This window comes from Capra hircus, chromosome 2 (genome assembly GCF_001704415.2).
Source record: "Capra hircus breed San Clemente chromosome 2, ASM170441v1, whole genome shotgun sequence".
Classification (NCBI taxonomy): Eukaryota; Metazoa; Chordata; class Mammalia; order Artiodactyla; family Bovidae; genus Capra; species Capra hircus.
The window spans coordinates 78,063,240-78,207,418 of NC_030809.1; positions in this window are offsets into that span (position 1 = coordinate 78,063,240).

The window sequence follows — 144,179 nt, forward strand, 5'->3', positions numbered from 1 at the left end:
CTGGACTGAACTGAACTGAGGCTCCTCTGTCCATGAGATTTCCTAGGCAAGAATACTGGAGTGGGCTGCCATTTCCTCCTCCAGGGGATCTTCCTGACCCAAGGATAGAACCCAGGGCTTGTGTCCTGACAGGCAGATTTTTTTTTTTTTACATTTGAACCACCAGGGAAATACAGCATTTTTTAGCATCACAAAAGATTTTGCAGAGCTAAACAGCAAGCCAAGTTCACTGAACTTGTTTGCTATTTGGGAGAATATATAAACTTCTGAAATATGTATTCTGCTTGCCATGTGCAGTGAAATTGAGCTTAAGAAATTTACATACAGAAGCCATTTCTTTAACCAAGAAAATGGAGGGATCTGAAAGGATGAAAGATTAAAAAAATTGAGTAATCTTGGTTGTGATAAAGCAGCAAGATATACTCAGGACTTAGGTGCACTTAGGTGCAAATTTTGCATAAGTGAACTCCCAACATTTTGAATACAGATGTTAAACACATTTTCCCTAGATTTGGGGAACTGCCTTCACAGTTATCAAAATAAATTTGTTCCACAGAATCATCATGGAGATTATGTTCTCCCCAATTCTGAAATCAGACATATTCACACCTCAGATAATTAGGCAAGATGAAAATAAATTTTTTATGCCTTCAGCAATTTTGAATATCACTTTTTTTTTTTTTTGCAATCATGATGTAGTGATTAGACAGACTTTAATGAGAGGAATGCCTCTGACATTAGCTGAAAATCACCCCTAATGTTAGTCCCTGTTTAATTACTTGACAGCATGATGGCCTCTGCTGTGTAGCTATTTAATAAAGATGTTGGATTTTAATACACTAAAATACTTTTCATAGAATTCTTTGATTATATTGGCTGCTTATTTTAGTTATGTCAATTTCACTACCAAGGTAGGACTCAAATGCGGGTTTGATCTCTGCCTTGACCACTTAGGTAAACTTTGTTCTGTAGCCATAGGGCATGCCATTTAGCACAGGTAAGCAGCTCAGTAGCATAAAGATGGAGAACACAGGCAGCTCCAGGGTATCCATGTTCCTACCGCTGGAAAAAAAATCCTAGATGAATGTGTGGGTGTGGTGGGCTTCTAGAACCTTCAGACAGGAAAGATAATCTATGTTCATATTAAATGATTGTAAGGCACCGGTGTGTGCATGCAGTAGCTCTTAAGTCACTAATACAGGACACTCAGAAATGCTTCGCATTTGCACCAAACCATCAGTTTCCAAAAGTGGCTGCTGAGAGTCTTTATGCTGCGGAGATGATCCTGTATAAGAGGTGCTCGTATTTATGCTATTCCCTTGTGGCATAACTCATTGTGTGCTGCATTTTGTACATTCTGTTGTTTTACTCCCTATGGCTTGGGCAAATTTAGCATTCTCTGTGTTTATCCTCCACAAGGAGATCTACAATTTGAAAGTGTAATAATGCTGCCTAACATATATCCAGACTATCAAAGGAAAAAATATAAATGCCTTTTCATAAGCAGCTATGCATTTAAGAAAACAACCATGAATAAGCATAGGCATACAAACATGATTTGGTTGAATCCCCAGTCCTGTGCTAGGAGTTCAGAGGAGTTTAGGGAGCACAGTGTCTTCTGGTGTTTTCAGAGACTCCGGGAAGAGTTTATGAAGAAGGTGTCTCAAAAAGAAGGACGTTTGGTGCTGTCTGTAATAACAATATTGGCCTTTTGGTCTTGCCCTTTAGATTAAATAAGATGGTGCGCATGAAGGGTGGAGCTTGTGTTCTACCCTTAAGAGGCACCCTCCAAATATCAGTGTTTTGTCTTCCTTTCCCTTTTCTTCTCATTCTGTGGGACAGCTCTCTTTTCTCTCTAGTTTGCCTACCTGTGTTTCCTGCCTTCGCCATCCTGGTTTGGATGACTCTACTTCTTTCCCCAGAAATCACTGTCTTCTTCCTTGGTTCCCATCAAAGGTGACGGATTAGTCTAAGTGGAAGGAGGTCTAACCTCGCAGTGCTGCAGAACACTCCCACCTACCCTCTTCTTGGAATGACTTGAACTCTGAGTGTTTGTTACCCTTTGGGCCACTAAAAAATGGTATAGCTCTTTCACAATTTATCCAGTTAGAGGACATAAACCAAAAATGAATGGTTCTTTGCTCTTGGCTATGCTGGTAACTCTCCTCTTCTTCTCTTCCTGATTTTCTTGGAATAGCGAATAGATTCACTGATTCTCCTTTGACTTAGTACTTAGTGTAGTGGTTCTCAAACTGGTTTTAAGACCTCTTTCAACTCTTAAATATTATTGAGGACTACAAAGAGATTTTTTTAAAATGTGATTATACTTATGGACATTTACCATGTTAGAAGTTAAAGCTAAAGTAAATTCTAAAGCATTTCTTTATTACTCTATTTAAAAATAACAAGCCTATTATGTATTAGTTGGAGAAGGAAACGGCAATCCACTCTAGTATTCTTGCCTGAGAAATCCCATGTACAGAGCCTGAGAGACTACAGTCCATGGGGTCACAAAAGAGTCAGACATGACTTAGTGACTAAACAATGCTAAATTATGTATTAGTATAACATTTTTAGGAAAAATTAACCATATTGTTAAAAACAAAAAATAGTGAAAAAGTGACATGTTTTGCATATTTCAAATGTATTTAATGACTGGCTTAATAGAAGACAATTGGATTTGCATATCTGCTTCTACATTCAACCCTTTGACATCTGTTATTTGGATAAAGAACATGAAGAAAATTTGGTCTCATCCATCTGTATATTTGAAAAGGAGAAATATTTTATATTCTTTCAGATAATTATAGATATTCTTCTTTCATATGGCAGTGAAACTCCACAAGTGGTAATTTCTTGTAGGCTAGTTGAAATGTGGATTTAAAAATGCTAAAATTGGACTTTTCATTCTCTGTTATATCATGATTCACTGTTCTGTCTTGCACTACACATGGATCATGTATTTACCATGCTTTACTTCATAGTATTATTTCTTACAAACACTTACACATCTCATTACATGATGTCCAAAAACATATTTGTTAATACTATCTCTGATCTTATCAGAAAATTCTTCAAGTATTGGGAAGCTGTCAAGCTCACAGTGTGGATATACATTTTCCAAAATTCTAATATTCACTTGAAAATTTTTTCATCAGAAATTGTTTTTCCTGATGTGAAAGTCTTAACTTCATTCATTTTCATTGCCAAATGCCCAAATATGAATAACCATACTGGTTGTCAATTGTTCTTCAGAGGAGAAATAGTTTTATATGCAATAATCAACTGGAACAGCCCACAATTTAATCATTCTAGGGCTTTTATTTGAGATAAATGTTGTACTTTGGTAGGCAGCCTAAGTGTTTTATGTGAACTTCTCACTTCATTATACAAAATATCAAAAAATATTTATTCAAAAGTTCAAGTGTCAGAATTTAAGGAAATTAATTGTTACTTCTTGATGAAGAACATTCTTAAGTGAAGCTAATATATATATTAGTATAAATATCATGTTTATATATGGTGCTGGTGGTTTAGTCGCTAAGTTGTGTCCAATTCTGTGACCCCATAGGCTATAGCCTACCAGGCTCCCTCTGTCCATGGGATTTCCAAGGCGAAAATACTGGAGTGGGTTGCCGTTTCTTTCTCCAGGGGGTCTTCCGGATCCAGGGACTGAAACTTTGTCTCCTGCATTGCAGGTGATCTCCTGCTTTGCAAATGAATTCTTTACCACTGAGCCAGCAGGGAGCCCATATTTACTTATAGCGGGAAGAAATACCATTACTACTAGTACAGCTTGGTACCACTTCGGACTTCATCCTTAGAAAGTCTGCAGCAATTTTACCCACTCTTGCTTTTTTACCATCAGTGCAAAGTCAACACAATGAAAAGGCAAATAACTTCTTAGTATTATTATTACAATAGTTTTCATCTCATGAATTCATCCCAGAAGGATCTTGGGAACTCCCAGGAGTCCATAGACCAGACTTTGACTCCTTGCTTTAGAGTATTTTGGCTTCCCAGATGCTTTCATTAATTGTTGCTTTCATTAACTGAAAAAAAAAGTGCTTGTATGAATTTGACCTTCACATAATTTCAGTATTTGACTTGTGTCAAGAGCTGTGGGCACCTTTATTAGTCTGACTCTTCCCACATCATGGTGTTTTCTGTTTATTATTCAAGATCACTGGAAAAAGTAATTCTAGCTGTGGCTTCAGGTAGCATCCTTCTGGGTAGGATTTACGCTCCTGGGTGCAGTGGATGTCATGGAAACATGGTTCAGAGGTGGGGAGGAAAGACTCTGAGCCTCCCATTTAATCTGCAAAAGGGGCTTCCCAGCAGGTTCTGGGCTTCCCAGGTGGCTCAGTGGTAAAGAATCCAGAAGCCAATGCAGGAGATGTGGGTTCGATCCTTGGGTTGGGAAGATCCCTTGGAGGAGGAAGTGGCAACCCACTCCAATATTATTACTGGGAAAATTCCATGGACAGAGGAGCCTGGAGGGCTTACAGTCCATGGGGTCACAAAGAGTCAGACACACAACTGAGCGATTGAGCACACATGCAGCAGGGTCTAGCCCTTTCTCATTTTCTCTAGCTTCCTGTCAGTATCATTCCCAGAATCAGTTTTACTATTCACTTTTTACTTAGGCTGAAGCCCTATTCATTTGGAAAGTCTCCTCTGTGTGTTTTGCATTTTTGCTGGCATGGTTTAACACATCCCCTTTTTATAGATTTGCCACCTAGTCTCTTACAGATAGTGACAGATGATGACAGGAGTTTGGCTCAGCGAGAAACTGCTCTGACAGGGACAGACAGTGCTCAGCATGTCACACTGCCCCTGCTGCCCTCCCTGCTCGCTGGGATCCTGGCTTATCTTCTATGTTCTGATCTATAGATTTGAAAACTTGTGCAGGGAGTATAGACCTACATTAACTGCTGTGTTGGTTACAGAAAGCTGAATCAGATACATACCTAAACATTTATTGACACCACCTCTAAGAAGGCATGAGTCAGAAATATTATCTGCAGCAACTTCCAGAAAGAAGGAACTCAGCTTTTTTTCTCTCTCTGAGTTCAGTGATCAGTGATTTGGGAAAACACCAGTTTGGAGCACTGTTAGTGAATGATCTGGGGACAAGTATTCTCCATAATTTCTGAAGTCTAAATGGATTTTGCAGTTCTTGTCCCCATAATCAATCTATCAATACAAATAAAAATGTATCAAATCTGATTTTCTATATCATCTAGTGTGTATGAAGTAATGAGCTGAGCCTAGCTCATGTCTGGTTTAAACCCTACATTTGAAGCTATGAACGATTTCCTATACAGTCCTCCCTTGATATCTGTGGGGTTTGGTTTGGTTCTAGGACCCCCTGTAGATATCAAAATCCCTGGATGCTCAAGTCCCTCATGTAAATTATGTATTTGCTTATAATCTACACACATCTTCCCATGTACTTTAAATCATCTCTAGTTTACCTATAATATCGAAGGTGACATAAATTCTATATGTATCAGTGTAAACATAATGTAATTCAAGTTTTGTTTTTTGGAACTTTTGAAAATTTTTTCATAAGTATTTTTGATTTGTGGTTGGTTAAATCCACAGATGTGGAACCCATTGATATGGAGGGCTGGCTTAATTTCTCTCCTGATCCAAGAAATCCTAATTGTAATTAATCAGTCACAACTTAAATATTAGAGTATTTTCTTGGAAAATAAGCTCTAAAAGATGATGTCTATGTAGTTCATTAATAGAGAACAGCTTAAAAACTGAATTTAGTATCTGCTCTAACCCTGAATATTCATTGAAAGGACTAAGACTGATGCGAAGAGCTGACTCATTGGAAGAGACCCTGATTCTGGGGAAGATTGAAGGCAAAAGAAGAAGGGTGCAGCAGAGAATGAGATGACATCACCGACTCAATGGACATGAGTTTGAGCAAACTCTGGGTGATAGTGAAGGACAAGGAAATGTAGCATGCTGCAGTACATAGGGTTGCAAAGAGTTGGATATGACTTAACAACTGAATAGCAACAATGAAGAGTGTCTGCTAGGAGGCAACAGAATCCATTCTGATAGACTTGTTTTATTCATACCTCACTTCAGCTAGATTCTGTGCTCAGATCTACATATCTGCAGCTGTAGACCGGCCTCTGCTCCAGACCCTGGAGACATGGGGCAAGCTTGCAGGGTGACATGAGCAGAAGATGTTGCTTGACTTCTGTGCTCTCCAGGCAGCCACATCTCCTTGATAGGAAGCTTTAACATTCCACGGGAGCCTAACCCTTATTCTTCCTCTTGTAGATATGAGAAACATGAAATCCAAGATATTTTTAAGGGGAAAATAGCCTTAGTTTTCAGATTTGCATTGTCTACAGCTGTTGTTGTGTTAGCAGCTCAGTCATGTGCAACTGTTTGCAACCCCATCGACTGTAGCCCGCTAGGTCCCTCTGTTCATGGAATTCTCCAGGCAAGAATACTGGAGTGGATTGACATCCTCTTCTCCAGGGAATCTTCCCAACCTAGGGACCAAACCCAGGTCTCTTGCATTTCAGGCAGATTCTTTACTGTCTGAGCCACCAGGAAAGCCTACAGAGCTTGTCTATAGAGCCAGAGTCATAACTCTTCAATTTCATTCTAAAAGCAAAGAAGGAAACAGTTTCAGCAGAATCAATGACACAACGCTTGACCAGGCAAGTGGCAACTTCCTTAATGAAGACCCTGACTTTATTTTCACTAGTTTCAGGGCTAAGTAGTTTTGTTATTTTGTAGTTATTTACAACAGATTGCATTTAAGTTGCTTGAGGGCATCTGGACATGATGTCTTTTTCTTGGAATCCCCCAATATCTCCTTGGTAATAAATACATGTAAGTTTGATATCCCTGGGTCATAATGTCAGTTATTATAGGTACTTGCTTTCCTCTGGTTAACATAGATAGTTTATTAAAAATTCAGATTTTTAGGAAGTATTACAGGGATTCTGACTGAGATGGTTTAGAAGTGGGGCCCAAGAGTTTGGGTTTTAATCCAGCAGCTGTGATGGCTCATGCATGTGTTCCATGGACCGCAACTAGAGAAGTGCTGCCCTAATAAATAAGACTGTGCTCTGCCTGGAAGGCTGGGAATAAAAAGCCATTCCTACCTGTTAAAAGACACTTACTCCTTGGAAGGAAAGTTATGACCAACTTAGATAGCATATTAAAAAGCAGAGACATTACTTTGCCAACAAAGGTCCATCTAGTCAAGGCTATGGTTTTTCCAGTGGTCATGTATGGATGTGAGAGTTGGACTGTGAAAAAAGCTGAGTGCCAAAGAGTTGATGCTTTTGAAGTGTGTTGTTGGAGAAGACTCTTGAGAGTCCCTTGGACTGCAAGGAGATCCAACCAGTCCATTCTAAAGGAGATCAGCCCTGAGATTTCTTTGGAAGGAATGATGCTAAAGCTGAAACTCCAGTACTTTGGCCACCTGATGTGAAGAGTTGACTCATTGGAAAAGACTCTGATGCTGGGAGGGATTGGGGGCAGGAGGAGAAGGGGACGACAGAGGATGAGATGGCTGGATGGCATCACGGACTCGATGGACGTGAGTCTGAGTGAACTCCAGGAGTTGGTGATGGACAGGGAGGTCTGGTGTGCTGTGATTCATGGGGTTGCAAACAGTCAGACATGACTGAGCGACTGAACTGAACTGAACTGAACTGAACTGAAATGAAAGACAAATGATACAAATGAACTTATTTACAAAACAGAAACAGACTCACAGACTTACAGAATAAGCTTATGGTTTCTGGGGGAAAGGCCAGGGGAAAGGAATAGTTAGGGAGCTTGGGTCAACTTGTATACACCACTATATTTAAAACGCATAACCAACAAGGGATAAGGAATTTTTAAAATCTGGTGTGCAGAAAGCCAACTGAATATTAAGAATGGTCACATGAACTTGATCGCCATCAAGGTACACACCATCTTAGATATTGTTCTTGACTGCAGATCTGTGATTCAGGTTTTCTGTTTCTTCTGTCTTAGAGTCTGATGTTTCTTTTACTATTCAGACGAGATTTATGACTTTGATGGCAAAACTCAAGCTCTTTCACTTGTTTCCTATAATCCTGGTGCACATGACAGAGCTCTTCTCACAGTAGCTATCACTAAATGAGTCAAGATAGCAAAATGAATGGCAGTGATCTCAATTTAGCAAATGATTCTTTTGATCAAAAATCTTGCCAAGATCCTGACTGTCAAAAACCACTTGACCTGCCAGGTAGTTAGAGGAGGAACATGTGGAAGTGTAATCATTCAGTTGGAATTTGAGGTGAAAACTCAAGAGAAGCTGCTTTAGTGAAAAATATGGCAATGGAGCTCCATCCAAATACATTAGAAGGCATCAAAAAGAAAATGTTTTCTCTTGTGATTTTTCCTTTAACTATTAACTGAACACTTGTAAAACTGATGATGATGAATCTTACCAGTCACCTAGAATTCTCTGTACCACTGGAGAAAGCAAAATTACTTTAATATTTTTGAAGGCTTCTTTACTTTGTAAGATGTATCTGGGGAACTTAAGTTCATTAGAAAACTGGAACCATTTTAAAATAGTTCTAAGGACCTTCTTCTCCTTTTCTCAAATTACTTTTCCAATTTTAGATGGGAGCATGAATAGCTAAAAGGAGAGCTTAGCTAAAATAAATAAAAGTTAATATGCATTTTTGAGGAGCATGTGAGGGGAAATGAATCTGTAAATTTTTCTATAGCTGGGCCTGTCCTTCCCTAGTGCCAATAATCAATCCTGACTTGGAGCAGGAGATTCTTTAGGAAAAAACTGTCACTTATATTGAGATGCAGTCTATTTCCCTATATTGTTAATGATCCTTATTATCAGTGTTATGTCAGTGATAATGGTACTTTATTATGCATGACGACAGTTGAGAACTTTTATTGTGTCATATACTGGGCAAGGAACACAGACATTTGCTCATCGAATTCTTACAACATCCTTATGGTGTTAGCACTAACGACATCCTACATTGTTATTGTCAAGAATATTAAGAAAGAATACCTTCCCAAGACATTCAGGTAGTCAGGGTGGAAGCATTCTGGAAGTCTAAAAAGGTAGTACTTTTTTCTCTGCCCTGCATCCGGACTTGGAGATTTTGAGAGAGGCAGCACTGATTCTCTGGGGTTCTAGTAAGTTCTAGAAATTTTCCCCTATTAAACTGGGGTAGAGATGGGATTGGGAGAGGTGAAAAAAAAAGGAAGTTTTTGTTTCCTTGTTTCCTATTGTTATATAAGGGAATATATAAGGCTATATTCAGTATCAAAGCTCAGTGCTTTGTGATGACCTGGAGGGATGGAACGGGAAGTGTGGTAGGGAGGTCCAAGAGGAAGCGGATATATGTATTCCTATAGCTGATTCATTTGTTGTTCAGCAGAAACTAACACAACTTTTAAAGCAATTATCTGCGCAGCCGCTTCAGTCATATCCAACTCTTTACGACCGGATGGACTATAGTTCTCCAGGCTCTTCTATCCATGAGATTCTCTAGGCAAGAATTCTGGAGTGGGTTGCCAGGGTATCTTTCCAACCCAAGGATCAAACCCACATCTTCCGCATCTTCTGCACTGCAGGTGGATTCTTTACCACTGAGCTACGTGGGAAGTCCCAGGAAAGCAATTATACTCCAATTGAAAAAAAAAAAAAAAGCAGAGGCTGTGTGAAGACTATGTCCTTACTGAGTCTATCATGACCACGAGACACTGTGTCCATTTCTTCAGCACCTGTCTGTCCTCGCTTGGCAGTCTAATGCCCGTTTTTTGACTTTTCCTGATTATTTCTTAAATACTAAGAAGTGAGAGATTTCCTGACTGAAAACCAAAATATCTTCTGGTGATAAAAAGAAACCACAGACTTGGTTATATGGCTGGACCTCTGAAATAAAACTCCTCTATTAGATTTCTGATGGGCTTCAAATTTGGTTCAATTCTAGAACTTGCATACTGAGGTGGAAAGGTAAGGAGCGTGTGCTCTGCTGGCAAGATGCTGCAATTGTTTTTGGCAGCAGAGGAGGATGTAGAAATCAATAGGGAGATGAGATAAGTGTCACTTGCTCTTCAGATGCACCTTATACTTGACCTGGAGGAGACGGTTCTTACAGTTGAAGTTTAAATGACTATGCAGGCATTTTGAAGGGCTTTCTTCCTTGAGGTTGCTTCCAGAGAATCAAAATCTTGTTAGAATTATTCTGGGCACTGATTCAAAGTGTGAAAGGCTAAAATATTGCCAACATGGTAATTTACACAATATAATAGCAGGAGAAAATAAATTATCCACAACTTACAGCAATGCCCTGTGAGCAGTAAGCCTCTTGGAGCACACAAAAATTATATCTACAATATATCAGCGACATAAAGCCCAGGATTATAAGAATCAGATTCAAGTTCTTGAAAAATTAGTAGAAATTCAATTTTGCCATCACTTTAGAAATTGAAAAGTAATAATAAATGGGCACAGCCAATACTGGGGTCTGATTGATTGAATTACATATTCTGTTCTGTTACTTAACACCTTATGTCCTCAGAAGGCTTTGCCCTCATGCTTTCAGTCAAGTATGAAAACTTGATAGCATTCCCATTTTGTATGCAAGGAAATTGGAGCACTGGATGGTGGGTTTCTTTCAAAATCACCTCACTGATCTGAGATGAAGCTGTAAGGGACTAGGGAGCTGTCAAATCCTTGTGTTCTGGGGCTGACCAGGGCTGTGGTTTAAGCCACGTTTTCAGAGCTGTGGAAGATCAAAGAATAAAAGCAGTTGTAGGTGCTGATGCGTCATACCTCTAAAGAACTTTTAACTGAAATCACTAGTACTCTTGCCTGGAAAATCCCATGAATGGAGGAGCCTGGTAGGCTGCGGTCCATGGGGTCACTAAGAATCGGACACGACTGAGCGACTTCACTTTCACTTTTCACTTTCATGCATTGGAGAAGGAAATGGCAACCCACTCCAGTGTTTTTGCCTGGAGAATCCCAGGGATGAAGGAGCCTGGTGAGCTGCCGTCTGTGGGGTCGCACAGAGTTGGACACGACTGAAGTGACTTAGCAGCAGCAGCAGCCTTCTTATGAATCTATTGTTTTCTGGGTTTTGAATAAGATTTTCCTTTGCTGTGCAGCTTCTTGGCCATCACTGTTGGGGACATGATGTTTCCTTGCTGTGATCAATATTATGTGACTGTTATTTCCTAGGAAGATTTTTACCTCAAAACATAGCTTAGCATTATTGAACAACATAATCCCCACCTGAATAGTATGTGAAAAGGGCAATTGCATGAGATTTTCATGTAGGATCCAGAAAATTACAAGGAGAGAGTTAACAGAAAATAAAGAAAGCAAAAAAGGAAGAGCAAATTGTGTATTTTTAGATACAGAGACAGTGGACAAGGGGAAATAGTTTGGTGCAGGGAAGATGTCACAACTACCAGTTAGAGATGGAATTCAAATAGGTTCATCTGTACTATTTTTCTAGATTCCACGTATGCATTAATATGCAACACTCATTTTACTCTTTCTGATTTACTTCACTTTGTATGACAGATGCTATATCTAGCCTGTAAATTATCCAATTTTGTTTCTTTTTATGGCTGAGTAATATTCTATTGTATATTTGTACCACATCTTCTTGCAGGGCAGGAATAGGAACGTAGACATAGAGAACGGTTTTGTGGACGTGGTAGGGGGAAGGCAGGAGTGGAGCAAATTGGGAGATTGGGATTAACATGTATACACAACCATATGTAAAATAGCTAGCTAGTGGGAGCCTTCTATATAGCATAGGCAGCTCAGCTTTTTGTTCTGTGATGACCTCAAGGGTGGGATGGAGGGGTGGTGGTGGGGAGGCTCAAGAGGGTGGGGATATATGTCTGATAAGTGTTAGTTGCTCAGTCGTGTCTGACTCTTTGGGATCCCATGGACTGTAGCCTGTCAGGAATTCTATAGCATTCTCTAGGCAAGAATACTGGAGTGGGTTGCTATTCCCTTCTCCAGTGGATCTTCCCAACTCAGTGACTGAACCCCAGATATTTGTATACATATAGCTGATACACATTGTCATACAGCAGAAACTAACACAATATAGTAAAGCAACTGTACCCCAATAAATTTCTTTTTAATGGAGAAAAGAGATGGAATTTATTTTAGTTTCTCCCATTCCATGTTGCCTATGTCTAGCCATGGAATCAAACATCCCCACCCATTCCTCTCTTTCTGTAACTTCTGCTAGATGAGAATAACACATAGCATCTGTGCTACAGGTATCAGCGAGGGCTTGACCAGAAAACTGAATAACTCTCTCTTTCCCTTTCCATCTAACTTTCTGCAGAACCCTCCTAAATTCCTCTCTATTGGTGGTCTCTCCCCATCCCACTTCTACCTGTATTCCACTACTGGATTAATTGTTTTAACTGACCATGTTACTGCCTAGCTGAAAACCTTTGATCACCCTTCTTGGCCTTTATTTTACCCTCAATCTAAAGTCAGCTGATTAAAGCTCAAAGTCCCACAATCCTTCACTATTTGCTACCAACTTATTTTTCCTAGCACTTCCCTGGTGGCTCAGACTGTAAAGTGTCTGCCCGCAATGTGGGAGACCTGGGTTCAATCCCTGAGTCGGGAAGATCCACTGGAGAAGGAAATGGCAATCTACTCCAGTACTCTTGCCTGGAAAATTCCATGGACAGAGGAGCCTTGTAAGCTATAGTCCACGTGGTCGCAAAGAGTCGGGCACGACTGAGTGACATCACTTCTTATCTTTCCTGTGTTAAACCTTCTATAGCCTATTTCACAGTCTCTGTTTAAAATTAGTTGTTCTCTGAGCAGATCTCCAAATTTTTATATTACTTCACTATTCATTCTCTTTCTCCCATGAAGAAGGTCATCCACTTCCTGATCCAGTTCTGCATCTGCCAACCTCCTACTTGGCCTTCAGGAATCACTTTAGTGCCACCTCTGGACAGTGTGTCTGTTTCTGTACTTATTAAAAATTGCTTGCATTATGGCTATTTGTCTGCCCCATCTTCCCTGCTGGACTGAAAGGTCATTAAGGCTAGGGACCGTGTCCTCATTAGCTTTATGTGTTTCTCTTCCTGTCATCTATGCCCAGTTCCTGGCATGATGCGGTATTTATAGGAATAGCTGAATAAATGGGTAATAAATTGAGTGAATGTAGAAAAAAATGAATGACATATGAATTCTAGAGAAATAAAGAAATTTAAAATCAGTTCTCTGTACTCCAAAAAGATAAAATTTATAAGAGATGTAAAACCCATATTTTAAAAATGGAAACAGTTATGTTTGTATAACATATGTTAAATGTTATGTGAATTTTCTAGCACAAATATACTACAAAGTGCAGCTGGAAAAGGAGATCAAACTGAGATCAGTGACTTTTTTGAGAAGCTGAAACTTGAGCTGAGTCAGATATATGCATGGAACTAAGGTAACTTTAGAGGAAATGGTCTTTATTCTATTTTTTGTAATTAATTATATATATGCATGTGTTTACAACTGGATTGTTGAATCTGATGAAAAGAATCTTTTTTCATTGCTACATGCATGCCCTAGTACCTACTGTGTACCTGGCATATAGTACATGCTCAGTAAAAGTTTGATAAATGAGAATATTGAGCTTTTTATGAAGTGAGCAAAGAAGCAGGGATTGGAGTTCACATGGAATGTTTAGAAAACTGAGGAGAGTGATTGGAAAGAAGGGAGCTGCATAATAAAAATGAGTTCTATTTTTCTCTAAGAGTTGATTCTTTAATGGTAACTGTAGAAGGGCTTTAAAATGAGAAGCAACCATCGAATGAATGTGTTGGAGAAGTACTCTGGTAGCTGTGTATGTGAGATGTGGACTGTGACATGCATTTGGTTGTGAAATACCTCCCTAAAACCACTGCCCTGCTATTTCGTTGCAGGATTATTTAACAACTCCTTGATTTCAAGGGAGTTAGACCCAAACTCAGGTTTAGGAATAGGCTTATAACGGAGATGTACCCGAGAAGATGCTAATTGGAAGCTGCAGAGGCGATTCCTGAGAAATGCTTCTCTCCTACCTCTTTGCTGCTACTCCATCTTGGGATCACGGCTGGGTGGCCAAGATCATTGAGGAGATGTTGACTCAGGCTCTCAACAACCTTAGGGCACTAAGATACTAAAAATTTCCTCTCACCATTATGGGGGAAAAAAGGTACAAATATAATTTTATGTATTGTTATTCGAGCTTTCTGTTTTTCATTATTAAAAAAAATTTCCTATTTCTCTTTCTTAAAGCCTCTCTCTCTTGCTTACATGAACACATATAAATTCACATAGATTTGGTGGTAGCAGGAGAGTATATATATTGGAGGAGGAGAAAACAAGAATCACTTGCCTGGAAAAATTCCTACTCCATTGCTTCTGAGAGTTTTAAATTTTGAACCAAAGAGTACAAGTTTCAAAATTTAAACTCAAAAAAAAAAAAAAAAAAAAAAAGGGCTTGAGTTTGAGAATGGAATAACTCATTTCTCTGTGTCTTTATTTTCTGATCTGTAAAATAGAATAGAATTATAGTAAGAGTTAGCTCATAGATTTATTATAAAATTATAAGTGAATGTATATAAAATGCAGAGGATAAGATGGTCAGATAGCATCACCAACTCAGTGGACATGAATTTGAACAAACTTCAGTAGATAGCGGAGGACAGGGGAGCCTGGCATGCTGCAGTCCATGGGGTTGAAAAGGGCTGCACACAACTTAGCGACTGAACAACAACAATGTACAATGCATATCATAGTGCCTGGCACAGACTAAGTACTCAGTGAAGGTTAACTCTCACTAAGTTCCGTTCTTACTTTGGACTTTGGAACATTGACCCCCAAATCACCACAGGTCACATCTACTCAGTCCTATTCTAGTTTCCAGAAGCCTTACGGGTGAAGTATGTCAGTAACTGAAAGGAAAACATGGCATCACTTTCCAAATATAGAACTTTTTGACTTTGTTATTGGAAATGTGGGGAGATAAGAGTCTACAAAGCTCAGATGATAGATAAGAGCAGTAAGAAGAATAAAATAAAAATGAATAAATACCATTCTATTTGAGTATTTTTTCAAAACCAATTAGATAAAAATCATAATTTAGGTGCAACGTGATGAGAGCTTAGATGAAAATTGTCAGCAAGTGAGATGGAAAGAGTTTCAAGAGGTATGGTGATGAAAACAGACTGGACCTGTCAACAGACTTAGGTACATCAAGTCGTCAGACACAAACTTTCAAGTTGCAAATTTTCCAAGATGTGAATGTGTGTTTGTGTCAAACCATATAAATTTGTTCACGTGCATGCATCCTCTGTAAGTTTCCTACTGCTGATGATTCTTCAGCTCTACCATCTCCCACCTCTCTCTCATCCAGTCAGTAACTCTTCTTGCCTGTTCACTCAATACCAGCCCTTGTATGCCAACTGTCGTACTGTACTACTATACTTTCAAGGTACCATACCATATGATTAAAATGTTTATTTTTTGTGTGTGTTTATTTTTTATGTATTATTTGTTTAAAAAATATTATAGGCCTATTATAGTACAATACTATATAGCTGACTGTGTTGGTTGGGTACCTAGGGTGACTTTTGAACAAATTGGAATTATGAACAAACTGGACTTAACAAACATGCTCTTGGAATGGAACTTGTTTGTGTGTAGGGAACTTACTGTATTGTGTGGATGGTAGCTGCTGCTACTGCTAAGTTGCTTCAGTCATGTTCAACTCTACTCATAGATGGCAGCCCACCAGGCTCCGCCATCCCTGGGGCTCTCCAGGCAAGAACATTGGAGTGGGTTTGCCATTTCCTTCTCCAATGCATGAAAGTGAAAAGTGAAAAGTGAAAGTGAAGTAGCTCAGTTGTGTCCGACTCTTAGTGACCCCATGGACTGCAGCCTACCAGGCTCCTCCGTCCATGGGATTTCCCAGGCAAGACTACTGGAGTGGGGTGCTCATTGCCTTCTCCAGTGGATGGTAGTAGGGGCAAGAAAATAAAAACAGGTTGTTATGTGTGCTTGCGTGCTCAGTCATGTCCGACTCTGCAACCCCCTGGGCTAGAGCCTACCAGGCTCCTCTGTCCATGAGATTTTCCAGGCAAGAATACTGGAGTGGGTTGCCATTTCCTTCTCCAGGGGATCTTCCCTACCCAGGGATGGAGCCGAGTCTTTTGTGTCTCCTGCATTGGCAGGTGAATTCTTTTCCCACTGAGCCAACTGGGGAGCATAAGCAAGCACACACGGGAGATACTATCTATCTGCTATGTACCTAGGGGGCATGATTCCAATGATGGTTGTAACTGAATACAGGGTGAGTGTTACTGTTCTTTTGACATGAGAAGAAGGCTGGACATTTCACAGCATTTAAAACCAAAATGAATTAGCCTCATTATGGGGGACCATTTCTGGAAAACTCTTGGTAGTCAGTTAAGTTTTCCCAGTGATCTTTATGATGGAGGTTAAACAAATTTAGTGGAGTGTTAACATTTCCATCAGGATGTTAAATGTGAGGGCAATAAACTAGCTTCTGCGGGGCCTGGGGAGGACATGCATGTCTGTCCTCTGTTTGTTTCAGCAGCTCTGGATTCCTCTTTCATCCACAATTTACAGCATTGATGTTTTTCAAACCTAAAGCAATTTGAATGGAGAACTCAGTTGAATTTACTGTATGATTTACGTTCAAAGCCACTGCTGAGGGGATCCTCACCAGAAATTATTATGATGAGGATTTCTTTTTGTGATGCTGAAAATGATCCATTCAAAACCCACTGAGATCCCAAACTTATGCACACAGGTCCTTCTTCTTAATTGCCAGGCCTCTTCTTTAGAGCTAAAAGATAACCTGGAAGATCTTAGCAAGTAATAAAATAGGATATAGAATCTGATTATCAGCCTAAATTTCAAGCAACTCCGCTATTAGTTTGGTAGAACATGGCATTAGTTTGACACGGCATTAGTTTGCTGCCTTGACAAAATACTACAGGCTGGGTGGTTTCAACCACAGAAATTTTTTTTCTCACAGTTTTGGAGGCTAGAAGTCCAAGATCAAGGTGTCAGCAGGTTTCATTTCTTCTGAGACCTCTCTCCATGACTTTCAGATGGCCGCCTTCTCTCTGTGTTTTCATATGGCCTATTTTCTATGTGGGAACTCCTGATGGCCCTCTGAGTATGTTGCTGGATGCATCATATTCTGAAGTACTGAGGAGCAGGGCTTCAGCATATGAGTTTTGGGTGAGTATAAATTAGCCCATAACATTCCATCCTCTGGACCTTCAAAGTTCATTGTTCTCACATGCAAAATACATTCATCCTCATCCCAGCAGCCCCCCAAAATCTTAATCCATTCCACCAGCAACTCTAGGTCTACAATGTCGTCTGTATATCATCCAAATCAGATACAGGTGAGATTCAAGGTAGCATCCTGAGGCAAAATTCCTCTCTTCCTTTGAACCTTTGAAGTCAGACAAGTTATTTGCTTCCAAAATAGAATTTCAGGGACAGGTATAAGATAGACATTTCAACTTTAAATGAGGGAAATTGGAAAGATGAAAGGGGTCATAGGGTTAAAACAGGCCCAAAAGAGAATAGGGCAAATCTCATTATATTTATCCCTGATGGCTCAGTTGGTAAAGAATCCGCCTACAAAATAGGAGACCCCGGTTCAATTCCTGGGTCAGGAATATCTGCTGGAGAAGGAATAGGCTACCTATTTCAGTATTCTTGGGTTTCCCTTGTGGCTCAGCTGGTAAAGAATCCGCCTGCAATGTGGGAGACCTGGGTTCGATCCCTGGGTTGAGAAGATCCCATGGAGAAGGGAAAGGCTTCTCACTCCAGTATTCTGGCCTGGAGAATTCCATGGCCTGTATAGTCCATGGGGTTGCAAAGAGTCTGACATGATGAGTGACTTTCATTTTTCGCTTCAAAGGCTTGAAAATATTCATCTTTGGCTCAATGCTGTTTTTTGGGTCCACTGGGGGTAGCAGTGTTACTCCTGCAGCCCAGGATGGTGGCCTTTCTCCTGAGGCCCTGAATGGTGGCAACCTAACCTGCTGAAACTGAGGTGGTACCTCCTCTGTCCCTACCCCTAACCCTCAAACTGAGAAAAAGATGATTTTGCCCCAAGTACCTGTTCCCTCTGGGCTCATAGTGGCAATGACAACCCTGCTGATCTCTGAATCACCTTTGGGTCAGTGTTCCCTTTTCTTGTTGACAGCCAATAGCTCTATGTTCTGTCCTATAGAATCGCAGAAATATGACAGCCTTCCTTCATTTTGTCCTTTCTCTGTCCCTGTCAAAACAAGCTGGCAGAGTTTCTGCTGAGATAATTGATTGGATTCATCTATGAGTCACACTCTTACTAATCTTTTTATCTAACGGATGTTCAGCCACACCCTTGGTGTTGTCTCCAGAGAGTACTTCCTCATTTGTTTTTTCAATATGAATAGGTTGATAATATTCCACAGCTTTGAGTTTTATTTTCTTTTTGCATAAAAATGTTTTCTTCCATTTTTCCCCTCCCATAGTCTGTTATAAGCAGCAAAGAGAGACCCAGCTACACCTTCCATAGTTTGCTTAGAAATCGCCTCTGCTTCCTAGGTGGCGCTAGTGGTAAAGAACCTGCATGCCAATGCTGGAGACAAGAGGCACAGGTTCGATCCCTGGTTGGAAAGATCCCCTGGAGGATGGCATAGCAACCCACTCCAGTGTTCTTGCCTGGAGAATCCCATGGACAGAAGAGCCTGGTAGGCTACGGTCCCTAGGGTCACAAAGAGACTGGCACGACTTAGCATGCCCACAAATATCCAAGATGATCACTCATGAGTTCTACCGTCCAGAAAGCACGACAACATAATTCAGCCAGATTCTTTGCCAATTTAAGGATCACCTTTCCTCCATTTTCCAGTACCCTGCTTCCCATTTATATCTGAAGTCTCACCAGTAGTACCCTTAATGTATTTAAACATCTTGCATATTTGCATTTAAACGTATTAACATTTACCTATCAACAGTTTCTTGAAGGGAATTTAGTTAATTTTGTTTCTTTGTTTTTATATTTACTTCAAACCTCTTCCAGCTTCCAATCATTATCTGGTTCCAGAGCCACATCCACATTTTGAGATGTTTGCTACAGGGGCATCCGCTTCATCAGACCAAAATCTATATTAGTTTACTAGGGTTGTCATAACAAAGTACCACAAACTGGGTAAGTGACCTAAACAACAGAAATGTATTTTCTCACAGCTCTGGTGGCTCTAAGTCTGACTTAAAGATGTCAGTAAGGTTGGTTACTTCTGGAGGCTCTGAAGGAGAATCTTTCCTCGTTTCTCCCCAGCTTTTGTTGGTAATTATCAGCTCTTGGCTGTTCTTGACTGGCTGCTGTATGACTCCGGTCTCTGCCTCTGTCAACACGTTGTAGACCTTTTGTGTGTCCCCGTGTCTCTGTGTCTTCTGTCTGGCTTTCTCACAGTTGTCATTGGGTTTGGAGCCCACTCTAATCCAGTATGGTCTCATCTTAACTTTATTACATCTTTAATGTCTTATTTCCAATAAGGTCACTGTCACAGGCACTGGGGACTAGAACTTCAACATGTCTTTTCACACTCCCAACAAAAAGCAGTGTATTTCTGTCCTTTCTCTTCTGTGATTGAAGCTTACCAAAGTTGGACTCAAAATTTTACTCTTCTGTCAAGCTTTTCCACTCTTTCTGCAAGAGACCCTATCTTGAATTGACAGGACATGGTGACTAATTTGAAAAAGGTGGAGATAAAAATATAAAGAGTCAGATGACTTCACTCTAAAAGCTTGATCAGTCCCTGAGATAAGCTTGAAGAAGTCATTATATGCAGAGTACGTAGGTGAGATGCTCTCTTTAGCAACCCTTCTATTCAAGCAAGGCATTATCTCAGGACTACCTGGTCTTTGCTTCCAAGTGTAAAATTCTAATTACTATGGCCTACAGCTCCCTAAATGAGTTACCCATATGCACTTCTCCATGCTCTATTCCTGCCTCTTCTACTGTTACAAACTTTCTTGTCATTGTTCAGTTGCTCAGTCATGTCCAACTCTTTGTGACCCCATGGACTGAAGCATCCCTGTCCTTCACCATCTCCCAGAGTTTGCTCAAACTCATGTCCATTAAGTCAGTAATGTCATCCAACCATTTGATCCTTTGTCGTCCCCTTCTCCTCCTGAACTTGTCATAAAACTGTATATTTCCTTTTTTCTTTTTGAGTTAAGGAAAAGATACAAGTTTTTGAGCTTCATGCTGGGATCTGACTCTTCTTCTGGTCAATGAATGAATATGAATGAAAGTATTATGTTGGCTTCCAGGGAGCATCCTTAGAAGAAGAGGTTTCTTTTTCATCCTTTTCATCTGCCCATAGCTGGAATTCAGTTATGAGGGCTGGAGCTCACGTAACCATTTTAGATCATGAGGCAGATGATGAAGCCATAGTATAAAAAGAACCTGGGCCTCTGATGGTTTTTTGAAGCTGCCTTTTTAATTCTAGATTAATGATTTCTACTTCAGCTACACTTACTTTAGAATATTTGTTATTTGCTGACTCGAATCCTAACTGATACATCTTCATACTGATTATGCCTCAGTCATACTGTGTTGTTTTGTTTTTGAAAGCACCAAGTACAATTTGAATTCAGAAAATTGCATCTGCAATTACCTCTGCCTGAAGTATCTTTTTCTGATTTTTGTGGTTGTCTGGCTGCCTTCTGGTCCTTTTTCCAGCCATGGCTTATATATCACCTCTTGATAGAGTCCTTGGCTTAGGTTACCAACTCCATCTTCATTTTGATTCCAGTTTCTCTCCATCTTCTTACCTCTTCTTTGCTTGGAGCAACTCTGTTACTTTCTGAAGATATCACTGCAAATGGTGACTGCAGCCATGAAATTAAAAGATGCTTGCTCCTTGGAAGAAAAGCTATGACCAACCTTGATAGCATATTGAAAAGCAGAGACATTACTTTGCCAACAAATGTCCATCTAGTCAAGGCTACGGTTTTTCCAGTGGTCATATATGGATGTGAGAGTTGGACTGTGAAGAAATCTGAGTGCCAAAGAATTGATGCTTTTGAACTGTGGTATTGGAGAAGACTCTTGAGAGTCCCTTGGACTGCAAGGAGATCCAACCAGTTCATTCTGAAGGAGATCAGCCCTGGGATTTCTTTGGAAGGAATAATGCTAAAGCCGAAACTCCGGTACTTTGGCCACCTCATGTGAAGAGTTTACTCATTGGAAAAGACTCTGATGCTGGGAGGGATTGGGGGCAGGAGGAGAAAGGGACGACAGAGGATGAGATGACTGGATGGCATCACGGACTCGATGGATGTGAGTCTGAGTGAACTCCAGGAGTTGGTGATGGACAGGGAGGCCTGGGATTCATGGGGTCGCAAAGAGCTGGACACGACTGAGCGACTGAACTGAACTGATTTTCATTCCCTCCATAGAGCATAATCTCCAGCATCTTGTGTATCTTTTCATCATTGTATCTATACTGCCTAGAAAATATTGTGACAGTAAGCACTCAATAAATATGTATAGAATAAATGAAGTCTTCTTGTGCATTCTCTCTTAGCCTTAGAAGGGTGCAAGACTGTATTACCTTTTGTTAAAAAAAAAGTCAATAGACAGAAACCTCAATTAAATAGTCTGGAGACCAGAAAAGGGTGCTCTCATGCCCTGTGATGTTAGCAGAGCACAACAATAGGAAGAAGAAAGACTCATTTCCCGACAAAAACTCAGCCAATGAAGAGTCACGAACTTTGTTTACAGTAGCCTTTCCAAATTCCTTTTCTTCTCTATATAAACTTTGTTCTTCCCTTGCTGTCTGGGGACTTGCCCTTGGCCGTACTCGCCATAATTGCAGACCCTAAATTGCAATTCTCTGCTGATCCTGAATAAATTCACCTTTGCTGGAAAAATAGCTAGGACTCAATTTGCTTTAGGTCAGCATTTTTCTTCTGTCTTTGTTTCTTTCATTTCTGTGACCAATAACTAAAAAAAGAATCTTGGAATTGTTACTGAGATTTGGGCTTTGTGTTCTTCCTTCTTGAACTCGCTTTGTATGAGCCAATGACTCACAAAATTGTTTTTACCGTCTAAACAGGAACAATACATAAATAAGCCTAGTAAATGACACATTTATTCAGGAGAATGATCTGGCTTTAAAGCAGAATTAGTTCTGTATATTTTAAAATAATTGTCTGTTAGATTTCATTTAAAATATTTGTAGATGTTTGCTGCTGCTGCTGCTGCTGCTAAGTTGCTTCAGTCGTGTCTGACTCTGTGTGACCCCATAGACGGCAGCCCACCAGGCTCCCCCGTCCCTGGGATTCTCCAAGCAAGAACACTGGAGTGGGTTGCCATTTCCCTCTCCAATGGATGAAAGTGAAAAGTGAAAGTGAAAAGTGAAAGTGAAGTCACTCAGTTGTGTCTGACTCTTAGCTACCCCATGGACTGCAGCCTAACAGGCTGCCCTGTCCATGGGATTTTCCAGGCAAGAGTACTGGAGTGGGATGCCATTGCCATGTGTTTAGTTAGACTCCCAGTTAGAAAATCGAAATTTTCTATTCATAAAACTACTCTGAGTGTGGATATAATCAGTGTGATGGAGTAGAAAGAGCATATACTTTGAGTCAGACATTTGAATTCTGTTACTGAACTGGACTTCCCAGGTGGTGCTAGTGGGAAGAGGAGCCTGGCAGGCTACAGTCCATAGGGTCTCAGAGTCGGACATGACTGAAGCAACTTAGCACACATGCACTGGGTCTATGGACACTGGTTTTGTGGCCTCGGGCAAATTCCTGGATGTCTCTGAACTGCTTTCTCTATCTCTCCAACAGGAAAGGTGATAACTCCCTTACTGGGTTCTTATTAATAAAATTGGAAGAGATTATGCATATAAAAGACTCAGTAAGAACCTAGTAATTGTCAATCTCTTTCCCTCTGTTTAGGTAAAATTGCATAAAAACAAACAAACAAAGAAACAAAAAAGCCAAGCAGAAGATATTTCTTTTTAAGTCCTTCTGTTGTGAAACAGAAAACATATATAGGTAAGTGAATACAATATGACCATATAGCTTAATGGATTATATACTGACCATCAAGTTAATATATTGAATACTGAGTCCAGAAATTAAACATCACTGATGCTTCCAAACCTTGACATGAGCAGACCTCTTCCCTCCTCTTCCTCAAAATGATAATCACTATTTTGACTTCCATAGTTATCTTACCCTTTCTCTTCTGAGGATTTAAAACCTAAGAACACAAGCCTCAGCACTATACAGTTCACTGTTAAACACCAAGGGATTTTAGCGGCATTGACCTCTGAGCAGTCAAAAATCAAAGGATAACATAACTGGCCCTCCATACGCAAGGTTCTTCCGTATCTGTGGTTCTGTATCTGGACATAAGCCAACTAAGCAACCACGAATCATGTAGTAAACAGTGTTTACTATTGAAGAAAATCCACATGTAAGTAGACTCCTGCAGTTCAAAACTGTGTAGTTAAAGGGTCAACTATTTTTTACTTTTGCACATTTTTGAACACTGTGTAAATGAAATCAGATGGTATATATTATTTATTTATTGGAGTATAATTGCTTTAAAATGTTGTGTTAGTCATTCAGTTGTGTCTGACTTTTGCAACCCCATGGACTGTAGCCCACCAGGCTCCTTTGTCAATGGAATTCTCCAGGCAAGAATCCTGGAGTAGGTAGTCATTTCCTTCTTCAGGGGATATGTATACATATATCCCCTCCTTCTTAAAACTCCCTCCCACCCCCATCATCTCATCCATCAGATGGTATATATTCTTTACTGTTCAGCTTCTCTCATTCAAAATTGGCTTTATCTGCAATGTGCATATGTCTGCAGTATTCCTTTTAGGTTGAATCTAGCATTCCAAATTATGAAAATAAATCATAATTTATCTATTCTATTCTTTATGGACATTCACACCCCTCCCCCACTATGGGGATATTATAAATAAAACTACTATCTTTATTCTTATTTTTGTCTCTTAGAATACGTGTACCAGTACTTCTTTAGGGTTTAAGAAATTGGAGTGAATATGCATATCATAACTTTGCTAGATGATCAGAAGTGTTTCAAAAATGGGTTTAACACTTGGTTCTCCCAGCAGCAGTATAGGAGACTTTCTCCTGTTCCTTGTTCTCGCTGCGATTTTCTTTTCCACAGTAAAATTTGTGAACAGCTAATTGACTTTCTTCATAGTGAAAGCAAAACAAAAAAGGAGAGACTAGGAAAATAATAGTCACTTAAGGAAAACCCAAACAGTGACATTTCATTGAAGTGAGTTTAAGAAATGAGACATAATATCTGTTAGTATTATAGAAAGATAATCACGCTTGCCCCTTTCCTCTCCCTGAGGAGACCCTGTGGATCTGATTACCTTCAATACCCCAGGGCAGTAATTATGTCCTGCACCAACAATGAGACAGCCAGAGTGTTGTTGTCAAATTCCTCTTAGCACTGTAGCTAAACACATTAAATGAGGACTTTGTCAACTCTGAGGTCTGTGGGGATTAATCTGCCCTTTCTCAGTCTGTAACTGACAGTTGAAATGTTTTTGGAATCTGTTTTGCATTTTTTTTTCCCTCAAGGGTTCAGGAGGAATTTCTTATTTCAGAAAGACCAAAAATAGAGAATAGAGGATTTCATTAGCTGAAAAATGAAACAGAAATCCATAAACATGTCTCCAAAAGGATGGATAGAGAAGGTTAAAGAAAAAAGGATATTAAGAATTCCTATTATGTTTATACTCCTAGAATTTAAATGCTTCCTCAGATAAATGCAAAGACCTTTCTTAATGATTTTTTTCTTAACAAGGCTGGTTGAGGAATGACTTGAAGGCAGAGAGCTTAATATATATTCAAATATTTCTGTTTATGTCTCTCTTACAATTACAATATGGGGTCTTATATTTACTTTGTGCTTTCCAATTAACAAGCTACTTCTTTTTTTGCCTTATAATTTTCTTCCTCTGAGAAAATTTTCATTTATGCAGATTATATTTTTTCTTTAGTTTATTGTATATGTAAATTTACTTGTGAAACTATTAATAACCGTCATCATTTATTGAGTCTTACATAGTCACTGATATTTAGCAAAATGTTTGGCATAGATTACCTTAAAGCATAGACTATCTTAATTTTTCACATCAGTCCTAGGAGACGGATTATATTATATTCATGGTATAAATCAAGAGACAAAGTTCAGAGAAGTTCAAGGAGCCTGGTCTAGGTCATAGCTGGATGCATAGTTTAGCTTGTCTGAATTCTAACACAATGCCTATTCCACAGCAGTCCCTGGTGTTTCTCATAAGAGTTGAGAATTGGCCTTTGGGGTGTCTGATCCTTGCTTCTTTGACAATGTATTGCAAAGTGTTTAGTACTAGCACTCCTACCATGCCTCTGATCCTTGCAGGGGGTGGCAATGGTGGTGGACATGTTATCCACCATGGTTCATTCTAGACCAGCAGGCCTGTGCTCGGTTATTGTGTCATGTCCAACTCTTTGTGATCCCATGGGCTGTAGCCCGCCAGGTTCCTCTGTCCACGGAATCTTCCAGGCAAGAATACAAGAGTGGGTGCCATTTCTTTCTCCAGAGGATCTTTCCGACCCAGGGATCAAACCCACATCTCTTGTGTTGGCAGGTAGATTCTTTTTCCCTGCACTACCAAGTCTAGTAGGACCAAGGACCTATTGTCTGTGGACCTGTTATTTCCGCAGGCCTGTGAGATGTTCAGAGAAAGTGACCACGTATTATGCATTTCGTCCCTTTTAAGAAAGTCTCATAGACAAAAAAGACATGTCATCAACATTTCTTTAATGGTTACTGAATATTAATATTAAAAAAATGACAATGTCAAGACAAGAGACTTCCTTAAATTTATACAAGCGCTGAGCTCAGGCTCTACTCAATGACCTTTAGAGAAAGAAAACACTGTGGAGATAACTGTTTGAGAAGACTGACCTACATGAGGTGTTATTTTGGTACAAAAAGAATGAGGTTTGCGTTGATGTGATTCTGGCCAGTGTTAGGATCTTAATCCTGTCTTTCTCTCTGGTTTTGGTTTTATTTTTAACTCTTATTCATTGAACACTTTCAATATGCCAGCTGTTGTTGGAACTGTGAACTGTGTTATATATATTATTTAGCAATTTGGTGAGGTTATTATCCACTGAATTCTGTTTTTAATAGTTAAGGCCATTAACACTTAACAGATGAATAAACTTGCCTGTAGCTCAGCTGGTTAAGAATCCACCTGCAATGCAGGAGAACCCTGTTTGATTCCTGGGTCAGGAAGTTCCCCTGGAGAAGTGATAGGCTACCCACTTCAGTATTCTTGGACTTCCCTGGTGGCTCAGCCAGTAAGGAATCCGCCTGCAATGTGGGAGACCTGGGTTCGATTCCTGGTTTGGGAAGATCCCCTGGAGGAGGGCATGGCAACCTACTCCAATATTCTTGCCAGGAAAATTCCATGGACAGAGGCACCTGGCTGGCTATAGTCCATGGGGTTGTAAAGAGTTGGACATTACTGAGTGACTACACAAGCACAGCACATAGTCATACAACTATGGTAAGTGTCAGAGCCAGGATTTGAATCCAAGTCTGCCTGACATTACAACTCATATTTTTTAGAAACTGAATTGTAGTTTCAGGATCGTTTGGGTCTTAGAAAAACTGAAGCATCCTGAGTAACTGGGATATATTTTATCACTGCTTTTGCTTCAGATGGGTGACCTCCAGCTAATTGTTAAATTCTGTTTAGTTTCTCCTAAAACAGGTGCTGGTGGAATTTCCTTCCAAATCACTAGCTCTCTGCCATGTTCAGAGGACCCAGCTCAAATTCAGGGAACTGTCCACATGGAGTAGGTTGGTTGCAAACCAGTCAGGATTTCAAGGCACAAACAGCTTGATAGCCTGTCTGATTGAGGAACAGTGATGATGTCAAAGGCAGGTTCTCCCTAAAGCCAGCAAAAGTAGAGCCCCCATAACTCTTTGGTGCAGATGACATACTCCATTCTTACCAAGATTTTAGGCAGCCTGTAAGTGCTGTCACCACCTGTGCGCCTCTTGGCATGGGGACTCAGTGGTCTATAGCTTCTGAATCTGTTCTTCTGTAAAGTCTGCTCAGATCTGATCCCCTTATTGCTGGACCCACCAATTCATATCTTACTTCCCTATAATCCATTCAACTGTGCAGTGCAGTACAGTGCATGCATGCTCAGTCATGTCCAAATCTTTGTGACCCCATGGACTGGAGCCCACCAGGTTCCTCTGTCCACGGAATTCTCTAGGCAAGGGTAGTGGAGTGGGTTGCCATTTCCTACTCCAGGGAATCTTCCCAACCCAGGGGCTGAACCTGCGTCTTTTCCATCTCCTGCATTGCCAGGCAGGTTCTTTACCACAGTCGCCACCTGGGAAGCCTCAGACTTGGGAACTATGTGATCTATTTGTTGTTGCATGATGATGATGGTTCTAGTTGCTCAGTCATGTCCAGCTCTTTGCCACCCAGTGGACTGTAGTCCACCAGGCTCCTCTGTCCATGGAATTCTCCAGGCAAGAATACTGAAGTGAGCAGCCTTTTCACTTCTCATGGGGATCTTCCCAGCCCAGGGATCAAACTCTGATCTCCTGTATTTTAGGCAGATTCTTTATCAACTGAGCCACCAGCCACCCGCTATTGTGCATACCACTGATATTTTGTGGTTGTTACTCAGCATAACATTATAAATAGATAATAGATACACCCACTTCATAATTTCTGAACACTCCATTTGTGATTGCTTTTAGTTGAGTCATGCGGACAGAGGGGCATTCAGAAAAATGGCCAGGTGAACCCTTGCTCAGATTGTGAATAATTGTGGTGCTCAGATGGCAGGTATAATGAGTTCAGAGATGGCTTCTAAGTGATAATTATATTGGATCAGAAGTCAAATAGATGCCCAAAGAAGGCTAGGAATATGGTCAGACTGTTGCCAACCAAAGAGAAATCCTAGTCAAAGGCAGCAGGATAAATAAAACAGAAACATTATTCCTATATAAATATGAGCAACTGCTGGTAATAACAGGTTGCAACTATAATGAGCTAGAGCAAAAAAACTCATTTTTGTCAGATAAATTCAGGACAGGGTTGCCAGGTAAAATAAAGAATACCATTTTTTTTTTCATGGAAAGGTATTTTATTTTAAATATAAAAAGGTGTATATGTTAATCTCAAATTCCCAATCTATCCCTCCCCTACACCAACCTATCCCTTCCCCACTGGTGACTATAAGTTCATTCTCTAAGTCTGTGAATCTGTTTAATAAATAAGTTCTTTTGTATTTGTTTTTAGATTCCACATATAAGTGATATCCTATGGTATTTGTCTTTGTCTGACTTACTTCACTCAGTATGATAATCTCCAGGATGGGATGGAGGTTCAAGAGGGAGGGGATATATGTATACTCATAGCTAATTCACATCGCTGTACAGAGGAAACCAACACAAACCACAAACCAACACAACACTGTAAAGCAATTACACTCCAATAATAAAATTTAAAAAAAACTGAGTTAATAAAATGTTTTAAAAAGCTGATAATTCCAAATTGGTAACTAGAGCAAGTAAACAGGTCTTATGGAAGATTTATCAAAGGTAGGACCCTTCAAAGGTAGGAAGGACCAAGACTCCAGGTAAGGGATGCTAAATTTAGCTTGACTTTCAGATAAACAGCAATAAACAACAGACATCCCGAACATTGCATAAGATATACTTATACTAAATATTTTCTTGTTTACCTGAAATTCAAATTTAACTAGCAACTTATTTTTCCTTTGCTAAATCTAGCCACCATTACCTGAGGTACTCCTGAATGATGCTCACCTTGAAGCTTACTAGATTTCAGATGACCACATGTCATAATTTTATTTCTTCTAAAACACTAGCGGAGGCAGAATACTTCTCTGCCATCAGTCAGTGGATAATCTAATACATTCAACAAGAGGGCATCAACTCCCACATCTAGGTGTGTGCCAAAATAGTATCATTGTAGTGGTGATCTGTGTGTTTGTTTCTAGATTCTTCCCTTCTATTCCTACATCCCTTTTCTCCACTCAGTACCTTGGGCATTCTTGTATCAACGAGGTGATGACAGCAGAAATGATGAAGGAAAACACACAAAGGGATGTAAATGACTTAGTGTACAAAAACAAAAGATTGAAGGGGAGTGATTAGGAAGAGAAAAGTTTTCTGCTGCCAAGGAAGCAAAGAAAAATATCCCTTGTGTTTGAGATAAGGGGACACCTGCATCTTACCAGCCCCAGACCTTTCTGAATGCCCCTCTGTCCACATGACTCAACTAAAAGCAATCACAAATGGAGTGTTCAGAAATTATGACGTGGGTGTATCTATTCATCTATTTACACTGTTACATTGAGTCACAACCACAAAATACAGGTGGCAAGTAACAATAAGGGGCTTCCCTGGTGGCTCAGAGGGTAAAGAATCTACCTGCAATACAGAAGATCAGAATTTGATCCTTGAATCAGGAAGATCCCCTGGGGAAGTGAATGACTGCTCACTCCAGTATTTTTGCCTGGAAAATCCCATGGACAGAGGGGCCTGGTGGACAGTCCATGAGGTCACAAAGAGTTGGACATTACTGAGCAACTAACATCATCATCATGCAACAATAAATAAATCATTTAGTTTGTTCAGTTCAGTTCAGTTCAGTTGCTCAGTCATGTCCAACTCTGTGACCCTGTGGATCGCAGCACGCCAGGCCTCCCTGTCGATTAGTTTGTGAGTCTCTGCAATTCATCTGCTCTGGTCTGCTCTCTGGGAGCTGATCTGTGCTTGCTTGTACATCTGTGACTGCTTTGCCTTCACAAGGCAGAGATGTTAAGATTGGCTAGACTTGTTCACATGTCAACTGGCTGTGGGCTGAACAAAGATGGTTTCTTCTGTGAAAACTGAAATGGATCTTTCCTCTTGCAGGCTGGCCTGGCATGTTCTCATGGAACCAGCAGAGGGCTAAATGGAGCAGAAATGCAGGAGAACTTTTTTTAAGCCTGGACTTGAGTCACATCTATTAATAAATATCCCTTTGGCCAAAAGAAGTCTCTGATGTCAATCCAGATTCAAGGAGTAGGGAAACATATTGCTGCTTTAGTATAAGGGTCTGCAAAGTAACATCACACAGGGTGTAGATGGAGGATGAGGTGAAGAATTATATTATCAATGCAATCAGATTACTGCTGTTGCTTAGTTGCCTGTGACCTGATAGATGGTAGTTCACCAGGCTCCTCTGTCCATGGGATTTTCCCAGACAAGAATACTGGAGTGGGTTGCCATTTCCTCCTCCACAGGATTTTCCTGACCTAGGGATCAAACCTGCATCTCCTGCACTGGCAGGTGGATTCTTCACCACAGAGCTACTAGGGAAGCCCAATCAGATTACTAAACACACATAATTTCCTAAACTCTTGTAATTTAGAAATTAAAAAAAAAAAAGATATCACCAAAGACAAGTTGCATAGAGAGTGGCCCAAAGGCAGGTGACAAGAACAATGTATGGGGTTAGGAGGAGACCAGGGTGGTCAAAGTGAGATTAAGGGTGAGGAGCAGGTATACATGGCCAGAGATGAGGCTAGACAGGTAAGAAGGGGCCAGACAGCCAGGTCTTGCTGGCCTTTTTTTTTTTTTTTTAAATCATTTAATGAATTGTTCTCATTTTATAGTCATTTTACTAAACTTATGATTTTGTCACTAATTATTTTCTCCACTCTATAATGAGAGATTATATTAAATCAAAAGTTAATTTTGGGGATAATCTAGCTAGCAAACATGGATTTTGGGGGACAAGAATAGCATTAATTAAATTTTGTGATGCTTTATGAGAATTCTGTTCTTCAGGTTTCCATAGAATATTCTATCCTTTATAATTTGCTGTTTCACACATTTATATTTTCTACCTTGCTCCTAGGGTGTTTGAGTTTGGAAGTTCTGAGTTGGGCAGTTTTTCAGTTCTCTTTCAGTTTTATATTTCTCATTATCAGAGAGGCCTGGGTATAAATTTGAGATGGCACTAATTAAAGAGATAAAGCAAAGTTAAGTGAAAAATAGTTTTATATGATCCTTTTTAAAATATCAGTGGATCTAGAACTATCTCAGGCTGGCGATGGAACAACTAAAATAAGTTGGTTAATTAAGTGAACCAACATTGTTGGGTTGAAGATAACAAAGGATTCTTGTCTATTTATTTGCCCCAGCAGAACATGATAAATGAAACCATAAGCTAATAAGTTATATAGAAATTACAAGCATTATAGACTGAGGATCAGAGAATGTTCTTTATCTGTATCTTTCTTTTAATTTAAATTGAACTCCAGATTTCTTAAAAGTTCTGTATTGTAACACCTTTGAAATAAATGCCATCATGCCATTGAAAAAGGAATGATATGCAGAGAGGAAGTGAAGGATCCTTGCCATCTCAAATTATACTCTCCATAAGTGAGAACATATGTTTTGCGTATAACAGATTTCAGAGAATTATCTTAGGCATGGTATGCTACAGGCCCATTGGACTGAAATTCACAAAGGATGCAGACCTGTATGTCCACATGCTGTCTGCTAGACAAGGAAATGTCTCACCAAACTTTGGCTTCACAGCACAATCTCCTGCCATATTCTCCATACACATCTGTCATATGGAACCCACAGAAAAATCAGGAACATGTTTCAATCTGGAGGATTTTAGCTTACAGTGCAGTTAAAATCATATTATCTAAGGCAAAAGCTAGAAAACATGTTTATATTTGCTTGTTTTTAAAGGTGTTAGGTCCACTGAATTTGTCTTGGCAACACAGGAAGCCAGCCACTGAGACAGATTTGGAACGAGGGAGACCATGGTGGGACTCTCATTTTGAGAATCAGGCAGAAGTACTGGAAAGCTGATCCTTTCTTCACACATAAAGGTTAATTGTAGACACTGACAAATAAACAGGGAAGGGAGGATGGGATGGAGGTTCTAGAGGGAGGGGATATATGTATACTCATAGCTAATTCACATTGCTATGCAGAAGAAACCAACACAACACTGGAAAGCAATTACACTCCAATAATAAAATTTAAAAAAAACTGAGTTAATAAAATATTTAAAAAGCTGATAATTCCAAATTGGTAACTAAAGCAAGTAAACAGTTCTAATGAAAGATTTATCAAAGGTAGGACCATTCAAAGGTAGGAAGGACTAAGACTCCAGGCAGAGGCACATGGGACAAATTCATCAAACAGCTTGCTAAGATGCAGTTATGATTCATGGATGGAATAGCTCAAATCCAAGAAAGCTACTCTTTTTTTTTTCTTTGAAAAATTCACTTTTATTCACTTATTTTAACATTGACAAAGAAATTATCTTAAAATCTGTGTGATTGGTAGATAATAGACAAACAATATCTATTTTTAAATAAATGAGTAAAAAAATATTAATTGTAGAAAATACAGAGAAGTCAGAAGAGAAAAGCAAAACATAAAGCTTCACTGTTAGCATTCTGGTTTAAAAATGGATCATATTATATGCAATGTCAGCAAATTTTTCATACCATGAATCTGTTACCATGCCACTAAGTGTGCTTGCAAAAACTAATTTTTATCCAATGAATAGCAATTTCATAGTTTCTAGAAAAATATTTATAGATTGCTTATACAAGACTCTATTCACCTATTTTATACTTTTTATATTTTAACTTAGTATTTTCAAAATTCTTTTAGTGTATTGTAATTATGCAAACAGTATATGTTCACTGAAAAAGACTTAGATATACATAATAAAAATGTAACATTTTCTCTATTATTAGATAATATCTGTTGATAGTTACACTAATATTTAGTAACATTTTTCAAGAAAAAAATTTCATTATATATGCCTGTCCATTGTATAATACAATCTAATTTGAGATTGAGTGGAAAAATATGTCTCAGAATCAAAGATATACAATGTCAGTAGTAATCACAGTGAGTATCTATGGAGATGGTGGATGACCAACTTGGGCAAGTCATCACCACAGGCTTCTGAGGAAGGTGTGGTGCTGTTATCATGTCATATTTTAAAGAGAAGAAAATCCATACTTTGAGGTTACTAAATAACTTATTCAAGATTATGTGGAAGGTAGTATAGGGAAAGTCTAAACCAAGAGCAATCTGAAGCAATGAATAGCTGTATTATGATAAAAATTATGATAAAATGTATGTACTATATATAATATATATAATGTGGTTATTATATATATAATATATTACTTATATATCACATATTTGCTTGATACATATAGTATTATAATATATGATAAAGTATTTAAAATAAAGTATATAAAGTATAATTGTATAGCAAATATATGTAATATAATACATAGTATATATAATATATGTAAGCAGTAAGCACTGTAAGCTGTTTTAAATTTATAATTGATGGTATTAATTATATTCACAATGCTGTGCAAGCACCACACTATATATTTTTGAAACTTTTCCATCACCCCAAACAGAAACTGTAACCATTAAGAAATAACTCCCCGTTTTTCTCCCCTCACACACACACACACACACACACACACACAACAGTGGAATACTATTCAGCCATAAAAAGAGATGAGGTCCTGTTACATACTACAATGTGGATGAGTCTTTAAAACATTATGCTAAGTGAAAGAAGACAAGCGCAAGAGAACAAATATTGGATGTTTATACTTATATGTGGACTTCCCTGGTGGTTCAGATGGTAAGGAATCTGCCCACAATGTATGAGACATGGGTTTGATCCCTGTCAGGAAGATCCCCTGAAGAAGGAAATGGCAACCCACTCCAGTATTCTTGCCTGGAGAATCCCAAGGACAGAGGAGCCTGGTGGGCTACAGTCCATGAGGTTGCAAAGAGTTATGACCAAGTAACTAAGCACACACACACATTCATTTTCTGAATGAAAAGAAAGCAACTAGGAAGATATCTGTCAAATTATCAACAATTATCCCCTCTGAGTGATAAGCTTAGTTTTTGAATTTTATTTTCTTGAAAAGTAATAGTAATAAATTAATAAAAAACACAAAAGCCTTGAAATTGAAAAGCAAGAAATAAATTATCTTTATTCACAGATGATAAAATTCTACATTAGAAAATCCCAAAGAATACAAGATAGATATTAAAGTTAATGAATGAACTCAGCAAGTTTTAGGGTACAAGATCAACTCATAAAATCTATTTCTGTGTACCAGCAATGAACAATTAAAAAAAATTAGGTAATCCATAAGCACTATCTTCTAAAGTAATAAAATACCTAAGAACTTTGAAATAAATGCCATTTTGCCTTTGAAAAAAGAACAGTAAGAGCATTTTCAAGAGACTATAAAAGGATCTATAGGCCAGGTGATATTTTTGAACTTGAAGATACTCCGGGGAGCTTTTTAAGTGCACATCTCAGATTCTGAGAGCAATTTGCAGGGTCTGTTTACTTGGTACACTCAGGAATATCCAAATGGCACAAAATTACCAAAGCAGGTTTAGCAAATGCCCCTGACACTCAGTGCTAATGACATATCTCATAAAAATAATTTTATATCACTTCAGGACAAATGGCTAAGGAGAAGAATATAACTAATGTATGATAAAATTAGAATATTAAAATAACATCTTCTTAGACATAAGAAACTCACATGCTTAAGTATATGAACTTTGACCAGGTTAAACATAAGAAATCCTTTTCTATAAAATAGAAAAACTAGAGATTGATTTGTTCTAGAAGATTAATTTAAGCATTAGCTAAAGATTTTTTTTAATCTCTTTTTAAAAAGTTAACATCAATGTCGGTATTCAAATATGAGATATTTTCAGAAAGTTTCTCTGTCCATAGATTTCCTAGAAAAGATCTGTGAGAGGTTATGTTTTTCAAAAATAAGAGTGGTGTTATTTCTCATCCCTCTCACCCCCTCTTACAATAGGATATTAATACTCTTCTCATAATGAAGTTGGTATCTATGATTTTTCCCCCTTTAACTAAGGCAGACTTGTAACAATGGCAGTAATGATACTAAGTGACATATAAGACTAGATATAAAAGGCAATACAGTTCCCACCTGGTTCCCATGACTTGCTCAACTCTACAGACTCAACTGCTATGCTGCAAGGAAGTCAATCAGCCATATGGAGAGGAGACATGTATGTGTTCTAGCCAACAACTTCAGCTGTATCCACCAGTACCAATTACCAGGTAGGCTGTGGGAGAGCCTCCCAGTCCTTGAGCTGCCCAAGGTGATACCATAGGAAGCACGGGCAAGCTGTGTCCCTGAACTCTGCCTCCAGTATTTCAGACTGCGTATCAAAATCAAAGATTAATGTTGGTCATGTTGCTAAATTTCAGAGGAATTTGCAATAGTAAAGGGTATAAGATGTTCAGTTCAGTTCAGTTCAGTTCAGTTCATTCGCTCAGTCGTGTCTGACTCTTTGCAACCCATGAATCACAGCATGCCGGGCCTCCCTGTCCATCACCAACTCCCAGAGTTCACTCAGATTCATGTCCATCGAGTCAGTGATGCCATCCAGCCATCTCATCCTCTGTCGTCCCCTTCTCCTCCTGCCCCCAATCCCTCCCAGCATCAGAGTCTTTTCCAATGAGTCAACTCTTCACATGAGGTGGCCAAAGTACTGGAGTTTCAGCTTTAGCATCATTCCTTCCAAAGAAATCCCAGGGCTGATCTTCAGAATGGACTGGTTGGATCTCCTTGCAGTCCAAGGAACTCTCAAGAGTCTTCTCCAATACCACAGTTCAAAAGCATCAATTCTTCGGTGCTCAGCTTTCTTCACAGTCCAACTCTCACATTCATACATGACTACTGGAAAAACCATAGCCTTGACTAGATGGACCTTAGTTGGCAAAGTAATGTCTCTGCTTTTGAATATGCTATCTAGGTTGGTCATAACTTTTCTTCCAAGAAGTAAGTATCTTTTAATTTCATGGCTGCAGTCACCATCTAAGTGATTTTGGAGCCCCCAAAAATAAAGTCTGACACTGTTTCCACTGTTTCCCCATCTATTTCCCATGAAGTGATGGGACCGGATGCCATGATCTTTGTTTTCTGAATGTTGAGCTTTAAGCCAACTTTTTCACTCTCCTCTTTCACTTTCATCAAGAGGCTTTTTAGCTCCTCTTCACTTTCTGCCATAAGGGTGGTGTCATCTGCATATCTGAGGTTCTTGATATTTCTCCCGGCAATCTTGATTCCAGCTTGTGTTTCTTCCAGTCCAGTGTTTCTCATCATGTACTCTGCATATAGATGTTACATAATGAGTGTTATAACCTTAATATGTCATTATGGGTATTTCCAATTTGCATGTCAAATCTATAAAAATTTTTTAAAACATCTAAAAGTATGGTCAATCCTTATTAAATGCTGAGAGACTATTGTATTAACTAGCTTGTATGAACCAAAGTGTATTTGGAGAAACTTGAAAATAAGCCTTAGATATTAAGAGGAAATAAAACATAATAAAAACACTTCTTCCAAGAGGGTACTAAAGAACGAAGTGATAAGGTCTCTGTTTCTGCCAATGTTGTGCTACATTGACTTGTTCAGAATAACTAGAAAATCCAGAGAATGTAGAAAAACATATAATTGAAAGCATCAGTAAGCAATCAAGAAAATTAATACTTGAGGAGTCATGGTCTTTGAGGAATAGGAAGTCTGAAGAGGTGATGCAATATTTGGCACTTCTTTTTCCTTCTAGGAATTAATAGATTTAAAAGCTGGAGATGAAAGCCTAAAAAGTTGAATGAAAAAAAGATACATAGGAAGCTGAGATTTTGAGCAAAAGTTTCAAAATCCTATGAAGGTAGAGACACCCTTGTGTTCAGAGTTTGCAATAGAAGAAGAGTCCTGGGGAATATACAAGCTTTTAGTTAGGACTCCTGCGGTGCTATAGTTAAAAATATGAATCAACATATGATCAAGTCAGAAACATGCCAGACTTCACAAAGACTAAAGCCTAAGTTTGTTTCCTTTTTTGATTACTAAAATAAGTTCAGTGAACATCCATCATCTCATATAGAGACAAAATTAAAGAATAGAAAAAAATGTATTTTTCCTTGTGATGAGAACATTTAGAATTTACTTTCAACAACTTTCATACATAACATGCAGCAGGTGTTAATATATTGATCATGTTGTAAATTACACCCTTAGTACTTATTTTATAACTGGATAATTGTGTCCTTTGACTTCCTTCTTCCAGTTCTCCCTCCCCTTACTCCCTGCCTCTGATAATCACAAATCTGACTTTTTTTCCTATGAGTTTGTCTGTTTTTGAAGTATCATTGACCTTTAACACTATCTTAGTTCCTTTTACACAACATAGTGATTCAGTATTTCTGTACATTTCAAAATGATCACAGGAAGTTTAGATACCAACTGTCACCATACAAAGATAGTGCATAGTTATTGACTATATTCTCCACACTGTATATGTCATATTCATGACTCATCAACTTGAAGCTTGTACCTGTTAATGTTCCCTATCAACTTCTCTTCTTCCCCTCCCCCTCCCCGTGGCAGCAGCCTGTTTGTCCTATATATCTATTATTCTCTTTAAATGTTTGTTTTTTTTTTAATTTCTTATAGTCCACCTATAATGAAATCATAGAGTATTTGTCTCTCTCTGATTTATTTCACTTATAGCATAATGCTCTGTAGGTCCATCTATATTGTTGAAGATGGCAAGATTTCATAATTTTTTTTATGGCTGAGTGATATTCCATTTGGAGAAGGCAATGGTACCCCATTCCAGTACTCTTGCCTGGAAAATCCCATGGACAGAGGAGCCTGGTAGGCTGCAGGTCGCTAAGAGTCGGACACGGCTGAGCGACTTCACTTTCACTTTTCCCTTTCATGCATTGGAGAAGGAAATGGCAACCCACTCCAGTGTTCTTGCCTGGAGAATCCCAGGGATGTGGGGGCCTGGTGGGCTGCCGTCTATGGGTCACAAGACGACTTAGCAGCAGCAGCAGCAGATATTTATCTGCATCTTCTTTATCCATCCAATCTCAAAGAAAGGCAATGCCAAAGAATGCTCAAACTACTGCACAAATTCACTCATCTCACATGCTAGTAAAGTAATGCTCAAAATTCTCCAAGCCAGGTTTCAATAATATGTGAACCGTGAACTTCCTGATCTTCAAGTTGGTTTTAGAAAAGGCAGAGGAACCAGAGATCAAATTGCCAACATCTGCTGGATCATGGAAAAAGCAAGAGAGTTCCAGAAAAACATCTATTTCTGCTTTATTGACTATGCCAAAGTCTTTGACTGTGTGGATCACAATAAACGGTGGAAAATTCTGAAAGAGATGGGCATACCAGACCACCTGACCTGCCTCTTCAGAAATCTGTATGCAGGTCAGGAAGCAACAGTTAGAACTGGACATGGAACAACAGACTGGTTCCAAATAAGAAAAGGAGTACGTCAAGGCTGTATATTGTCACCCTGCTTATTTAACTTATATGTAGAGTACATCATGAGAAAAGCTGGGCTGGAATAAACACAAGCTGGAATCCAGATTGACTGAAGAAATATCAATAACCTCAGATATGCAGATGACACCACCCTTATGGCAGAAAGTGAAGAGGAACTAAAAAGCCTCTTGATGAAAGTGGAGAGTGAAAAAGTTGGCTTTAAGCTCAACGTTCAGAAAACGAAGATCATGGCATCTGGTCCCATCACTTCATGGGAAATAGATGGGGAAACAGTGTCAGACTTTATTTTTTTGGGCTCCAAAATCACTTAGATGGTGACTGCAGCCATGAAATTAAAAGATACTTACTTCTTGGAAGAAAAGTTATGACCAACCTAGATAGTATATTCAAAATCAGAGACATTACTTTGCCAACTAAGGTCCGTCTAGTCAAGGCTATGGTTTTTCCTGTGGTCATGTATGGATTTGAGAGTTGGACTGTGAAGAAGGCTGAGTGCTGAAGAACTGATGCTTTTGAACTGTGGTGTTGGAGAAGACTCTTGAGAGTCCCTTGGACTGCAAGAAGATCCAACCAATCCATTCTGAAGGAGATCAGCCCTGGGATTTCTTTGGAAGGAATGATGCTAAAGCTGAAGCTCCAGTACTTTGGCCACCTCATGTGAAGAGTTGACTCACTGGAAAAGACTTTGATGCTGGGAGAGATTGGGTGCAGGAGGAGAAGGGGATGACAGAGGATGAGATGGCTGGATGGCATCACTGACTCAATGGACGTGAATTTGAGTGAACTCTGGGAGTTGGTGATGGACAGGGAGGCCTGGCGTGCTGCAGTCCATGAAGTCACAAGGGGTCAGACACAATTGAGCGACTGAACTGAACTGATTCATGGGTACTTAAGTTGTTTCCATATCTTGATTATTATAAATAGTAATTACTACTGTAAATAATTTAGTGAACATGGGGGTGCATATATCTTTTCTAATTTGTGTTTTTGTTTTCTTTCTTTAAATACCCAGGCATGAAACTGCTGGATAAAGCTCAATTTGAATCAGCTCATTTCTTGATTGATTTAGGTGATCTATCCTTTTCCAAATTGCCTCAGAAACAAAAGCAAATGCTTATTGGATGGGGAGGGAGGTGGGAGGGGGGTTCAGGATTGGGAACAAGTGTACAGCCATGGTGGATTCATGTTGATATATGGCAAAACCAATACAATATTGTAAAGCAAGAAAATAATAATAATAAAATAAAATATGAAAAAAAGAGAAAATAACATCACTCAATGCCTTAAATTACCTGTATATTTTCTCATACTTTATGCATTTAGTGGGAGATATACAGGTTTATAAAAAGGCAAAAGTTGACAAACAAAAGAATAAAAGAATGTGTTCTAGAAATTATAGATCATATGCTTTAAAAGTATGTGAATAGTGTGTTCAATTGTGTTTAAGCAGAATGATTTAAGCAGAACACTGGAATTATTGCAAATTAACATCAGAATGATGGGACAGAAAAATATGTTCAATAAAATTAATAATTTGTTCAACAGCTAACAGAACAAGGAATAGAAGAGAATTAGTGAATTGGAGAAGAGGTCAGAAGAAAACAGGTATACTGACATGCAATAAATGGTGTGATAGAAAACCACAGAAAAGAGAATGAGCCATGTAGAATAAATGAAAGTTTAAAAAGCTTATGCTACAAATAATGTGTCCCAGGAAAGATAGGCATGGAGGATGGAATAGATGTAATATCTGAAGAAATAATGGATGAAAAGTAAAAGTGATTAAAGAGATCAAGCTGCAGATGGAAAAGCCAGTATAGATCCAAATAAAATACATATAAAGGAAAATCACATCTTATCACATCAGTGTATAACTGTTGAAAACCAAAAGGAAAGAGAACATATTAAAAGAAGTTAGAAATAAAAGACTTATTTTAAAACTAACAATGATGAGACAGCTGGCTTTTCACAGAATCAGTTGAAGGTGGAAGACTATGGAATAATGGTTTTAAAATGCTGAAAGAATATAACTGCAAATACCGAATTATTTGCCAAGAAGATTTTGCAAAAAAGGAAAAATAAAGACACATTTAAACAAATAAACAAAAGACAGAGATTCATTACTGGCTGATCTTGGAAGGGTATTGAAGGGAATTCTTAAAGTAGGAAAAAATATCATTCCAGATAGAAGCTTGATGATGAATTACTGAATGATGAAAAGCTAAATATGTAGGAAATACAAAAACATTTGACTGTACAAAAAAAAACCCCAACTTTTTATGAAGTTTAAAGAATTAAGTGCACAAAAATTACCACTAAAGTTAAAGTTATCTGAGGTCTTTGTATTTACTGCAAGAGATTAAGCATAACAGTCCTTGTTAACATTTGATAAGGGTGAGAAATTGACTATAAATGTATCAGGCACCTCAATTGTAAGACAGTAGTTATCAGTTGAAATAATAGAAAACAGTACTCATAAAGATAAGCATAAAAATAAAAAGACAAAAATTAAAGCATGAAACAAGTTGCAAAAAATGTAGCTTTTTAAAAATATACAAATAGATTCTTGCCTAAAAAATCCCATGAACAGAGAAGCCTGGCAGGTTACAGTGCATGGGGTTATAAAAAGTCAGATACTCCTAAATGACTAAGCATGCAGATTTTAGGGCAAATCAACATTAATAGAGATAAGAAAGATATTTTATCATTACAAAAGATGAATTCATCTAAAAGATATAAGTACTGTACCTTTGTATGCATTTTATATAGCTTCTAGATATGCAGAGCCAAGCTTGACAGAATTACAGAATACAATATACAAATCCACAGTCATTGTGGGAGGTTTTAGGACATCTGTCTCAGAGGTATCTGTCAGTACAAGCAGAAAAAAGAGAAAATAGTAAATATAAATGTGAATAAAACAATGAATAAACCGGACTAAGTTAACATCTATAGAATACTGTGCCTGAGGGCTGGAGAATATGGATTTTTTTCATGGGCACATGGGCATTAACCGCATTTGACTGAGTACTGGATCACTGACTGTAATTTTAAATCTTCCTACAAAGAAGCTTTAGTCCCACATGGTTTTCTTGGTGAGTTTTTTCAGCTACTTAAGGTAGAAAGAATACCAAATTTATACAAACTCTTTCAGAGAATAAATAAGAGAAAATTTCCAGCTTGTTTCATAATGCTAGGATAACCTTGGCATCAAAACTGGGCAAGGACTTTACAAGAAAGGAAAAGAGTTATTTCAGTCTCTCCAATAATCAGATACAAGAATTCTACATAAAAATATTAATCAATGGAATTCATGATGGATAATATATCCCAAAGTTGTTTTTCTGCTAAAAAATTGAGACTAATTTAACCTTTGAAGGAGCCAGGGAAGCCTGTTAGGCCTCCCTGGTAGCTTAGACGGTAAAGCGACTGCCTGCAATGTGGGAGACCCAGGTTCAATCCCTGGGTTGGGAACATCCCCTGGAGAAGGAAATGGCAACCCACTCCAGTACTCTTGCCTGGAAAGTTCCATGGACGGAGGAGCCTGGTAGGCTACAGCCATGGGATCACAAAGAGTCAGACACGACTTAGCAACTTCACTTTGTACTTCACTTTAACCTTTGAAAGTTAGTTTATATAATTAACTATGTTAATATAAAAATGCAAAAATCATATATAAATCTCAATAGATTAAAAACAAACCTTTCAATAAAATTCATAAGCTAATCATGGAGAAAAAAATATAAACCAGAAAAAAAAGGAACTCCTTAAATTTATGTTCAACATTACAATAGGTTCTGAGTGTAATGGCTCTTGGTGGATATAATGTTTTGAAATGCTTCCCACTAAATATTTTGTGTTGGAATTCTAAACTCCAGTACCTCAGAATATGCCCTTGTTTGAAAATAAGATTGTTATGGATGCAATTAGTTAAGACAAAGTCATATTGGTATAGGATGTTCTTACAAAAAGAATGCTATGTGGAGAGAAAGACACACATTCCTGGAGAAGACCATATGAAGATTGGAGTTAGACTGCCACTCCAATCTGGTTGGTGAAGAGACCTGAGTAAATCCTTCTAGAGAAGCTGCAGGTAGAACACGGTGTTCCTGACACCTGACAGGGAGTCAATACATTTATGCTGCTTAAGCCACTCAGTTTGTGATACTTTGTTATAGCAGCCATAGCCACACTAATACAGTGGACTTGTGGGTCACACTCTGTTAGTTTTACATTGACTATGTGACTCATAGATGTGGCTTGTATGAAAGAATAATACTTCTGAGCCCTATCCCCGATAGGGCATGCATTTTGATTTGATTTTTGAGATATAGGAATGGGTATGTACTCATGTCTATGCATTTATTCATTTGATAAATATTTGTGTCTTTACTGAGTGTAGTTCCATAAGATAAAAAGTTAATCTAAACAAATATGGCACTTGGCTTCAAGAAGCTTTCTATCTAGTGGAGGATATGGACATTAAAGACATTATCAAAAACATACAGATACACATATGTATGTGAGTTTATTATTCCTATTATTACTTCACTGGGATAAATATTACAAAGTGACAGAATGCTTTCACAGAGGTAATAGAAAGATCTAAGTTGGGCTCAGATAACACAGTCTCAAACATCTGAGTAGGTGATATTTGACCTGAGATCAGAATGGTATTAATAAATTTATATTGAGGCTGAAGATCATTCCAGGTAAAAGAAACAGAATGTGTAAAGGCACTAGAAATTAAGACTAAGAATAAGCATGAGGAAGAGTTGGGAGCTGATGAAGGGGTATACAGGGCATTTGGGTAATTCTAGTGATGTCACTCCAGTACACTTGCCTGGAAAATTCCATGGACAGAGGAGCCTAGTGGGCTGCAGTCCATAGGGTCACAAAGAGTCGGGCATGACTAACTAACACTTCACTTCACTTCAGGTGATGTCAACCACATTGGCTGTTATCCTTAATATCAGGAAGCCATTAAAGTTTTTAAATCAGGGCAAAGTCATTTTATATTATGTTTTAACTCATTTTATTTTTGATATTTGTACATATTTTAATATATAAACAATATTTTAAATGACTTAATACTTCTAAAATCTTTAAATAAGTATGTGCGTGCTTGCATGCTCAGTTGCTTCAGTCATGTCCAGCTCTTTGCCATTCTATAGACTGTAACTTACCAGGCTCATCTGTCCATGGGATTCCCTAGGCAAGAATACTGGAGTGGGTTGCCTTGCCCTCCTGCAAGGGATCTTCCCAAACTAGGAACTGAACCTCCATCTCCTGTGTCTCCTGCATTGCTGGTGGGTTCTTTACCCACTCAGCCACCGGGGAAGCCCTCTTAAATAAGTGTAGTTCCCTAGAAAGATTCATCATATTTATCACTGGGCTTCATGCACTGTCTGTTTAATATCAGGTCTCACTTGTCCATAATTGAGAAATGAAGATCTGCCCTTCCCATCCAGGCTGATTTCCCCTTTTTTCTGTTGCTTGGACCACCATCCGGATGAAATGGGGAGTTACATGTGAAGTTGTCTGAATACTGCAGAGCTCTGTATTCTAAGTGAAAACATAAACATAAAAATTAATTTCAGAAACTTATTTTAGCTTCCTACAGAGCCATCAATCATCCCTTCTATAATATTACTAATCTGTTACCTATATTAACCTATTAGCCTTTTGATTAAGGTTTGTTCTGTGGAAGTTCCCAGGACAATATTAAAATGCTGATATTCTGCATGGTAAGGGCCATTTATTATCATGGGTCATATTATTGATTATTTATAGAACAAATATAGGATTAATGGATTTTCAAAAATATCAAGGTAGAGGATTTACCTGTCTGGACTAGATCACTTTTTCCCAGAATAACTCTTAATTCTCATTGTGTTCTAACAATAGTCTTCAGGAATAAGGAAGATAAAAAGAGATGAGTTGAAGATACAGAGAACCAACAGATGGTTGCCAGAAGGAAGAGGAGGGGTGCGAGGAAAGAAAGATGAGGAAGGTTAAGAGCTGCAGACTTCCATTTGTCAAATAAATGAGGCATGGTTATAAAATGTGCAGTGTGGAGAATATAGCCAACAACTATGTAATATCTTTGTATGGTGACAATTGTTATCTAGACTTACCATGGTGATTATTTTTGAAATGTATAGAAATATCAAATCACTATGTTGTGTAGCAGCAGCTAAATTTTGTAAGTCAATTGTATTTCAAAAAAATGAGTATCAAACAGAATCATGGAAAAGGAGATAAAATTTGTGGTTAGCAGTGGTGAGGGGAGAGTTGGATGAAAGTGGTCAAAAGGCACAAACTTCCAGTTACAAGTTAGATAAATACTAGGGCAGTAACGTACAACCTGCTTAATTTAAATAACACTGCTGTGTGTTATATATGAAATTTAAAGAATAAATCCTGAGTTCTCATCACAAGGAAAATATATACTTTTCTATTTCTTCAATTTTATACAAATGTGATAGTTTTGCTAAACTTCTGATAATCATTTCATGATGTATGTAAGTCAAATCATTATGCTGAACACCTTAAACTTATGCGTATTGTAATGTCAATTATATCTTAATAAAACTGGAAGAGAAAAAATAGATTAGCTGAAAGATTTAAATCAAATGCATATATACTAAAGAACACATTTTATGCTTGCCTTGACAGTTCATAATGGTTGAGTATTGTTGGAGATGACAATTAGGTCTCATCCACCCCAGAGAGACTTTAGAAGTCCTGGAAATGACAGTGCATCTCTTGTAGAATCTGGGAATTTATGAGGTGGAGAATGAAGCACTAGAAAGAAGTGTAGATAAGACTGAGCCAGTGTTTTCCATATCTAATTCTGAGCATGGCCCTGCTCTCATGCCCTTGCTAACAGTGAGCCAATTCGTGCTTTGGGAAGATGAATTACTTTGTTATATTTGGGGAAGAATAACTGGGAAGAAAACATTGTAAAAAACAAACAAGAAATCATCAAACAGAAATCTGCCTGTGTCTGTGTATATTGTTAATACATGCCGGAGCCAAGAAGAAATGCTTAGGGGATTATCCCCCACGATGCTGTTTCTCTCCAATAAAGCAGGTAATTGAGAGCTAACTATATTGGCTTTGGATGCAGTTCTAGACAGCATCACTAATTAATGTACTTGATTTGATATTTCATACTTGGAATTAGGGGCTTATCAGCACATTATGCAGATATATGGAAAATTGGACACAAATGAATACTTGGAACGAATAGCCCTGATGATTTTTAACACATGAGTGTAATATTTTAGCAGTGTTTTGGATTGATAATTTTTATCCTCACAGATCAGAGCATGTCTAGGTGCCCTTGTCCACCCTATTTCATTCCTTTTAATTTGTGGGAATTGGATCAATTTTGTCCTATTTCTGCCAGACTTCTCTCTAGAATTAAACATCCCTCTTTAGCCCAATTGTCTTTATTTTTATGACTCGAGATTGTTGAGGTTTTGAGAAGGGAAGATACCCATTTATGAAAGAAAGAGTGGTGTTTGTTCATGATCAGGAAGAAAAAAAATTAAACTCTTCTTTCCATTGGGATATTGCAAGGATGCACTTGACATCTGATTTTAAAAAGAGATAAATGATACATATTTCAAGTTTGGTAATATTAACAAAGTCTCCCTGACAATTGTAAATGGTAGTAAGGTTAACAAATGAGCATCCCTGAAATATTATAAATTGAAGGTGTGGAGCCAAAAGGAAAGAATCTGAATTGACCATGGAGGAGCTGAATTCTATTTGTAGGTCAAACATGTGTTCTTGCTTAGAGGGACAGGAGTAATTGTAAGGACAGTTGAGGGTGAAGGAGGCTTGAGACACTGGCTGTCTTTGACATAAAATTATATTGCCTCTCTTTAACCTGTCTGTCACATGTATCCATCTTTCCTTTTCTGTTTCCCCCTGGGCATCCTGGGAGCTCCAGTTGGCCTGATAACCCTTCTGGCTCTTATCAGTCTGATAACCTCGATTTCCAAGTGAATGATGGGTCTTCTGTTAGAGACAAATGGACATTCAGATTGGCGTTCACTGGGGGCACCTTGCTCAGGGTTTTGAAATTCATTCTTGCCTTGATTATTCTTTTCACTCAGCCAAGAGAGCAAGAATTGGAAAGAGGCTACAGAATGGGAAATTTTTCTTTTGCTGTTTTCTCCACCTCATTTGTCAATCAGTGACACTGCACTTTTGGCTTTCAATTCTGCTTTCATTTATTTCCATTATCCATCTTTTCTGTGGATAATTTTTCTTCCTCTAGTTGTAATCTCCTCTCACTTTTTACTTGATCTGGATCTCATTATACCCAAGGGTATACAAAGTAGAAGCAATTGCAAAGAGGGGTAAAAAAGAGATTGTTCTAGCAGAAGTTTGCAAGTTTTCCTGATGGATTTCATTTTCCTACCAGAACTCAGTGAGAAGCATACTTATAGGAGGTGAACCAACTATGGTAACTGCAAGCTTGGGTCAAGGAACTCAGAGACTACCAAACCACAGACTTCAGGGAAGGAGACTGGGGTAAGTACCTTGACCTCCTTTTCCTTACCTTCTGATCTCTTCCAGGACCTTCCATTGGCTGAATTCAGCCATAAGCTGCAAGATTGAGAGTCTGGGTAGTGTCCACTGGGGTCTGTCTTTTCTGCTATAGAGCACACTAAAGAAGGGTTCAGTTCAGCTCCGTTCATTCAGTCAATCAGTCATGTCCGACTCTTTGTGACTCCATGAACTGCAGCACTCTGGGCCTCCCTGTCCATCATCAACTCCCGGAGTTTACCCAAACTCATGTCCATTGAGTCAGTGATGCCTTCCAACCATCTCATCCTCTTTCGTCCCTTTCTCCTCCCACCCTCAATCTTTTCCAGCATCAGGGTCTTTTCAAATGAGTCAGCAGTTTGCATCAGGTGGCCAAAGTATTGGAGTTTCAGCTTCAACATCAGTCCTTCCAATGAACATCCAGGACTGATCTTCTTTAGGATGGACTGGGTGGATCTCCTTGCAGTCCAAGGGACTCTCAAGAGTCTTCTCCAACACCACAGTTCAAAAGCATCAATTCCTCTGTGCTCAGCTTTCTTTATAGTCCAACTCACACATCCATACATGACTACATGAAAAACCACAGCCTTGACGAGATGCACCTTTGTTGGGAAAGTAATGTCTCTGTTTTCTAATATGCTGTCTAGGTTGGTCATAACTTTCTTTTCAAGGAGTAAGCGTCCTTTAATTTCATGGCTGCAGTCACCCTCTGCAGTGATTTTGGAGCCCCCCAAAATAAAGTCTGACACTGTTTCCACTGTTTCCCCATCTATTTCCCATGAAGTGATGGGAACAGATGCTATGATCTTAGTTTTCTGAATGTTGAGCTTTAAGCCAAGTTGTTCACTCTCCTCTTTCACTTTCATAAAGAGGCTCTTTAGTTCTTCACTTTCTGCTATAAGGGTGATGTCATCTGTGTATCTGAGGTTATTGATATTTCTGCAGGCAATCTTGATTCCAGCTTGTGAATCTTCCAGCCGAGCATTTTTCATTATGAATTCTACATATAAGTTAAATAAGCAGGGTGACAATATACAGCCTTGACATACTCCTTTTCCTATTTGGAACCAGTCTGTTGTTCCATGTCCAGTTCTAACTGTTTGCTTCCTGACCTGCATACAGATTTCTCAAGAGGCAGGTCAGGTGGTCTGGTATTCCCATCTCTTTCAGAGTTTTCCACAGTTTCTTGTGATCCACACAGTCAAAGGCTTTGGCATAGTCAATAAAGCAGAAATAGATGTTTTTATTGGAACTCTCTTGCTTTTTTGATGATCCAGTGGATGTTGGCAATTTGATCCCTGGTTCCTCTGCCTTTTCTAAAACCAGCTTGAACATCTGGAAGTTCACGGTTCACATATTGCTGAAGTCTGGCTTGGAGAATTTTGAGCATTACTTTACTAACGTGTGAGATGAGTGCAATTTTGCGGTAGTTTGAGCATTCTTTGGCATTGCCTTTCATTGGGATTGGAATGAAAACTGACCTTTTCCAGTGCTGTGGCCCCTGCTGAGTTTTCAAATTTGCTGGCATATTTAGTGCAGCACTTTCACAGCATCATCTTTCAGGATTTCAAGTAGCTCAACCAGAATTCCATCACCTCCACTAGCTTTGTTTGTAGTGATACTTTTTTCTAAGGCCCACTTGACTTCACATTCCAGGATGTCTGGCTCTAGGTGAGTGATCACACCTTCGTGATTATCCGAGTTGTGAAGATCTTTTTTGTACAGTTGTTCTGTGTATTCTTGCCACCTCTTCTTAATATCTTCTGCTTCTGTTAGGTCCCTACCATTTCTGACCTTTATCGAGCCCATCTTTGCATGAAATGTTCCCTTGGTATCTCTGATGTTCTTAAAGAGATCTCTAGTCTTTCCCATCCTGTTGTTTTCCTCTATTTGTATTGATCACTGAAGAAGGCTTTCTTATCTCTTCTTGCTATTCTTTGGAACTCTGCATTCAGATGCATATATCTTTCTTTTTCTCCTTTGCTTTTTGCTTCTTTTCTTTTCACAGCTATTTTTAAGCTCCTTAGACAGCCATTTTTCTTTTTTTTGCATTTCTTTTTCTTGGAGATGGTCTTGCTCCCTGTCTCCTGTACCATGTCATGAACCTCTGTTCATAGTTCACCAGGCGCTCTATCTATCAGATCTAGTCCCTTAAATCTATTCTCACTTTCACAGTATAATCATAAGGGATTTGATTTAGGTCATATCTATATGTTCTAGTGGTTTTCGCCACTATCTTCAATTTAATTCTGAACTTGAAAGTAGGAAGAAGAGTAGGGAATTAATATAGAAGAGAAAGCAGGAAATACACAGCTGAGAGGATAAGAAGAGAAAAAGATGATTTGCGGCATTTGACATTTTACCTGGAGCCCAAATAGTCTTTACAAATAGATTTCACTGTTCCGTTTCTTTGGGATTCCTCAAGGATGAGGGTTTACTAGCTTTATGGTATGAATGCATTTTTCAGTTAAGCATAGGTTTGTGCACATTACTCTCTGTAATTTTTGTACACATTCTCCTCTCTCTGTTTCCCTTTTACACATTCTTCAGACTCAGTTCATGCCCAATTTCTTCCACCATCCAGCTACATTTTGGCTTATTTCCTGTAGCATTCATTTCCTCTACTGTTCTTTTGATACATCACTATATTTTTCTTGTACTTAATTCTAATGTGTTTATTTATTTTGTCCAACTGTAGACCATATCTTTGTGTTCCTGGTGCCTTTAAAACTTAAAGATTTTAATCAATGCAGATTAGTGTTTCTCTCTATTTCTATGGGAAATAGAAACCAGGAAAAATCCACTGCAACCACAGACTCAAGATTTAGAAAATTTCTTAGAAATTAAAACAATATTGCTAGCCTTAGATAGTCTTGCTTTCAGGTTCTTTAGCATCATTGAATCCTACTTGATGTTACAGGCAGACTCTTGGTTCTGCTCTGTTGTAGCTGCCATGACCTGAACAACTGTCTGTCTTCAATAAAAAGGAGCCATTCTTGTTAGCCCAAGAACAAGGAGAACCAAAAGAAGAAACTCATGATTCTGAGTTTCTTCAAATTAAAATTATAAACAATGATATCAACCTCATAAACCTTTCATAAAGAGAACTGACTCATTGGAAAAGACCCTGATGCTGGGAAAGATTGAATGTGGGAAGAGAAGGGGACAAGAGAGGATGAGATGGTTGGATGGCATCACCAACTTGATCGACATGAATAAGCTCCAGGAGTTGGTGATGGGCAGGGATGCCTGGTGTGCTTCTGTTTATGGGGTTGAAAGCGTCAGACATGACTGAGCGACTGAACTGAACATAAAACTTTTTACTGCAAAAATTGAATGTGATACACTAAGTAAAGCATGTTCATCCAGATTGTTTTCTCACAGACTCAAAAATACTTTGGAATAGTATAAATGAAAACAGGATGTTATGTTCTTTGTAAGAATCATAGTCAAACTGAAATTCAAATAATGTTCTAGAAACCATAAAGAATAATTTACTTCTTCGCTATATTTTTTTAATTGACTCATCTAAAGTTATGCTTTTCTGCATTAATTTTTACAATGCTTAAAATCTCACAGAGTTTTTTTTTTTTTTTTTTTTTTTGGCCATACAGTGGAGATCAATCTCATACTCCCTACAGTAGAACCTTGGACTCTTAACCAGTGGACCACCAGGGAAGTCCCTGAAAGTCTCACAGATTTTTTCCAGTAAAGACGATTCTGAAAATCTATCTCTCCCTGTCCCTTTGATCCACATGTTCTTCGATTCTCTCAGTAACAAGCAACAGGCTAGCCTCTCTGGTCACTGCCTCCCTCCCATTTCCCCTCTCCTTTCTTGGGTTGCATCACTCTTTCTCTTGTCTTGAAGTTAGGTTGTTCCACATGAATTTCACTTTTGTGAAAGGGATCAAAGGTATAATTCAGTTGAGGGGAATTATAGTAAAACCATTATTTTCAGTATTAGTGATAGCATCTGAGTCCATAGAACTCCCTTGCTATCTCTTCAGCCTGGAAATCTCAGGACTGCATTTTTTTAAAGTACTTTTAGTGCAAGAGGAGTATCACAAAATAGGATCTTTAAAAACAAAATAACTGGCTTCTAAACTCAGGCTTATTTGGGAATTTTCTGTCTTAGAGATTCACCATATCTATTAGCACAGTAAAGACTCCAAGAAGTATACAGTAAAATAAAGAAAAAAGAAAAGAAAAAATTATCTTAAACATTTTTATTATTGCCTGAACTGAATTAATCATAAGTAAGTTTGCTCTTTATCAATAACCTCAGATATGCAGATGACACCACCCTTATGACAGAAAATGAAGAAGAACTAAAAAGCCTCTTGATGAAAGTGAAAGTGGAGAGTGAAAAAGTTGGCTTAAAGCTCAACATTCAGAAAACTAAGATCATGGCATCTCGTTCCATCACTTCATGGGAAATAGATGGGAAAACAGTGGAAACAGTGTCAGACTTTATTTTTTGGGGGCTCCAAAGTCACTGCAGATGGTGATTGCAGCCATGAATTTAAAAGATGCTTGCTCCTTGGAAGGAAACTTATGACCAACCTAGGTAGCATATTCAAAAGCAGAGACATTACTTTGCCAACAAAGGTCCATCTAGCCAAGGCTATGGTTTTCCCTGTGGTCATGTATGGATGTGAGAGCTGGACTGTCAAGAAAGCTGAGCACGGAAGAAATGATGCTTTTGAACTGAGGTGTTGGAGAAGACTCTTGAGAGTCCCTTGGACTGCATGAAGATCCAATCAGTCCATTCTAAAAGGATATCAGTCCTGGGTGTTCATTGGAAGGACTGATGCTAAAGCTGAAACTCCAATATTTTGGCCACCTTCATTGAAGAGTTGACTCATTGGAAAAGACTCTGATGCTTGGAGGGATTGGGGTCAGGAGGAGAAGGGGATGACAGAAGATGAGATGGTTGAATGGCATCACCGACTCAATGGACATGAGTTTGGGTGAACTCCAGGAGGTGGTGATGGACAGGGAGGCCTGGCATGCTGCAATTCATAGGGTCACAAAGAGTCAGACACGACCGAATAACTGAACTGAACTGAACTGAACTGAAGTTTGCTCTTTTGTTGTATCTTACAAGATGTATTTTTGGGAATTCTGATCTAGGTCATATTGTGTAAACTATAGGAGAAAATATTTTCTTGGCCGTTGATATAACCAGTCTTTTTTCTTAGGAAATAGCTTTTTAGTTAAAATTTTTGCATAATAAAGGATGAATAGAGAAGGGCAGTGGGGTAGGAAGATCTGATGATTGAATGAAAGAAGGGTCAATTTAAAACAATGAAAATTAAGGTTTTCAATGAAATTAGGAGACAGAAATATCTAATGATTATTTTGCTATGTGACGTGCAATGTAATATTCTTTTTGTCTTCCCCCTCCCCAGATTTTTCATTTGAATTTATAGCACCCAATAATGCTTTGTAAAATGTATTTAATTTGGGGAAATGGGAACCATATGCTGAGTTCTGTTCCATGGCTAATACACAGTGAAACCAAAGGCTGCTAAAGGAATTACAGATTCTGTGGAACAAAATAATAATATGCAAAATAAGAGCATTCCGTTTTGTTAACAGAGAAAGAAAAATAAATATACAGATACATTGAGTGTGCAGCATTGACAGGGAGGCATTTTGAAGGCAGCACTCATTATAAGACTAAACTTGCTATGTGGGATTGAACTGTCAGGTTGTATCTTGATTATGACCTTAGTCTGATGGACTATTGGTTATCATATATCCATAGCACAACTCATCCACAGACTGAAGGGTAGAAAGCCATCACTTAAAATCAAAACAAGGACTTCTCTGATGATCCAGTGGTTAAGAATCCACCTTGCAATGCAAGGGAGATGAGTTTGATCCCTGGTCAGGGAACTACGATCCCATATACCACAAAGCAACCGAGCCTGCGCTCCACGACTACTGAGCCCCCACACCACAACTAAAGAGTCCATGAGCTGTAAGGAAAGATCTTGCATGACACAACAAAGATCCCAATGCAGCTGAAGAAATAAATGATGTTTTGTAAAATGTTTTTAAAAAAATCAAAAGAAACAAACAAATCCCTCCAGTTATTATGTAAGCAAATTGACAATCAGCAAGAGTGACAATCACACAGCTCATTCTGGAATGAATGGTTCCTTGTTATTTGAAGGGAATATATGGCTTATGTAGCTTATGAACTGGGCTCAGAAGTTCTTAGAATTGGGTATTAGGACCAGGGAGAGGCTTTGGATTAAGCAGTTTCTTAAAGTGAGGGTTGTCAAGGTAAGATTCTCAGCAAAAATGAAATGGTATCCATTTCTTTTTCTAAAATTGTATCCAACATGCTTCTTATTTGCATTTACTTGATAGAGTAATAGTTCTTGTGCCAGTAGCACTAAAACATCGATCTCAAGGATTTTTGTTCCTCTAGCACTTAAGTTCAGATTTCCTTCCCACCCCAAAAGAGTGTCTGTCTATGTAAAAGCAGCCTGTATTCAGTGGTGAGATGGTAAAAGTTCAACAGTGGACTCTCTGAGGAAACAGACAAAATGCTCTGATTGTTTACAATTTGCCATTTTAGTGGTATAAGTATGCCCTTCTACTGTGGTCAGTTTCAAACTACCAACATTGGGAAGACTTGCATGGTTGCACATCAGTATATAACATTGATTCCGCACAGACACAATAGATGTAAATAGCTTTAAGAGTAAAAATAATAGCAGAAAAGATGATAAAATAGTAGAAAAAATAAAAATAGTAGAAATAAAATGTAATAAAATAAATAATAAATAAATAAAATAGAAAATAATAAAAATAATTCAGTAAGTCTGAATTTTGAGTATTTATTGTATTTTTTTTTTTTTTTAGTTATACAATTGCCAGTTTATGTCATTTGCTCTTATTTACTTTTAATAATGGCTGTCAATAGGAACAGGCTAACAATATTCCTGAAAGTTTAAATGTTGCCTCCTGTATATTGGTATAAGCTGCCTGTAGCACACTACTACCTATATTCATAAAAGATGATTTGAGAATTACTAACATAAGAAAGTTTGAGGTTTTCCTACTTCAAATTATCTTCCAGGTTGTCTCCTGAACTATAACGTTTTTGGTTCTTGGCCTTAAAGTCTTGGATGTCTATGATAGAATATAAATGTGCTATCCTGATGAAGTAATGATAGTTACTGAATAAGCTTCCAGGTAAATGGAATGCACAGTTGATGGTATGGAGAAGTTGAGAGAGTGTGTGGCCCATGCATTGATGCAAGGCATACGTTGATAGAAAACCAAAATTAGGAAGATCTAGCATGCAGGCTGGAGAGAAGGCATACTCAAAATTCGGACTTCTCAAATGGTTTGCTGGAAACATTAGAGACCATTTTTATTCTGAACTCTGACTTGAACTAATCATGCTTCAGTCAGTTCAGTCGCTCAGCTGTGTCCGACTCTTTGCAACCCCATGAATCGCAGCACGCCAGGCCTTCCTGTCCATCACCAACTCCTGGAGTTCACTCAAATTTATGTCCATCGAGTCGGTGATGCCATCCAGCCATCTCATCTTCTGTCGTCCCCTTCTCCTTCTGACCCCAATCCCTCCCAGCATCAGGGTTTTTCCAATGAGTCAACTCTTCGCATGAGGTGGCCAAAGTACTGGAGTTTTAGCTTTAGCATCAGTCCTTCCAATGAACACCCAGGACTGATCTCTTTTAGAATGGACTGGTTGGATCTTCTTGCAGTCCAAGGGACTCTCAAGAGTCTTCTCCAACACCACACTTCAAAAGCATCAATTCTTCCGCACTCTGCCTTCTTCACAGTCCAACTCTCACATCCATACCTGACCACAGGAAAAACCATAGCCTTGACTAGACGGATCTTTGTTGACAAAGTAATGTCTCTGCTTTTGAATATGCTACCTAGGTTGTTCATAAGTTTCCTTCCGAGGAGCAAGCGTCTTTTAAATTCATGGCTGCAATCACCATCTGCAGTGACTTTGGAGCCCCCAAAAAATAAAGTCTGACACTGTTTCCACTGTTTTCCCATCTATTTCCCATGAAGTGATGGAACGAGATGCCATGGTCTTAGTTTTCTGAATGTTGAGCTTTAAGCCAACTTTTTCACTCTCCGCTTTCACTTTCATCAAGAGGCTTTTTAGTTCTTCTTCATTTTCTGCCATAAGGGTGGTGTCATCTGCCTATCTGAGGTTATTGATATTTCTCCCAGCAATCTTGATTCCAGCTTGTGCTTCTTCCAGCCCAGTGTTTCTCATGATGTACTCTGCGTATAAGTTAAATAAGCAGGGTGTCAATACACAGCCTTGACGTGCTCCTTGATTAACGTAAAACAAACAGACAAAACTCTTCTTCACATAATTCTATTGAAGCAAATCAACATTAATTCTTCACAGTCACTTTTGCTTCATGAATCATGTGACAGAACCAGATTATGGCTATAAGAATTAACACAGGGGGACTTCCCTGGCAGTCCAGTGGTTAAGACCTCACCTTCCAATGCAGGGAACATGAGTTTGATCCTTGTTCGGGAAACTAAGATCCCACATGCCTCAAAGCCAAAGAAACCAAAACCTCAAACAGAAGCCATTTGTAAAATATTCAATAAAGACTTTAAAAATGGTCCACATGAAAAAGAATTAACTCAGAAATAAGTTCTCCCTATAGAAACCAGTGGAATTTTCCAGGCAAGAATACTGGAGGGGGTTGCCATTTCCTCCTTCAGGGAGCTTCCTGACCCATAAATTGAACCTGCATCTCTTGCTTCATCAGGCATATTCTTTGCCACTGAGCCACCTGGGAAGCCCTGGTGCTTTTGGAGAGGCAAAACAGGAGAGGTCTATACTAATTTCCAGACTCTAAGTTCTCAGATATATTTTTCCTTAGCTCTGTTTTCTTTGGAGATTTCTGAGGTCAGAAACCAAAGTTTATGCAGAACAAAAAATTACAGAGTTTCCTTGAATACATCACAGTATATTTAAAAGGGAGCTTATAATTTCTGATTTTTACCACAGGATCATTAAATGTAAAATACAGATGTAACAATATTACTTCATTCTTTCTAGTGAAAGTATGACAGATGAAAGCATGGTTGGTATCAACATCACTTAGTTATCAATCTCTCTCTTCAGAGATCTTAAGCTCTGTGGAAGCAGAAACTCTTTATCTTGTTTAAAATGGCATTTCTCCAGTGCTCCATGTGGTGACACAAAATGTTCTGTGTAGAACATGGAAGCTGTTCGAGAGTATTTGCTGGGTGAATGCATATGTGTATCTTTTCTTTGACACAATGGGATTGGGCTAACTTTACCTGGGTTAGATTTTTAGCTCCTGTGTGACTATTGACAAGATGCATAACATCTCTGTGTCTGTATTACCATGCCTATAAAATGAGAAAAACAATAGTATTACCTCATAGGGTTGTGTTGAGGTATAAATGAGGCAAGTTCTCAGTATAGTCTGACTTATGACAAAATTGCAATTGATGTTAGCTATTATTGTTCTTTTTTTTTTTTGGCTGCACTGTGCAGCCTGTGGGATCTTAGTTCTGGGACCAGGAATTGAACTTGTGTCCCCTACAGTGGAAGCATGGAGTCTTAACCACTGGACCATCACGGAACTCCTATTCTTCCTTTTGGTGAAGAAAAATTGATTATATTCCTGGTATACTATGGATGATATCATGATAAGTACAATCATATTCAAGATATTTTATCATGTTAATACACATCTCTATTAGGCAATAAGTCCAAATTCTGATATTAACAAATATGCTAGGAAAAATCACCAAGTTTTCTAAAATTTTACCGGCATGAACTCAGAAATACTGAGATTTTGTTAAAATTGCTTTCATATCTTCTAAAAGCTTAGCAAATAGTGTAATAATATGGATGCTTGATAAATGTGAAGTGAAAACATTTTATATTAACCATCTATGAGAAATAAACTCACAGGTTAGTACCTATGAAATGTTAAGCTTGGCTTGTTAACTCAAATGTGGTGCTATTAAAATAAGTAAAATTGGATTTCTTCATGATAATTTTGTCAGTTCTTATTTAAATATGCTTTTAAAATTCAGATCATCAACACATTAGTGCTTGACATAATACATTTGGTTGACTTTTATCTACAGCAATAATGATGGCTGAAAATGTCACTACCATTATACAACAAATTGTGTGCTCTTGTGATAGGCCCTTCAACAGCTTGTATGCAAACTAGCACACCAGATTATTGGACCTAGATAGTCTTCTTTCAGTAGCTTGGTATTTGTATGTTTTTAATGGTCATAGCAATTATAGAGCCTTTTGCTGAGGCAGCCACTGTCATAAAGTGAACAAATAAAAAAGAAACTTATTCTTTCTATTTAAATTTCTAGAAGACATGTGTCCTCTTGGGAGACAAGATCTAGGCTGTGTCATCGAGATCCAAATTTAGAACTAAAATATTTTCAAACACTTTCATGCAGACTTTAGAGTCTTCCGTTGGTTGAAAAGAATTTTGTCTTTCAGAATTCTGGGGTTAATATTATTTGGTTGAAATTATAAATGGAATTGGATGGTCAAATGAGGAAAGGATTTTGATGGAAGTGGAGAAGCCATGATTAATCTAATATTGTGGAGAGAACCATGTGTGTGGGTTGTCATAGAGCAGACTCGCGTCATTTTGTGTATGTCAGTCACATTCTCCAAAGCTTCCTGTATACTCTCTCTGATCTCTCACAGCTCATGTCTTTTAACAGGTTTTGAGAATGGCAGGGATGTGAATTTGGTACCTGATAGCATGAGTGACTATGACTGTATATACATGTTTAGATCCTTTGCCGTTTTTTTCAGCTTTAAATGATAGGATACCTCATCGCTTAATTTTTATTGAACTTGGGGCACAGTATGCTTTGCTTTTCTCAAGTCTACTGTAATGTGATGCCTCTTTGCCAAAGTTCCCTGAAGGTCAGGCCTCAAGGTACCATCTTAGCACTGTCTTCATGAAAAGGACATAAATATGAAACAGTCTAAGTAAAGTCTCACAAAATGATGATTAAAGCCCTAATTGATGGTACCTTTGATACAGTGTTCAATGTTTTGTGAAAAAATATTAGCCAGCAGTTTAACTGAATGACAGAAGGAATGTAGATGTTACTATTGAATGAGCCACAATTTGTCTCAGTGGCAAAATGTCTGGCACATTTAATTTAATCTAATGTGGCTCAGATGGTAAAGAACCCTGGTAACTTCAGATGGTAAAGAATCCACCTGCAATGCAGGAGACCTGGGTTCAATCCCTGGGTTGGGAAGATACCTTGGAGGAGGGAATGTCTACCCACTCCAGTATTCTTGCCTGGAGAAATCCATGGACAGAGGAAACTGGCAGGCTGCAGTCCATTGGGTCACAAAGAGTTGGACAACACTGAGTACCTTTCACTTAATCTAGCATGCATGAGCACAACAACCCACCAATGTTGTCAACTTCAGGTCCTGAGAAAGTCTGATCTTCCTTTCTATCAGTGAAAGGTCTCATTACCCAATACTAACTCTTTGGGAAAGAAGAGTTGGTCAGTCCCTGCTGCTGCTGCTGTGGCTAAGTTGCTTCAGTCATGTCTGACTCTGTGCAACCTCATAGACGGCAGCCCACGAGCCTCCACTGTCCTTGGGATTCTCCAGGCAAGAACACTGCAGTGGGTTGCCATTTCCTTCTCCAATGCATGAAAGTGAAAAGTGAAAGTGAAGTTGCTCAGTCCTGTCCAACTCTTAGCGACCCCATGGACTGCAGCCTACCAGGCTCCTCCGTCCATGGGATTTTCCAGGCAAGAGTACTGGAGTGGGGTGCCATTGCCTTCTCCAGTCAGTCCCTAGTTTTCCTTTTTATATCCAAGTTTAGTAAAAGAGGGCGTTCCTGGTGGCCCAGTTGGTAAATAATTTGCCTGCAGTGTAGGAGATCTGGGTTTGATCCCTGGATCGGGAAGGTCCCCTGGAGAGGGAAAAGGCAACCTACTCTAGTATTCTTGCCTGGAGAACCCCAAGATCAGAGGAGCCTGGTGGGCTTCAGTCCATGGAATCGCAAAGAATCAGACACAACTAGCAACTGAACAACAACAAGAACAAATGTGAACAGGAGTTGACTGAGAGGAATATGTTCATGATCAATTAACACCTACAGCATCCAACTGCGGTGCCTCTATTCTGTATGTGTGGGAAATATCAACTGAAAGCTTGAACCACACACTCATCCATTTCCAGCTGTCATTACTTAGCTCAGATTCCTTTTCCACTATAAGCTCTAGATAAACAGCATTGCTTTTCTTTTCTCTGATGTAGAGAAAACAAATTAGTTGTTTGTAAGAAATAACCAGTGTACTCAAGCCAAACTGTTGATTAGTTAAGAAAAAGTATGGGCAGAGGTTTTTCTCTTAACTGATACATTTTGTATGGCTTTGGAAAAAATATTCAACCTTCTGAGTTTCAGTTTCCTTATATATTAAATAAAATCGCTGAATAAGATAGTCTCTAAGAAACCTTCCAGCTTTGAAAATATGATTCCATAAACAGAAAAAGAATGCATCTGAGTTAGACCATATGAAAGTAGCAATGTGCCCCTAAATATCAATATAATAGAGGTTTTATTAAAGTGTTTATATGAGTCAAATAGGAGCCATTCAACAAATTAATATGGAAACTGAGGATTAGAGTTTAGTGACTTGCCAAAGGCAGAAATATTTTCTAGAGAAAATGATTTTACCAGAATACACAGACCTAGGATGATGAGTGAAATAGATATATGTTATGTTTCTTTATGTTACAGATAAGAGGCAAAAATTCAACACTGATGAAATTAAAGAAATTCATCTATTCAGCTAACTGGAAGGTTTATAAGTTTGTTTGAAGGCAAAACTTTGACAAAAATTAGTTTAAGGTAAAACTTGATCTTACAGCTTTAAAGATTTCAGAAATTATCTGGTTTCTCCTGTCTTTTTTCTTGGTCTTGAGTGGCCCTGGCAGCTCTAGACATTCTGTTTGATGCTAATACAATAAATTTTGAATTGTAAATTTCACATTTCACACCAAGAGAGCCAGGCAGGAGTGTACCATAATAGAAGTGAATAATCCCAGAATTTCTTGATAAATATCTCTTCACATTTTATTCTCTTTGTTTCTTTATTTGTTGCTCTGTGAATCAGTCCCTGCTGTCAGGGAAACAAGATCCTTGATCCTTGAAGTCTGGGGTCAAGGATGTTGGCTCAGAGTCTGGGAGAGATGATTTCTTAAAGGAAAGTAGGAAAACTTTTCCATAAAAGGGGAGAAATAGGTACACAAGAGCCAAAACACAGATAAACACTAAGAAAGTCAGTTTTTCATTAATTTTTATCATTAAAATATTTAAGGAGTCTGTACTATGTAATGGGTTTCCCAGATGGTGCTAGTGGAAAAGAACTCGCCTGCCAATGCAGGAGACATAAGAGACTTGGGTTTGATCCCTGAATAGGGAAGATCCCCTGGAGGAGGGCATGGCAACCCACTCCTGGATAATTCCATGGACAGAGGAGCCTGACAGGCTGCAGTCCATAGTCTGGCAAAGAGTCATACAGGTCTGAAGGGACTGAGCACACAGTAATAAGTGCTGTTAGCAATGAGGAGCTCAGGCTGCACGCAAGGCAGGCAATACAACCTTTAATAAGAAGCAATGTATTAAGTGTGCAATGTGCTCACAGGCCTCTTATCTCCTGAGAACTGACCAGAAGCTGAGCTATCTTGTACTTGAATGTTAAACAGGTTGAATTACCTTCAAGGTCACAATATTAACATGAGTGCAGTCATGCAATCATACTCCACAGCCATTGCTGGTTGCCTGTCTTAAGCAAAGGTAAATTTACCGCATGGGGACTAGGTAGCTCATATATTTAAGAAAGAGATGAACAACCGGGATTCTACCAGGATAGCAACTAAACTGTTTTTGAAGATCTCAGTAGCAGAGATTCATGGGAAGAGTTTTTGTAAATTCTATCAGAATGACTATAGCCAGCACTAAAGACTAGAAAATGATGGAGAGCTCTGAGGAGGGTGAGTATCAGAAAATATTTCTGTGAACTTTGAACTGAGTCTTGAAGGAGATACATCGATGGAGAAGGGGTAAAAGCAGTCCATGAGAAGGAAGACATGTGGGAGAGCAACCTATGTTTATGAGCCTTCAATTAGTTTCCTGTAGTTAAATTTTTGGGTGTGTGTGGGAGCTAATGGATATTTACTCAGCAAAGTGAGAAGGTGCTTGATTCTCAAGGTCCTTTATGTCATTGCAAGGTGTTTGGACTTCATTCTTCCAATAAAGTGAGCCATTGAAATATTTGGTATAGGTGCATGTTTCAAATTATGTGATTGTATTAAGAAGATAAATAACTGGAGAAGAGACAGAAACAAAAGATAGTGGAAAATAAATCAGTATCAATGGATAAGTAAGTGAATGTGAAGAAAATGGAGAATTCTTAATGATGCTCATATTTCTTTCTTGAGAGAGTGTGTGCTAATGCTGTCCCACTCTTATCCATAAAAAATAAAAGGAATATGGAAGAAAAGGAAGATCCAGTTTGAATAAGAAAGGAAGCTTTGGGTATATCCTTCAAATGTCTTCAAGTGATGATATCTAGTCAAAAGTTGAGGTATGAATTAGAGAAAACTTTATGGAGTTAACAGCCTATAAAAATATAAGTGTAACCCAGGAAGTTATATAAAGAGGCAAGAGCAGAAGGCTAAGGATGAAAAGGAATATCAACATTTAAGATTCAGTACAAGGAAGAAAATACAGCAAGACAAATGGGAGGAAAATCAGAATAGTGTTATTTTGAACAAGACTATCAAGAAAAAATGGTCTCAAATGCCGCCAAGATTTTTTTTGTGTGTATTTGCCACGCACATATTTTTATTTAAACCTTTATAAAGCCACACGATGGAGATGTGACTATCTCCATTACACTTTTGAAGATATTTTACACTCAGAGATATATAAACAATTGTCTGTTTATAAATGATTTGCAAGATAAAGGATATGTGACTACGTACTTTATACTCTTAATCGTTATGTGTTATCATATGTTTTGGAAATTTTTAATAGGTTCTGTCCAACACAAAGTTTATTTGCCTTTTATTATTTATTTATTGGAGTATAGTTGCTTTGCCATCAAGATTTTTTTAAATGTCGAAAAATAATCATTAAATTTGATCAGTTCATAGATTATTAGCTAAATTACAGGAGAAATTTTGTAGCTTGGTGATAGCTGAAGTCAGAGGTGAAGAGAGAAGGTGAGGAAAATGAAGACTTGGAGTGCTGACTGCTCTTTCAAAAGTCTGTCAAGAAAAGAGAATAGAAAGAGGGTGGTAAAACAAAGGAGGGGGAGATAAAATTTTTCAATGGCAAGTATTTAAAAATAATCAGGTACTATGTTTTTCAAAAATGAAATGGCGAGCCTGTTGATAAGAAGAAGAAGGTAATTGGTGAAGAGAAATCCAGGAGATGGAGAACAGGACTGGAGCCAGTGACAGGATTGCCCCAGACAGAAGGAAGGGTCATATTTCAGCCCACAGGCCAGTGACATTGGACTCTGTCATGATCCTAGACTTGAATTTCCAAGGAAGACATTTTTGAGCATTTGAACAGAATTGTGAAAACTCATAATGGAGGTTTTTATGGATTATAATACCCATCGTTGGAAGATGTTAATGTCACATTAGCCAGAGAGAAACATTTTATAACTTCATTTAACTCTTGTTTCTGAAGTAGCGTATTGGCATACAGGGAATTTTCACTCTTAATGTTTCTAATATACCAAGGAACAGCCTGGCCTGGTCCTCTCCAGATGCTGTTTTCTTGTTTATCTAATCATATCCAGATGCGTGGTGCAGCTTTAAAAAAAAAAAACACAGGTATGCTAATTATAATATTTAGGTGTCGATTATAATGAAAATTATTTACATCTAGGATTCACCGAAAGAAATACAATTTAAGGATTTCTTTTGTTCTTCCGCTGCACCTGTGTTTTTAAAACTGTGAAGTTGCATAAGAAAAAGATCATTTTTGTAATTTTATTGAGTTAGAAATATGTGTTTTAAGAAAATAGTTCATCTGAAGTGTGGTTGGACAACCCTGGCTTTGTTTCAGAGAGCGCCTGAGACCTCTGTTGTGTCCCCTCCTGAAGCTGATATTTAGCAATAAGTTTGAATGTCTTGTTTTGTTGTTGGAATGAAAGGAGGTGTGATAGAGAATTAAATGAAACTATGAGAGTTCTTGTCTCAGACTTAAGTCAGAGCAGTTTAACTTCTTCGTGGCTGCTTTCTAATGACAATGATTTTAAATATTATTCTCTTTCTTACTAAAATGTCCTTTGGTTATTTCTCTGTGAAAATGTAGATGCTCTTGTTTTTCTTAGTATTGTCATTGTCTATATTTGCAAAGGCTTGCAAACAGGTTATTTTTATTTTTTAAATATTTTTGTCATGTTGTGTGGCTTGTGGGATCTCTGCCCCAACCAGGGACTGAAGCAGGCCCCTTGGCAGTGAAAGCTTGGAGTCCTAACCACTGGACCACCAAGGAATTGCCAAAGTGATTCTTTTTAGACTACACCTCTTGGCTGCTTTTGTGCCTAATTTTACAGCTTTCTTGCAGGACTTTCTCTCCCGAAACTTTAACTTAAGCTTTTCCATTCAAATGCTCTAGCTAGTAATCCACATTCTTCCAGGTCTTCTCAGCATCACAATAAGTTATGTTTGCACAGCACTTGATAGTTTATAAATATTTTCAATATACATTATCTTCTTTTGTACCTCAGACAAGACTTTGGTATAGTAAAGTGATGGCCATAATTTTGTGGAAATTATGGGAAATGGTACTGGAATGAACTATCCTCTTGGGTTAAATCCTACATTTCTATCTGGGTTCTAATCTTAAATTCTGTGCTATCATAAGGGTACCTACTACCAATTTTCTCCAAATTCCACCAATACTCGTTGTCCAAAATAGAGCTGATAATCTTGCATACTCTCCATAACAACCCTTGAACAATGCAGGTTTGAACTGCAGGCATCCCCTTATATGACGATTTTTAAAATAAATACTGCAGTACTACATGGTCCATGGTTGCTTGAATCTGAGGTTGTGGAATCATGGATGCTGACTGTAAGATTATCCCCCTCCTTCTCAACTCTGGAGGAGTGGACCTCCTAACTCCCATTCCCACCCCCATTGTTTAAGGACCAACTATACTTGCCTCCTCCTCTGACTTCCTTATTCCTTTAAAAGGCGCTTCATCTGCTCAGCCACCTGAGCTGGAAACCACAGCTTTATCTCTGGTTCTGCCCTCTCCCTTTCCCTGCATATCCAGTCAGTAAGTTCAGAATGTTCTGTCTTAAACAACATCTCCTGAAATGTTCTCTCCATTCCCATTCATGCTCCTGTGTTATTGCTGCATTCTCCCACCTGATCTCCTTGTTTCTAACCATTTTTGCTGCTCCTTAATTTTAGCTTTCTAAAGTATTGGTTTTATGTCTTATATTACTTGTTTCTGGAGAAGGAAACGGCAATCTGTGGCAGTATTCTTGCCTGGAGAATTCCATGGACGGAAGAGCCTGGTGAGCTACAGTACGTGGGGTCACAAAGAGTTGGACACGACTGAGTGACTAACACTTCAGTGGAATGAAAGACAAGAGCCCTGGGTTATATTCCAAGGTGTGATGTTAACTTTGAGTCTTTTTTCTTGTGACAGTAAAATGAAGTATTGTGTTGAAATCAATCATTATTTAAATCTTTAAAGTTGTATAGCCATGGTTTAATAATAAAAGTTACATGTAGTCACTAGACATTAGTCATTGGAATTATCTGACAGTCTCTAGAAGGGAAGGATGATTGTAGAATGTATCTTGCTCGCTTCCCTATCACTCTCTGTGAGCCCCTGGAACCCTCTGCATACGTCTGCTTCCTCCTCTGGGTTCCTTTTTCCTCTAATTTATTTAATCAAACTAATAAAGTCTGAGAAGCAGAAATAGCAAAGATGTGACTTTTGGGCCAGATCCAGCCTATAGGTGTGTTTTGACATGTACGATATTTTTTAAGGTGTTGAATTTGTTGCTAAAATTTACAAATAAGAGGATTTCACACAAAAGCTGGATGTTTAGCCACGTTAGCAATATCATCAATTTCAATTTGTTTTCATTTATATTTTTTTACATAGAATTAATAAAAGCAACTAGTTAAAGAAAAAAAAGAAAAGAAATAACAGAAAATTTTACATGCTAGATAGACTATGGTGAACATCAGCTGGAGCTGAGTAGAAAATGTTCTTTTTAGATGCCACATGGAGTCCCCAGTTGGCTTGATCCTGGTTTCTTGGTCACTGTAGTCTTTTTACTTTTAAGTCCATGGCTTAGTGTTAGGCAATTCACAGGAGGACAACTTTGCCAAGATTAGAACCCAGAGTTTCTGTTTTCCAGGAATTTTCTTTCATGACTTAGTGTCCATAATTTGACACCAGAAGTTATGCTCATTTGATACTGTCACATGAAAAGTCTATGAAGCTGGAAATTCTGTTCATTGCTCAATTCATTAATTTTTTATAATATTAATTTGGATAAAAAGATAAAAATAACTTCCTGCATCCCTCCACACTGGAGCTTTTCAGCAGGACCTCCAGGACACCAAAACTCCTGCTAGTGTCGTTTTAGTTTATAATTTTCTCATGTCAATAGACTAATGAATATAGAGGTCCCTGAGTCTCTTGGGTCTCAAAGAACGCTTTGTCACGTTTGGATGCACAATTCAGAACAATGGTGGATTTTCTGATCAGCAACATACTTTTAAATAAGGCCAACGTCATACCCTTTAACAAGAAGTCACTTAAGGATGTAGTTTTAGGGTGTTGTGCACACGATTCTCGGAGAAGGCAATGGCACCCCACTCCAGTACTCTTGCCTGGAAAATCCCATGGACGGAGGAGCCTGGTAGGCTGCAGTCCATGGGGTCGCTAGGAGTCGGATGCGACTGAGCGACTTTACTTTCACTTATCACTTTCATGCATTGGAGAAGGAAATGGCAACCCACTCCAGTGTTCTTGCCTGGAGAATCCCAGGGTCAGGGGAGCCTGGTGGGCTGCCATCTATGGGGTCGCACAGAGTCGGACACAACTGAAGCGACTTAGCAGCAGCAGCAGCAGTACACAATTCTGTAACTTCCTGGGGACCCTCCCTTGTGGAGATAGGACAGTGACTTTCAACATGCTTCAATAGACAGCTTTATTTTGCTTTCTCATGCTTGTGGAAAGTATACTTTCTGGAGTATTTTAAATATGTTTTCCTTACTCTTGAGGAAAGAAAGCCTTGTTTTTTTCTTTTGCTGGAGGGGGCAGACTGCTAGTGATTCAGACTTTCGGTTTTATAAATCCATCAGGATCTATTGTGAAAGGAAAAGAAGGAAAAATGGTTTTATAAAGAAATTTTATGTGATGGGATAATAGCCAGTGAAAGGATAGGAAAGCAAGGAAGATTTTGGTGTGTCTGCATGTGTGTAAAATGTGTATGCTTATATGTTATTGTGTAGAAGCAAGCCTTATGGTGACTGACCATTCCACTTTGGCTGAAACTGTGTTTCTTAGTATATAGGACATTCTATGCTAAAACCAGAAAAACCCACGACAAACTGGCACAAGTTGATTCCCCTGACTCGCTTATAACCATGATTCTTCCTTTAAAGCAAGCAGCAAGATTCACCCCTTAGAAAATTCCTTTTTACATTGCCATGGTCTGGTGAAATTGAATAAAAGCTCCTAATAATTCCCCAATAGAAAATTAAATGTTCCGTTTATGTAATTAAGAAGGAAAACAAAGACTCTTGGTAATTGGAGTTCCCTTTCTTCTTTCTGGTGAATGTGTACCCAGGAGACTTGCAATTCCTGATTCTGGGAAATTCTCAAACTCCCTTGGACTCTTCTGATCTTGGAATTTACCTCTTTTGATAGAGCATAGAAGGTTGCTGTATTTGGTGCCCAAATCATAATTTATTTTGGAGCATTTATTGAAGAGAGGAGAAGGGATGCTGTCCAGAATGGTCTAGAAGAGTAGATCTGGTGTTGGAGTTATTTTATTTTACATTTTACATTTTTTTTGGTTTGTTTTAATTGGAGGATAGTTTCCTTACAATGTTATGTTAGTTTCTGCTATAAAACCCTGTGACTCAGCTATAAGTATACGTGTGTCCCCTCCCTCCTGAGGCCCCTCCCACTCCTCCCATGCCTCCTCTAGGACATCACAGAGCACTGAGCTGAGTGGAGCTATTTAAAATGCCCAACAGGCGGCTGTGTGGCTAAGTGCTCACCCCTGACTTATCAGAGTTCACAAGAAAAATAGTAGTTCATCATTTCCACCAAAGCACTCGTGCCAATCAATTCTACTAATTTTACTAATTGCTAATCAATTCTCCAGCACTGAGGTGATGAAAGATCATTGTCCGGTCCATGCCTACTCTTCACCATTAGTGGCCAGGAAGGTATGCCTGTCCATTTCTGTCTTTAGACTTTCCTCTGATTAGTTTGAGTAGACTCCTCACTCAATGTACCAACATACCACCCCCAGCCCCCTGCATCACACAAATGTAGAGCCTACTTAGTGGGGTGGTAAAAAGGTTTCACCTGCTCTTTTATTTGGAGGAAGAATACCTGAATCTACAGCTTCAGATCTGGGATGTAATTGTTAAAGATCCTTTAATATTGTTCTTTGTAATACCAGTATTTACATGCTCTCAATCCTGTCCTAAATTATTCATTCTAGACTTTTTAATACTCATGATATTATCTTAGAATTCAAAGTGTTTTAAGCTTTATAAACTTGAAAAGCAAGGGGACTAGTTTTTATTATGCAGTAAATAGAATTGGTGCCTTTTTGATGGAAATGTAGGTAGTACATACTTTAAAAGTCATTAAAAAATTTCCGAGTGCCCTTACTTCTTGGGAGTCATGACATCCTTTCTGGCTCACCCTTAGAAACAGTCCACAGTCAATACCTGTTGTTACTGCTTTGGACTTGGTTTTCTTCTTTTTTAGCCTTGTTTTTCTTATTATAAAGTATTAATAATCATTCCGAAGAATGACTCTTCTCAAATACAGTGGCTTAAAGCATTGCATCATTGTAGACATGGTGAGGCAATGCAGGATAGTGCTTGGAGCTTTGATTTTAGAGCTAGATACCTGCATTTACATGCCACATTACCACCAGGCAGACGGGCAAACGATGTAAGCCTCAGTGCTTTAATTGTAAATGGTGATAACAACATAGCTACATCGCAATGCTATATAGGTTAAAGGAGGTAATGTATATAGATCACTTGAAATAATGCCTAGTGATATATATACACATACATACATATATATATATATATATATATAAATCACTTGAAATTGTGCATTCAGGTGTAAACTGAATTAAACTCAGAATCCTCTACTTTCATTCTCAACTAAACATACCTGGCAGCAGTTCTGGTGTCTTGGGGGGGTCTATCCAGAAACCTCCAGGGTGGAGGGCTGTGAGAAATAATTTTATAGTATCTTTTATATTTTATCTTACCCAGTAAGTTCTATATACATTGTTTATTCTTACTGTATATGAAAACTAGTGATTTTGGCTTATCCTTTTGGACTCATTTCCACAGAACTTGGATTTTTCTTATGCTTTACTTTTACTGTAACTTTTTTGTGTGAATCTGTGTGTGTGTGTGTGTGTGTGTGTGTGTGAGAGAGAGAGAGAGAGAGAGAGAGAGAGAGAGAGAGAGAGAGAGAGAAGAAATTAAAGAGAGTCGTCTCTATTTTTTTTAAATGTCTTTTTTGAAAAGTTCCCTGTCTTATTTTCTTTTTAAAAAGATTAATCTAAGTTAAGTCATTCTGTATTCAGTAGTAGGGACACAGTTCCCTTCCACGAAAAAACCCCTATTTGCAAAGAGATAACATAAACTAATATGTAAGTATCAAGACTAAAGAATCTTGAGATGTGATATCAGCAAAAATAGATTTACATCTGCCTACTCCAACCAAAGTAAATGGTACTTTCTTGTTTAGAAAGTAACCATTACATAGATTGAAAAAACTTCTGCAAAGAATAAAGCCTGTCCTTTTAACTGGAAAGAATTTATAACACGGGACAGAAAAAGAAAGTATGCTTTTCTTTATAGATAAGGTCCAGAACTACTGAGATAAGTTTGAAGAGAAAGAAAACAATTTCTTTTGGAATTTTCGCCATTATAATCATGTAGAGAACTTTCACTTTTCACTTTCATGCATTGGTGAAGGAAACGGCAACCCACTCCAGTATTCTTGCCTGGAGAATCCCAGGGATGGCAGAGCCTGGTGGGCTGCCGTCTATAGGGTTGCACAGAGTCGGACACGACTGAAGCGACTTAGCAGCAGCAGCAGAGAACTTTAAAAAATGCTTAATCATGTGTAATACTGTGCTGCATGTGTTAAAAATAAAGCCTTAAACAACTTTTTAAGTACTTGTCATTTGGTATCTTTTAATTGGGCTTTGAGATACTATAGATGAAGGCATTTAAAAGCCCATAATTAAATGTAACAATCACTGTAAGTGTTCCTAACTTAACTACTAATTCATTCATTATATTCTTATTGAGTGTGTTCTCTGCAATAGGCACTGTATAATGCACTTAGAGTTCAGCATTGTGAACTAAACTATTGGTTATCTACCCAAATGGAGTTTTTCCTATTTTTTTCATTAACAAAAAAAACCTGTATGTGTTTAGGGTAATGTGCTTTAGATCAAAACAAAACAAAACTTGATCTCTTAGAATTTCTAGCAACTTGGGTTGGTTGTGTGATATAGTATTGGCCAATAACATAGAAGTGTTTATAGGAAGGATTGCTTACACTGGCTGCTCCATGACTTTGACACTTGTCCTTTCCCCATTCTCCTGCCTAGAAATTATCTCATCCCTTGGACTGCAAGGAAATCGAACCAGTCTATCCTAAAAGAAATCAGTCCTGAATATTCATTGGAAGGACTGACGCTGAAGCTGAAACTCAAATAAATTTGCCTACCTGATACAAAGAAATGACTCACTGGAAAAGACCCTGATGCTGAGAAGGATTGAAGGCAGGAGAGGGGCTGACAGAGGATGAGATGGTTGGACGGCATTACCAACTCAATGCACATGAGTTTGAGTAAACTCTGGGAGTTGGTGATGGACAGGGAGGCTGGTGTGCTGCAGTCCATGGGGTCGCAGAGTCAGACACGACTGAGCCACTGAACTGAACTGATGATATGTGATAAATAGATAACTCTACTGGAGCAGAGATCCCAGAAATCAGGATTACTAGATTCATAGAGCAAGATAAAGAACATATATTTGGGTGGGGCACAGATATACCTGAGGATTTCCAGTGTTCACACGAAAGGGTTTGAAGTCTCTAAATAGACTATAAAGAGATAATTTCTCTTCCTTTCTTGTTACATTTCGAAAGAAATAATAGATTCTTTGGAATTTGCTTGTTTATGTCCTTCTGATTTGGTCAAAGTGAGGCACAGAGTTAGTGAAGAATCAAATGATACATATTTTAAATTGGCAATTTAATTGGAAGTTGAAGCATTTACTGCAAAATTCTGCATACATATTTATCTCTCCAACAATCCCCAAATACAAAAATAAACATGACAAACCATTTTTTTTTTTTCTCTTTCCCTCCATCTCTTTCTTTCTGTTTTACTCTCAGGGCTTCCTTTTTTATTTTTAAGCAGAAGGTTTCTTGTACATCAAATGGCTCTTTGAAAACAACATGCACTGAAGTGAAAGCAGGTCAGCCCTAAAGGAAAAGGCACACTTATTAGAGAACATACAACTGTGAATAAAGAGAGGGAAGCCTTTCCTCCTATGAAGAAAAAGTTTCCTAAAAGGGCAAAGGATGCTTTTGAACCTAGTGATAAGACTATCTTTTAAATCCCCCAAAGGTCATATAATAATTGAGATTCAGTGGCTTTTTTTTCCTTCCCTTTTTTTTTTTTTTAAATAGTAACTTCTACTAAGTGAACCAGTAAAAGTTAAGCACTTAAATTAACCAAGCAGAGCACAGACCTAAACATCCCTAAGGCAAAAAATGACTTTTGCTTTGACTCTCCAAACTTTCATATCCCTGGTGACTGTGAGCACATGCCCCAAAGTCATTGCAGCTTAAATACAAAACACATGAGAAATTACAAGCAATTTCAAACTTTGGTTTCCTCATTTCTAGAGCTGATACTTTGGAGCAAAGTTAGAGTTTTACTTTACCAAATTCCTCAAAACCTAAACATTCTAATCCCACTACCCATGCTGACTTTAACTCTTCTCTGGGATCCATTTCTTGCAATCAGCATCTGCTTTTCTTGGCTTTGACAACTTTAGCTATACTTTTTCCTTTACCTTGTTGAGGTTTCTACCTGTTAAAATACTAACTTCTTTCAATATCTAGTTCGAATGTAATGACCCTTATCGAAGCTTCATGATATTATCTAATTCTCTGTTCCTTGATGAGAAGATCTTATGTCTTGTTTAGTTTTGTGTTTGTTAGAGCTTCAGTAACAAAATTGTGAACACAGCAGTTTTCTTACTAAAATTCAGTAAATGAATGCACCATGTATCATCACCATACTCACAGTTTATCAAATTCTACCTCCACCCTTGGCAAACATATTTAATGAGCACCTATTATTTTAAGTGAACAATAAATGTGTGTATGTATATGCAAATATGCACATAAATGTTATTATTTCATCCTTTTTTTTTTTTTTGGTTTGTTTCTACACATTTCATGGTAGCAAGATAAGGATACTGCATGCTAAGTCGCTTCAGTCATGTCTGACTCTTTGTGACTCTATGAACTGTAATCCACCAGGCTTTTCTGTCTGTGGGATTTTCCAGGCAAGAATACTGGAGAGGGTTGTCATTTCCTCCTCAGGGAATCTTTCTGACCCAAGGATTGAACCTGGATCTCCTGAGTTTCCTGCATCGAAAGGGAGATTCTTTTACCTCTAGTGCCACCTGGAAAGCCCACAAGATAAGGATAATAAAAGGAAATGTGTTGGGCTTTCAGAAGATATTTAGAAACCTGTAAATTGCTACATAATACAAAAAAAGTGTTCTGTTTATAGCATCATATTTTGAATCTTAAGGGTTTAAAGGAAAATGAATTATAAAGAATAGATCAACTAAAACAGAGATAAGTAACATTTGATCTACACTATGACTCATTAGTAGAAATCTGTCCACTTATAATGGTTTGGGCTCCTCTTTGAATCACCAAAGGATAACACACACACACACACACACACACACATATATATATATATATACACACACATATATATATATACTGCATATTTATGTACATATAAGACTGTATATGAACTCACATATTTCTAGTTTTATATGGCATATAGATAAGAGGTGGTTTGCAAGTATATGCAGTTCAACAGAGAAACAGAAAGTTCCATCTTTCATAAACAATGCCTTTTTGAAAATGAGTTTGAAACTAAATGTGACCAAATTATTCTAAAATATACTTCTGTTCAGTTCAGTCGCTCAGTCTTGCCTGACTCTTTGTGACCCCATGAACTGCAGCTCACCAGGCCTCCCTGTCCATCACCAACTCCCAAAGTTTACCCAAACTCATGTCCATTGAATTTGGTGATGCCATCCAACCATCTCATCCTCTGTTGTCCCCTTCTCCTCCTGCCTTCAATCTTTCCCAACATCAGAGTCTTTTCAAATGAGTCAGCTCTTCACATCAGGTGGTCAAAGTATTTGGAGTCTCAGCTTTAAAATCAGTCCTCTCAATGAACACCCAGGACTGATTTCCTTTAGGATGAACTGGTTGGATCTCCTTGAAGTCCAAGGGACTCTCAAGCATCTTTTCCAACACCACAGTTCAAAACCATCAATTCCTCAGTGCTCAGCTTTCTTTAGAGTCCAACTCTCACATCCATACATGACTACTGGAAAAACCATAGCCTTGACTAGATGGAACTTTGTTGACAAAGTAATATCTCTGCTTTTTAATATGCTGCCTAGGTTGGTCATAACTTTCCTTCCAAGGAGTAAGCATCTTTTAATTTCATGGCTGCAAGCATCATCTGCAGTGATTTTGGAATCCAAAAATAAATAAATAAATAAATAAAGTCAGCCACTGTTTCCACTGTTTCCCCATCTATTTGTTGTGAAGACATGGGACCAGATGCCAAAATATACTTACACATTATAAAAGAGAGTTCTAAAAATACTACAACATCTCTAATTATGAATCTTATTTTGGGTTATTGACTATGAAGCCATAGTAGATCAGGTTAAATTTGTTTAGCATCCCACTGAAGAAAAGTCACTTCTTTCAGCATGTCTAATGTTTTCTCATAGCCTCTGGGTAATTCCAAGGCTCATCTGTCTTTCTTCGTTGGTTATATCTCTCTGTTCTGCATCCAGACTTTCAGGATTATAATGAGACTTTCTGCCCATAAAGAGGGTGGATTGAGGTCTGGCTCAGTAATTAAGGCATAGTTTTTTAGAGGTTGAGTTTTCAAAGTGGATTAAAGACTAGCACAATTAGTTGGATTCAGTTCAGTTCAGTTGTTCAGTTGTGTCCTACTCTTTGTGACCCCATGGACTGCAGCACGCCAGGCCTCCTCATCCATCACCAACTCCTGGAGTTTACTCAGACTCATGTCCATTGAGTCGGTGATGCCATCCAACCATCTCATCCTCTGTCAGCCCCTTCTCCACCTGCCTTCAATCTTTCTCAGCATCAGGGTCTTTTCCAATGAGTCAGTTCTTCGCATCAGGTAGCCAAAATATTGAAGTTTCAAGTTCAGCATCAGTCCTTTTAACGAATATTCAGGACTGATTTCCTTTAGGATTGACTGGTTTGATCTCCTTGCAGTCCAAGGAACTCTCAAGAGTCTTCTCCAACACCACAGTTCAAAAGCATCAATTCTTCGGTGCTCAGCTTTCTTTATAGTCCAACTCTCAAATCCATACATGACTGCTGGAAAAACCTTAGCTTTGCGTAGACTGACCTTTGTTGGCAAAGTAATGCCTCTGCTTTTAAATATGCCTAGTTGGATTGAATTAGATTTTTTTCTTATGTCACCATGTTTTTCTGTCTCAGGAGAATCATTTCTGATCTTAGAAAGACCCATGTTCCTATTTACCTTATTGATACTCTTGGATCTGGACTCTAATTTGCAAGTGACAGGAACTCAGTTCAAGCTAGTTTAAATCAAAAAGGAAAGAGAGGTCAGCTGGATCCATGATCTCAATCAAATTCTCTCTCTGAATTTTGGCTCTGTTTTACTATTTATCGTTGTTGTTTAGTTGCTGTCACATGAGGGTATGTTCCTCTGTTCTTTGTCTTGTAACAACAAAGATTTGGAGTGAAGGACATTAAAGCCCCCTCTGCGGGTCACAGCTCTCAGGTCTTGGATAGACCGTGTTATAGCTCTCAGGTCTCGAATGGACCATGTTACAGCTCTTAGACAAATCAGTGTTACAGCTCTATTTTATTTAGAAGATCGCAGGAAAATCCATCTTCGAGGCGTGAGGGCACATCAATCCAAACACACGAGGAGAAGAGTGCCCCAGCGCACTGGAGGGAGAGAGAGCTGGCCTTGGCTCCTCTATTTATATGTTTATCTCTCTGGGCCTGTCCTATGTAAATTGGGCCAGCCAGGAGTGTTGTTTGTTTTACCTGAGGTCCTCACTCTGGTCCTCGGACCTTCTTTTGTTCTATTTTAGCGGGCTTTTCCCTTCCTTGTCTTTTAGCCACCGCCATTTTGGACTCCTTTTCCCTATTTTACCTACCTAACAGTTGCTAAGTCCTGTCTGACTCTTTTACCATCCTATGGCGTGTACCCTGCCAGGTTCCTCTGTCAATGGGATTTACCAGACAAAAATACTGGAGTGGGTTGTTATTTCTTTTTCCAGGGGATTTTCCAAACCAGGGATCAAACCTAAGTCTCCTGCTTTGAAGGTGCATTCTTTACCGCTTGCTGTGCTGTGTGCTCAGTCGCTCAGTTGTGGCTTTACCACTTAGGTTGGCTTTATTTAAAGGCAAGTTTTTCTCTAAGGTGGTAATGATTTTTTTTTTTTAACTTTTCATTTTATATTCAGGTATAGTTGATGAAGGCTTCCTAGGTGGAGCTAGTGGTAAAGAATCTGTCTGCCAATGCAGGAGACATAAGAGATGCAAGTTTGATCCCTGGGTTGGGAAGATCCCCTGGAGGAGGGCATGGCAACCCACTCCAGTATTCTTGCCTGGAGAATCCCATGAACAAAGGAGCCTGGTAAGCTACAGTCCTAGGGTCACAAAAAGTCACAAAGAGACATAACTGAGGCAACTTAGCATGCACACATAGCTGATTAACAATGTTGTGATAGTTTTATGTGGACAATAAAGGAACTCAGCCAAATATATACATGTGTCCACTCTCCATCAAATCCCCCTCCCATCCAGGCTAAAGGTGGAAATGATTAACAACAATATCAGGCTTAGAAAGACAGTGAACGGCTATTTTTAAAAATTTTTGAGAAAAGTTCTGAAAGAAGGAAAGGATGCTCTAGAATGGGGTCATTGGCTGTTTCTGTTACACTTCATAGTATGTGTTCCCACTTGGAGCCACATCTTTGTGCAGCGTTCTTTGCTGGCCTGTGCCACATACCCACTTCTGTGGCTGGTGTCAGGCTGACATCTTCTGGATCTGAAGGACTGAGAAGAGCTGAGAGGTAGGCATTTAAAGAAAATTAGGGCGGCACTCCTAAAAGAAGTGGGGATGAGTCCTCTAAAGGCAAAAATAGCATACGTCTACCTCAAAAGGCAAACATGGTTTAGAAGTTGCCTCTGGCTTCTTTCCTCTGGTGATGATGATATGTGGGTTTTGTTTTTTAATTGACATATTCTGAGACAGGACTTGCAACATGGCCATATGGATAGAAGTTAGAATTTGTGAAGAGTCTTCAGTGACCTCCAAGTTGGGTCAATCTAATCACAAATCTGTCACGTGTCCCTCTTTCAAAATTTCATAAAATCAGAGGGATGCAGACAAATCAGTGCAGCCATCTACACTCACAAAACATTATCTATATATATAGTGATTCCTTGGAGTTAGCTCTAATCCTGCAAAGATTTTCTCATAAATAAGCAACTCATAGATTTACCATTTGTAAGCAGAGGATACGAATAGAAGAAATATTTCATTAAGAATAAATACCTTCTTCTGGAGAAAGTAGACTCAAATCTGTTATTCAGTCACCGAGTTGTGTCTAACTTTTTGCAACTCTTTTCTGGGCTGCAGCACACCAGGCTCCTCTGTCCTCAACTTTCTCCTGGAGTTTGCTCAAATTCATATCCATTGAGTTGGTGATGCCATTTAAACAGGCTTCCTCTGCTACCCGCTTCTCCTTTTGTCTTCAATCTTTCCCAGCATCAGAGTCTTTTCCAGTGAATCAGCTCTTCACATCAGGTGGCTAAAGTATTGGAGCTTCAGCTTCAACATCAGTCCTTTCAACTCAGGGTTGATGTCTTTGAACTGACTGGGTTTATTAGATACATAAAGCAGGGTCGATCTAGGGTTTCTCAGTCCTAAAGTGATAAAATTTATGTTCTCTTTATTGATATTTCCATTTTTGTTCGTGTTATTATCTTGATTTTCTTTAGTTTTTGTCCATGTTTTCCTTAAACTCTTTGAGTATATTTAAGACAGTTATTTAAAGTTGTTTTAGGGTTTGTTTCTAGTAAGGCCAATGGGCTTCCTCAGGGCTAATTCCTGTCAAATTAATTTGTGCCTTTGAATTGAGCCATACTTTCCTGTTTCTTTGTATACCTTGTGATTATTTTTTTATATTGAAAACTAGACATTTTAATATTATGATGTGCCTGCTTTGGAAATAAAATTCATTCCTTCTCCAGGTTTTCCTGTTTTTTATTTTTATTTTTGAAGGCTACGATAGTCCTTTCATTAAATGATTTTTTCCAAACTATTTATTTTTTTTTTTAATCTGCAAAGACTGTATTCCTTGTGTGTGGTCAGTAAAGTCTCTGTTTCTTTAGCTCATGATTAACCAGTGTTTGACAGATATTGTAGAAAACCCTCTTGAGTGCCAGGAGCATTTTAAATTGCTTTTCTTTTGACTCACAGTTCACTTGGTTGATATCAACCTTTGATTATTTTCCAGAGTCTGACCAAGTTAGTTGTGAGAGTGTTATACTTGTTTTTAAAAGTTTCTAGGGGGACACGACTGAAGCGACTTGGCAGCAGCAGCAGCAGTAGCAGGGGGTAATAAGAGAATGGAGCTGTCTACTCCACCACGTTTTTGACCTTCTTCATTTTGGATGAGTTGTTTTGTTGAATATTAAATTGATTTTTGGTATTTTTTTCTTTCAGCATTTTGAATATATTGTCCCACTGCTTCTAGCCTCCATTATTTCTGATAACAAAGTAGCTTTTCATTTTATTATAAGATCCCTTGTATTAATACATGACAAATCACTTGCTTCTTTCAAGATTCTCTAGATTTGACTTTTGACAGTTAGCTATTGTGTGTCTGTTTCTGTTTATTTTACTTTGAATTTATTAACCTTCCTGGGTTTGAAGATTTACATCTTTCTTCAAGTTTGTGGAATTTGACCATTATTTCCTCAACTAGTCTTTCTGAACTTCTTTCTCTTTCCTCTCCTCTCTTCCTGGTCTCCAGTTATGTATATGTTGGTAAAATAGTGTCCTAGAGTTTTTCTTGAGCTTTGATCAGTTTTCATTATTAAATCTTCTTTTTGATCTTCCAATTGGAGATTGGAAGATTAAAATTGGATAATTTAAATTGACCTGTTTTTAGTTCATTGATTCTTTTTTCTGCCTACTCCAATCTATTATTGAACTCTTTTAGCAAACTTTTCATGTTGTTTTTAACTTTCTAGCTTCAGAATTTCTATTTGGTTTCTTTCTATACTTTCTTCTGATATTCTGTATCTGGTGAAACATTGTTCTCCTTTCCTTTGGTTCTTTGTGCATGATTTCTTTTACCTCTCTGAGCATATTTAAGAGAGTTGATTTAAAAGGACTTTTCTAGTGTATTCAATGTCTGGGCTCTTTTCAGGACAAGTTTTGGTTAAATAATTAATGTCGTGTGTGTGTGTGTGTGTGTGCACACATGAGACACACACAAGGACTATACCATCTTTGTTTCATTGCATGTCTCATGATTTCTTTTAAAAACTTACTGTTTTAATATGATAACTTAGAACTGTTTTCCTCTCTCCCTAGATCTTGTTGCTACTTGTTATGGGTTGTATTTTGTTTGCATAATGGCTTTTTAAATGCATTTTTGTAAAGACTATGTTCTTTATCATTAGTTCAGTTCAGTTCAGTTGCTCAGTTTTGTCCGACTCTTTGTGACTCCATGAACCACTGCACGCCATGCCTCCCTGTCCATCACCAACTGCCGGAGTTTACCCAAAGTCATGTCCATTGAGTCGGTGATGCCATCCAACCATCTCATCCTCTGTCATCCCCATCTCCTCCCACCCTCAATCTTTCCCAACATCTGGGTCTTTTCAAATGAGTCAGCTCTTTGTATCAGGTGGCCAAAGTATTGGAGTTTCAGCTTCAACATCATTCCTTTCAATGAACACCCAGGACTGATCTGCTTTAGGATGGACTGGTTGGATCTCCTTGCAGTCCAAGGGACTCTCAAAAGTCTTCTCCAACACCACAGGTCAAAAGCATCAATTCTTCTGTGCTCAGCTTTCTTTATAGACAACTCTCGCATCCATACATGACCACTGGAAAAATCATAGCCTTGACTAGATGGACTTAGTAGGTAGCTAATAATTCTACAGAGATTTCCTTAAATGCCTGTGGCCAAAACAGCAACAACTACAACAAAATAACCTCTGGTTTTTGCAGATTGGCTCTGTGTTGGGGCACTCCTTCAGTGCTTTTCTAGGTTCTTCACCACTTTGCCTTAGCTTTCACTTTCTGCTTACATGGAGCCTAAATGCCAGCCAGACGTAAAACCTTAGGGTCTTCTCAGGTCTTTTCTGAGCATGTGTCTATTCCTTGGCATATGTATGGCCTTCTAGATGCTCCAGTATATACAATATCTTTAAAATTTTTTTTACTCTCTCTATATTCCCTTTCCCAGACTCTTCCTTCCTATGGATTTTGGTCTGTTTACTGCTCATTATGACTTTTATCCCCTGCTCTAAGGAATGTGGCCAGTACAAGTGCCTTTCAGGGCTTTCAATAAACACCTCGCAGGAGTATCATTCCTCCTTGAGCAAGCTCTGAGGTGGGTAAGACAAAGGGGAGTTCCCAGAACTGACACTGCAAGTCAAAATATGCAACCAAAATCTTTGAGAACATATATTTCTTCCTCTGGCATCAATAAACTGTATCAGAAATGTAGATTGCCACTTTATTTCTACACTCAGCTGCAGTTGATAGGTGGTAGTAAGGTAACTTAAATACCGCAATATTTTCTTATATACTTTCTAGTTTCTTTCTTCATTAAGCACACTGTTTGTTATTTTTAAGCTTTTTTCTTTTTAATTAGGTTCCAATATTTTCCCAAATTTGATTCTGACAGTTTTTACCATCTTAATCATTGCTATGAAAGTGAAAGTGAAGTCGCTCAGTTGTGTCCGACTCTTTTCGACCCCATGGACTGCAGCCTACCACACTCCTCCGTCCATGGGGTTTTCCAGGTAAGAGTACTGGAGTGGGGTGCCATTGCCTTCTAAAGTAGAAACAGTTTTGGAGTTCCCTACTCTTATTTTCAGTGAAATCACCTCACAAAAGATAACGTTTATGTGATTAATACAAGAGAAGGAAAAAAGATAGAAGTATTAAGAAGAAAAGAGAATAAGGACATTTTGATGGATGTACCAATTAGCATGATTTTTGAAACTGTCAGTCTCTGGAGTGAGGAAATATGCCATCCCAGACAAGACGTCTATGTGGGTGGTATTGAGAACTACGTACTTAGATACTGAAGACTTCCCTAGTATGTTCAGAAATAAGATAGAGCATGTACAGATTAACACAAATTATTAAAGACACATTTCTACAATCAGCATGTAATTTAAGCTCTGAGTAATAAAGGGGATTTGTTCTTTCTATTATTTTTTTTATTATCTTGACAAGATCAAATTAATGAAAATCCAATTCTACCAAAATAGTTTCTTTTCCTTCTAATCTTCTTACAAGCAAAAATGAGCATATACCCATGCTTTCTTCTCTGTCTCCCTTTCTCAGATGTGAAGTTCTGTTTTCTAAAATAGATTAGAGCCTATATGAGCAAACAAACTGAATCTCTATTGAACTTTGGTTATTTTCGATTCTCCTTGTGAGGTTATCTAAACTTTTTATTTGTTCTAAACAGTCATTGTGTCCAACTGAGCTCATCTGCAATAGTTAGCAAACAGGGCGTGGATGGAATCTTTTTTTCACTTATTGCAGAAAAAATGAATTTAATTTAAAGCACTTATTAGGTAATAAGGATTTATTATTACTTGCCAAATAATTCTATGGACCATAGCCTGCCAGGCTTCTCTGTCCATGGGATTCCCCAGCAAGAATATTGGAGTAGGTTGCCATTTCCTTCTTCAGGGGATCTTCTTGACCCAGGGATTGAACTTGCGTTTCTGTGTCTCCTGCATTGTAGGCAGATTCTTTACCTCTTGATCCATTAGGGCTTCCTAAAGGATGACCATGTTTAAAATTTTGTGACTGAATTGCTTTCCTCGTTATTAAGTTACACCTTTCCCATGTAACACTGTTACATAGCTATTCCAACTCAAAGCTGTTGAGTAAAGAAGTGTCACTGGGTAGTTTTTGCTTTAGAAGTTCTTTTGATTCAGGGTTAGCAATAGCATAGATTACTCACAGCCTCTTCTTTGGATGTAGAAAGGTAGGACAGTTCAAACATTTTTGAAGTTTTTTTTTTTTTTTTTTTTTAAATCTACACCCTGAAAAGGAAATGTTACTGGGGTAAAGAGAGACATTTCATGAACACTATGTCAGCACAGGAGCATGTTATTTTAGAGAGCATAACATTTAAGAGGATTTTTGTTGTTGTTGTTGTAAGATGAAGCTGCAATGAGTGTTTCTTTCTTTTTTTTTCTTACTACCATAAAAAAGCAGATGAAGAGAAGATGTTTCTCTTAATTCCAATATTTTTCCTCTTCCTATGGTGCTTCCCAGGAGTCAGGTTTAGAGCTTTGCCTCCTGCTACATTGCCTTGTTATTAATGATTCTACTTTCTCAGTGGCCCAGATAGAGCTATAATCATTTTCTTCCTGTTGGTCTTCACTTCAGTGAGATGAGTGAAAGAGATATATCTGTCCTCAAATGGGCAACAATGCCTCACCTTCATCTTGTGCCCCAATTTCTCTCTGTCAAAAGGAAGTATTTTTGTTTTCATTTCAGCTGCAAAGGAAAGAAAAGACATTTTCTCCCTGTTGAATATGTTAGTCCATAGTAAACCCAATCACCCTGCCTTATTAAAAGGCTAGGGATAGAGAGCAATATTTAAACACTCACCAAGTGATGAAATACTTCCTAAGAACAGGAGGCAAGAACATCCAGGGCATATATTAAATGATTTTCTTTTATGTTCAGAATTTGAGAGGATATGCTTTCCCAGAGTTCTGGACACACAATGGCTTCCAAGTCTCTCTGCTTTTGAAATGTCAATACTACGATAACTATTGAGATCCATGTTCTACAAAACTTATGATACGAAAGTAGGATGTGGACTATTATAAAACTACAACTAGTGGGTCTGATTGATATTTAATGTTCATGAAATCACCAAAGGCACCATGATTATCTTCATTTGATTTTGACCTTATCGAAAACATAAAATTGGGTTAAATCAAGGGATGACTTTGAAGGAATGCTTTGAGTTTTTTGACAGGAAAGATTTTACCTATCAGTAGAAGGTAAAAATGCCAAAATGTTTTCTTGTTTGTTTGTTTGCTTTTGGTCAGAGTACCAATTAGGACCATTATTGCAGTAATAATATCTGTAAGAATTGTAGTGTAAGATGGAATATTTTGATATCCTTGAATATGTACAGAAATGAAATAATAAAGTCAAGTTCTTTAAGCTCAAGTAACAGTCCTAAAAGCCAGAGTTTATATACAACTTCAGACTGTCATAAAGGCCACACTAGCACATGGATCCTCTGATCCAGCAGATTCAATGGTATTTGAAATGTTTATGGCAAGTGGAGATGCTGTATGGAATCTCTGCATGTGTGGATGCATCCTAGGTCACTTCAGTCGTGTCTGACTCTTTGTGACCCTATGGACTGTAGCCTCTGTCCATGAGATTCTCCAAGCATGAGTACTGGAGTGGGTTGCCATTCCCTCCTCCAGGGGGTCTTCCTGATTCAGGGATTGAACCTGTATCTCTTACATCTCCTGTATTGGCAAGCAGGTTCTTTACCACTGGTGCTACCTAGGAAACCCATATAGAAACTCTAAGATGCACTAAGAGAAGAATCATAGCTCAGAGTTCTAGGATTTTGGAGTAAATCTATGCTGTCTCTTAAAGCTATTTTGAGAAAGAGCCACTGAATACTATGGGCTTTGATTACAGTTGAATTCTTAACCATGGGACATCCATCCATTTGGCCTGAGCTTTCCAGCATAAGCTGGGTGTTGTCTGACACATTTGGCCATAAATTTGGGCATGCTCATCAGTAACACATCATAAAATGAAAATCACCTATAGGAGTTTGAACTCAGACAGATCTTGAAAGCATGAGTGAATTGCATATGCTGGTACCACTCAAAAGTGGGCAACTAGAGTGCAGCCCTACCTTGGAGATGTAAGTTCAGTTCCATATCACCACCAGAAAGCGAACATTACAATAAAGATAGTCACACAAATTTTTGTTTCTCAGTGTATATAAAAGTTACGTTTATACTACATTGTAATATATTACATCTGTAATAACATTATTTCTAAAAAGGTACATAACATAATTTAAAAATACTTTATTGCTAAGAAATGCTCGCTATCATCTGAACCTTCAGCAAGTCATAATATTTTTGCAAGAGTAACATCAACAATTACTGATCACAGGTCCCCATAACAAATATAATAATAATACAAGTTTGGCATGTTGCAAGAATCACGAAGATGTGACACAGAAACTGGAAGTGAGCACCTGTTGCTGGGGAAAAGGCGCTGATTGACGTGCTCAAGGCAGTGTTGCTACACCTTCAATTTGTAGGAAAAAAAAAAGCAGTAAAGTGAAGTGCAATAAAATGATTTTTGCCTGTACTATACTCCCTCTCAAGGGTGTTATCTGAATGACAATAGTGAGCAATCCTTCCCAGTGGAGAAAACATCAAGCAACACATTTGGTTTTCCACTATAAGAAAGATATAAGCATCTGAATGCAGAGTTCCAGAGAATAGCAAGGAGAAATAAGAAAACCTTCCTCAGTGACAATGCAAAGAAATAGAGGGAAACAACAGAATGGGGAAGACTAGAGATCTCTTCAAGAATATTAGAGACACCAAGGGAACATTTCATGCAAAAATGGGCTCGATAAAGGACAGAAATGGTATGGACCTAACAGAAGCAGAAGATATTAAGAAGAGGTGGCAAGAATACATGGAAGAACTGTACAAAAAAAGATCTTCACGACCAAGATAATCACAATGGTGTGATCGCTCACCTAGAGCCAGACATCCTGGAATGTGAAGTCAAATGGGCCTTAGAAAGCATCACTATGAACAAAGCTAGTGGAGGTGATGGAATTCCAGTGGAGCTGTTTCAAATCCTGGAAGATGATGCTGTGAAAGTGCTGCACTCAATATGCCAGCAAATTTGGAAAACTCAGCAGTGGCCGCAGGACTGGAAAAGGTCAGTTTTCATTCCAATCCCAAAGAAAGGCAATGCCAAAGAATGCTCAAACTACTGCACAACTGCACTCATCTCACACGCTAGTAAAATAATGCTCAAAATTCTCCAAGCCAGGCTTCAGCAATATGTGAACCATGAAATTCCAGATGTTCAAGCTGGTTTTAGAAAAGACAGAGGAACCAGAGATCAAATTGCCAACATCCACTGGATCATCAAAAAAGCAAGAGAGTTCCAAAAAAACCCATTTATTTCTGCTTTATTGACTATGCCAAAGCCTTTGACTTTGTGGATCACAAGAAACTGTGGAAAACTCTGAAAGAGATGGGAATACCAGACCACCTGACCTGCCTCTAGAGAAACCTGTAAACAGGTCAGGAAGCAACAGTTAGAACTGGACATGGAACAATAGACCTGTTCCAAATAGGAAAAGAATTACTTCAAGGCTGTATATTGTCACCCTGCTTATTTAACTTCTATGCAGAATACATCATGAGAAACGCTGGGCTGGAGGAAGCACAAGCTGGAATCAAGACTTCAGGGAGAAATGTCAATAACCTCAGATATGCTGATGACACCATCTTTACAGCAGAAAGTGAAGAGGAACTAAAAAGCCTCTTGATGAAAGTGAAAGAGGAGAGTGAAAAAGTTGACTTAAAGCTCAACATTCAGAAAACTAAGATCATGGCATCTGGTCCCATTACTTCATGGGAAATAGATGGGGAAACAGTGGAAACAGTGTCAGACATTATTTTTTGGGCTCCAGAATCACTGCAGATGGTGACTGCAGCCATGAAATTAAAAGACGCTTACTCCTTGGAAGGAAACTTATGACCAACCTAGATAGCTTATTGAAAAACAGAGACATTACTTTGCCAACAAAGGTCTGTCTAGTCAAGGCTATGGTTTTTCCTGTGGTCATGTATGGATGTGAGAGTTGGACTGTGAAGAAAGCTGAGCGCCGAAGAATTGATGCTTTTGAACCGTGGTGTTGGAGAAGACTCTTGAGAGTCCCTTGGACTGCAAGGAGATCCAACCGGTCTATTCTAAAGATCAGCCTTGGGGGTTCTTTGGAAGGACTGATGTTGAAGCTGAAACTCCAGTACTTTGGCCACCTCATGTGAAGAGTTAACTCATTGGAAAAGACTCTGATGCTGGGAGGGATTGGGGGCAGGAGGAGAAGTGTACAACAGAGGATAAGATGGCTGGATGGCATCACCGACTCGATGTACGTGAGTTTGAGTGAACTCCGGGAGTTGGTGATGGACAGGGAGGTCTGGCGTGCTGTGATTCATGGGGTCATAAAGAGTTGGACACGACTGAGTGACTGAACTGAATTGAACTGAACTATACTGATGCTTAGAATGAAGGGTAGCTAGAGGTAAAGATTTTCATTAACTTATGCATAATTGCTAATGGTTTGTCTGGATGGTCATGGACTTGAAAGAAATAGAATTTGATAGTTGACAACAGGTAAGTCTGGGGAAGAGGTGGATGGACCTCTTAGGATGGGCACAGATTGTGAATATATTTGTGATCCATTTGAATGATGATTGACATTCATCTACCCCACAAGGCGTTCTTAATTATCAGGTAGACAGAATGATTTATTCTGTGGATAATCTTTTTCACCACTAATACCCATGTAATTAGTCTTTCCCCATAATATATCAGCCAGAAGTTACAGGGTTTTATGGAATGGCTTACTGAAGATTCTCCATTAACTTTCAGTGCCAGTTGGGAGGGAACACCATGAGAAGATGAGGTTCTTTTTTCTTTTTATTTTTGGTGAGGTTCTAATATACAGCATGAGTATACACTTGTAAGCAGAGACCATCATATGATGCTATCTCTGCCATAGTGACAAGACATAGAACTGGGAATCAAGAGACAGATATGAAAGTGGATTTTCTTCCATATAGTTATATAACTATTATTGTACCCAACAAACCTCTTGAAGAATATTGGCTTCCAGTCCCAACAACCTTGAAAAGCGCTGGTTTGGAAATCTTAGTCTCTAAACCAGGCTTGCTTCAGTAATGTGACATAAGATGGATCCATTGAATTGGAAGATGTGACTACTACTTGGCCCATTTGAGTTCTTTATGTCTGTGAAGCAATGGGTACAAAGAAGTGTTATTGTACTTGGAATGACTTATCCCAATTACCAAAAGGGAATTGGGCTGTTGCTCCTCAATGGTGATATATGGGACTAAATCTGAAACACAGAGGATCTTCTATGATGTTTCCTAGTACTTCCATACTCAATGATAAAGGCTAATGAGAAACTACAGTGGCAAAAAACAAAAATATGGAAGCTTAATTGAGGGCTCATCTTTCTAGAAAGATCTAGCTCACTCCAGCAGATAAAGAACCCTGGTCAGAAGAAGTTCTAGCCGAGGACAGGGGACACCAAATGGGTGGCTGAAGAATGAAGAAATATTTATCAATTATATCTTCATGATCAGTTACAAAGATGAGTATAGTAGCTTTGTATATAAATCTTTGCCTGTTATATATGTGTTTATGGTATATACTAACAATTTCCTGCTTTTCTCACCTCCTTATTTTTTATTTTTAGTAGAAGTTAGCTTTAAAATTCAGCCTTTAGTGAACAGAATATTCCCTGGAACCATGACAGTATTTGAGAAGTGTTTATTAAAGCCAGTAACTGAAGAAATGACTGTTGGTTCTCTGTTTCTCCTCATTTAGGGGAGCAGGTAGGAACTTCTTCACTTTTGAAAAGAATAACTTTCTCATAGGTGAAAATATAGAGCTGTTTTGTTATTGTAAAGAAGCAAAAGTATGGGTAGAAAAGTGGATGTGGAAGCTGAGGAGTCAAATTGTGAAATGTACCAGTTACCAATTATTATCTGCCAGTTCCCAAGTCACCCTTGTTACTCACTGTGTGAGAACAGAGATGAACCCTGTAGGTAATTTTCTTTTGCAGCTGCCATGAGAAGGCCAGTCTGTAGAGGACTAGAGGGACCCTGGGGCAGAAGGAAGCTCAGATGTGCTTCTCTTCACAGGCTCCTGAAATGTACATTGCTTTTCTATTGACAGGCTCCTGAACTGCGGATGGATTCCAGAGCATTAGGCTCCTACAGTGCAGGTAGCTTCTCCCCTGAGTTCTATTGTACACTATGATTGATGCCAATAGCAAGCAGTTTCTCCCATCATCCCTTTGGACAACTTTGCAGCAAGCTCCCAGGTGCAATCTTTCTCCTTGGAAGACTTCCTCTGTTAATTCAAGTTCTGAGCATGGGGCAGCTTAGTAAACATTACTAACTGCATCTCAAGCCCTGATGGTGTTGGTGGTGGGGTATGTGTGTCTCTTCCTTGCATATTCTCATTATGTATGCTATTCTTTGAGCCAGACAAGGCTGTGGTCCTTGTGATCAATTTGGTTAGTTTACTGTGATTGTGGTTTTCATTCTGTCTGCCCTCTGATGGATAAGGATAAGAGGCTTATGGAAGCATCCTGGTGGGAGAGACTGGCTGAGGGGGAAACTGAGTCTTGTTCTGATAGGTGCCATGTTCAGTAAATCTTTAACCCAATTTTCTGTTGATGGGTGGGGCTGTGTTCCCTCCTTGTTGCTTGACCTGAGGCCAAACTATGGTGGAGGTAATAAACAAAAGGGCGACCTCCTTCAAAATGCCCCATGTGCACACTGTTGCACTCAGTGCCCCTGACTCTGCAGCAGGCCACCTCCAACCCACACCTGTGCCGGAGACTCCTGGACACTCCTGGGCATGTCTGGGCATGTCTGTCAGTTTTTTTGTGGGCTCACTACTCCTTTCTCCTAGGTCCTGGTATGCACAAGGTTTTGTTTGTGCCCTCCAAGAGTCTGTTTCCTCAATCCGGTAGAAGTTCTGGTGGTTCTATAGTGGGGTCAATGGTGACCTCCTCCAAGAAGGCTTATGCCATACCCAGGTCTGCTGCACCCAGAGCCCCTGCCCCTGCGGCAAGCCACTGCTGACCCATACCTCCACAGGAGATACCCATACAGAGTTCTGGCTCAGTCTCTGTGGGCTGGGCATGTGTTTTGTGCCCTTCCTAGGTCTGAGTAGCTCAGGTGACCAGGTTCTTGGCAGGCACACTGTCCCAGGTGGGCTGTGCATCTTGATCACCCCCTGGGTGCTGGCCACTCAGTTTTCTGGGTGCACCACAAGAACTGTATGTCTCCTCTGAAGAGCTGATCACAGGCTGTGATCCTCCTGGTGGATGTCAACCATCTAGGATCTCAAAAAGACTTGGTTAGCACCTGGGAGCCTGCTCAGTTTGGTGGAAGATGGCATCTCTTGGGCTGAGATTGCAGATTACCAGACCACCTGACCTGTCTTCTGAGAAATCTGTATGCAGGTCAAGAAGCAACAGTTAGAACTGGACATGGAACAACAGACTGGTTCCAAATTGGGAAAGGAATATGTCAAGGCTGTATATATGTCACCTTTCTTATTTAACTTATATGCTGAGAACATTATGTGAAATGCATGGCTGGATGAAGCACAAGCTGGAATCAGGTTTGCCAGGAGAAATATCAATAACCTCAGATATGCAGATGACACCACCCTTATGGCAGAAAGTGAAGAACTAAAGAACTTCTTGGTGAAAGTGAAAGAGGAGAGTGAAAAAGTTGGCTTAAAGCTCATCATTCAGAAAAATAAGATCATGGCATCCAGTCCCATCACTTCATGGCAAATAGATGGGAAAACAATGAAAACAGTGAGAGACTTTATTTTGGGGCACTCCAAAATCACTGCAGATTGTGACTGTAGCCATGAAATTAAAAGACACTTGCTCTTTGGAAGAAAAGCTATGATCAACCTCAACAGTATATTAAAAAGCAGAGACATTACTTTACCAACAAAGGTCCATCTAGTCAAAGCTATTTTTCCAGTAGTCATGTATGGATGTGAGAGTTGGACTCTAAAGAAAGCTGAGTGCAGAAGAATTGATGCTTTTGAACTGTGGTGTTGGAGAAGACTTTTGAGAGTCCCTTGGACTGCAAGGAGATCCAACCAGTCCATCCTAAAGGAAATCAGTCCTGAATATTCATTGGAAGGACTGATGCTGAAGCTGAAACTCCAATACTTTGGCCACTTGATGCAAAGAACTGACTCATTTGAAAAGACCCTGATGATGGGAAAGATTTAAGGAAGGAGGAGAATGGAACGACAGAGGATGAGATGGTTGGATGGCATCACTGGTGCAATGGACATGCATGAGTTTGAGTAAGCTCTGGGAGTTGGTGATGGAGAGGGAAGCCTGGCATGCTGCAGTCCATGGGGTTGCAAAGAGTTGGATTCAACTGAGCAATTGAACAGAATTGATGCTATCCTTGCTTCCTGGTGGCTTAGTGGTAAAGAACCTGCAATGCAGGGGCCTGAGTTTGATCCCAGTGTGGAGATGATCCCCTAGAGAAGGAAATGGCAACCAACTCTAATATTCTTGCCTGGGAAGTCCCATGGACAGAGGAGCCTGATGCAAATGCTAGTGTTACATTTTAGGGTTTTCCTCATTTATAATTGAAAGAATCCTTTGGTATGTCACTCTCTATTGTTAGTGGTGGTGTTCAGTCACTCACTCATTCTGACTCCTCGGACTCCCATGGACTGCATTATTAATGTTTATGTTCAACTTTCCCTGATTAAATTACCATGTGGTTTCTGTCTCCTAATTAGTTCCTGACTGATGCAGCTGACTAAGTGGCCTCCTGGTTTGGTTTAAAATATAGCATTGCAGAAAGACCCTTGCCTGTGAAATATTTCCCATTACCTGCTGTAAATGTCTGGCATTTTATATCTGTAGATCCATTTAATTTCATAGATTTTTATGATTATCTAGATGCTGGATTTGTACTATGTGCTGGGAGGTAAAATAGAATAATTGTGTTCTTTCATCCTGGCCTGCAGGGCAGAAATTTACAAGCAAAGTCTTCTAAATTATGTATTTCCAGAGAGTTAATAGATTGATCCAACATATAAGCAATCATATAAACTAGCTCATATGTTCTTTTTTTTTTTTTTTCCTTTACTGAGCTGTTAACTAAGATTAGTGAAGTCAGGGTGTAGGAGTTTTGTTTGTTTTAGGCTAGGCACAAAAGAAGAGAAAGTAGAAATAGAATAATTGCCTTTCAGAAAATTTTCTAATTCCAAATTAATTAGTAGGAAACTTGGAAAATGTAAAAAATTATAAAAATCTTAATATTTATTCAGCTTTTTCCATGCTGGGAATTAAACTAGTTTCTTTTAGATATTTTAGTTCACAAATGCTCTAAAAATGACAGATTACATATATATGCACCTTTTAAACTGAAGATGAAATTCATATTCAGAAATATTTAGCAACTTATGCAAAGTACCAGAACTGGGATTCAAAGCCCATAGATCTGTTTCCCAGGTTCATGCTTTCTCACTCTCTAGTATTGCCTTTCTGTATCAGTCTGTCAGTCTTAGTTCTACTCTGGAATAAACACTGTAAATATCTTGACTAACTTCTTTCTAATCTTTCATTATATGTAGAACAGATATCTGTATTTGACATAGGTATTTGAGTTATACTATGCCTTGAGTGGGGCTTCCCTGGTAACCCAAAAGATAAAGAATCTGCCTGTAATGTGGGGGATCCAAGTTCAGTCCCTGGGTTGGGGTAGATCCTCTGGAGAAGGTCACAGCAACACACTCCAGTATTCTTGCCTTGAGAATCCCATGGACAGAGGAGTGTGGCAGGCTCCAGTAGATGGGGTCAGAAAGAGTCTGACACGACTGAGCAACTAACACACACACACACACACACACACACGCACACAGATGCACTGAGTATGGCAGCCTTTTTATTTTCTGAATGTTATGCATACTTCCTCATATCCTAGTAATGGCTTTATAATATTATTTTCCCATTCCACCAGTGGTTGAAATTTATGCTCTATTGACTGTTTTTACTGTTATAAATAATACCTCATGAGAGGTTTTATGTGAATCTTATTGACCTTAAGATTAATTATTTTAGGATAAATTCCTAAAGGTGAAATGATATAATCACATATATCAGCTCTTTGCAATGATCTTGACTCAGATTTTGCCCAGTTTTTATCAGAAGGATTACAGCAAAATACTGGCAATGAATGAGGGCACACTGAATGTTTTCATTTTAATATTGGTATATTGGCTAATTTAATTGTGAAAATATGATATGTAATTTTTTTAATATTTTAAAGTATTGAGAATTTGGGGAGGAGTGAATTATATTGTCTTTTGTCCCAGAATCTTTAAATGGTTCTTCATGTTTTATAAGATATATACAGTACTATTTAAAATGTTAGTATATTATACCTGTGTTTGTCATCTTTATTAAAAAAAAACTTAGGTGTAATGTTTACTTTGAATTTTGTTTTTGGCATTAATGTAAATAGTTTTCACTTTCCATATAGTTAAGACTATCTGTTTTCTTTTAATAATCTGACTTAGTTAACTTTAAAAAGCATTTATAATCTGGAGGTCATATTGATATTGTCTATACTTTTCTCTGTTTTTACTAAGATATTTACATTTAACCTTTGATCTCCCTGTAATATATTTTCTTGTATAATTTGAAGTGTGTGTAGGATCTAGATCTTTATATTTCTCTATAAAACAGGATTTAATAATAACTCTAATAATAGGAGGGTATTTTATTTGCTTATTTATGATTAATTTTCTTTACTTGTATAGCAAGGACTGTGCAAATTCAAGGCAGCTCCCTTAGTGAATTTTACTCTGATGAAAGGACATTTGAACTTCTCCATCAGTTTGACTACTTATCTCTGCTATGGACCTGCTCACGTGTCATTTTGTTTTACTTTCATTGTCCAAAAAGAACTGTGAGGCACAGACATCCTGGGAAGGTGAATTGGTTATGGCTGAGAAAGCTGGGCAGAACTTCGTGAAAGAAGTGAGACTTAAGCTGAACAGACTTATCCCAATTAGGCCTAGGTTAATGGGAGAAGAGGAACAGATGATGGGGTGCTTTATAAGATGGGCATGCATTTTTGTTATATTCCATGGGAAAAATGGTCTAATCTGAGGAAAAAATATGTGCGCAAGAGGAAAGCAATAGTGAAATATGGATCAGTCTGATGACCAGGATGCAAAGTTGGGTTTAAAAATGATTTGATCAACACTATATAAGATAAAAATTGAGTTGAGATGAATGTATTCTTTCCCAATATTCTTTCTTTAATTTGCAATATAATTGCTTCATGATGTGTTAATTTTTGCTGTACAGCAAAGTGAATCAGCTACTATTGTTGCTGTCATTCAGTCATCGAGTCATAACCGACTCTTCATGATCCCATGGACTTCAGCATACCAGGCGCCCCTGTCCCTCACCATCTCCTGAAATTTGCCCAAGTTCTTGTCCATTGCATCGATGATGCCCTCGAACCATCTCATCTTGTTGGCCTCTTCTCTTTCTGAACAATCAGTTCTAGAACAAAACTCAGTTTCTAGAACAATCAGTTCAGCTCAGTTCAATCATACAGTCATGTCCAACTCTTTGCAACCCCATGGATCACAGCATACAGGCCTCCCTGTCCATCACTAACTCCCAGAGCTTACTCAAACTCATGCCCATCGAGTCGGTGATGCCATGCAACCATCTCAGACTCTGTTGTCCCCTTCTCCTCCTGCCTTCAATCTTGCCCAGCATCAGGGTCTTTTCCAATGAGTCAACTGTTTGTATCAGATGGCCCAAGTATTGGAACTTCAACTTCAGCATCAGTCCTTCCAATGAGTATATATATATACATATATCCCCTCCCTCTTGGACTTCCTACCCCCCATCCACCCCTCTCAGTTCAGTTCAGTTCAGTCTCTCAGTCGTGTCCGACTCTTGGCGACCCCATGAATCGCAGCATGCCAGGCCTCGTTGTCCATCACCAAATCCAGGAGTTCACTCAGACTCATGTCCATCGAGTCTGTGATGCCATTCAGCCATCTCATCCTGTGTTGTCCCCTTCTCCTCCTGCCCACAATCCCTCCCAGCATCAGAGTCTTTTCAAATGAGTCAACTCTTCGCATGAGGTGGCCAAAGTACTGGAGCTTCAGCTTTAGCATCATTCCTTCCAAAGAAATCCCAGGGCTGATCTCCTTCAGAATGGACTGGGTAGATCTCCTTGCAGTCCAAGGGACTCTCAAGAGTCTTCTCCAAAACCACAGTTCAAAGGCATCAATTCTTTGGCATTCAGCCTTCTTCACAGTCCAACTCTCACATCCATACATGACCACAGGAAAAACCATAGCCTTGACTAGACGGACCTTAATCCGTCTCTGCAAAGTAATGTCTCTGCTTTTGAATATACTATCTAGGTTGGTCATAACTTTTTTTCCAAGGAGTAAGTGTCTTTTAATTTCATGGTGGCAATCACCATCTGCAGTGATTCTGGAGCCCCAAAAAATAAAGTCTGAGGCTGTTTCTACTGTTTCCCCATCTATTTCCCATGAAGTGATGGCACCAGATGCCATGATCTTAGTTTTCTGAATGTTGAGCTTTAAGTCAACTTTTACACTCTCCTCTTTCACTTTCATCAAGAGGCTTTTTAGCTCCTCTTCACTTTCTGCCATAAGGGTGGTGTCATCTGCATATCTGAGGTTCTTGATATTTCTCCCAGCAATCTGGATTCCAGCTTGTGTTTCTTCCAGTCCAGCGTTTCTCATGATGTACTCTGCATATAAGTTAAACAAGCAGGGTGACAATATACAGCCTTGATGTACTCCTTTTCCTGTTTGGAACCAGTCTATTGTTCCATGTCCAGTTCTAACTGTTTGCTTCCTAACCTGCATATAGGTTTCTCAAGAGGCAGGTCAGGTGGTCTGGTATTTCCATCTCTTTCAGAATTTTCCACAGTTTCTTGTGATCCACACAGTCAAAGGCTTTGGCATAGTCAATAAAGCAGAAATAGATGTGTTTCTGGAACTCTCTTGCTTTTTCCATGATCCAGCAGATGTTGGCAATTTGATCTCTGGTTCCTCTGCCTTTTCTAAAACCAGCTTGAACATCAGGGAGTTCACGGTTCACGTATTGCTGAAGTCTGGCTTGGAGAATTTTGAACATTACTAGCATGTGAGATGAGTGCAATTGTGTGGTAGTTTGAGCATTCTTTGGCATTGCCTTTCTTAGGGATTGAAATGAAAACTGACCTTTTCCAGTCCTGTGGCCACTGCTGAGTTTTCCAAATTTGCTGGCATGTTGAGTGCAGCACTTTCACAGCCTCATCTTTCAGGATTTGAAACAGCTCAACTGGAATTCCATCACCTCCACCTCCTTTGTTCGTAGTGATGCTTTCTAAGGCCCACTTGACTTCACATTCCAAGATGTCTGGCTGTAGATGAGTGATCACGTCATCATGATTATCTGGGTCGTGAGGTCACCACAAAGCACTGAGCTGAGCTCCCTGAACTGTACAGCAGCTTTCCATTAACTATCTATTTTATACATGGCAGTGCATATACTTTAATCCAAGCTCCCCATATATCCCACCCACACCCTGTTTACACACATCTATTCTCTACATGTGTCTCTATTCCTACCCTGCAAATAGGTTCATCGGTACCATTTTTCTCGATTCTACATACATGTGTTAATATGTGTTTTTCTGACTTCATTCTCTATAACCGTCTCTACAAATGATTCAATTTCATTCCTTTTTATGGCTGAGTAATTAAAAGATGCTTACTACTTGGAAAAAAAAGTTATGACCAACCTAGCTAGCATATTCAAAAGCAGAGACATTACTTTGCCGACTAAGGTCTGTCTAGTCAAGGCTATGGTTTTTCCAGTGGTCATGTATGGATGTGAGAGATGGACTGTGAAGAAGGCTGAGCACCGAAGAATTGATGCTTTTGAACTGTGGTGTTGGAGAAGACTCTTGAGAGTCCCTTGGACTGCAAGGAGATCCACCCAGTCCATTCTGAAGGAGATCAGCCCTGGGATTTCTTTGGAAGAAATGATGCTAAAGCTGAAGCTCCAGTACTTTGGCCACCTCATGCGAAGAGTTGACTCATTGGAAAAGACTCTGATGCTGGGAGGGATTGGGGGCAGGAGGAGAAGGGGATGACCGAGGATGAGATGGCTGAATGGCATCACTGACTCAATGGACGTGAGTCTGAGTGAACTCCGGGATTTGGTGATGGACAGGGAGGTCTGGCATGCTGCGATTCATGGGGTCGCCAAGAGTCAGACACGACTGAGCGACTGAACTGAATGAACTGAACTGAACCTTACGTTGTATAGATGTACCACGTCTTCTTCATCCATTCATCGTCCCTGAATTCTTTTCTCTTCTTCATTATGTATCTTCAACATCTAGGTCTTCACTCCAAATATACCTACTGAGCATTTAAGACATGCTAAGCTGTGGGCCTCCCTGGTGGCTCAGAAGTTAAAGTGTCTGCCTGCAATGTGGGAGACCTGGGTTCGATCCCTGGGTTGAGAAGATCCCCTGGAGAAGGATGGGGCAACCCACTCCAGTACTCTTGCCTGGAGAATCCCAGGGATGGAGGAGCCTGGTGGGCTTCAGTCCATGGGGTCGCAAAGAGTCGGACACAACTGAGCAACTTCACTTTCACTTTCTGCCTAGATCTATTGAGGCAGAATCTGCATTTGAACAACATACCCAGGCAATATATATGGATGTTAACCTTTACAAAATACTAGACAATCCAGCTTATAACATTTTGCCCTATTCTTGTCATTCACTGAAATTATCATTGTCTGTGAAAGATAGTCTGAATTAGAAGATGAATCCATTTCCTGGGATGGGCAAAGAAAATAGGAACATATGAAAATGTGAAGGTAATGAAATCCTTCATTAAGGGTATTCTGTGCTTGATTCAGCCTCTCTAGTAATGGAGGACACTCATTTTCTTCTTTATTCTTTCCTCTTATCTTCAGCTTCTCACTCAGAGCCAAGCATTTTGGTGATGACCAATGAGGATTGATGGATTGCAAATGGCGGAGAAACTTAAATATTAAGTAAAAATATGAATTATTTTGAATATGTACCAATACGCATTAATATTTTTCTTTTATTTAAACACTAGAAATGCAATTTTTCACATTTCTGGAGGCTAGAATAATAAGAGATTATATTAAAGTGATTGCATAGCTCCTTATGTCAGACCTGGGTGGAATTCCACATCTGAGAAATTTAGACTTAAAAAGAAGGTCAGTATAGGATACTGGGATACATTGGAAATGAGAAAAGTGATAAATAATGTCCCAGTTCAGTTCAGTTCAGTTCAGTCCAGTTGCTTAGTTGTGTCTGACTCTTTGTGACCTCATGAATCACAGCACGCCAGGCCTCCCTGTCCATCGCCAACTCCTGGAGTTTACACAAACTCATGTCCATTGAGTAGGTGATGCCATCCAGCCATCTCATCCTCTGTCATCCCCTTCCCCTCTCGCCTTCAATCTTTCCCAGCATCAGGGTCTTTTCAAATGAGTCAGCTATTCACATCAGGTTGCCAATGTATCAGAGTTTTAGCTTCAACATCAGTCCTTCCAGTGAACACTCAGGACTGACCTCCTTTAGGATGGACTGGTTAGATCTCCATGAAGTCCAAGGGACTCTCAAGAGTCCCTTCTCCAACACCACAGTTCAAAAACATCAGTCCTCCAGTGCTCAGCTTTAACTCTCACATCCATACATGACTACTGGGAAAACCATAGCCTTGACTGCATAGACCGTTTTTGGTAAAGTAATTTCTCTGCTTTTTAATATGCTGTCTGCTGCTGCTGCTGCTGCTAAGTCGCTTCAGTCATGTCCGACTCTGTGCGACCCCATAGACGGCAGCCCACCAGCCTCCCGCTTCCCTGCGATTCTCCAGGCAAGAACAATGAAGTGGGTTGCCATTTCCTTCTCCAATGCATGAAAGTGAAAAGTGAAAGTGAAGTCGCTCAGTCGTGTCCTACTCTTAGCGATCCCATGGACTGCATCCTACCAGGCTCCTCCGTCCATGTCCATGGGATTTTCCAGGCAAGAGTACTGGAGTGGGGTGCCATTGCCTTCTCCGAATATGCTGTCTAGGTTGGTCATAACTTTCCTTCCAAGGAGTAAGCATCTTTTAATTTCACAGCTGCAGTAATCATCTGCAGTGATTTTGGAGCCCCCCAAAATAATGTCTGCCACTGTTTCCCCATCTATTTGCCATGAAGTGATGGAACCAGATGCCATGATTTACTTTTCTGAATGTTGAACTTTAAGGCAACTTTTCCACTCTCCTCTTTCACTTTCATAGAGGCTCTTTAGTTCTTCTTCACTCTCTGCCATAAGGGTGGTGTCATCTGCATATCTGAGGTTATTGATATTTCTACTGGCAATATTGATTCCAGCTTGTGCTTCTTCCAGCCCAGCATGTATCATGATGTACTCTGCATATAAGCTAAAATAAGCATGGTGACAATATAACAGCCTTGGCATATTCCTTTTCCTATTTGGAACCTGTCTATTGTACCATGTCCAATTCTAGCTGTTCCATCCTGAGCTGCAAACAGGTTTCTCAAGAGGCAGATCAGATGGTCTGGTATCCCCATCTCTTTCAGAATTTTCCACAGTTTATTGTGATCACACAGTCAAAGGCTTTGGCATAGTCAATAAAGCAGAAGTAGAAGTTTTTCTGTAACTCTCTTGCCTTTTGGATGATCCAGTGGATGCTGACAATTTGATCTCTGGTTCCTCTGCCTTTTCTAAAATCAGCTTGAATATCTGGAAGTTCATGGTTCACATATTGTTGAAGCGTAGCTTGGAGAATTTTGAGCATTAGTTTGCTAGTATGTGAGATGAATACAATTGTGTGGTAGTTTGATCATTCTTTGGCATTGCCTTTCTTAGGGATTGGAATGAAAACTGACCTTTTCCAGTCCTGCGGCCACTGCTGAGATTTCCAGATTTGCTGACATATTAAGTGCAGTACTTTCATAGCATCATCTTTTAGGATTTGAATAGCTTAGCGGGCACTCCATCAGCCCCACTAGCTTTGTTCATACTGATGCTTCCTAAGGCCCACTTGCCTTCACATTCCAGGATGTCAGGCTCTAGATGAGTGATCACACCATCATGCTTATCTCGGTTGTGAAGATCTTTTTTGTACAGGTCTTCTGTGTGTTCTTGCCACCTCTTATTAATATCTGTTGCTTCTGTTTAGGTCCATACAATTTCTGTCCTTTATTGAGCCCATCGTTGCATGAAATGTTCCCTTGGTATCTCTGATGTTCTTGAAGTGATCTCTAATCTTTCCCAAATAGAGTTGTTTTCCTCTATTTCTTTGCAATGGTCACTGAAGAAGGCTTTCTTATCTCTCCTTGCTGTTCTTTGGAACTCTGCATTCAATGGTTATATCTTTCCTTTTCTCCTTTGTCTTTTGCTTCTCTTCTTTTCACAGCTATTTGTAAGGCCTCCTCAGACAGTCATTTTGCTTTTTTGCATTTCTTTTTCTTGAGAATGGTCTCTCTGTCTCTTATGTTATGAACCTCCATCCAAGGTTATTCAGGGACTCTGTCTATCAGTTCTAGGCCCTTAAATCTATTTCTCTCTTCCATTGTATAATCATAAGGGATTTGATTTAGGTCATACCTGAATGGTCTAGTGGTTTTCCCTACTTTCTTCAATTTAAGTCTGAATTTAGCAATAAGGCGTTCATTATCTGAGCCACAGTCAGCTCCCAGTCTTGCTTTTGCTGACTGTATAGAGCTTCTCCATCTTTGGCTGCAAAGAATATAATCAATCTGATTTCGATGTTGATCATCTGGTGATGTCCATGTGTTGAGTCTTCTCTTGTGTTGTTGGAAGAGGGTTTTTGCTATGGCCAGTGCGTTCTCTTGGCAGAACTTTATAGCCTTTGCCCTGCTTCATTCCAAGGCCAAATTTGCCTGTTACTTCAGGTAGCTCTTGACTTCCTATGTTTGCAATCCAGTTCCCTTTAATGAAAGGACATTTTTTTTGGGTGTTAGTTCTAGGAGGTCTTGTGTGTCTTCACAGAACCATTCAACTTCACCTTCTTCAACATTAGTGGTCAGGACATAGACTTGGATTTCTGTGATATTGAATGGCTTGCCTCAAATGAACAGAGATCATTCTGTCATTTTAGAGTTTGCATCCAAGTACTGCATTTCAGACTCTTCTGTTGACTATAATGGCTACTCCATTTTTCCTAAGGTATTCCTGCCCACAGTAGTAGATATAATGGTCATCTGAGTTAAATTCACCCATTCCAGTCCATCTTAGTTTGCCGATTTCTAAAATGTTGACGTTTATTCTTGCCATCTCCTGTTTGACCACTTCCAATTTGCCTTGATTCATGGACCTAACATTCCAGATTTCTATGCAATATTGCTCTTTGCAGCATTCGATAATTTCCCACTACCCTTTAATAAGTGGGTACTATGCATCCAGCAGTTGGCTAATTGTTATTCAAGTGTTGTTTATTCTAACAAAATCCCATTAGCTGTATTTTATTATTTTGTTTTAGAGATGTCCATCAGTTCAGTTCAGTTCAGTTGCTCAGTCGTGTCTGACTCTTTGCGACCCCATGAGTCATAGCATGCCAGGCCTCCCTGTCCATCACCAGCTCCCAGAGTTCACTCAGACTCATGTCCATCGAGTCAGTGATGCCATCCAACCAGCTCATCCTCGGTCATCCCCTTCTCCTCCTGCCCCTAATCCCTCCCAGCATCAGGGTCTTTTCCAATGAGTCAACTCTTCGCATGAGGTGGCCAAAGTACTGGAGTTCCAGCTTTAACATCATTCCTTCCAAAGAAATCCCAGGGCTGATCTCCTTCAGAATGGACTGGTTGGATCTCCTTGTAGTCCAAGGGACTCTCAAGAGTCTTCTCCAACACCACAGTTCAAAAGCATCAATTCTTCAGCGGTCAGATTTCTTCACAGTCCAACTCTCACATCCATACATGACTACTGGAAAAACCATAGCCTTGACTAGATGGAGCTTTTTTGGCACAGTAATGTCTCTGCTTTTGAATATGCTATCTAGGTTGGTCATAACTTTTCTTATGAGATGTCCATAGACATTAGTAAAAAGTAAATCAGTAGTTTAGTGTTTTCATTCAAGATCAGTAAGCTAGAAGTTGTCAAAATGAGTATACAAAAAGCATATTCTTTTAATTTGAGAAAATTTTTTTGGTACTTTAAGTACTATGGAGTTAAACTTTCCACTTCAAAGACTTATTTCTCTAGAACTCTATAAAAAGAAATGTTTAAATGTGCTTCTGATTTCCTACATTTTTTACATAAATAGAAGACTATCATTCTTTAAATAAATATTTACAGACTGCTGACCAGATTTCAAGCACTCTTTTAGAATGTCTTTGCTCTTGTCCAAAACAAAACTTGTTTTGAGGACTTTTGTGTATTGCATATCACTCTTTCTATTTTTATCTCTCTATCAATGTCTCTAACTGCATCTCTATCTTTGTCTCCATGTCTGTCCCTATCTGTACATATTTTATTCTGTTTAATGGCTTCATCAGTCAGTTCAGTCCAGTTCAGTTGCTCAGTCATGTCTGAATCTTTCTAACCCCATGAATCACAGCACGCCAGGCCTCCCTGTCCATCACCAACTCCCGGAGTTCACCAAAACTCATGTCCATCAAGTCGGTGATGCCATCGAGCCATCTCATCCGCTGTCGTCCCCTTCTCCTCCTGCCCTCAATCACTCCCAGCATCAGGGTCTTTTCCAATGAGTCAACTCTTCGCACAAGGTGGCCAAAGTATTGGAGTTTCAGCTTTAGCATCATTTCTTCCAAAGAAATCCCAGGGCTGATCTCCTTCAGAATGGACTGGGTGGATCTCCTTGCAGTCCAAGGGACTCTCAAGAGTCTTCTCCAACACCACAATTCAAAAGCATCAATACTTCAGCACTGAGCTTTCTTCACAGTCCAACTCTCACATCCATACATGACCACTGGAAAAACCATAGCCTTGACTAGATGGACCTTTGTTGGTATCATAATATTTCATAAATATATGTGCTCTAATATGTTTAATTATTGATGACAGTTAAATTTGATTCCCAAATACAGTTTTTAAACATCTCTGTGTAAATGTCTTTTTCACACACGTCAGAATTTTGTATGATGGATTCAGCGGACTGAAATCATGGAATCAAATGGTTTGAATGTAAAATGTATGAAAAACACCAAATTGCCTTCCCAAAATATTTCACCAGTTGACATTCCTATCAACACTTTGGTAGAATTCTCATTTCCCTTCATCCTTACAAAAATGTGTTTTATCAGTCTAAAATTTTGCCAATCTAAAGTGTGAAAAATTATGTCAGTACATTAATTTACATTTTCCTAATTCCTTCTTATGTATCCTCATCTTTTCAAACATAAAAGTTTATCTAATGAACTGTAGTATAGGTGATGCAATGCAGAAACCAATTATTTATATATTTTTTTTCCCCTCCAACCCTGCCTAACTACTGCTTGAGATCATTCTTTTCTCCTCCTGGATGAAATCTGGGGTAGGTGTCATAGCTTTTCTCAGTCATTTCAGTCCTCAGAACATTCATATAGTCTGAGAATTTTATGCAGTATTAGATCAAAACTAATTCTGATGACCCAGTTCAAAATTCCTCCTCTTTCCCAGCTGGAAAACTTCAGTGGTAAAGAGGTACTATTGGGTTGGCCAAAGTGTTCACTCAGGTTTTCCATAACATCATACAGAGAATCCCAAATGAGCTTTTCGGCCAACTCAATATTTTGTAACTTAACGTTTTCACTCTCTATTCCCACTCTCTATCTGCTTTTCTAACCCTTCACAGATTGGGCTTAGTGAGAGAAAATGGTAGGAAAAAGGACACAGTTCTATGGTCCTGGTCGAGTTATAATTTCTGGCTTGTGCCCTTTTGGTAATAGGTATAAAGTTGGTTTTTTTTTTTTTTTCTCTGTGATAGGCTTTTTTCATTTCCTTGACGTTAACCCGTGAGGGAAACCTGCTCCAGCTTCTAGAATCCCAGTGACACCTTTCCTCCAGGTTTTGGGTTTCCAGTGGTTCATATCTCTATTGGAGCCCTTTTGTATCCTCAAATAGTTTTAGACAAGTAGGATCCCTTGATCCTTCCTTTATATAAAATTTTATTACAACTTATCAGGCATATAGGAAAGCACATACTTAAATGTACAATGTCAGCATTTTCCCCAAAGTGAATGTATACATGTATTCAGTCCTCAGATGAAGAAATAGAACTTTTACAGCTGGACAAGAAGACAGCTTAGTAATAACTAATCTATCCTAACTGAAAACATACAGGTTTCCTTTCTAGATAATCCCACTCTGATTTTCTTTCTCTTGATCTACTTGTATTGAACTCTGGAAGCCCCATGGAGCTTCCGTGGTGGCTCATACAGTGAAGAATCTGCCTGCAACGCCAGAGGCCTGGGTTCCATCCCTGGGTCAGGAAGGTGCCCTGGAGAAGGGAATGATTACCCATTCCTGCATTCTTGTCTGGAGAATTCCATGGACAGAAGAGCCTGGTAGGCTATAGTCCATGGGGTCACAAAAAGTCAGACACGACTGAGTGACTATACTAACACTTTCACTTTTCACTGGAAGTCCCTCACCTTATTTGAGGTAAAGATAAAATACCCTCTCCAGATAAATCTCCCCTAAGGCCTCTCCAGACTCATGTCTCATACAGACTGGAGATGGATGCTTGGCTACTGTGGCAGAACACGTTTTTGGCTGACACCTTTGCAAATCACTCCACAGCAGTTCTGTTTAGGATGAGGGATACTGGACACTTATTGTTTTGTTTTAGTTTGATGAGTTTCTCTGAAAACTTTGAGACAACAAAGTTATATTTACCATTTTGTGGTATATTTGTTGGTTCGTCTACATTCTTCTCTTTGAATTACTCAGTTGTAACCTCTAACCATTTTATTCTGCTGGCTTTTTTTTCTTTCTATTTTTAAAATTAGCTTTGGTATGTTTTTATTTAATCTGAAATACTTTCCAAGAATGTATTTGAAGTTTTCCAATTATTTTTAACTTTAGAAGATATTTTGGTATGAAGCAGAGATCTAGATTTGTTATTTTTCAAAATGTATCCCACTTGTACAAAGCCACATAGTAGTTTACCTTTTCACAGACAGATTAAGTCTCTCCTTTATCTTAAACTATATTCCATTTATTTCTTAGATTTTCAGGGATGTCAGTAGCATCTCAAATAGTGAAATCCTTGTCTTTTTTAAATATAACTTTTTTCAATATTTATATTTCCCATTTTATTATTTTACTTTATTTACCACACTAGACACAGAATGGAAATGTTAAAGAAGTGTAATAGTACTTAATATATATTCTTATATTTTTCTTCTTTTTAATCATAATGGTCTTGTGTTGTTCCTTTTTAACTGTTACATCTCTAATATGCTAAAGTTGTTGCTGCTGCTAAGTTGCTTCAGTCGTGTCCGACTCTGTGCGACCCCATAGATGACTGCCCACCAGGCTCCTCCATCCCTGGGATTCTTCAAGCAAGAATAATGGAGTGGGTTGCTCTTTCCTTTTCCAATGTATGCATGAATGCTAAGTCGCTTCAATCATGTTTGACTCTGTATGAACCCATAGACTGCAGCCCACCAGGCTCCTTCTTCCACAGGATTTTCTAGGCAAGAATACTGGAGTGGGTTGCCATTTCCTTTTCCAATGCTAAACTTAAGGTTGATATTTACCATAGTTTTGGGGGCATATTTGTTATATAAGGGTGTTTCCATTTATTTCTATCTTTTATTATTTAGTTAGGAATAGACATCCTGTATCTATTAAGATAATGGATTTTTTTAATATTCAAGTGCAATGGCTTAATTTATTGTCTTTTTATATTAAATAGGTCTTGAAATTCTTGGGAATTTAATAGGCATGATTTTCAATATTTTATTTTAGTTTTTATTATTTGTGTTTGGAACTAAAATCAGTATACATAATATTTGTAAATATATATATATTTCTGCTTGTGAAATCATAATAAAATGTTCAGAATTGTGTTGAAATACTTTCCATATTTTTACTTCTTATTCTGTTTGATTAAAAAAGAATAATCTTTTTGTTGGAAAAAAACAAATTAAGCTCAGCTTAATGCCTATATTAGGGATGGAGTTTTATCTGTATCTCCATTTTCCTCTAGGTGTATTGTATTTATTCTTATTTCCATTTTCTTCCTTATGCTGTTTTTGGTAATATTTACTCTTCTAGGAAATCACACTGCAAAAGGCAATGGCACCCCACTCCAGTACTCTTGCCTAGAAAATCCCATGGATGGAGGAGCATGATAGGCTGCAGTCTATGGGGTTGTGAAGAGTGGGACAGGACTGAGCAAGTTCACCTTCACTTTTCACTTTCATGTATTGGAGAAGGAAATGGCAACCCATTCCAGTGCTCTTGCCTGGAGAATCCCAGGGATGGGGCAGCCTGGTGGGCTGCCGTCCATGGGGTCGCACAGAGTCAGACACGATTGAAGCGACTTAGCATTCATGCATGCATTGGAGGAGGAAATGGCAACCCACTCCATTATTCTTGCCTGGAGAATCCCAGGGACGGAGGAGCCTGGTGGGCAGTCGTCTATGGGGTTGCACAGAGTTGGGACAGGACTGAAGCGACTTAGCAGCAGCAGCAGCAGGAAGTGACACACTTAATCTGGATGTGAAAATGTTTGAGGACCTGCAGCAATTCCACAAGGTCAGATGATTGAAAGCACTCATGAAACTCCACAGGGTTTTCTACACATTTATTTTTCTTTTTATCTCATCCCTTTTTACTACTTGTTTGGTCACATGGAGTTTTATTTCTCAGTTGTTACTTCTTCACATTATTGATCAACAACTATTTAAACATAAATTTATTAGATCACTCATTTTCCACTAATAATTCCTATACTTTATACTTTTTTATCTACCTTGAATCTATAATTTATATGTTTGTGTATATGCTCAAGCAATTTCTTCATATATAGTCTTTGCATCTTATAAAATGTAATTTTTTTTCCTCCTATTTGTGTGTTAACTTGAGTGTAGTATTGCTTTGTGAAGATCATTTCTTTTCTTTTCTTTTCTTTTTTTTGTTAGCATTTTGAAGATACTGCTCTCCATTTATTCTAGCACTCAGTGATGATAATAAAAATTTTAATGCCAATTTTATATTCTTTGTTCAGTCTCTGAAAATGTTTTGTGCTTTTTTTCTGACCTTCATGATTTGAAATTTCACCATTTTTCCTTTGAGGAATAAAGATTCTGTTTGTTGAGCTTGATCCTTCTATTTCTAAATGATAATTTTGGAATCCTTGTTATCTGTCCACCTGTTTTGATTTCCAGATCCTAGTAGGTCTAACTGTACTGTTTCCAGCAATATGATTCTGCCAGTTGTCAATGTCAGATCAATAGCTCATGAAAGGAGTGTGGGGACTCCCCAAACTTCCTATGCTCAGATGTTGACAAAGATATGATCCTGCTTCTCCATCTTAATTCTCACTAGTCCAGCCTTAGGGCAAAGGCTAGTGCTGCCTGCTGCACAACACAAGTAGAAGGGGCAAGGCTGCCTGGCCTAGCTGCTTCAAACCCAGGCCCCGAATTAATCATCCTGATAGATTTCTCAGCAACATTTTCTCTTTTTGTATTCATTTTATATACTCTGAGATTAGAAGTCCCTGAGTCGCCCCTATTTTCATAAAATACTCTTAGACATTTTAATCACGGTTTTCTAAAGTGTTTGTTTTTTCATGGGTTATATCTTTCAACAATTCTTCAAGAGATTTCTGTTCTGTTGATGGCTCTCTTTGTTGTTAACCCTCCTCTTATTGATTTTCTTCTTCTTCTTTTTTTTTATAATTCAATATGTTATTTCATGGTATTTGTAAGTACAGGCTGGCTTTGAAATCAGTGTTTAAAAGGTGAAAGTTTTGTTAAATACCAGAACATGACAGAGGTGAGCAGCAGAGAAATAAAATAAGGAACCTGTGTGATTATATTTCTTCTATGTCAAAAATTTAAGGGGTAGCTAAGCCTGTCCACTATTAATTTTGCCTTTCCATTATCTTAACTTTATTTTTAGCTGTTTTAGCAAAGATCCTTGTTTGATCCCATCCATGTTGCAGCATTTAATATTAGCACAGTCTGCAGAGGCAAAATATTATGATTATAAGATTACTGGTGAAAAACATTTTGTTGAGGTGCTTTTACTTACTCTGACATATCACTATGATTTTATCATCTCTAAAAAATTACTGAATTCACAATACTGAAAGTCTACTGAGGTGTTCGCTGTATCAATAAACTACAAACAGTATAAAGCAATCTGTCCAAGGCGCTTCCTCACCAAGAAACTACATGGTAGCCTTATTTATTTATTTTTTTAATGTCTGACTTTAGAAAGTAGTAACCTCCTTGGTTTTTATTTTTGTTTGTTTGTGGCCCAATTAGCATGTTGTAAAAAATCAAACAGTATTATCTCTCATAGTATTTTAGCTGCTTTCCGTCTGGTTGTCAAAAATAACAACAGTGACCTGTATCATCAGGCAAGATAACGCTAGAGACCATGAAGAATTTGTTTTAGGTAAATGGTTCTTGAGCTCTGAAAGTAATCGTTACCTTTCTAGCTGAAATGTGAAAACATGTGTACTATACAACTGCGTGTGTGCATGCTCAGTCACTTCAGTCATGTTTGATTCTTTGCAACCCTTTGGATGGTAGTCCACCAGACTCCTCTGTCCGTGGGATTTCACAGGCAACAATACTGGAGTGGGTTAAGTCCTCATCCAGAGGATCTTCCTAACCCAGGGATTGAACCCATGTCTTCTGCATCTCTTGCATTGCAGGCAGATTCTTTATGGCGGAGTCACTGGGGAAGCCAACTATACAACTGCTGCTGCTGCTGCTGCTGCGTCGCTTCAGTCGTGTCCGACTCTGTGCGACCCCAGAAACGGCAGCCCACCAGGCTCCCCCGTCCCTGGGATTCTCCAGGCAAGAACACTATACAACTGAGTATCTCCTAAATACTATGAGATACTCAGTTTTACTCCTCTGAGATTTAGACTAGGTATACTCTTCTTGGAAAATGGTAGTGGGTATTCAGTTTCATTCAGGATAGGCGTTTTATGGAGACTGGTTTTCTCTCATACAGCCTTAACCTTTACATTTTGATTAATATCAGTTTTAATAGAATCCTGTGAAGCCTGGAGAAAGTGTGTGATCATGAGGAGACAGTGGAGATGTGCTCTCAGTACTGCTATAAGCAAAGCTTAGGGCTAGACTTCAGCAAAAATGTCAAGGTAATAACATGCTTGTCTTGGGTGATAAACATCCAAATTGAATTTTGTCTTCATTTCAAATTATTTTGAGAAGCATATGAGTATTTTTACCACTTTGGTTTGATGATAACCAGCAATAGCATAATGTGATTCTAGCAGTGGTAATTTACAGGAGTAGGAGAGTGCTATGGTGAAGAGTGTTTCAAACAACAGACCTTTTAGCACCTGAGATATTGTACCTTAGAGTGACTGCTGCTGGTGAATTAGAACATATAATCTGCTAGAATATTCCCTAAGTAAATTGTTTTGTGTAAGTCCACAAAGAACATTGACTCAAAGTGATTTTTATTTTTTCCTAGCTGTTTGAGATGACTTTAGTTGCTTTGAATGCCATGCAAATATGAAACATGGCAATAACTTTCAGATTTATTTCTAAGAAACTCCTGTGGTGGGAAAGAAGCTGTCCCTAGTGTTCAGTTCAGTTCAATTCAGTCACTCAGTTGTGTCTGACTCTGCGACCCCATGAATCGCAGCGTGCCAGGCCTCCCTGTCCATCATCAACTCCCAGAGTTCACTCAAACTCACGTCCATCAAGTCAGTGATGCCATCCAGCCATCTCATCCTCGGTCATCCCCTTCTCCTCCTGCCCTCAGTACCTCTCAACATCAGAGTCTTTTCCAATGAGTCAACTCTTTGCATGAGGTGGCCAAAGTACTGGAGTTTCAGCTTTAGCATCAGTCCTTCCAAAGAAATCCCAGGGCTGATCTCCTTCAGAATGGACTGGTTGGATCTCCTTGCAGTCCCTAGTGTAGTCCCTACTAATTACTCACTAAATATTTTTTTGAAGTGAGAAAAAACTCCACTTACATCACCTTTAACACAAATGAGAGAAAAGAACTGAAGGACAATGAGATTCATCATGAGGATGCTCCTATTAGAAGTGAAAGTATCTTTAGTTTATAAAGAATATCTTTAGTTTATACAAAAATGATTGGAATGAGAATTCAGGGCTGCTAGACATCATTGAGGGTAGATAAATGCTTGAAAGAATGAAAAAAATGAATGGAAGATTTAAATTATAGTTTTGAAAAAGTTAAGATATTCTAAAAATAACCTGATTTAGTTTATCTCTAAAATCTTAAGTTGTGGTTTACAAAATTTAGTGTAAGAAAGAATCAATTGAGGAATTAGGTAAAAATGACTATTTGTTGGATTCTGATATAGTCTTATCTCTTCTGAACCAATGGGTCTAAGTTTGGCTGAACAGCTATATTTTTAACAAGCACCCATGGTGGTTCTTGGGCAAGTTGTCTGCTGCCTGTAACACTGAGAGATGATTGCCTATTATAGGAGTTAAGAAGAAAAAAGTGGACATTTATGTATTGAAATTGTTGATTTTAGGTACTCTTAAGAAAAGACGTGTAGGAAAGAGAAGTTGGCAAAACATAAAATACCACTTCAAGAGAGAATTTTGAAATAAACTTTCATTTATGTTATGGCCTGAATATTTGTTTTCCCGAAATTCACATGGTGAAGCTTTCTACTTCTAGTATCTCAATGCAGATGGTAACATCCAAGTGGCTGAGGGTCATATATTTGATCTCTGGAAAGACAATGGTGATTTTTTTAGTTAAGTCAAACACTTGGCACATCGGTTTTCTGAGTAGGTGACAAGGACCACATCTAGTCCAAGGTTTCTTCATTCATCTCAGAGTTACACAAATGCTTAATATGATTAAAAGTTAATGATATGAACAAAGTTTTCAACATTGTAAACTGTCCATTGTAAACTGTCCCAGAACAAAATAGTGGGATCTATGTCACTGCTAACTTGAGCATTGTAGAATTTGAGTCAAATTTTAAAAATTTAAATATGGGTCAAATTTTCAGGTATTTCTAAAAATCAAGCTAAGAACTCCTAAATCATTTGTGGAGCTTATCTTGCATAGTAGGAATAAGGAATTTGGGATAAAATGTGCTAATTATTTGACATTTTGTGAAATACATTACTTGTGTGGAAAATAGTACATATTTTCTTTGCTTGCAATTCCATTTTTAAAAGGTTTATTAAGTAGCTATTATGTGAAAAGTAACTGTGTTTGCAGCTCTAGGAAATGTAAAGAGACAATTTCAAACTATCTCATGGAATAGCTATACTCCAATACCCATGAACTATGATACAAATCAGACTGGGAAGTGAACTCTAATTATATGAGTAAAAACAGCAAGTTAAGAGATTCAAGGAGTATTCTTAAACTGAAGTGATTCTCTTAAGTGAGGAAATGATAAATAATTTTTGAGAAAATAATGTGCTATATTCTTGAAATCTTTATCCTTTAAGTATGTCATTAATCACTTCAGCGTTGTTAGAGAATAAGGATTTATTCATAGATAAATTTTCCAGGCAATTCTTGTTTATTTCCTCAAGCACCAATTCCATTCTCAGGCATGAATTTCAAAATTTACTTTAAAAGTAACCTTTAAAAAAAAAAGTAAAATTGAATAGTATAACATGAAAACAAAGTTGTTAAAGTCTCACTACTGGAACTTCTAGCTTTAGCTTCTTTTATATTTGCTTAATTTACTCTTTTGTTTGCACGGGGTCTTCTTTGCTACCCGTGGACTTTCTCTAGCTGCAGAGAGCAGGGGCTGCTCTTTGTTGCAGTGTGCAGGCTTCTTACTGTTGCGGCTTCCCTTGTTGTGGAGGGCATGCTCTAGGTGCATGGACTTTAGTAGTTTCAGCACACAGGCTCAGTAGTTACAGTTTGCAGCCTCCTGGGCTTGTGGACTCAGGCATTGCAGCACCAGGGCGCATTAGCTGTGGCTCATGGGTCCTGGAGTGTGCAGACTTCAGTAGCTGTAGCACATGGGCAAAGTAGTTGGCCGTTCGTGAGTTCTAGAGCATGGGCTCAATAGTTGTGGCTCACAGGCCTAGTTGCTCTATGCCTTGTGGGATTTTCATGGATCAGGGATGGAACCCGTGTCCCCTGAATTACCAGGCAGATTCTTATGTACTCTGTGACCAGGGAAGTCCTAACTTTAGCTTTGACATAAAGAGCTTGAGAGTTGTTGTCTTACTTTTCCAATAAGAAAAAGGCCAGACAGACTGAAAAATCAAGACTCATGTGAGAACTGAGATCACAGGGCAGTCTGCTACCCTGAAATCTGGAGAGATAGATACGTTCAGAGAGGTAGGGATAGAAAGAGAGGAGTGGAGAGAGAGAGATAAACATTTACTTACCTGTATTGGAATTTGCTAGAGCCATAAGCTGCTGGGAACATGCAAATGATAATTTCAGTGAATTTACTAGAGGCTGAAAACTTGGGCAAGTGTGATATTGATTCAGAGATTCAGCTCTTATGAGCTGAAGTCTTAAGAAGGTCTATACATTTTTATGAGTTTTTCTTCCAGGAGCCCTATCAGGTTCTTTCTATGAGGATCTGAGGAAAACACCCGCATTGCTCTGGCAGGGTAAAGAGAATAGTAACAAAGACTTCTCATCCAGTTAAAAAGATATTGACAAAACTCAGTTCTGACACCTTATACCAGCTGAAAAGAGGCAATTCCTCCCCACTCCAGCCTACTCTGACTTTCTTATATCCACTTAGGGGGAAAATAGTGAACAAGGGACAATGCTTCATGGAAGTAGGTTGGTAAATCTACAGTCAAAGAAGAGGGTAGGAGGCGGAGGGAAATACTATATCACCAGAGAAACACTTGTGATGGTCCCCAAACTGAGACTCAGGCTCACCAGAAGACTGGAATTTAATCAGAAGATGATAGAAAGTATCACACTACCACGTCTGCAGGGCTCCAGGGTAATAACAGTGAATTGCACCTTAAAGAGCTTGAAGGCACAGACTATTTAAGAAGCAGTTCTTAGTTAATTCCAAAGACAGTAAGGGAGACAAAATGAGGATACTAGAAGAACTTAAAACCTGTGGTATCTATAGCTGAAAAAAATTAAAAAGGTCGTCCCTCACAGCAAGATTAATATAAGTCCTCACACTCAAGGAATATTTAATTCAGTTCCTACTACCTAACACAACATGTCCAGTTTTCAAAAAAAAAAAAAAGAAAAGACGTGTTAAAAAGCAAAAGAAATCTCTCTGAAGAGACAAAAATTTCATCAGAATCAGACTTAGATGTTGGTTGGGATTATCAAGCAGGGAATTAAAAAAAAAACATGTTAAGTGATGTATTGGAAAAAGTATACAAGATGCAAGGATGGAAATGTAAATGAGAGATGGAAGCTCCTCTTGGGAAGATACATACTTACTGAGTAACTATTTTCCCTACCCCCAGGGCTCATCTTATCTGTTCTATGTAGAAGATGTGTCTGAATAAGAGTTTTTTTCTGCCTTTAGCCTGAGAGCAAATACTACTTTAGAAACTTTTACAAATAATCTCTCGCGACAAGTAAGATGGTAGGTCCAAGAAAGACGGTAGGTGTTGCCAGAGGCATCAGAGGGCAGACACACAAACCATAATCACAGAAAACTAGTCAATCTAATCACATGGACCACAGCCTTGTCTAACTCAGTGAAACTAAGCCATGCCATGTAGAGCCACCCAAGACAGACAGGTCATGGTGGAGAGGTCTGACAGAATGTGGTCCACTGGAGAAGGGAATGGCAAACCACTCCAGTATTCTTGCCTTGAGAACCCCATGACCAGTATGAAAAGACAAAATGATAGGATACCAAAAGAGGAACTCCCCAGGTCATCAGGTGCCCAATATGCTACTGGAAATCAGTGGAGAAATAACTCCAGAAAGAAGGAAGGGATGGAGCCAAAGCAAAAACAGTACCTAGTTGTGGATGTGACTGGTGATAAAAGCAGAATCCGATGCTGTAAAGAGCAATATTGCATAGGAACCTGGAATGTCAGGTCCATGAATCAAGGCAAATTGGAAGTAGTCAAACAGGAGATGGCAAGAGTGAACATCGACATTCTAGGAATCAGCGAACTAAAATGGACTAGAATGGGTGAATTTAACTCAGATGACCATTATATCTACTACTGTGGGCAGGAATTCCTTAGAAGAAATGAAGTAGCCATCATGGTCAACAAAAGGGTCCAAAATGCAGTACTTGGATGCAATCTCAAAAACGACAGAATGATCTCTGTTCATTTCCAAGGCAAATCATTCAATATCACAGGAATCCAAGTCTATGGCCTCAACCAGTAATGCTGAAGAAGTTGAAGCTGAATGGTTCTATGAAGACCTCCAAGACCTTTTAGAACTAACACCCGAAAAAGATGTCCTTTTCATTATAGGGGACTGGAATGCAAAAGTAGGAAGTCAAGAAACACCTGGGGTAACAGGCAAATGTGGCCTTGGAATATGGAATGAAGCAGGGCAAAGGCTAATAGAGTTTTGCCAAGAGAACACATTGGTCATAGCAAACACCCTCTTCCAACAACATAAGAGAAGACTCTACACATGGACATCACCAGATGGTCAACACCGAAATCAGATTGATTATATTCTTTGCAGCCAAAGATGGAGAAGCTCTATACAGTCAGCAAAAACAAGACCAGGTGCTGACTGGCTCAGATCATGAACTCCTTATTGCCAAATTCAGACTTAAATTGAAGAAAGTAGGGAAAACCACTAGACCATACAGGTATGACCTAAATCAAATCCTTATGATTATACAGTGGAACTGAGAAATAGATTTAAGAGCCTAGATCTGATAGATAGAGTGCCTGATGAACTATGGAATGAGGTTCATGACATTGTACAGGAGACAGGGATCAAGACCATCCCCATGGAAAAGAAATGCAAAAAAGCAAATAGCTGTCTAGGGAAGCCTTACAAATATCTGTGAAAAGAAGAGAAGTGAAAAGCGAAGGAGAAAAGGAAAGATATAAGCATCTGAATGCAGAGTTCCAAAGAATAGCAAGGAGAGATAAGAAAGCCTTCCTCAGCTATCATGCAAGGAAATAGAGGAAAACAACAGAATGGGAAAGACTAGTGATCTCTTCAAGAAAATTAGAGACACTAAGGGAACATTTCAGACTTCCCTGGTGGCTCAGATGGTAAAGCGTCTGTTTACAATGCGGGAGACCCAAGTTTGATCCCTGGGTTGGGAAGATCCCTGGAGAAGGAAAGGGTAACCCACTCCAGTATTCTTGCCTGGAGAATCCCATGGACGGAGGAGCCTGGTGGGCTACAGTCCATGGGGTCGCAAAGAGTCGGACACGACTGAGCGACTTCACTTTAAGGGAATATTTCATGCAAAGATGGGCTCAGTAAAGGTCAGACATGGTATGGAACTAACAGAAGCAGAAGATATTAAGAAGAAGTGGCAAGAATACACAGAAGAACTGTACAAAAAAGATCTTCACAATCAAGATAATCATGATGGTGTGATCCTTCACCTAGAGGCACACATCCTGGAATGTGAAGTCAAGTTGGCCTTAGAAAGCATCACTATGAACAAAGCTAATGGAGGTGATAGAATTCCAGTTGAGGTATTTCAAGTCCTGAAAGATGATGCTGTGAAAGTGCTGCACTCAATATGCCAGCAAATTTGGAAAACTCAGCAGTGGCCACAGGACTGGAAAAGGTCAGTTTTCATTTCAATTCCAAAGAAAGGCAATGCCAAAGAATGCTCAAACTACCACACAATTGCACTCATCTCACACACTAGTAAAGTAGTGTTTAAAATTCTCCAAGTCAGGCTTCAACAATACGTGAACCATGAACTTCCTGATCTTCAAGCTGGTTTTAGAAAAGACAGAGGAACCAGGGATCAAATTGCCAACATCTGCTGGATCATCAAAAAAGCAAGAGAGTTCCAGAAAAACACATCTATTTTTGCTTTATTGACTATGCGAAAGCCTTTGACTGTGTGGATCACAAGAAACTGTGGAAAATTCTGAAAGAGGTGGGAATACCAGACCACCTGACCTGCCTCTTGAGAAACCTATATGCAGGTCAGGAAGCAACAGTTAGAACTGGACATGGAACAACAGACTTGTTCCAAATAGGAGAAGGAGTATGTAAAGGCTGCATATTGTCACCCTGCTTATTTAATTTATATGCAAATTACATCATGAGAAACACTGGACTGGAAGAAACACAAGCTGGAATCCAGATTGCTGGGAGAAATGTCAATAACCTCAGATATACAGATGACACCACCCTTATGGCAGAAAATGAAGAGAAACTAAAAAGCCTCTTGATGAAAGTGAAAGAGGAGAGTGAAAAAGTTGACTTAAAGCTCAACATTCAGAAAACTAAGATCATGGCATCTGGTCCCATCACTTCATGGGAAATAGATGGGGAAACAGTGGAAACAGTGTCAGACTTTATTTTTTGGGTCTCCAGAATCACTGCAGATGGTGATCACAGCCATGAAATTAAAAGATGCTTACTCCTTGGAAGGAAATTATGACCAACCTAGATAGCATATTGCAAAGCAGAGACATTACTTTGCCAACAAAGGTCTGTCTAGTCAAGGCTATGGTTTTTTCAGTGGTCATGTATGGATGTGAGAGTTGGACTGTGAAGAAAGCTTAGTACTGAAGAATTGATGTGTTTGTACTGTGGTGTTGGAGAAGACTCTTGAGAGTCCCTTGGACTGCAAGGAGATCCAACCAGTCCATTTTGAAGGAGATCAGCCCTGGGTGTTCTTTGGAAGGACTGATGCTAAAGCTGAAACTGCAATACTTTGGGCACCTCATGCGAAGAGTTGACTCATTGGAAAGGACTCTGATGCTGGGAGGGATTGGGGGCAGGAGGAGAAGGGGACGATCGAGGATGAGATGCCTGGATGGCATCACTGACTCGATGGACATGAATTTGGATGAACTCTGGGAATTGGTGATGGACAAAGGAGGCCTGGCGTGCTGTAATTCATGGTTCACAGAGTCGGACCCAACTGAGAGACTGAACTGAACTGACAATTAGTCTAACTACTCTTTGGTAATTACTCTACAATGCCTTTGTGGGGCCCACCCTGTTTCCACAACCACAGTCTTTTCTTCTGCTTTTCAGTGGTCTCTCACAGGTATGGAGCTTCTGTGTTTGCATGCAAACTTATTTTTTATCTTCCAATCATTTCTCAATTTTTCTGTTCCACTGATCGTTCTGAAAACTGCTGCTGTTATCCAGTACTTTGGGAGATGTGTTTTTCTTCTGGATATATTGCCGGGGGCCAGCGTGAGGAACTCTGCCCAGGGCAAAGGTCAGGAGGAAGGAGGCTTGGCTTACTCAAAGACGTGATCAAGCCTCAGGAAACCCCCTGTTCCCGAGCATCTAACCCCAAAACAAGAGTCTGTTTTATGCTCTCACCTACACCTCTGACTTTATGGGGGGCTCTCCCCCATAACCATTTCTCTCAGAGATGTAGTAAATGTGCAGCTCCAAGGCAATAAAAATTCCTGGGCGTGACAAGAGTGTTTCAGCTTATGGACTGCTCTGAAGGTTATTTAGCCCAACTGTAAAGGTTCGTCTGGCCACATGTGATTGTTTACAGCCTCCCAACCTGAGAGGCATGAGATATTTTAGACTTACTAAAGGCAAATTCTTTTGGGGAGCTGAAAATTATTAGTATAGTGGGTTGGTTAGGAATTATATTGGTGAAGGGTTCTTCATTTGTTGTGTCAATAACTGCTGCCAGTTCCCTGCTCTGGGTGGGACAAGGATGTCTCAGGTCAAACCTCTCTGCTGACCGACTAGCTTGTGTGACAGGATTATCCATACTCCTGCCACTACCCACATGATTGTTTACTACCTCTCAACCATAAACCGCACAGAGAGTTTTGGAGTATTTTGAGAGTCTTAATTAGCATAGGGCTTTTTCTTCTTGTTGAGTCAATGATTGCTGCCAGGCCTCCATATCCTTAGGCACCCGGGAATATATTAATCAATGTATTTGGAATATAGAAAAGGAAATATAGTAGTTTTAAGGTTAGCAATACTAGACTTTTTGAGTTAATGAATTTTCTCTTTTGTAATAGATCACTGTACTTTGTTATAAATCACTGTGTCCTTGCTATGTGAAAATGTAACTTTATCACTATCTTAAGACTAAATAGATCTTAAGGGGAACACTGGTGAAAGGATTTTCATTTGTTGGGCTGATGTTTGCTGCTAAATCTCCATATTCCCTGCCCGTATAATGACTATAACTAGCATATAGGAGAAATAAGTATTAACCTTTAAGATTAATCATGTTAACCTTGGGTTAAATAAATTCCTTTCTTGATTGTAACTCACTACACCCTCACCCTATAGGAATGTAACTTTATTTGGAGGGTGGTGCCTGATTTAAGAAAAAACACCCTTGGAAGAAATAAGTTTTTGGTTATCAGAAAGAAAGGATCATAAAATGTCAGCAGGTCTCACTCATGGCCAGAAGATGATGCAATATCCCTAAGACCTTTTTTTTATACACTTATGTGAAGCACCTGATTTTGATAAAGGTCAGGACTGCTGACCCCCACATGACTCTGTATTCATCCCTATGTGTAACAAAAGGTATATAAACAACCCCAAAATAAAGAAATCGGATCAGTTTCCAGAAAGACTGATTCCCCCATGTCGTTCTTTCTTGCTCCTCATTTTTCTGGCTTAATTCCCATCTGGAGCATGGATGCTATGCCACTTAGACCAAGTTATTCAGCCTCTTTTTCTCTGCTAATCTTCTAATCCCTCTCTATCTGTAATTAAACAAGTTATTTCCAGAGACTCCAACGTCGTCCCCACCTTGGAATTCCCTGGATCCACCGGGGCTGGACCCCGGCAATATACCTTTTGTGTTTTTTAAGTGAGTCTACAGAAAAAGCAAAAACATAAATATGTGTACCTGGTCAATTATGTGGAACAAGAACTAAAAGTATCTTTGCAGTACTTTTTATCAAGAATCTCAGCATTGTTAGCTAAAAAGAAAGAAGAAAATTAAAAATATCTCTGTACAAAAATGACCAGAAGGTGTGAATAACAGGACCTGTAAATTCATTAGGGTTTTCAGGTAAGAACAAGAACTGAATACCAGAGGAAAAGCTGACTTTGTCTTATAAGTTGAGGATAAGGAATTCTCTGGAAGTATAGTGAATAAGACTCTGCTTTTCCAATGCAGGGGGTACAATTTTGACCTTTAGTCAGGGAGCTAAGATCTGATAAGCTCAGCAGTATAGCTAAAAATAAATAAAAATGAAATGCCAATTTATTTAAAAAAATAAGATAAGAATAGAAGATGATAGTGAGACTGCATGATGAAACAAAGAGACTCACCGTGAAAATGGCATTTAAAATCATTCTTGGAGGTAGGTTAACAATTCCTACTGGTTAATCTGGGACTCTTCATTTTAGCACTGAAACTCCCACATTCTAGAAACACTGTCAGTCCCAGGCATACTGGAAAGATTGGTTATTCTACCAGAGAATGCATTTTTGAGACCCAAAATACACATGACAGGGAAAGAAAGCTTAGGTCTTATTGTGCGTAGAGACTAAAGAATGTGCTAGAAAAGTAGTTTGGGATCAGAAAATGGAAGTTGTTAATTATTAGGTTCTTAGTTTGGAATTTATTCTATGGGCTAAAAATATTAAAGGGCTTCTCTAATGGCTTAGTGGTAAAGAATCCGCCAGCCAATGCAGGAGATGTGGGTTCGGTCACAGGGTCAGAAGATCCCCTGGAGAAGGAAATGATAATTCATTCCAGTATTCTAGCATGGAAAATCCAATGGACAGGGGAGCCTGGCAGGCTACAGTCCATGGGGTTGCAAAAGAGTCAGGCACTATTTAGCCACTAAAAAACAACAGAAAATGTTAACGTAGAAAATGTTTGCATTTGATTTTATGTTACTTATGTGCATAATATCTTTAAGGAAATCATCAAAATATATAGTGTTATAAAGTCCCTTAGGAGATAAACTGGGCCTTGGTATGTTCTCAGGGGAGAATGATCTTTAAAATGTGGTTGTGATTTTACCTGAGGATGATCACGTCCTTAGGGGAACAAAAGCTTTGTCTTAGCTTGGGCTGTTATGACAAAAATAGCATTGACTGGGTGGCTCAAACAACAAAAATTTGATTCTCAGTTCTGGAGGCTGGGAAGTCCAAGATCAAGCCCACGATCAAGGTATATCTGGTGTTTGATGAGGACCCTCTTCCTAGTGTGCAGACAGTCATCTCACTATATCTTCTCATGTCCACATAGCAAAGAGAGAGAGAAGACAAGCTGTCCTGATTATAAAGACACTAATCCCATGTATGAAGGCCCCACCCTCACTATCTTATCTTAACCTAATTTCTTCCCAAGGTCTCATTTACCAATACCCTCACCCTGAAGGTTAGAATTTCAACATATGAATTTGATGGGCATACAAACAGTCTATAATAGGTTCTTAATGACTTAATGTGAAAATGATGGTCATTGGAAAAATAATTATTAATTGTGATTAGGTTAGTGGCTCAGGTGGTAAAGAATCTGCCTGAAATATTGCTTTAAGACAGCTCTGGGCTTTCCAGGTGGCTCAAGTGGTAAGGAATATGCTGTGGATTCAATCCCTGGGTTGGGAAGATCCCCTGGAGAAGGGAATGTCTACCCACTCCAGTATTCCTGCCTGGAGAATTCCATGAAGAGAGGAGCTTGGAAGTCTACAATCCAGAAGCTCATCCTTCTTAAGGAGTAGGTCCCTTTGGTAAACCAAATAACACATCAGAAAATCGTTTGTTTAACGCACATTTATTCTTTAATAAAAAAATTTTAAAATACCACAGTTAGTGGGGAAATAATCATATATACTTAGGGGGAAGTTTGAAAATATTTTTTACATGTTCGGACCTGATAACTTACTTCTCTTCACTACCTGGATACTACTAGCCATAGTGCATAATTTTATTTTCTAAAATCAAGCCTACCCTTTAATTATTAACCAGCCCACAGTATTCGTTTATTAAACTGTTGACCTCAACCTCTGATTTCCATATTTCTACCACACAGTGACAGCTGCATGACAGTTCTGCAATATTCAATAGCTTAACAGTCAGTTCTCGCCCATCTTGTGTTTGCCTCTGAGAATGCTTCTGGATTTTAAATTTCATGTATAGTGTATGGATTTCTGTCACACGTTCTAAAGGTGTTCTCTTTCTAACCTTGTTGGTTATACAGTTTTCCTGTATTTGTGTGTGCTGTCTCTCAGTTGTGTCTGACTCTTTGCAACCCCATGGACCATAGCCTGCCAGGCTCCTCTGTCCATGAGCTTTTCCAGGCAAGAAAACTGGAGTGGGTTGCCATTTCCTCCTCCAGGGGGTCTTCCCAACCCAGGATTGAACCCACATCTCTTGTGTCTCCTGCCTTGGCTGGCAGATTCTTTACCATTGCACCTGAGAAGCCCCTTTCTTGGTGTCTGCTGCTACTGCTGCTAAGTTGTTTTAGTCATGTGTGACTCTGTGTGACCCTATGGACTGCAGCCTGAAATGTTCCTCTGTCCATGGGATTCTCCAGGAAGAACACTAGAGTGGGTTGCCATGTCCTCCTCCAGAGGATCTTCCCAACCAGGAAATAAACCCATGTCTCTTAAGTCTCCTGCATTGAGAGGTGGGTTTTTTACCACTAGTGCTGCCTGGGAAGCCCCCTAGTAGTCTATGATATCTATTTTACTTTAAAGGCAAGACTGTTCATTTTCCACAAGTACCCTAAATATCACCATTTTGAAGCTAAAAGTAAATCTGAAAAGATATGATGTTCATTCAATCCAAGTGACCCCAAACTGGTCTATTTGAGTCACTTCTTGCATTGAAGCAACAAATAACTTGACAAAATTAAACTATGTATGCTTGAGTAGATATTCAAAATAGTAAACAGTCCCTTTAGATTTGTGGGTAAAGACAGCCTAACACAAAATAATTAATATTGTCTTGAATTTCCAATATTTTTATTGTCTATAATTCTTATAACAAACTATGGTACATACACTTTAAGTGGTCTCACTATAACTTTCTAGCTGTAAAACAAGGCAGTATGATTTTTCAAATTTCAGTTGAAAAGGGAAACAAAGTAAAAGGTACCGTAAGGAAGACAAATCTGGTGAATTGGAGCCTAAGTCTCTCTTTTCAAGTATTTATGTGGGACTGCCTATGAGAAAAGTGCTTTTCAATAAAAGTTGAAGGTCAAAAATTAAACTGGGTTTGACTGTTGGGTTGGGTTCAACTATTTATGTACAAAGAAAAAAAATTTAAATGTTTCATTTAAAATATTTTTACACCTCAGTTTTATAACTAAATAATTTTAATAACTCACGTAATTTTCTTACCACAATGTATGTTGGGAGTATGTACAACTGTCACACTCTCTTCTGCATTGAGTGTATGGGCACCATGCAAATTGAATTAATCATTACTGACTTCCAATTTTTTTTTTATTTTTACACTTCCACGCTTTCATGTTCCTTGAATCTGAAGTTGCAGATGGGTAGGGAGGTATTTGCACATTCCTTCATTCACCAAACAGATATTAAGTGCCTTCCATGTGCCAGATACTATGCAGATGTTGTAGGTTTACTGGGGAGGAGAGACGTGGGAGGTTATTTGAGTTAATTTCTTTCTGCAGTTTAAGCCTAGATAGATGATGGCTGAAAAGTTTAGGTGAGATATTAGAAACGACTCAGACCAATTCATTTTTATGATGATTTGATCATTTGATGAGAGAATGAAGATGAAAGAATAGTATTTATGTAATGTCTACAGTACGAGTGTACTAAGCCAATATAATGGAGAGGGGTCCCATCCCATCTTGAGCCCAAGTTGCATCTATTGCTGAGATTCATGCAAACACAGGAAAATTTAACGAGCTAATAATATTTAGCATTTATATTTTTAAATACACAATGTATTTCCCTTTGCTGATATAACATTTGTTTGCCTATTAGTTGGGATAAGGTGGAAAGAGAGCAAGTAAGGTCAAAATGTCTTCAGACTAGGTGTAGGTGCAGGGCTATGGAGTAAATATGGCTACAGCTGCCAGAATGCTTGAGATCATGATTTGGAATGAGCAGCATTTTGTGTATAAGGAAAATGTACAGTTGCCATGAGTTTAAAGGGTAAAATTAAGGCCAAAATTTTGTGTTTCAGATCAAGGTTTTAAGTTCAAATAGTAAAGAGTAAAGAGAAAGTCAGTGTAGGTGGATCAGGGTCATTCTTTCTTTGAACTAATGATTATTTAGAATATATTCAAGATATTGTGGTGACTTTGGGCATGCATCAGTTTCTTGCTGATAGCTTACTGATTTTTCTGTGATGCTCCCTCTTTCTGTACCCAAATTTTTTCATGACTCTGTTATTTCTTGCCCTACTATTTTCACTCTTGTGGAATATAAATCTTGTTCCAAGCTTCTTTCCTCAGTTTCCTTTTCTTTTCACTTATATTTTCTCCTTTGGCCTTATACCCGCCCTTATATTTCAGTATTCAGCCTCCATCAGTCTCATTTCCATATTCTAGTTTCTATCAACACCCCGGATAAGGAATTCCAAATCCATGCTAGAAGAACAAATGACATTTTTCAACAATGCAGAATTTGGAGTCACAGTCTTCATCCAATTTGTACAACTTTCTAACTTTATTCTTGCTTTATTTCATTGAATATGTGTTCTCTCTTTGTAAGATGGAGTCAGTTACCTCCCTGAAGTGATTTTTTTTTTTTGAGAGAAAATATGTACTTAAGTGTAAAATGATTACAGCTTTTAAAATGCAAAGCTATTGCTATGTACCACATAAAGATAGCCTCTAAGAAGATTTTTTTCATTGCCTTAACTAGAGATGAACCCACATTCTTTTGAAAATCAGTTATGTTCTTGTATCTTAGTGATATTCTCATTTGTTTTGTTGCTGTTGTTCAATCAGTAAGTTGTGTCTGACTCTGCAACGCCATGGACTGCAGCATGCCAGGCTTCCCTGTCCTTCACTGTCTCCCAGAGTTTGCTCAAATTCATGTCCATTGAGTCGATGATGACATCCAACCATCTCATCCTCTGTCACCCACTTGTCCTCCTGCCCTCAATCTTTCCCAGCATTGAGATCTTTTCCAATGAGTAGGCTGTTTGCATCAGGTGGCCAAAATATTGGAGTTTCGGCATCTGTCCTTCCAATGAATATCTAGGGTTGATTTCCCTTTAGGATTGGCTGGTTTGATCTTCTTGCAGTCCAATGGACTCTCAAGAGTCTTCTCCAGCACCACAATTTAAAAGCGTCAGTTCTTCAGTGCTCAGCCTTCTTTATGGTCCAGCTTTCACATCTGTATGTGACTACTGGAAAAACCATAACTTCCAACTACACAGACCCTTGTTGGCAAAGTGTTGTCTCTGCTTTTGAATATGCTGTCTAGGTTTGCCATGGCTTTCTTCCAAGGAGAAAGCATCTTTTAATTTCATGGCTACAGTCACTGTCTGCAGTGATTTTGGAGCCCAAGAAAATAAAATCTGACAGTTTCCACTTTTTCCCCATCTATTTGCCATGAAGTAATGGCAAATGGTTCTGCCTTATATCTTAGTAATTCTTACACTGCTTTAACTCCATCCTAATCCAGTCCCTGACTAAAAGTTCTAGGAAGGCAGGAACTCAATAATATATCCTTTTAGTGCTTGAAACAATGCCTAGCATCAGAAACACATCCAAATAGTTGTTGAATTTAAATTGACAACGGACTTTCATATTTGAGGAAGAAAACCTCCACAGATTCTATCAAACATATCATGTGTTAACAAAACGAGATGCATTCATGTTTTTTAGAGAAACTGTGTTTCTGATGATGGATGAGAATTAAATCTGTGCTTGGCTTGACAATCTGCAGGCGGGCTGTACCTGCCTTGGCTGTCAGTGCTCAAATTCATAATGCCAGAGGAGGTGTTGCTCCTCATTGTCAAGCATTAGGTAAGCAAACCTCCACTTTCTATCAATCATACATGGCATGCATTGTGTGTGCCTGCTGCCTCTTGAAGCTCTATTAAAAGAATATAACACCGGACAGGAACTGTCAAAGATTTAATCTACTTGCGTTTGCCTCTTTCTGCATCCCAGTTGAATCATAGACTGATGAGAGATACTGGCATGCTGACAACACATGAGAGGGGAAAAACCTCGAGGTATCATTCATTAATTGTATTTTATTTCTGTTTTGAAAGATTTGAGTTCCATTTTGAATTTTCATTCTAGCTCTATACTACATAGGCAAATTTGTGTTAGGAAAAGGAATATGTAAATATTTTAATATTCAAAATGCTAGCAGTGAGGTGTTATCTTTTGTTAAAAGTTTGAGTTTGTTTAGTGACACTGTGTGTTTCCTTGTTTGGTTGTGAATTAGTTTAGTCTCTTTTAATAGAGAAGAGTGATGACAAAGGCATATATGCACAATGTCCACCAGCTCTTCAGCTATTATGTTTGATCTTAATTATTAATGATCTAAGAAAATTTTAGTGGGAAAATTTAAAAAAATAAACTAGGAAATGAAAACTAAATGAATCTCTCTTGGTCAAATTCTCTTATTTAAAGATTCTCTTTCTTGTCTTGTGACTCTGGGTTCTTCATGTGAATCTTTAAATAAGAGATTTTGACCAAGGAGGCTTCCCAGGTGGCTAGATGGTAAAGAATTTGCCTGTCAATGCAGGAGACAGAGGAGACACCAGTTCGATCCCTGAGTAGGGAAGATCCCTTGGAGGAGGAAGTGGCAACCCACTCCAATATTCTTTTCTGGAAAATTTCATGGAGCCTGTTGGGCTACAGTCCATGAGATGGCAAAGAGTTGGACTTGACTGAGTGACTAAGCACACATACATGACCAATTTAGAGAATAAAAGATTCAAATATCAGTTTTCAAAAGGTGTAGATAGTCTGGATTGATCTTTTATATTATTGTTATATTGTAAAAACTGGCACTTTGTCATTAAACTTTATTTTATTGAAGTCAAAGTTTCTTTCAGTGAGATTTAGAGACACTGGTTTATTTAGAGTTGACACAGTACAGAGAGAAATGAAAATACTACAGGATCAGTTCAGTTCAGTCACTCAGTCGTGTCCCACTCTTTGCGACCCCATGAATCACAGCACACCAGGCCTTCCTGTCCATCACCAACTCCTGGAGTTCACTAAAACTCACATCCATCGAGTCAGAGATGCCATCCAGCCATCTCATCCTCTGTCGTCCCCTTCTCCTCCTGCCCCCAATCCCTCCCAGCATTAGAGTCTTTTCCAATAATACATCCTAAAATCCACCACATCCAAATGTCCTAAGTAAGATTTCGGTGAATGTTGGATTATAAATTCATAGTTAGACATTCTTATAAATCTTGCATTGCCAATATTTTACGCAGTTCACTTAAGAAAGATAAGAATGGTGTAGCTTTTCTGAAATGTCAGAGGTGTCATGGACATTTTGTTTTAAAAGTAAAAGTTATTTATGAGTATTGTTTTCATGTGGAATTAAAATGCACTCTCTTGTGACTGTGAGTCACAGGGGACCCAAATCTTATGACTGAGCCTTATGATTTGGAAGATTTTATAGATGCTGTTAATGAACTATCTTGACTGGTTTTTTTTTAAACCTTAGTATTTCTTCTGTACAGTGTCTTATTCTTAGTTCGTCACATTTTATTTTAACAGAAACTGTTAGTCCTAAGAATCAAAGGACATTCAGATGAGTGAAGTACTTGTGATACTGTGATAGTTAATTTTATGCGCCAACTTGAGTGGATCTTGAGATGCTTAAATATCTGGCTAAGCATTATTTCTAGGGGTATTTCTAAGGATGTCTCCAGAGAAGATTAACAATTCGGTTGATAGGCTGAGTAAAGTGCATTGCCTGCACTGTGAACGGGCATCATTCAATCTGTTGAGAATTTTAAGAGAACAGAAAGGCGAGGGAAGGGAAGATTTGCTCTCTCTCTGCCTGAGTGCTTGAACTGAGACTTAATCTTCCTTCTTCCCTCTGTACTTCCGATTCTCAGGCCTGCAGACTCATACTGGAATCTGCCCTATCAACTCTCTCGCTTTCAGACTACACCACTGGCCTTCCTTGTGTCTCCAGCTTCTGGATGACCTACTATGGGACTTCTCAGTCTCTAGAATTTGTAACTATCCAAAACCATAGTGCCCTTTTTATTTTTTTAAAATCTTTTGGCTGTACTGCACAGCATATAGGATCTTAGTTCCCCAACCAGGGATTGAACCCACGTCCCCTGCAGTGGAAGCACAGTTTTAACCACTGGATTGCTAGGGAAATCCTCATGGTGCATTTAAAAACAATTTTCTTTTATTGTGGTAAGTCACATAATGTAAGATATACTATTTTAACCATAATATCTAACTACAGCTCAGTGGCACTAACTACATTCACACTATTGTGCAACTCTCACCATCATCCATCTTCCAAATTTTTCACCTTCCTAATCTGAAACTCTGTCCCCACTAAACACTAAGACCCCATCCCCCTTTCCCCACCTTCTGACTCTCTGAATCTGACTGTTCTAGCTACCTCCTAGCTAGGTATCAAGATCCTAAGAGGAATCAAACAATATTTGTCTGTGCCAAAGAGCTGATGCTTTTGAACTGTGGTGTTGGAGAAGACTCTTGGGAGTCCCTTGGACTGCAAGGAGATCCAACCAGTCCATTCCGAAGGAGATCAGTCCTGGGTGTCCTTTGGAAGGAATGATGCTAAAGCTGAAACTCCAATACTTTGGCCACCTGATGTGAAGAGTTGACTCATTGGAAAAGACTCTGATGCTGAGAGGGATTGGGGGCAGGAGGAGAAGGGGACGGCAGAGGATGAGATGGCTGGATGGCATCTCTGACTCGATGGATGTGAGTTTGAGTGAACTCCAGGAATTGGTGATGGACAGGGAGGCCTGGCAGGCTGCAATTCATGGGGTCGCAAAGATTTGGACACGACTGAGCGACTGAACTGAACTGAACTGAATGTATATTGGAATGCATTTCCATGATGCACTTTTAAAAAGTTTTTTCTAGATAAAGATTCAGAAATTATTAATTACTGTCTGCTGTCTTTCCTTCAGGGGAGAATGTTTTTCACTTGCTTTATAGATTTTCACTGTGAGCCCACATTCAGCAGAGACTCTCCTCTGTGGGAGTGTTGTGTGCTCCACATTCTCCAACCTTTCCTGTTTAACTCTTGAGTCTGCTCTGAAACCCAGGGGTTCTTTGTTTCAGGACAGCTATACGTGTTTATTTGTGTTCATGCTAAGTCACTTCAGTTGTGTCCAACTCTTTGTGACCTATGGAATGTAACCCTCCAGACTCCCCTGTCCATGGGATTCTCCAGGCAAGAATCCTGGAGTGGGTTGCCATGCCCTCCTCCAGGGAATCTTTCCGACCCACGGATCAAACCCATGTCTCTTATGTCTCTTGCATTGGCAGGCGGGTTCTTTAACCACTATCACAGAGTTTACATTGATTTCATAGCTTGGGATTCCCTCCTCATGCTGATAGTAAGTATTTGATTCATAACCATCAACTGTATAAATTTAAGATAACAATTTCCTGCCACTTTCCTGAGCAAGACAGCCAAAATCTTAAAGTGCATCATTTAAGAAGCCTGATTTTCCAGGTTCCTTCACTTCTGGCATGAGGAGATTTCATTTTTCTTTTTATTTCACCATAGAACTTGTATCAATAATTTTATTACTGTTTTGACTAGTTTTTCTAGGATTCATCCTCTTTCAGAAAGAAGAAGGGTCCTGATTACTTCAGAACTGGAAGCATTAAGATATAATGAGTTTCAAGGATATACTGTACACTCTATTTTAAATCTGATCATTCTAAGCATTCCTCCAAAATGGTGAAAAATTCTTTATCTGCTTTTAGGTCATGAGGTAACACATACATATCCAGAAACACTATTTATGTCTATAGCTGCTATCTGTAATTATGCAAAACTTGAGAAGGAGGCATTATTTTCCATATTTCACAAGTAAGATGATTAAAATTCAGAAAAGCTAAGAAACTTGCCTACAGTCACTCAGCTATTGACTGACAAGTGAACTTTGAATCCTGAAACTGTTTGATTCCAGGTGTTTTGAGCTTTACACTAGGTCTTGCTGCTGCCAATAAAATCTATTCAACTACTGAGATTTCTGTGATAAGACAATTAGTCATAATGATCTTTTCTATATTACATGTGATGTAAGGGACTCCAGTAACATCCTTGACTTATGACAATACAAATTTCAGAGTAAATTCTGCATATTTGCTCACAGAGAGCGGGTGAAGAGAACTAACTCTTGAATCATATTTCAAGATACAATCGTATATCTTGAATCATGTATCATAAACCTAGCTCAGTGTGACCATGATTAAGTTACTTAACCTCTCTGAGCCTCAGTTTGCTTATCTACAAGATGAAGATTAAGCAATATTTCCTTGATTAGTTTGGAAAATACATATAAAGCCCTGAGAATAATATCTGATACTTAGCAAGAAGCTTAATACATGTTAGCTACTATTATACAAATGATCCATATGGAAACATCTTGCATCAGTTAGTCTGTAATTGACAAAATATTTAGTATGCATCAAATATGGCAACAAAAGTCTCAAATTTGTGAAATGCAATGTGTTTACCTTTTTCTAAGTAGATCTGTTAATTAAAGTCCTTTCTAATTAGCAGCTGTGCTTTTTTATAGCAAAACATTTTTTATACCTTCAATGTGTGAAAAGCGAAGAAGTATATGACAGTTTTAATGAGGTTCCTGTCTACTTAAATGAAATACAAAATTTTTTATTATTTTTCTAAAATTAAAGTTCCCATTAGAAGTTTAATGCCTGTGTTTTACTGTTTTCCAATCCGTTACTGACATCAGCACTGAATCTCTTATTGAAGACTTAAATTTATATAGGAATGCCATGAACACATATATATACCTAATAACAATACTATATAAAATATACTCTGAAATTCAAAGCCATAGAAGTTAGTAATAATTTATGTACTTCTATGAAGAACATGTAAATACTCACTTAGGATTAAGTTTTTTATAATTAACCTCTGTTAATATTTTAGTGACCTGTAACCTTAACTTTTTTTTTTTTCAATTTAACCAAAAGACACTTCTTTTTGGGGATGGTATTAATTTATCCCAGTAAGATGATAACGGTATTTCTGTTTTTATTCTATTTTTTTCAGGGCCAGTGCCATTGAAGATTTTACTTTCAAGTGAACATAGACTCAGTAATTTCAACTTTCATTTATAGATCTTGTGTCCTTCTCTATTCAAAGTGCTATATGTACCTATTGTAAAGGGAAAGGAGGAAACAGCTGAGAGTGAGGAGTAAGTAGCGGATTCTGGAATCTCAAACATTTGGAAAAGATTTAGAATATAGTACGTTGCCTACATACGAACCTTCAAGCTGCAAACTTTCAAAGATGTGAACGTACACTTGCATGTCCAATTATGCAAGTTAGTTCATCTAGCGTACATTGTCATGTGCATGGGTCCTCTACAAGTGGTTATGCTCTGGTGTACTTTACTGTACAGAGAGTACAGTCATACAGTATCTTTATTTCAAGCCCAGTATGTCTGGAAGCAAGTGTAAAAGCGGTGGTAATGTAGCTGATAGTACTGTCCTTTTCAAGGTACTGTAAGATTAAAAATTTTTTTTTTAAATTTTTTGTGCTTGTTTGCTTTTTATGTATTATTTGTCTGAAAAGTATTATAAACCTATTACAATGCAGTACTATATAGTCAATTGTGTTGGTTAGGTACCTAGGCTAATTTTGTTGGATTTATGAACCACTGGACTTATGAACATGCTACTGAAACTGAACATGTTCATATGAAGGGGACTTACAGGGCTAACTAGGGGGTCAACAAGATATGGATAAAAGGATATATTAGCATTTAAGACTGATTCTCAATATCATTTAATAGTTTTCTTCAATAAGACTTAGCCACTACCTAATGTTGATTTAACCAGTTCAGTTCAGTTCAGTCACTCAGTTGTGTCCGACTCTTTGTGACCCCATGAATTGGAGCATGCCAGGTCTCCTTGTCCATCACCAACTGCTGGAGTTCACTCAAACCCACGTCCATCGAGTCGGGGATGCCATCCAGCCATCTCATCCTCTGTCATCCCCTTCTCCTCCTGCCCCCAATCCTTCCCAGCATCAGAGTCTTTTCCAATGAGTCAACTCTTCACATCAGGTGGCCAAAGTATTGGAGTTTCAGCTTTAGCATCAGTCCTTTCAAAGAACACCCAGGACTGATCTCCTTTAGAATGGACTGGTTGGATCTCCTTGCAGTCCAAGGGACTCTCAAGAGTCTTCTCCAACATCACAGTTCAAAAACATCAATTGTTTGGTGCTCAGCCTTCTTCACAGTCCAACTCTCACATCCATACGTGACTACAGGAAAAACCATAGCCTTGACTAGATGGACCTTTGTTGGCAAAGTAATGTCTCTGCTTTGCAATATGCTATCTAGGTTGGTCATAACTTTCCTTCCAAGGAGTAAGCGTCTTTTAATTTCATGGCTGTAGTCACCATCTGCAGTGATTTTGGAGCCCCCCAAAATAGTCTGACACTGTTTCCACTGTTTCCCCATCTATTTCCCATGAAGTGATGGGACCAGATGCCATGATCTTCATTTTCTGAATGTTGAGCTTTAAGCCAACTTTTTCACTCTCCTCTTTCATTTTCATCAAGAGGCTCTTAGGTTCCTCTTCACTTTCTGCCATAAGGGTGGTGTCATCTGCATATCTGATGTTACTGATATTTCTCCCAGCAATCTTGATTCCAGCGTGTGCTTCTTCCAGCCCAGCCTTTCTCATGGTGTACTCTGCATATAAGTTAAATAAGCAGGGTGACAATATACAGCCTTGACGTACTCCTTTTCCTATTTGGAACCAGTCTGTTTTTCCATGTCCGGTTCTAACTGTTGCTTCCTGACCTGCACAGAGGTTTCTCAAGGGGCAGGTCAGGTGGTTGACTTAATAGAGGGGCCAAAAATGTCTCCATAATGTTCCTAGAATTGCTGACTGTGGGAACAAGGCTGAGCAGGGAAGAAATTAATTAAAAAGGGAACAGATAACTAAGAATGTAAGAAAAATTTTCAGCCTATCACTCTCTAAGAGATAAGTGGGTCAGGGATGTATCAGATTGAATGAATATGTGGGAAGTAATCCAGGACGTTATATATACGTAAAAGAAGTTTAGAGCTAGAGAATTTTAAATATGATGTATTCGATTATCTGTAAGTGAAGTAGAGTATAGATGAAATACTATCTTCAAGCAATGATTGCCTGGTTTCTTCTTTTGTTAATATGTCCATTTAATTAAATAACAGAGATTTATTGACTCTAAAAGTTAGATGCACTATTGAAAAATAAGCAAAAGACTTGGATAGCCATTTTGCCAAAGAAGATATACAAATGCCCACCATGAAAAGGTGCCCGACATCACTAATCATTAGGAAAATGCAAGTCAAAACCACAATGAGATATCACCTCATTAGAGGTGGCTGGCATCAAAAAGACAAAATATAAAAATGCCAGTAAGAAAGTAGAGAAAAGGGAATCCTTGTTCACTGTTGGTGAGACTATAAATTGGTGCAGCCACTACAGAAAAAAAGTATGGGGGTGTTTCCTCAAAATATTAAAAATAAAACTACCATATGATTCAGCAATTCCCCTTCTGGGAATATATCCAAAGGGAAAAAAAAAAAAAAAACATTAACATGGGAAGATATCTGAACTCTTGTGCTTATATCAGCATTATATATAACAGCCAAGACATGGGAATAACCTGAGTAACCGTCAATGGATGAATCAATAAAGAAGTTATATACATGTACAAGAAGGAAACTCTAATATTTGCAGAAACATGGATGAACTTGAGGGCATTATGCTAAGTGAAGCAAGTCAGGCAGAGAAAGATACACACAATATGATAAACAGTATGATCTCACTGATAGGTAGAATCTAAAAAAGAAAAAAAGGAAACTCATAGGGAAAGAGGGGCTTCCCTTGTGACTCAGTGGTGAAAGTATCCATCTACAAGGCAGGAGAAGTGGGTTCAATTCCTAAGTTGGGAAGATCTCCCGGAGAAGGAAATGGCTACCCACTCTAGTATTCTCACCTGTGAAATCCCATGGGCAGAGGAGCCTGGCAGGCTACAGTCCATGGGATCAGAAACAGCTGAACATGTCTTAGTGACTGAGAACACACAGGAAAAGATTTGTGTTCATCAGTGGTGAGGAAGGTGGGTAGGGAGAATTAAATGGATGAAAACAGAAAAAGGGGAAAACTTTCAGTTATAAGATATGTAACTATTACGTATGTAATATAATGAACACAATTGGATAACTATAGCTAAAACTTCTGTATGATATATTTGAAAGAGGTTAAGAGAGTAAATACTGTGAGTTCTCATCACAAGGATTTTTTTTATTAATGTGAGATAATGGCTGTTAACTAAGATTATTATGGTAATCACTTCACAATATATGTAGGTGAAGTCACTATGCTGTACACCTTAAACTTATACAGTGTTGTATATGAATTGTATCTCACTAAAACTGAAAAAATTAACATAAATATATAGTTAGAAGAAGTGGATCGAGGTTTGTGGTGCCTAAAGCACATGCAATTTTGTCCTTAAGAAAAGAATATAAAAATACAATGTATTGTAGCAAGTATACATTGTAATAAGAGTTTTGGAAGGGACCCATGCAATTTAGAGGACCTGAAATTAATCTGAATTAATTTTTCAGTAAATTCACTCCATATTCTAAGCGCTATACCAGAAACAGTAAACATCAGCAGAGTGAGACTCAATGCCTTACATAAAAGCAGGGCTGAAGCACATACTTCCATAAACCAAATATCTACCATGTTATTCAGAGTGAGATAAATCCTTTTGTTTTCAATGACAATAATTTATTGAGGGTCTTAAGGCTCTAGGGATCTGTAGCCCATACATGAGCATTTGTCCAATATCACTTCAGGTTTCAGTCTTCATTAATGAAAGAACATAAATTTTTTGGATCTCAGGGAATCGTGTTGTTTTTGCAATACAGCATTTGAAAGTTCTTGATGGCCCAATGTCTTTATTGTAAGCAATACTTTCCTTCTGTTATTTTCTAAAGAACAGTTAACTTTCCTTCCATCTTTTCTTTCCCTCTCCACCCCCAAAATGAAAGGAATCAGAAGTAAGGAGGAAAAAAAAGTAAGATAAATAAATTTATTTTTTGTACACTAGAAACAGTATGGCATTAAATAAATGAAGTATTTGTGATGTTATCAATGTAACCTATTTACCATCCAGAAATCTCTCCATATCATGTAATATTTTATTAATGTACTAACAGCAATACCATTCATAATAGCAGAACAATATTTTGCTGTTATAGAGTACATCTTTTCAAGATAAGTGGGATAACAATAGCCCTGATTTCATTGCTTATTAAAACAGTTAAAGTAATAGGTTTCTGATTTGCATAAGCTGCAGATTAATGGTGTTTACTGAGCAGTGGAACTTGTACTTACATTCAGAATGCCAATGACAGGAGACGTATGAAAGTCGGAGGCATCCTGTCGTCCTATAAACCAGTCACATGTTTATTTCTGGCAAAATGATAAAAGTATATTAGTGTAAGCAGTTCAGTCAAGCTTAGTGCATAAATAACTAATTGAAATCCTGGAGGTTCATGTAAGAATACAATGAGTACTTTGTTTATTTAATTAAAGCCAAAGTAACTTTTTAATGACCCACTGAAAACCAAAGACACTTGAAAAACTGGGCAGGAAGTTTATAGCCTTATTAAAAATTATGAAGTTGCTTTGAATACATAAATAAAAGTAAGAGAAAGTGATAATGTCCTTATAAGCTCCCATAGAAGAAATACTGACATTTTCATTTTGCCACCCTTCCTCCCTTTCTTCCTATGTCTCTATCTATATGTCTGTCTATCTATCTAGCCATTCATCTTCATCACCATCATCTGTCTAATCTATATAATCTTTTTCTATAATAAAAGGCAGCATGTATTCTTTAATGCAGACAGTCATAGAAAATCTACTTTCTGTCCTTGGATGCACCACGGGGGATAGATACACATAGAATATCTGTAGTCACAACAGCCTGCACTTCTTTCTAAGGATGTCCCCCGACCCCCAACCTGGCCCCAGACCAATCTCAGGTCCTTCAAACATAATGAATGAGCTTAGAGACTTTCGTGAGATTCAGTGTTATTTGTATTTTATCCTAAAGGAAGAACTGAACACTTTGACAGAGATTGCACAGAAATGAATACTTTCTATAATGAAGTATTGAAGGTGCCTGATGTCAGTAACTGATACAAACACAGTTTTCTAAGGCTAGAAGGATTGGTACCTAGTTATTTTTTGTTCTGTCTTGAATTTTGCAATGGTGAACCAGATCCTGTAGTTTTTGAAAGTAGGATTTAGATGAATAGATGTTTGAAGGACTTAGTTTAATGTTTTATTCAAGATAGCTTTTTACCCTCAAGAAAAGATAAAGAATGATTGTTGTTGATATAGTAATATGTATGTGGGTCTTGATTTTGTGATCTACATGCTAAGCTGCAAAGTATACATATAAGTACTCATTGTACAAAAGTATGACATCAATTTTGAAGAATTCTAATACATCCCAAGTCTTAGCAGATTTCAAGATAAATTCATCACAGAATATGACTTATCATCCTTACCTTCACATAGTTCCATCTCTCTGTGAACACTCTACCTTCTTCCCTTGACAAATATAAGTCATTCCTCAGGCTATTTCTTTCTATTCCCATGATGTTCAATGATTCAACTCATGACTAGACTGTCTTGAACACCAAAATTTCTGTTTTGTTTCATTCTAAATATATTTTTGGAAAATTAAAGCTGGGTTGGATTTTGTGGGGAACCTCAGAGTGAAAAGTTTTATAGGGTCTAGAAAGTAAACTCTGCTGAGACGAGGTCAGTTGTTTGTCACTGCATATATGGTGCCTGGTTCCTTTTCCAGTTCATAACTATTCATAAATATTGAGTAAGTGAATGAATAAAAGAATGACAAATAATTTTTATTTTGTTTTGAAGGTCTCTCAGAGAAGTATTACATTTAGATTTATACTTTAAAAATATTTATCTTGTAACAGTATAGAATTTGGATTAAGAAGAGCTACATGAGTGGTAGAGGGACCAATTAGGAGGCTACTGAAGTAGCTTAGGAGCCAAGTGATGAGGAAATATAAAGAAAAGAAGTGAGGATAGAGATTAGAAAAGGATTCAAGATACAGTTTAGGTACAAGAATCCGCAGAAATTGTTGATGCATTCTTCATAGAAATAGTGTAAATTCAAAGTAAAAGAAAGTCCCAAATTTCTCACTTGGACATCAAGCAAAATAGGGGGAAAAAGTAGACAATGTTAGTTTTAATTTTGAATGCTATAACAGTGAAAATGTACACCTGGAACTCAGGAGATAGCTCCTGGATGGAGCCATAGTTTGGGAAATCCTAAAGGTATATGGTACCAAAGTTTCACTTATGGTGAAGAGAAAAAGTATGGAGGACAAAGATCAGGGTAACTTTAGCAGCTAAGAAGTACTGGAGCTTGAGACTTGAAAGGAGCTTGAGAAGGAGTGAAGAGAGAATTAGAAAGAGAAGAGAGATTGTCCTTGATGTTGGTAAATGAATGGTGGATAGTGTCAAATGCAATAAAGCATGTATCAGACAAACTGAAATGTGTTCAGTGAATTGATTATCTTTGTCAAAACTGTTCCAGTGGTGTGCTGGGGATCAAAGTATAGTTTTAAGTGTTGATGTACAAATGACTGGATGCAAGGGAAGGTAAATAAGATAGTCCGACCTTTGAAGGCGCAGTTGAAGAAAAGGTTCGTAAGAGGCCAGTGTCTAGCACATTACAGATTCTCAATAAATCTTTGTTGAAAAAACAAATGAGTACCTAGGTTGAGAGCAAGATAAAGGCAACATTGTTATTAAGAGATGAAATAGGCATACATTTATATGTTGAAGGATATGGGGCCAATGGGTAAGGAAAAAGAGAGGTACAGTTGTGTCATAGAAAGTGAAAAATGAAAGGTCTTAGCACATAGACAAAGCAATTCACTTTGCATAGAAAATATCAGAGGTAAAGTTGCATAGACATATTCAAATGATAACATATTAGTAAGTAAGAGGCAAGAAGTTGAGAGCATTATGTGACAGTTCCTATTCTATTTGTAAATCAGGGAGCATCATGCTAAGAGTGAGATTGGCAGGCAAGGTACTTAAAGATGAGATGAATTATTAGAGTGACTTTCAGGATACTGAAAAATGGAGCCAGTCATGGACGACTTGGACTGGCCAATAGAGGGCACCCAGATGGCTTTAGATACCAAAAGTCTCAATGGGATGAATCACCCAGTTTCTGTGCTTTCCTCCAGATATGCACAGCAGTGTCAGTATAGTTTCAAGAGAGTGAGTAGGTTTCCTAGGTTTTTTAGGTATGGATAAATGGAAGGAGAAAAGTAGGAGGAAATGGAAGGTGCTAACAAGATAGGGGTTTATAAGTAGGAGCCTCACTTAAGAAAGAAGAAAACAAAAAATGTTTCTTGAAATATTTAGCAGCAATGAAATACAGAAATGAGCTGCATAGTTTCCTGATGAACTATATGCATTCCAGTTATGCTCTGATACTAAAAATTTGGAGTTAAGACATCTAAGATGGAAAATTCCAATGCCTGAAAAGGTCCAAGGAGTCACTGAAGTGAAGTGGAGATATTTATTGGAATTAGGCACACCAAGGGGCCAAAAGCCTGGTATAGGATGTAGAAAGTGAAAGTGTTAGTTATTTAGCTATGTGACCCCATGGACTCTAGCCCACTAGACTCCTCTGACCATGGAATTTGCCAGGCAAGAATACTGGAATGGGTAACCATTCCCTTTTCCAAGGGATCTGATCTTCACAACTCTGGGATCAAACCCAGGTCTCCTGCCTTGTAGGCAGATTCTTTACAATATGAGCCATCATGGAAGACCAAAGGGTATAGAATACCCATGAAATGACTTGGGATTTTAAAAGACCATAGAGTAATCAGAAAATCAATCACTTCCGCATTTAGAAGAGGGAATTCCCTGGTGGTCAGGTGATTAGGACTTGGTACTTTCATTGCTGTGGCCCTGATTCAGTCCCTCCTTGGGGAACTAAGATCTCACAAGCCACAGGCATGGCCAAAAAGACAAAGTGAAGTGAAGTGAAGTGAAAGTTGCTCAGTTATGTCCAATTCTTTGCTACCCTATGAACTGCATAGACTATACAGTCCATGGAATTTTCTAGGGCAGAATACTGGAGTGGGTAGCTTTTCCCTTTTCCAGGGGATCTTCCCAACCCAGGGATTGAACCCAGGTCTCCCACATTGCAAGTGGATTCTTTACCAACTGAGACACAAGGGAAGCCCAAGAATACTTGAGTGGGTAGCCTATCCCTTCTTCATCAGATCTTCCCAACCCAAGAATGCAACTGGGGTCTCCTGCCTTCCAGGAAGATTCTTTACCAATTGAGCTATCAGGGAAGCCCATAAAAAAAAAGACAAAACCGCAGGACAAAAGAACGTTAGAATTGTTCAGCAATAGTAGTGGTTGTTTACAATGTATCAGTTCAGTTCAGTCCCTCAGTCGTGTCCAACTCTTTGCATGAATCGCAGCATGCCAGGCCCCCCTGTCCATCACCAACTCCTGGAGTTCACTCAGACTCACATCCATCGAGTCCGTGATGCCATCCAGCCATCTCACCCTCTGTCTTCCCCTTCTCCTCCTACCCCCAATCCCTCCCAGCATCAGAGTCTTTTCCAAACAGTCAACTCTTCAAATGAGGTGACCAAAGTACTGGAGTTTCAGCTTTAGCATCATTCCTTCCAAAGAAATCCCAGGGCTGATCTCCTTCAGAATGGACTGGTTGGATCTCCTTGCAGTCCAAGGGACTCTCAAGAGTCTTCTCCAACACCACAGTTCAAAAGCATCAAATCTTTGGTGCTCAGCCTTCTTCACAGTCCAATTCTCACATCCATACATGACCGCAGGAAAAACCAAAGCCTTGACTAGACAGAAATTGGCAAAGTAATGTCTCTGCTTTTGAATATCTTATCTAGGTTGCTCATAACTTTTCTTCCATGGAGTAAGCATCTTTTAATTTCATGGCTGCAGTCACCATCTGCAGTGATTTTGGAGCCCCCAAAAATAAAGTCTGACACTGTTTCCACTGTTTCCCCATCTATTTCCCATGAATTGATGGGACCAGATGCCATGATCTTCATTTTCTGAATGTTGAGCTTTAAGCCAGCTTTTTCGCTCTCCTCTTTCACTTTTCATCAAGAGGCTTTTTACATAAATATTTATTGTTCTGTTCATGTATATGCATAATATAATATATATAAATAATATACACATCAATTAAATATGGTTTAGTATTCAAAGCTTTAATTTGAATAGGAACTTCAGATGAATAAACACTTTCATACATATGTACATATATAATTTAGCTTCATAAATTATTAAAAACCTCTATGCTTCTCTAGTTACAGTAAGTCTATGGTAGTGGTAATTTTTACTTATTAAGTGATTAATATCTCTTGTTTTAAAAAAATTTTAACATGTCCCTATAGCTGCAGTGAGGAGAATCCTGAAGGAAATATTAAAGTGAGGAGGTTTAGTTTTGACATGGGCACCATTTTCAAGAGACTTTCACACAGAATGTTGCTGTCTTTGGGCTGACAGTTTTCTTTCACTCACTCTTAGCCCAGCTCTGCACTGAAAATTCAACCAGCTTTTTCTACCTGCAAATCTACAATCTTCTGAAATAATATTTGTTCAAAGAACATCACTCTGTTCTCGATAAAAATACCCCAGCCTTCCTCAAAAGAAATAGTGTTATTGCAAGCTTGACTATTGAAAAAGTAATATTGCCTCCAAGGGGGTATGCCATCTTAATAAGACGTATCTTCAAGACAAGAAGAAATGTACTTTTCAAATCCTACATGCGTTATAAACCACCACTTATGAAACCTTTGTTCTAAAATGTTGCCAGTTTTACCTTAGACAGGCATTTTACTGCATTTAAAAGGTCTCTGAGGATCTTAGGGAATCTTAGGTGAACCTGGAGGTCTGGTGGATATAATGAAAACTAAAGCTTTTGTCTCATAAAGTTTTCTCAAGGCTTTTCTCCTGGGCATTTAAATGTAACTTCCATTTCTCTACTCTTACTTCACCATGTAGTACTGGTAGATATTTTAGGAAGATAAATAGCTGGTGTGTATAATAAACTGAAAAACAGAACTCTCTTCTCACTCACCTACTATTCCACTGAAGGAAGTGGTGGTAGAAAATGTTGTTAGTCTAATTGAAATTAGATGCAGCCATCCATAAAAATGAGAGGCCAACGGTATTTTTAGAATCTTTACAATTGTAACTTATTTTGCTAGTTAGCTCCAAATAAAATAAAATAAAATAAAATAACCAAGCAAATATCCACCAAAATCAGTTTTCTTTCCCCCTCTGCTTTCAAGGTTCTTTCCTTTCCTGTTCAATGAATCCAATGGTTTTACCCAAATCGATTGAGTAAACCAATTCATACTAGGTGCTATTGCCTTTTACTCTATTGCTCTTTTCAGAGACATCTGTTTATCTTGATTTATTTATGTAAATCATTTTATCCTCTCTTTGTCCACAGATACATGTGTTTTTTTAAACAAATATTATATGTCTGCTACTGTTCTAGGCCCTTGAAATATAGAAGCAGACAAGACCTTACAGATCCTTGCAGCTGTGGTGCTCACATTTTAATGGTGGACAGACAAACAACACACAAAGAGATTTCATAATACACATTCACATGACTAAACAGTGAAGGCTACAAAGAAATTGAAACAAGATAAAGACCTGAAAGGTGGTTGGATAAGCTTTATACATCTTATCCCAAGCACAAATTATAGCCTAGATTGATTATTTAAAAAAACTTAAATATCAAGTTAATGTTAAAAAGATCATTTTTATCCATTCACTATCAGTGAAAGTTGACACAAAAAGAATAATAACAAGAATATTTGCCTTTAGGGAGAATGCGACAATAGTGTGCTAGCATAGATGTTCTAATGTTAAGTGTGGTCCCTCTTTGGGGCTAAATTTTTAATGGAGAAACTAATGAAACATCCTTAATGAGTAAAAGAGGAGTTGTGAGGACAAAATGCTATTAACCTCTGGACCTCTGCAGTCCAATGTAGTTATCACTGGCTGGCATGGACCCTGAATATGTTAAATGTGGCTAGCCTACATTGAAATGTGCTCTAAGAGTGAAATACACACTAGATAGCAAAGATTTACTATGAAAAAATTATAAAATGTCTAATTGTTTTTTATGTTGATTGCATGTTGAAATTACATTGTTATGGTCATTGCATTTTGAATCCATCAGATTAAATTAAATATATTACTAAAATTTATCTCAGCTTTCCATCATTGAGTATGATGTTAGCTGTGGGTTTGTCATATATATGGCCTCAATAATGTTGAGATATGTTCCATGTCCACTTTCTGGAGAGTTTTTATCATAAATGGATGTTGAATTTTGTGAAAAGCTTTCTCTGCATCTATTGAGATGGTCATATGGTTTTTATTATTCAATTTGTTGATGTAATATATCAATCACATTGATTGATTTGTGGATATTAAAAAATCCTTGAATTTCTGGGATAAAATCCACTTGGTCATGGTGTATGATCTGTTTAATGTATTGTTAGATTAGATTTTCTGATATTTTGTTGAAGATTTTTGCATCTATGCTCATCAGTGTTATCGGCCTGTACTTTCTTTCTTGTGGCTTCTTTGGTTTTGTTATCAGGGTGATACTGGCCTCATAGCATGAGATTGAAAGTGTTCCTTCCTCTGCAGTTTCTTGAAATAGTTTGAGAAGGATAGGTTAACTCTTCTCCAAATATTTGGCAGAATTGACCCATGAAGCCATCAGGTCTTGGACTTTTGTTTGTTGGGAGTTTTTAAATTGCTAATTCAATTTCAGTGCTTGTGATTGGTCTGTTGATGTTTTCTATTTCTTCCTGGTTCCATTTTGGGAGATTGTCCCTTCTAAGAATTCATCCATTTCTTCTAGGTTGTTCATTTTCTTGTCATCTAGTTGTTCATAGCAGTCTCATAGTCCTTATGTATTTCTGTGGTGTTGATTAAACTCCTTCTTCATTCCTAGTTTTATTGATTTGAGACCTCTCCCTTTTTTTCTCACCAAATTGATGGACATGAATTTTAGCAAATATTGGGACATAGTGGAGGACAGAAGAGCCTGGGGTTCCGCAGTCCATGGAGTCACAGAGAGCTGGACGTGATTTAGTGACTGAACAACAACAACAGCAACAACAACTTTTTCTCTTGATGAGTCTGGCTAAAGGTTTGCCAATTTTATCTTTTCAAAGAGCCAGGTTTTAGTTTCATTTTACTTTTCTATTGTCATCTATTTCTTTTTACATTTAAAATATATCTTCCAGAAAGTCTTACATTATATGTGTGGTTTGCATAAATATTCCTAATGGCAGCCCTGTGAAAAGCTCTTGAGGCCTTAAATTGGGAGTTGGAAAGCTTTTCCTATAAAGACCTAGATAGTAAATATTTTAGACTGCGTGGATCAAGAGAAAAGAATCGCCGATATTATGCATGTGGTCATTTAACCATTTAAAGTATAAGTATGTAAAGATGTAATAATCATCTTTACATTGCAAGTTATACAAAAATAGATGGAAGGCCAGATTTGGCTCATACCTGACTCCTGTCTTAAAGTATACTGGAAAGATGAAGGGCTTCAGAACTCTGGGGTCAAATGACTCTGCCACTTAGCCCGAAGGACCTTTGGCCAGACAGCTTCTAAGTTTCTTTCTCTTTATTTGTGAAAATGAGAATATTAACATCTATACCTTTAGGATGTTATAGAATTTAGTAAGATTTGTAACTCACTTGATAAAATGTTGGTTCATTTCTTGCAAAATGTGAGATTGTCAATAAAATATTGTCATTAAATATTGGGGTAGTTGGAGGAAAATATAATACACATGTTCCCTTGCACACACAAATTCTTTCAAAAATATGAAAATAGGTCATATAATAATAGCCTAAATTCTTCAGAAACAAAATCTATACATCATGCTGCATATATTTTGACAGTGTAAAGAAAGTGTGCAGCCTCTTAAATACAATTGCTCAAAATGTTGGGTCTGCTTAAAGCAACTAGAAACTCTGAGGGTGAAATTTCAGAACACCTGGGTTGGGGACTATCTTTGAACAAAGGTCCTATCTGAAAGTTTCTCAAAACAAATTGTGTAGAAAATAGCTTTAATATCAAGCACTTTTGAATCTGACTTCTTAGTCTTTTTAAAAGTGAGAGTGTTGTCAGATCTCCACATGATACTAGGATCCATAGATGGATTTTTAAAAAATAGGATGAAAAATAACTCCCCCAAGCTTTCTAAATGTTTTACTTTTTTGTTTTATTAACCACACCTGCATGCAAATGTATTTGTAACAATGTGTATGATACATATAATATATTCAGGATACAGATAATTTTTGATGAATACAGGGACTACAGATTTCTTGCAGTATCTCTGTGAGCCTTAGGGCTAACAACCCATTTGAGCCTCCTTTGAGAATAGTACTTATCCTGTGAGATGAATTCATGAGAAATTTAGAGTTAATTTCATTTATGAAGCATTGCTGATTTACACTAAAGCTGCCACTTTTTACACTAAAGCCCCCACTTGCTGCCACTGTGTGCCCTGTAATAATGTCTCTAACTTCTATAATCCTCTCTCAATTTCTAAGTTTGTCCTCATTATTCATGTTATATCACAGTCTCACTGCATGCTCTTGCCTTTGGCCAGGTGGCATAATTAAGCATCGATCCTGAGTGTCTCCTTCCCTGGTCTCAGAGGCCACCACAGAAAATAGAACTATTCACTGGGGCTGCTGTCTCAGTTAGTTGCTCATGGCTCAAGTACAATAAAAGGTGGTGATTGAGTCTAAATGGTTGCTCTTTTGAGAATTTTCAGCTCAATTTGATCACTATTGTACAGGATGCACTGTAACTACCATGCAAAGTTGTTCCATACAATTTCAAATTTTCTATGCAATTTAGTCAAAATATTAAAACTCTGAAGCTGAAATCAGTCCAAGGTATAAGCCTCTTTATTGACATGTTCTATAAGCATTTACTTAATACCTAGGATAGGGCACAACTCTAGGTGCTTGTCATTCAAAGCAGTTATATGGAAGGTTGGTTGTTTAAGCTAGAACTTACCCACTCTTTTCTATAAAGCTTAGTAATTATTTTAAGCTTGACATTATTACTTATTAATGCTGTTCATTCATCAGCATTTACTTAATACCTAGGATAGGGTACAACTCTAGGTGCTTGTCATTCAAAACAGTTATATGGAAGGTTGGTTGTTTAAGCTAGAACTTACCCACTCTTTTCTATAAAGCTTAGTAATTATTTTAAGCTTGACATTATTACTTATTAATTTGGTTTTATGCTTGTGTGAGAAGTATATATATGATGTTATCCTACAGAGAAGATAAAGCCAGATTACTTGGATTCAAATTCTGGGGTTTCCACACATGTTGTGAGGTCATGTTATTCAATTTCTCTGGCCACAGTTTCATCTCTAAAATGGATACGTTAATAGCATTAACTTCATTGAACAATTATAAGGATTAAATCAGTTAATATTTATAAAGTATCTGGCATGGGGAAAGCCCATATTAAACTGTTGTTAGTTATATTTGGGAAGGGGAGCAGACCTTAATGGACTAAGACCTACTCAGCATGATGCTATACCTTTCTATTTAGAAAGCTTTGTAAGACCTCCTATGATTTAAATAGAAAGTTTTTGTTGTAAATATCCCTTTGAAGATTTTTAAAATTTTAAACTAAAAGATACCTTAGAAAAATTTTTTAAATCCAACTTTCCTACTTTACTAAGGAGGAAACTGAAACTTAGAGAAATACAATAATTTTGTGGAAGAATGCAAAACCAATTAGTCACAGACCTTGGACTAAAACCTAAGTATTTTGGTCCTTAATCTATTGTTTCTTTTGGTGCATGGTACTGGCACACTTACGTTTCTACCGCAAAATGTGTCTATGGTTCCAATAGTTTTTTTAAAAATATTGTTGGAGTACAGTTGCTTTACAATGTTGTGTTAGTTTCTTCCATATAGCAAAGTGAATCAACTATGCATATATCCCTTCTTCTTGGATTTCCTTCCCATTTAGGTCACCATAAGAGCATTGAGTAGAGTTCCTTGTGCTATACAGTAGGTTCTCATTAGATATCTATTTTATACATTCTAGTGTTTATATGTCAATCCCGATCTCCCAATACATCCCACCACCTCCTCCATTATCCCTTCTTGATGCCAAATGCTTTTTCCAACCTACTTCAGGATCCAAAAGCTTAATGAGAAAGCGGGAATGGAAGACATATTGTAACTACAGCCTGGGAATGTACATTCTTCCAGTTAATAGTTACCAAATGTAATACAGGACACCAGTTGTGTTTCTATCTCAGGTGAACAACATATTTGTTAAAATATTACATGGGGATATACTTACCTGAAAAAAGTTCCTTGTTTATCTGAAATTAAAATGTTACTAAGGATCTTGCATTTTAATTTGCTAAATCTAGCCACACTATCCAGTCATAAAGATGATTTAATCAGTGAATGATTATAGCTGGATTAGCAATTCTC